The following is a 143,228-nucleotide window of genomic DNA, read 5'->3' on the forward strand; positions in this document are numbered from 1 at the left end:
CTGTGTGCCCCTCCTTAGAAAGAAGGGAAACAAAACACCTTTCTTATGCTGACATTAGGCATGTATGTGCCATTAGGCATGAGATAGACACTTTTCTGGCCCAAGGAACAACATCAGAATTACTAGGGTACTTGGTAAACCTGCAGGTTCTGAGGTTCCAGGGAGGTGTGGGGCCTGGGGCTTTGTATAGATTCAACCATCTCACCATGCCTGTCTAGGTGACCTGTCCGTCAAGAACTCCAAGCCTCTCCGGGCGGTGGTGGCGCACGCCTTTAATCCCAGCACTCGGGAGGCAGAGGCAGGTGGATCTCTGTGAGTTCGAGGCCAGCCTGGTCTACAGAGTGAGATCCAGGAAAGGCGCAAAGCTACACAGAGAAACCCTGTCTCGAAAAACTAAAAAAAAAAAAAGAACTCCAAGCCTCTTGTAAGTATTCTTTCCTTACCTCTACAGAGGTAAAACACAGGACATGAGCCATTTGGGTGGTGATGGGAATTTCTGTATCTTGATTGGTTTGATTATATAATCTCTTTATCTATATAGGCCTGTCAAACCATTCTACATGTAAGATATAGGAGTATAAACTGTACTTCAAAATCTTTACTATGTGGAAGGGAATGCAGTTGTATGTAGGTAATAATCACTATATGGACAGTCAAGAGTTCTCCAAGGGAGAGTGGTTGGGGACAAGGGACATAATACCTGTATCCTTTTTTTTTTTACATTTATTTATTTATTTATTTAATGTGTGTTGGTGTTTTGCCTGCATGTGTGTCTGTGTGAGGGTTTTGGATCTCCTGGAACTGGAGTTACAGACAGTTGTGAGCTGCCATAAGGGTGCTGGGAATTGAACCCGGGTCCTTTGGAAAAGCAGTCAGTGCTCTTAACCTCTGAGCCATCTCTCCAGCCCAATACCTGTATCCTTGACAGTGTTGTCTCTTCTCTAGACAAACCGTACACTGTGCCCAGAGCTTGCTGTCCTTCTGGAGCAGTGAGGCAGTTCAGACTTAGGCCTTAACTCCCTGCTAAGAAGTCCAAGTTGGAGTTGGCTGTCTATCCATCCCTCATGTCCACAGCACTTGTAGAGCCCTACAGCTCCAGCCTTAACCTCCAGACCACCCTGAAGTCCTCAGACTGGACCTTCATGAAACAACAATACCATCTATGGCACCTGTCCCTGCAGCTTGGACACTGAGCACTTGACCTACAACAGGTTCATCCGCCAGATCATGTCTTCCAACTCCCTGTGTTTGATAGTGCCCTCAATGTGGACTTAATGGAGTTCCAGATAATTCTGGTGCCCTACCCGGCATCCAGGTTCCTGATGACCTACTCACCTTTGTCTCAGCTGAGAAGGCCCGCCATGAGCACCCCTGAGTCAGAGATTAGTGAGCACTAAACTGCCTAATCAGATGGTCAAGAATGGCAAGTGCATTGCCTGCCATCTGCTCCATTGTGAAAACTTAGAGCCTGTGGATGTGGTGCTGCTGCTGCTGCTGCTGCCAAGTCCAAGTGCAGCATCCAGTTTGTAAACTGCTGTCCCACAGGGCTCAAGGCAAGTTGAGGGTGAAGAGAAGAATTGGCATATGGCCCATGTCGTCACTAAGAGAAAATCCAGGAGACACAAAGGCACTGGGAATGGGAAGAATAGGGCAGGTAACCCTTGAACTGTCAGAGAAGTGAGGCCTTTGGGCCAGCAGCCAAGGGAGTGGCTTCCTCCTTCCCATATGCCAGGGGCATAGCCACATGATTGGGCTCTCCGTCTGCAGGGAATAGGTCCCCACCTCCCCAGGATCTTGCTATGGAGATCAGTCTAACGAGGACTTGAGATCCTCCAGCTGCAGCCTTCTAAGTGTGTGTCGCACACCTGGCTGGGAGGACAATTTGGGAAGTACGGAACGGCCGTCAGCAGATTAGGGGTGTGGGAGTCAAAAGGCTGCTTGTGTTCTGCACCTGTGAATACTGTCATTTCCTCCTGCAGTCATAAACTCATTTACTCCCCACCTCGTCCCCCACCCCATTCCTGAGGGGCTGGCATAGAACTTAGTTTAAGTTTTCTGGGCTTTGCCCTAGAGCAGTGGCTCTCAACCTTCCTAGTGCTGAGACCCTTTAATACAGTTCCTCACATGGTGATCCCCCCAACCATGAAATTATTTTGTTGCCACTTCATAACTGTAATTCTGCTACTGTTATGAATCATAATGTAAATGTCTGATGTACAGGATATCCGATATGGGATCCCTGGTGGGGTCGCGACCCACCTGTGGAGATCCGTTGCTAAGGCAGCAGACTCTAGAAAGATTAAACATGGCAGCAGTGGCATCAGAAAGCATACTCTGCCTTCCTGTGACATTGCCATGGATGTGACCACAGCTGGATAGGAGGCAAGGACCCCTGGACTTACAGATAATAGTTATTTACTGCTGGTGTAAGGGTGTAAAGGGTTGTTCTGTAGTTCAGACTGCAAAGTGTGTGTGTGTTGGGGGGGTGCATCTTGGGAGACTCGCTGTTACTGTTCCCACATTAGGCAAAGATTTAGCTGCTCGGAGGAAGACTGACTGCTTTTAGGAGCCGGTGAACTTGCTGCCCTCAGTGGCACTGGCTAGAAGCAGCCGTGTGTGTGTGTGTGTGTGTGTGTGTGTGTGTGTGTGTGTGTGTGTTTTGTTTTTTTGTGTAGCTTTGGAGCCTATCCTGGAACCCACTCTGTAGACCAAACTAGCCTCAAACTCACAGAGATCCACCTGCCTCTGCCTCCCGAGCTCTGGGACTAAAGGCGTGCACCACCACCACCACCACCGGCCAGCAAAGCAACCTTTTTTAAGGAGAGAAAATAACCTCAATTATGTAATATATTTATGTTTAGCGATTCTTTTATTTTTAATTTTTATTTACTTTTTAAAGGATCTTATTATTTTTGATTCTGTGTCTGTGTGTGGGTGCAGGGGCCTGAGGAGGCCAGAGGCTTTAGATCCCCTGCTGGAGCTGGAGTTACAGGCTGTTATGAGTCACCACGTTGGTGCCGGGAGTTGCCTGGGTCTTCTGCAAGAGCTGTAAGCTTTCTACTACTGAGCCCTCTCTCTAGCTCCACATCTGCTCTAACACCTAACAAAATTAATGGTACTTGCCCCAGATAAGGGAGTGCCAAAGGACTGATGAGGTGACGTGGATCTACAGGAAAGGCAGCAACCGCCAAGCCTGATGTCCTGAGCTCGGTCCCTTGGACCCACAGAGTAGAAAAACGAGAAATGACTTTGGCAACTTGTCCTCTGACTTCCACGTGCGTGCTGTGGCGCGCGTACACATACACACACACACACACACACACACACAATTTTTGAAAAATACCAAATAAGTATTCAAACTTAACCAGTTGTCCCTAAATGTTGTTGGTTTGTTTGAGGACAGAGTCTTTCTCTGTAAGCCATGGTGTCCTGGAACATAGGATCCTTTTGCCCTAGCCTCCTGAGAGATGGAATTACAGGTTTCTTTCTTTCTTACATTTTTTTATTCATTTGTTTATTGTGTGTTTGTGAGTATATATGTGCGTGAGCATGCCTGCTACAGTGTTCATAATACAGCATATGTGTGTCAGTCAAAGGACAATCTGTGGAGTCGGCTTTTCCTGCCACACAGATCCGATGGACTGAACTCTGGTCATTGGACCTGGTGGCAGTAAACGCCCTTACCTGTTGAGATATCTCCCCAGCCCCTGGAATTACAGGTTTCTGTCACCATGGCCTGTTTCTTTATTTCTTCAAGGTGGGAAAGTGCCAGATACCAAGTAACTGTCCCTTCTCCAGTTATGGGATTTTCTTTTCTTTTTTTTGAGACAGGGTTTCTCTGTATAGTTTTGGTGCCTGTCCTGGAACTCGCTCTGTAGACCAGGCTAGCCTCAAACTCACAGAGATCCTCCTGCTTCTGCCTCCCTAGTACTGGGATTAAAGGTGAGCACCACCACTGCTTGGCCAGAGGTGGGATCTTTGTGCAGACTCTTCTCAAGGCACAAAGAACCAGCTACTTAGACCAACTCCTGTTTCTTCTTAGGATGGTGTAGATGTAATTCTGAACGGTCTTATTAAATAAGAAACAGAGCCAAATAAGGAGTTAAAAGCCCAGAGACCAGAGCAGTAGCCAAGAGCTGAGACCACCTTATCTTCTTTTTTTTTTTTTTTTTTTTTTTTTTTTTTTTTTTTTTTGGTTTTTTCAAGACAGGGTTTCTCTGTGTAGCTTTGCGCCTTTCCTGGAACTCGCTTTGGAGACCAGGCTGGCCTCGAACTCACAGAGATCCGCCTGCCTCTGCCTCCCAAGTGCTGGGATTAAAGGCGTGCGCCACCACCGCCCGGCTGAGACCACCTTATCTTACTACCGCTGCCGACCTTCCCCTTTCTCCTGTGTCCTGTCTTTTTATTGTCTTTCTGTTCTGCCTTCTCATTGGTTGTAAAACTCAACCACATGACTTCGTCACTGCTTGTCTATACAGACCTCCAGGTCTCTATGGTTGGTACTAGGATTAAAGGCATGTGTCACCATGCTGGCTGTGTCCTTGAACACACAAAGACTTTGCCTGTCATGTGATCGGATTAAGGGCATGTGCTACCACTACCAGACTTCTGCTAAATGTCTTGCTCTTAGCTCTGATCCCCAGACAACTTTATTTATTAACATACAAATAAAATCACATTTCAGCACAAATAAAATATCACCATAGGATGGCATCAATTCCCAGCTTCCTTACCCTCATGGTGCTTGGACGTGAGCTATCCAAGGTGCTACAGGTAGCTGCATGCGGAACACCACCACGGCCATCCCTGAGACCCAGGCCTGCCTTGACCACAAGTTGGACCTGATACATGCCAAGCATGTTTCAGTGCACCAGTTTGTAGGCAGGACATGGAAAAAGAAGAGTTCTCTGAGGCCAGAGAGGAACGGGCTGCTCTGGAGAAGGGTTGGCACAGGACAGTTATGAAGAAGTGGGCACAGTAGAGCACCTGGTGCCCCCCCCCATCTTGTGTCACTAACTCCACTCTTCCCCCAACCCCTGCAGATACCATCCTGACAAGGACAGTCAAAGATGGTTCAGCCCTGGGCTGTCCTGCTTTTGCTTAATGTAAAAATGTACATAGGTTCCTCATCCAACCCAACAAAGGCTGAGTCTTCTATAGTTATGATGAACACTGCTGAAGTTTTATCTGCCCTTATCTTCTGGGAAGGATCTGCTCGATGTCAATGCCCAGAAGAAATCAAGCCTAAAATTTTAACCTAGCCTCCCTCCTCATGGTCAACAGAGGGCAGCAGGCGTTGAACTCACAGGTCACCTGTCTCAGCCACCTTAAAATGTAAAGCTCAGCCAGGTGGTGGTGGCACATGCCTTTAATCCCAGCACTCAGGAGGCAGAGGCAGGCGGATCTCTGTGAGTTTGAGGCTAGCCTGGTCTACAGAGTGAGTTTCAGGAAAAAGGCACAAAGCTACACAGTGAAACCCTGTCTCGAAAAACAAACAAACAACAAACAAAAAACAAAAAAGAGGGAGTTCCAGGAAGCCAGGGATAGACAGAGAAACTCTGTCTCAAAACAAAACAAAACAAAACAAAACAAAAATGTAAAGCTCTATGCTTTATAGGGAGGCACAGAATCCAACAAGCAGGATTCCGAAAGAGAGTCTTTGGCCTCTTTTGGCCCTGAACATATGAAATATGTTCTTTTTAAGTTGCAATGAGCGTTTTGAACAGAAATTTGAAGTCTCATTATATATGGAGTCCCTAATGAGATGACTAGGGAACTTGTTTTAGAGGCTCGCCAGGTCTGAACACATGGTCTTAAAGATCAATGTATTAGTCAAAGGTTCTGATAGTAGGGAAAGACTGAACAGGTGCCTCTTCTAGCACAGCCCAGGGGCAGGAAGGCTTCTGGTTCTTGAGGTATTTGACAAGTCACCCTGTGCCGGGCAGAGGTTGCTGACTTATGCTCTCTGGAAAGATAACTTTCAGGCACACCACTGAACAAGGAGGCAGGGTTATGACATGCAGATAAACAAGGAGGCAGGGTTTACGGCATACAGCTGGATCTAGGAGGTGGGCTTAGCTGACCTCCACGGGAGCCGTCTCTGCAGGGGAGCAATCTTCAGCCCTTAGACATCCAGGGAGGAGAAAGCTATGGTGGACATTTCCTGCACTCTATCAATATCCTCACATGGAATACAGGGAAGGCTTTGCAGTTTCTCTGTGTTAGAGACTAGGGGCCTTGACATGGCCATACTCATGTCAACAATATACATTTACTCAGGACCTCACAGAATTGGAGCTTTCTACACTTCCCACAACCTCATGACCCCCTTATTTTCTTTTTGAGGGGAGTGGGAATTGGTTTTTCTGAGATAGGGTCTTATGTAGCCCAAACTGGACTTGAACTCACTGTATAGCTGAGGATGACCTTGACTCCTGATCCTCCTGCCTCTGGCTCCACTCTCTTTTCTCACACTGTGAAATCAGCAAGAACAAAGCTGGGTGTGGTGGTACACACCTTTAATCCCAGCACATAGGAGGCAGCACTTGGGATTCTTCTCACTTACAGAAACCTGCAGCAGATGAACTTGGCCCTAGATGACTTTCTGCAGGCAGAATCATTTATTTCCGACATTCCCCAGGAATCCATGGGCTCCGTGGAGACCTTGGAATGGTGATCTAAGGGACCAAAGACTAGAGGATAGGCCTAAACTCTAAAAGTCCTCCAAAGCACCTGACCTATGTCAGAATTTAACAAGCTGGCTTGAAAATGTAGCTGAGCATGCCTGGGTTCAATCTCTGTTGAGGGAGCGGGGAAGAGAGGGAGTGGGAAATGTGAGGAGGGCGAGAGAGAAAAAGAACTAGAGGGAGGGAGACCAGATGAGAATCTTAGGATACATAGTGAGTTTAAGGACAGCCTAAGATGCAGAGTGAAACTGCCTCAAACCCCACCCCTCCAAGAAAGTATGCAAACTTGGGTAACAGAGGCCGAAGAAGCTACATAGGAAAACTCTCGTCTCAAAAAGCAGATTTGCCAACTATCACAAAAAGAAAAGAGTTAGCTGTTCCCCTAGGGGAATGTGAGAGACAGGCTTATGTGTCATGCCCACTTAGCAGCCTCTGTCTCACACACACACACACACACACACTCCTGAACCTTGATAAAATGCTGGAATCCCCCCCCCCCCACATGGCCACTTCTAAGGGGTCTCTAGCACATGCGGCATGACACCTACTTGCCATGACTCCGGGCTAGATAGGATCACAGCTAGGCAGAGGAAGCTATGCTGTGTATCTTATTACAGCATGAGGTGACCACTCTGAGTACACACATGAACGAAGTCCAGAAGCAGATGCTGGGCTCATGGCAGGATCTCGAGGGCTGAGTTCTCGGCTGGCAGGCCAGGAAGGGTCAAGACAGAGGGGGCGGTATACTGTCTTAGAACAAAGTGCTCCCTAATGCCTATGCTGAAGGGGCAAGGGAAGCTGGTGAAAAGTAGGTTGTGTGTCCACAGAAGAGGCAGGCATTTCCATCCATCTCGTTGCTCACACAAAGGCTCAGTCTAGGAAGTGAGAAGACATCGTTCCCAAAGCATGTGAGGGCAGAGGGTGGTGGGGTTTGATGTTGCTGGGGTTTTTAATGCTCAAATGTGGAGGGTGGGAGAGGGCAGTCAGAGGACAATATGCAGGAGTCACTTCTCTTTCCACCTTGTGGAGTCCAGAGATTAGACTCAGGTCGACAGGCTTGACTGGGCAAGGGTACTTGCTGGACTTAGAGTGGGCCCTGGTACAGGAAGGTGGGTGCTGGAGTGCTGAGTTATGGTCAGAGAAAGATAGGGGACCACTGAACCCCGAGGGGTAACTAATGCAGGTGATCCGCCATGTTCTTGGCACCTTCCTTCACAGTGACTCATTCTCATTGTTCAGGGACAGAGGGCCATGTTAGAAACCAAGTAAGTGACAAAGTTTGGGGCCTCAGCCTCGGATATCCCTGTGCTACTCCCTGGATCGCTCCGACTGCCCTGAAGAAGGCTGGGGATGCTGGCTCAACCGTGAGTTTGAGCATCTGCTCTAGATGTGGCAGGGCGAGACTGGAGTCATAGTGTGAGCTTCCCTGGGTTCTAGGGAGCCAGCAGGAAGCAGGCGGTTCCTTTTCCCCTCCTCACCCTGCCCTGGTCTTGGAAAAGGCAGGGCGTTGCAGCCGCTGTGGGAAGAACAGTGGCCCACCCCTCACACAGAACGGTTGGGGCCGGGCAAGTAATGTCTTCTTTGCCCATAAATTAAAGAGCCTGGGCTTGATCCTCACTTGAGAACACCTGTTTCTGTTTTTTGTTTTTGTTTGGTTTGGTTTAGTTTGTTTTTTTGTTTTGTTTTGTTTTTCAAGACAGGGTTTCTCTGTGTAGTTTTGGAGCCTGTCCTGGATCTCGATCTGTAGACCAGGCTGGCCTCGAACTCACAGAGATCCTCCTGGCTCTGCCTCCCGAGTGCTGGGATTAAAGGCATGCCCCCCCCCACCCCCGGCCGCCGTTGCAGCCGCCACCACCACCACCCGGCTCCATTTCTGTTCTTATGGAATATCTACAGAGTCCAGACAGAATCTGAACAATGAGGGTGTCTGAGCTATGGCTCTCCCTGTACCCCATCCCTTGCTGATCTGGAGTCTGCTTTGTCCCCATCAAGTCCGAGCAGGCTCCCTGCCTGTCTCAGGCAAGCCCCTAGGAGGGGAGAGGCTATCTCTTCAGGCTACTTCCAAGTTGTTGGAAGAACAGTGGGCAAATCCCTTAAAGGACTTCATGCAGTAACAATTAAAGGGGTGGGGCGGGCAGAAAATCCTGGCCTGTTTGGCCGCTATGGTCAGGAGTATTCCACTGGAGAATAATCCCCACGACCACGCCTGAGCCCTGTGGATGCACTTTCTAACCCAAGCACAAGCCATGTCCAATTGCTCTCTTTGTTTTAGGCTCTGTGGAGGCCCAAGAACCGGCGTGGATATCCATTTTGCTGGACTCCCGCTGCATCGTTAGTGATGAAGAGTGCAGATTCTGAAGAAGCCGGAATGCCCGGATTTGAATCCCAGCTTTGCCACTTGTAACTCTATGTTCTTGGCCGCGTTGCGGACCGCAGTTCCCGGCTCTGTCAAACGATGAGGACAATGCTGCTTACCTTGAAGTGGCTGGGAGGAGCAGCCACACGGTGCTGAAGCTCAGCGAGCCCTGACGAGTTGGGCGATTATCAGACACTGTGATTGTGACCTCCCACAAAAGAGGAGAGGGCCCTTTGTGCGCTGAAGCTCTTGCTCCTCCGTCACCATCCTCCGCAGAATAATCGTCGGTTCCCAGACTGCAAAACCGCCTCTTTGTGCTTCTCTACGACTCTTCTTTCTCCCCAATTATACTCTTTTGAAGACATTCATTCTTCGTGGTTAATTATTTCAATGTCCCCTTAGCCAAGGCCTCTCACTGCTGTGTGTCCCCTCTCACCCCCTGAGGTTTCAGTGTTCCCGAGCCCACACAGTCTGCTCTGTGCGTCCGAGCTCTGGCTGGAAGCCCGCCTGGACAAAGCACCCCTCAGTACCCTCTCTCCCTCCCCTGTTCTCCCGGAGCCCCAGCTCCTCACCCGGCCATGAAGAAGCTCTTAGGTAGGTCAGAAGGGGGCTATTCATTTTATACGGGCTCAACTTTGTCCCCATTCCCAGCCACTCAGCCAGCAGTTAGGACCCAAGAGCGTCTCTGGGTGATAGGCAGACGCTCAGTGTCTCACACGCTGGGCACTGAGAGTCTGCAGAAGGAATCGAGCAGCGAATGGAAGGCCCTTCGTGCACTTATCTCTTGCTGTATTATAAATTACCCCAGGGCTGGGTGGTGGTGGTGATGGTGGTGGCGGTGGCGGTGGCGGCGGCGGCGGCGGCGGCGGCGCACACCTTTAATCCCAGCACTTAGGAGGCAGAGGCAGGTGGATCTCTGCGAGTTGGAGGCCAGCCTGGACTACAGATCGATTCCAGGACAGTCAGGGCTACACAGGGAAACAAAGCAAAACAAAGAAACTATCCTGAAGCTAGGTAGTTTATAACCGTCATCTGTTCTCCACTCATGACTCTGTAACTTGGGCAGGGCTAGGTGGTGGTGGTTCACCATCACTGTGTGGGACTGGCTGGGGCAACCCAGGATGGCTGCACCCACGTCTGAGGCCTTAGCTGGAAAGGCTGGGGAGTGGGGCCCTTCTTTTCTAGTCTTTCAGCCTTAGCCTTCAACAGTGTAATCAGACTTTATATGACCACTTCCAGAGCAAGAACAAGCTGTGAGACCTCTTGAGACTTCAGATTTTACAATAAAATCACACACACACACACACACACACACACACACACACACACACACACACACACACACACAAAGACCTCAGACTCATTGAGAAGTATTATGGGGCTGAAGAGATGGCTCCATGGTTAAGAGTACTTCCAGAGGACCTGGGTTCAATTCCCAGCACCCACATGAGAGTTCACAACTGTCTGTAACTCCAGTTCCAGAGGAATCTGGCACCCTCACATAGACATACATGGAGGCAAGACACCAACCCACATAAAATAAATCTTTAAAAAAAAAAAAGAGAGAGATAACATGGATTAAATTAGGTCCTTCCAAATCACCCATTGAAGTCCTAATCCCTAGTCCCTCAGAATGTGTGTTCATTAGAAATAAGGTCCTTACAGCTACTTTTAAAGATGAAGGACCTGGAAAGATATCTCAGAGGTTAAAAGCACTTGCTGCTCTTCTAGAGGACCTGAGTTTAGTTCCCATCACTCACTCTGGGAGACTCAACCTCCTGTAACCAGTTCTTCTGGCCTCCATGGGCACCCACACTTATATGCATGTACAACAGATACACACACACATATACACATATCTAAAAATAACATAAATCTTTCTATTTTTTTTAAAGTAAAGATGAGGAACCACTGGGGCAGGGAGACTCCCTAATCCAAAATGACCAGTGTCCTTATGAAGGGAGAAATTGGGCTGGGGATATGTCTCAGTCAGTAGGGTGGCACACATCTGTAACCTCAGCATTCTGGAAGTAGAGGCGGGAGCATCAGTGCAAGGTTATCCTGGACTACGCAGTGAATTTGAGGCCAGCCTTATCTACATGAGACTCCATATTAAAAAAAAAAGGAATGTCCAACAAGATGGCTCAGCAGGTAAAAGTGCTTGCTGCTAAGACTGAGGACCTGGGGTTGGTCCCTGGGATTCACATGGGGGAAGGAGAGAACACACACACACACACACACACACACACACACACACACACACACACACACACGTAATAAAAAATGGTTTTAGCCAGGTGTGTGTAATGGTGCACATCTTTAATCCCAGCCCTCGGGAGGCAAAGATGGGCCAATTTCTGTGAGTTCCAGGACAGTCAAGACTACATAATGAGATACTGTCTCAAAAAAAAAAAGTCTTTAGAAGAGAACGAGGGCTCACAAGAGGGCTCAGTGGGCAAAGGCACTTGGCTGTCAGGGCTGGTTCAGCTCCAGAGACCCGAGTGCTGGAAAGAGAGAACCAACTCTAGCAAGGTGCCACTGACTTCCGCCAACCTGCCGTGACGTGTGGCTCCTCAACTAAATTGCTAAATGTAATAATATTTTTTTTTTTTTTTTTTTTTTTTTTTGGAGACGGTTTCTCTGTAACTGCCTTAGCTGTCCTGAAACTCACTTTTTAGACTAGGTTGGCCTCGACTCCCAGAGATCCCCTTGCCTCTGCCTTCCAAGTCCTGGGATTAAAGGTGTGTACCACCACCTCTGACTGTAATCAAAGAAATTTAAAGGGGAGGGGAAGAACCGGATCTGATGTGCACACAGAGAAAATGCCCATCAAGGCTGGGACTATGCCAGGGACAGAGGCTCAGAACCCCACCCCCATGAGCCCCCACCCCACCCCCACGAGCCCCCACCCCAGCCCCATGAGCCAGCCCTGCCAACACTGACTTAGGTCTCCCAGGAGTTCTGTCTTAAGTTACCTGGTATTTGGTACTTTGTTACAGCAGCCTGGCAAAAAGACAAGGACAAGCTCATCTGTTTTGAGACAGGATCTCTCTGTGTAGCCTGGCTTGCCTCTGCTTCTGCCTCCTGAGTATTGGAATTAAAGGCCCACGTGCAACCATATCTCTCTCTCTCTCTCTCTCTCTCTCTCTCTCTCTCTCTCTCTCTCTCTCTCACTCGCTCTCTGTTTCATTTTTGTCTGAGTCTGGTTTATTTTTCACTTAGCAGCCAACACTTGGATTTTTGACTCTGAGAAAATTATTTCCTGTTTCTGGCTTTCAAAACTCTGAAAGAACCAATGTCTACACATTGAATCACCCATGTGCTGATTTGTCCCATTAGACGTAGGAAATTAATAGAAATAGTAAATGCTTCATGTGGTGGAGAGCAGGTTGAGAACTGTTGCTCTAGAAGGTAAGTGTGTGGCTTCTTCAAACGCTTTTTATTTTCACACGTTCTAATGTTAAGTGTAGAAAGACGAACGTCATTAAGTGGAGCGGCCTGTCTGTAAGGCATTATTAGAGTGCTGTGTTTAGGTACATGAGCTGTCAAAGGCAGGGGCTTAGAAAAGACGGGATTCTTACTCTGCTTTGATTCCATGATTTCTGAGTACCGATCGCTTTAGCTGGAAGGACATCGGACATCCCAGCCTGCTGTCTGCCCCCAAGATCTGCTATATGCAAGAGCTAACTAGCCCTCTGGATGCAGCAGCATGCTCAGCACCACACTGACTCTTGGAAACTGGGAAGGGATGAGGAATGGGAGGAACTCAAAAGTAGCTGAATCCCAACACTTAACAGGCAGTTTGGAGACAGGAACACACCCCAACCCCCCAAAAGCAATTACTCACCAGCAGTTGGGAAACATGTCAAGGGTAAAGCAGCCACAATCCTGGCTGGTAGTATTTAGAACCCAGGTCTAACCTCAGAGCGGACCGAAAGATCTGCTGCTTACAGACTTAAAGTGCAGCTCGTGAAAGAAGTCAGAAACACAAATACTGAATGCCACACACGTCACAGTTGCTGTTGTGAGAAGGTACGGTGTAAACAACTTTGTTTTGGGTATAGTCCCACCAGTACAGGTTGGCACAGTGAGGAGCTGCAGACCAAGTTAAGGAGTCTCCCATAAAGCCTTTCAGGAACCCCTGGACTCCAGAAACATCAAAACTTGAGCTTCCTTTGAAGTAGGCACCCGGAAATAACGACGGCAGCTCTGCCTCACCTGTCCATGGAACCCCATGTCTCCTGGCTAGTGACAACTGAGACCAGTGCCATGCCAGCACCAGAGTGCTCCTTAACCAGCTCCTCACCAGCCAGCCAGGCACAGATGGCTGACGGACAGCAGGTAGCATTGCTGGCCTGGAGTCTCTCATGGTCGTTTCCCTCCCTGACTTTATCGACGGACTAAAAGTCAAAGCTGCTGAGACACGATAAAGTTTTCCTCTCCTTTTTTGTTTTTTCTTTCTTGAGACGGAGTTTCACCATATAGCCCAGGTTTGTCTCAAAGGGTCCTCTCCAGTGCTGAGATTGTAGGCACAGCTGGCTCAAACCCTCCTCCTGATATGCGTACCCAGCACCAGCATTGTGGCCCTCCCTGTGTGGACCACCACATACCACAAGGCAGCCCAAGAGCCGGCAGGACAGCAGGAGGTGAGGCCTAGACGTGGACAGATAAGCCTCAGCTCTAAGGGAAGACTGCCAAGAACTTGATGGGAAGCTGTATAGCTCCCTCCTCCTCAGGGTACAAAGGACAGAACCGTAGGATAAGATTTGATTGTCTTGAGCTTCAAAATTCTGTGCTCCATAAGAGTTCCGGAGCCGGCTGGGTGGTGGTGATACACGCCCTTAATCCCAGCACTCGGGAGGCAGAGACAGGCGGATCTCTGTGAGTTCAAGGCCAGCCTGTTCTACAGAGCAAGTTCCAGGAGAGCCAGGGCTGTTACACAGAGAAACCCTGTCACCAGAAAACAAACAAACAAACACCTAAACAAACAAACAAAAAGTACTGTAGCTGACACCAGAATCTCCAGGAGGGTTTGTCCTCATGGACCACATGCATGCCTGCTGCCTGGTCCCCTCAGAGATCAGAAGAGGCATTGAATTCAGGTCCTCAAGAGCAACAGGTGCTCTTAACTGCTAAACTGTCTCTCCAGCCTCAAGCAGGGCAGCTTTGAAGAATTGCTGATGTCCCCCGACTTCACCCTGGAGTCACTGTGGAGTTGGTCCAGAGTAGGGCCAAGTTGGTTTTTTATAACCTTCCTGAATGAAGCAAATGTGCAGCCAGAGTTGAAAACCACAGCCCTAGGGCCCCAGACATTTGAGGAAACAGAATGATCAGATGGTGCATACTTTAAAAATTGTTCCTCAGCCTGACACTCCATCCAGGCCCAAACAAAATATAGCTTAAAAAAAAAAATGTTCCCTAACATCTCGAAGTTAGCAAACTTGAAGTCAAACTCACTGACTCGAATTCCTGCCACCTCTTTTGAATACATTGTGATTGCCTGCGCCCTTCCCCAATGTCCCAGGCTGGGATTGAACCTGGGGTCCTCCTGTACGTGCTGAATAAGCACTCTGCAGTGGAGGTCGGTCCCCAGACCTGTGTTTGCCTCTTGCTCCACCATCATCCCTGTGGACCCTGTGGTAGTTACCAAGGAAGTGAGGGTTCGTTCCAACGAGGGAGCCTGTGCCTCTCTCTCAGACAAGTTCACAGAGACAGAAGCTCTGTTCCCAGCTGCTGCCTGAACCTGGGTCTCGATAACTTCAGCCTGTTTAGTCCCTATCTTGCCTCCTGAGTGTGGCTGCTGAGCAGGAAGGAGGCTGGGACTCTGACAGGAGCCCATCCAAGTCCACACAGCATAATAGTGGTGTGAGCATGCCGTGCGTCTCACCCACTCCACGCCTCAATTACAAACCTCAAAGGTAAAATAAGGTAAATGGAGCCTGTTGTGCCGAGCCGCACCGAGGAAGGCGCCGGAAGTGCTTAGCACAGCGTCTGACACAGATGGTAATTTGGATACCTCACGATGCCAACCGTTTGGTAAAATATCCCCAGGTTCTGGTGCAGAAACGTGTCCGTGGTCTGATGTCTAGGGCAGCACATGGTGAGACCCAGAATGCCCGGAGTTGCCCTGTGATTAACACCGAGAGAAGGTGGCATCCGCAGGTTTGCTGACTGGTGAATATTCAGTTCACAGAACAGCCCAAACCTGAAGGTGAGATGGTAGATGGGCTAAGTCCAGCGTCTCAGAGAGGAGCCTAGAGGAAAGATGCAAATGATTAATGTTAATCCCAAAGATGGGAGAAGACCACAGACCCAAATCATCATGGCCAAATTAATCAAAGCAAGCTTTTTTTATTTGTGTACACAGGCTGCCTCCCCCTAAGGTGGGTTGAGTGGTCAGCATTGGATGTGAGGAAGACAAGGTTTTTATAGCTCAGGGGTAGAGGGTTTCTAAATGGGGGGTTTGGTGGGCAAAATAGGCGGGGTTGCAGGAACAGAACATAAGCATAACAAGTTAGTTCCTCCCGAAACAAAGACATGGTTGCAAGGTGGGTTTAACTAGGTGACCATAACAAGGTAGTCATAGGTGGTCATAGAACCTTCTGAAACAAAGGGAGTGGTGCAAGATGGTTATAAACCACTTTTGAAAGGACATGACTGCCTTTCCTGGAACAGGCAGTACAGAACAATTTTCTAGTTAAGGTTACAGGTGGGGCATAGCCTAATCCTTGAGAAACAGAGGTTTAATTATAAACAGGAATGAACCTAGTTTGTCTTCACTATAAGATGGCTTTTAAGTCCAAGATGGAGGCAGGCTGGTTCTTCAATTAATATTTTGAGCTTTGACAGATAGGGCAAGAAGACACCTCTTTGAATTCTTCTGGTAGAAAAGGCAAGCTCTTGACTGACTTAATGTCTGGGGTGAGGCAGCTGGCGACTGTGGCTACCTCAGATTTGGGGCTAAGGGGGCTGGAGAAGCTAGCGGTAGTACTGCCTCTGATTCGGTTGCTTTGTTTTGGTTTTTTCTTCAGCAGATGAAATGCCTGCTGCGTGTCAGGTCCTCTGTGAGGCCTCAGGTACACAAGGATGAGGAAAATAGACATGCACTTTCTAACCTCAGAAAGCACGAGTTTGGGATCTAAGGAGGGGGATTATGAACCTTAAACAGCCACCCCTCCGTAGAGACGTGGAGAACAGAAGAGGAAGTTTCAAAGGGAATGAGTAACAGAGGGCCCAGCCTTGGTGCCCTTAATGGTGGCAGAAAAAAAGCTGAAGACAGGTAGTTAGTAAGGTGGAGGAGATTCAGGCCAGAAAACAGTACATGCAAAGGGCAAGGACAGGTGATGAGCTCGGGCCCACAGACGGAGCTACAAAAGCCGTGACAGACAGTGATCACCCAATCAGCCATGAGCTTAGCAAGTTGTTAAAAGTGTCTGTAACCCAGAAGCGATGGGGAAGCCACTGAGGAACTTTAAAACTAACTTTTCTTTTCATGTGTATGAATGTTTTGACTGCATTTATGTGTGTGCACCGTGTGTGTGTGTGTGTGTGTGTGTGTGTGTGTGTGTGTGTGTGTGTGTGTATTGCAAATGAGGGCCTTGCTGCCCCGGAACTGGAGTAATGGACCATGAGCCACCATGGGGATTCTGGGAATCAAACCAGGGTCTTCTGGAAGAGCAGTCAGTGCTCTTAACTGTTGGCCGAGCCTTCTCTCCAGCCCCCTGGAGAACTTTAAATTGGACGATGTCATGACCCCATGGGAAGTATTTTTGCTTTATGATTCTAAGTCCTCACACATTTAATCACATTTGATGTTATCTCTGTCTTAAATCCCAGACCAAGTGGTCTCCAACCACTAGACCATATCACCCCGCCCTTCCTTCTCCTCCCAGCAGATGCCTATCTACACCCACACCGATGGAAGGTGATGCTGCTTGTGGGAAATGCAGGGGACCTGATTTCTCGGCCCTATCTCTTAGCCTTCTTGGTGACAATCTTGCTTCTTGAATCTCAGGTTTCATGAAGTGGCCCGACCAGAAGGGAGAGACTCCATACTCCAGAGGCCTTTTGATTAGAAAAAAACCTGCCTCTCCCTTTTTACCTGGGGCAGGGCTGGCAATGATAGACATTGTCCTACGTGCCTGGGCCTGAGACTCCCTCTTCAAACCCAGCAAGCAGGGTTCATGGGGCAGGCTGAAGGCTGAGGCTGAGGCTGCTTCACTGGGGAATGAGAGCCTGCAGGAGGTGGGGGTGAACTTGATGGACACTGAAGGCTGAACACGGGAGCTGATGCCCTGAGTATCTACTCTCTCTTCTTCTTTTTTTTTTTTTTTTTTTTCGTATGTAGTACCAGATGTCCTGGAACTCACTCTGTAGACCAGGCTGGCCTTGAACTCACTGAGATTGACTGCCTCTGCCTCCTGGGATTAAAGGCATGCGCCGCCGCCGCCGCCGCCACCACCACCACCACCACCTGGATGCTGTCTGTCTTATGTGTAGGAATTCCTTTCATTCACATGCCAAGCTTGCCTGGTAGTTGGAACTCCTGCTTTACAGATGGGGAACTGAACTCCAATGAGATCTTTCAGCTAGTAAGTTAGCTGGAATTAAAACCCAGGTTTGGGAGGTTCTAAAACTATTGTCTTGTTGGTTGAACTTAAGTAATCAGAGAGGAGCTGACTTGTTCCGCCTGTCAGCACCCCTGCTTCAGTAGTAGTGAGAGCCCTCTCCTGGGTTCACTTGGTAGAAATGCAGTTTACATGTGCACCTACACAACACACACACACACACACACACACACACACACACACACACACACACGCTTAAAAATACACCTTTTTAAAAATTAAGCCGGGCGGTGGTGGCGCACGCCTTTAATCCCAGCACTCGGGAGGCAGAGGCAGGCGGATCTCTGTGAGTTCAAGGCCAGCCTGGTCTACAGCGTGAGATCCAGGAAAGGCGCAAAGCTACACAGAGAAACCCTGTCTCGAAAAAACAAAAAAACAAAAAAAAAAAATTAAAATAATGCAGCCGGGCGGTGGTGGTGCACGCCTTTAATCCCAGCACTCGGGAGGCAGAGGCACGCGGATCTTTGTGAGTTCAAGGCCAGCCTGGTCTACAGAGCGAGTTCCAGGAAAGGCGCAAAGCTACACAGAGAAACCCTGTCTCGAAAAACCAAAAAAAAAAAAAAAAGATAGGCTTAAAGCTTACAAAAAAAATTAAAATAATGCTACCCTAAAGATGCCTTTAATCCCAGCACTCAGGAGGCAAAGGCAGGTGTTTTGAGTTTGAGGCCAGCCTGGGCTACAGAGCAAGTTTCAAGACAGCCAGGGCTACACAGAGAAACCTGTTTTGAATAAAAAACAAAAACAAAACAAAACAAAACAAAAAAAGGAGAAAGAAAAATCTTTTAAAGAATCTTGATTTCTAATTATTATTATTATGATTATGATGATGATGATGTCATGCACTTGATAGTGTGTGCAGAGTCAGAGAACAACTTTTTGGAGTCTATGGTTTCCAGGATAGAACTCAGGTCACCAAACTTGTACAGCAAGAGCTTTTCCTCACTGAACCATCTTGCTGTTTCTTTCTTTCTTTTACTTTTCTTTCTTTTTTGGGGGGGCGGGGGGTGTTTCAAAACAGGGTTTCTCTGTGTAGTTTTGGTGCCTGTCCTGGATCTTGCTCTGTAGACCAGGCTGGCCTTGAACTCACAGAGATCCTCCTGGCTCTGCCTCCGAGTGCTGGGATTAAAGGCGTGCTCCACCACCCGCTATCTCTCTCACTGTTTCCTATGTCCGTCCTAAGGACTCCTCAGAGGCTAAGGATGGCTCAGTGGCAGAGTGTTTGCTCAGCATGTTCAAGGCCCCAAGTTCAACCTCCAGCACTAAAACAGTTTGGTGTGCTTCTCACCCTCTTACACATTGCTCCTCACCCTCCACCTCTGTGAACACCAAAGTGCGCATACACACTTACACACACACTGCTTGGGGAGATCCAAGCATCCCAGGAATGTAAGGATTCTGAAAGGGACCAAGACCTTTCCCCAAATTTGGGGAAGCTGCATTTGTCAGAGTAAAATAACAGCAACAAAATTCTACTTGAGTGGCTTGTTTGGGTAGAAAAGGGAAAGAATGTTTCCTAATGTTTTAGTGGCACTTAAAAAAAAAATGGCGGTGCTTTCTTTTCCTGCCTTCTGTCCCCTTGGATTTCTCCAGTGTCGTTCATGTTGGCTAGAGGGAAATGGCTTCAAGCTTTTAATTGTTCACACTCTGATATACCATCAGTTCTGATCAGCTTTTCTGTCTTCGGCATCCCCCGCCCTCCAGAGGTAGACATGCCTGATCATGAGACCACTGGCCTGATTAGCGTTTGCGGACAGCTTCACGCAGCTTACTTGGTCCCCGGTGCTTTTCGGAATGATCTGATCCATCTGCCCTTGCACAAGACGGCCCAGCAGGGTAAAGCTGGTACAGTTTGGGGGCGTCCCTTCAGGCTGGTAGCCTAGCTCCACCTGACCCTTTTCTAGGATGTACTTCCCATCCATGATGGAGCCTGTTCTTACTTGCACTCTGTTCAGGTTCGCTGGATGGCTCAAAATTACTGTCAGATAGTTCCTTGTACGGACATTGTAGGTCCAAAAGAATGACTCATCCAGAGTGTAGGCCTCCTGCGGGGAGTAAGCCCCAGTGAGTCTCATGTCCGTGAAAGCAGCGCCAGGGAGGACATCAGGCCCACGAGGGCCTTTTTCCTGGGCTGTTAAGGTCTTGTTCTCAAACGTGAAGTGAGATAACCTGTGGTAGAAGAGGAAAGGTCTGCAGAGGATTGGGTTTTGCTGGGCCAGCAGGGTACGGAAGTGAAGGATCAGCCAGTCCAGCGGTCGCTCCTTGTGGAAGAGGAGGAGGAAACGGGCCAGGAGCGGAAGGTCCCTGCTGTGGAAAAGTTTGCCGAGGAAGCCCATGTTAGAGAACTCCAGGAGCACCCATGTGTGGGGTTTCCTGCTGGTCACCTTTGAGTGAATGTGGGTGACAAAGTTAGGGGCACAAAAGACGTCGTCCTCTATCAACAGGAAGTAAGTAGAGAGCTTGGTGGCAAAGCTCATGAGGAAGGCATGATCTACGTTCTGCTTGGAGTACATCTGCGCCTGAGAGAGCTCATCCTGAGCGCTGTTCACAGTAGGGTAGGCATCAGATGGGGCATGGATCAGTAGCAATTGCCCTGTCAGGATCTGCGAGCTGTACAGACTGGAGATACGGAGAACAGTTTTCCTGAGCCAGGTGGAATCAGAATCGGCCAGGTGAACCAGCACTGTCATCCGCTTCTGCTCAGCTGCAGAGGAGGCGTGGTACAGGGCGGCCAGGGTATCCAAGAGGCCACCTTGACCCTGTCGTGACACTGAGGCGATCCCCACTGTCAGCCATGCTGAGAAGAGGTAGAAGAGGGACACCTGTCAATGTGTGGTGGTGAGAGTGAGCAAAAAGGTTAGAGAAAGCAAGGCGTGATGAGGCTGGCCTGTAATCCAACCTTAGTACCAGGGAAACTGAGGCAGGAGGATCATGAGTTCAGTACAGGCTACGTAGAATAGGGAGACTCTGTCTCAAATAAAATAAAATAAAACAAACCTAAGAGTATTAGGGAATGGGGCTGGAGAGGTGGCTCAATCTCTGTTCTTGCTGAAGACCCAAGTTTGGTTCCCTGCACCCATGCTGGGAGACTCACAAGAGCCTGTAACTTCAGCTCCCGGGATCCAACACCCTCTTCTGGCCTTCCATGGACACCCACCCACACATGTGTGCAGACACACACATAAATGAATCTTAAAGATTAGAATGCTATTTAGGGTATTTTTCTTTACTTGGCAGAGGGAATGTACATTCTTGCTACTTTTTTTAAAAAAAAGTTTTTTAAAGATTTTTTTTATGTGCATTGATGTTTTGCCTGCATGTATGTCTGTGTGAGGGCATCAGATCCCTTGGAACTAGAGTTACAGACAGTTGTGAGCTGCCATGTGGATGCTGGGAATTGAACCTGGGGCCTCTGGAAGAGCAATCAGCGCTCTTAACCACTGAGCCATCTCTCCAGCCCCTGTTCTTGCTACTCTTTTTTTTTTTAAATACATGTATTGATAGCCAGGCAGTGGTGGCACATGCCTTTAATCCCAGCACTTGGGGAGGTAAGGGCAGGTGGATCTCTGTGAGTTTGCGGCCAGCCCAGTCTACAGAGGGAGTTCCAGGACAGCCAGGGCTACACAGAGAAACCCTGTCTCAAAACAAACAACAACAACAAAGGACTAATTTATTATGTCTACAGTGTTCTGTCTGCATGTTTGCCTGCAGGCCAGAAGAGGGCGCCAGATCTCATTATAGATGGTTGTGAGCCACCATGTGGGTGCTGGGAATTGAACCTGGGTCCTCTGGAAAACCATCTTGCTACTCCTAAGTGTGAAGACCTCTCTCCAGCCCCATCTTGCTAGTCCTAAGTGTGGTCATGAGACCAGAAATTTTAGCCTTATCTGCAAATTAATTAGACATGCAGAATCCTGACTCCATCTTCAGAATCTGTTTCTACTCTATCACTTGCATATACTTAAGAGTTGAGGAAATACTAAGTGCTGCTGAGTCCCTGTGGATCCTCGTGAATATTTTTTCTAAGACAAAGTCTTAGCCAGGCATGGTAGCACATGCCTTTGATCCCAGCACTCAGGAGGCAGAGGCACGTGGATCTCTGAGTTTGAGGCCAGCCTGGTCTACAGCGTGAGTTCCAGGACAGCCAGAGATACACAGAGAAACACTGTCTCGAAGGAACAAAAAAAGAAAAAGAAAAACAAAAACAAAAAAACAAGGTCTTTCTGTGTAGACCTTGCTGACCTGGAACTCACTGTGTTGTCTAAGATGACCTGGAACTTAGGGCAGTTCTCCTGCCTCAGCCTCCCAAGTGTTGAGAGTGTGCGTGTGTGCCAGCATGTCCAACCTTCCTGAGTCTTTTTTAAAACTTGAAGCTTGTGGCTGAAGAACTTGATAAATATTAGCTTTTATTATGGTTGTTATAACTCTTTCTGCTTTTATCCTTTTATTCAGTTCATCTTCCCAAAGGTCCCCTTTAATAAAGGTATATTGGGGGGAGGACTTTTTCTAAAAGCCAGGAGCCCCTGCTTTTCAGATGCTAAGCACTGAATGACAGATTTCATCTACACTGTCTCGGTTGGTTTTTGCCAACGTGACCCAAGCTAGAGTCACCTGGAAAAGGCAATCTTAGTTGGGAAAACGCCTCCATAAGTTTGGCCTGTAGGTAAGTTTGTAGGGCATTTTCTTGATTAATAACTGCCATGGGAGGGCTCAGCTCACTGTGGGCAGTGCCACCCTTGGGCAGGTGGTCTTGGGGTCTAGAAGAAAGCAAACTGAACAAACCAATAAACAGAACCCCACCATGGTCTCCACATCAGCTCCTGCCTCCAGGTTCCTGCCTGAGTTCCTGTCTTGACTTCCTTGAGTGATGGACTGTTACCTGGAGGCATTAACTGACATAACCCTTTCCTCCCCAGGTTGCTTTGTTGCTAAGATACACTCTGGGAAAGCACTCAACCTATACAGTTCCATTTCTGCAGCCCAGGAGCCCAGGAGGCCGGGCGCCTGGGATTCTTACCCCAGTTCTGCCACTTCTGACTGTAGTGTTGGCCAAATCCTTTCAGCCCTGAGTTCAGTCCTAAAGCCCATAAAGCCAGAGGATTCTGGCTCTCTGCTCTTAGACCCTCCAGTCTCAAATGTTCTCTAATGCAGTGATTGCTCTTGCTAACAAAAACTAACTTTATTTTTTTCCCACCAGTGATTTTTGTCTTCTCTTCATTCTTTTTGTTTTTGTTGTGGTTGTTTGTTTGTTTATTTTTTGAAACAGAGTTTCTCTGTGTAGTCCTAGAACTAGCTCTGTAGCCCAGGCTGGCCTTGAACTCACAGAGATCTGCTGCCTCTGCCTCTGAGTACTGGGATTAAAGGCCTGCGCCACCACTGCCCGGCTTCTTCTCATTCTTTTTTTTTTTTTTTTTCCTTTTGGTTTTTCGAGACAGGGTTTCCCTGTGTAGTTTTGCGCCTTTCCTGGAACTCGCTTTGGAGACCAGGCTGGCCTCGAACTCACAGAGATCCGCCTGGCTCTGCCTCCTGAGTGCTGGGATTAAAGGCCTGCGCCACCAATGCCGGCTTCTCATTCTTATATATTTTGTTTAATCATTGAATTCCTCTACCTAAAACTGCAGACAATCTTAGCCACAATTCTTCTTTTAAACATTTTAACTCATCTCTCTTCCCTCTTATTTAAATGCTTTAAAGCTGCACAGTTTCTGAGCATGGTGGTACATACCTGTAATCACAGCACCCAGGACACTGAGGCAGGAAGACCTCAAGTTCAGAGCCAGCTTGAGATACATAGTGAGGTGGAGGCCAGCCTAGACTGCAAAGGGAGACTCCTTATGTCAAATAAAAAAAAACAAAAACAAAAAAAAAAACAACCCTGTTGGGGCTGGAGAGATGATGGCTCAGTAGTTAAGAAAGCGTGATGATATTGCAGAGTTAGTTCAGCTTTTAGCACCCAATTCAGGCAGGTCACAACTACCTGCAACTCCAGTTCCTGGGGATCCATACCTATACCTATACCATACACATATATACACATAGACATACATGTACTATACACACATAAACAAACAAACAACAAACAAAAAACAATGGCTGGGGCCATATCCCTCCAAAAAAGGCCACATAAGGTCTGGAGATATGGCCCAGTGGTTAAGAGTGCCTACTGCCCTTACAGAGAAGCTAAGTTCAGTTCCTAGCACCCACCTGGTAGGCTTACAACTGCCTGTAGCTGCAGCTCCAGGGACTCTGATGCCCTCTTCTGGCCTCTGTGGGTACTTGTACTCATGTACATAAAGCCATAGACAGAGACACTTGCCTGTGTGTGTGTGTGTGTGTGTGTGTGTGTTCACTTAATTAAAAACAAAATAAAAAGCATGGTACAATGGTGCATGCTTTCGATCCCAGCACTCAAGAGGCAGAGGCAGAAGGATCGCTATGAATTCAACCTAGTCTACATAGTGAGACTCTGTTTCAAATCAATAAATGAAAAGCCACATGATCATCCATTCCCCAGCTCCTCACTACCACCAAAAGCCACATAACCATCCATTCCTAGGGCATGATTGTAATTGCAGATTGAAATATTAAGTTATATAATGGAGTTATGCTCCTTGTTTACCCAATGTAAACATGTTTGGTATTGCAGATGAGTATATATAGAATGTAATATTCGTGGCGCACGCCTTTAATCCCAGCACTCGGGAGGCAGAGGCAGGCGGATCTCCGTGAGTTCCAGGCCAGCCTGGGCTACCAAGTGAGTTCCAGGAAAGGCGCAAAGCTACACAGAGAAACCCTGTCTCGAAAAAAAAAAAAAAAAAAAGAAAGAAAAAAAAAAAGAAAAAAAAAGAATGTAATATTCAGAAATGTTTTGTAATATGTGGTCAGGTCAGCATATTATATCCACCTATTTTAAGTATTTTTTAAATTTTTTTGTATATGTATACAGCATTCTTTCTGTACACTGTGAATATCTATTCCTCTCATTGGTTAATAAAGAGCTGACTGGCCAATAGCTAGGCAGGAGAAGGTTAGGTGGGCCTTGCAGACAAAAAGACAGCATAGGGTAGAAGAGGGTGGGGTCGCCAGGAGACACAGAGAAGCAAGATGAACATGCTGTGCTGAAAAAAGATACCACCACATAGTGGAGTGTAGATAAAAAATGTGGGCTAGGGTTGGGGATTTAACTCAGTGGTAGAGTGCTTGCCTAGCAAACACAAGGCCCTGGGTTTAATCCTCAGCTCCGAAAAAAAAATGTGGGATAATTTAATTTGTAAGAGCTAGTCAGTAACAAGCCTAAGCTATTGGCTGATCATTTATAATTAATATTAAGTCTCTGTGTGGTTATTTTATTCAGGAGCCGGCTCGCAGGACAGAGCTGACTCAGGTGAGATGCAGAAAAGTCCACCTACAGGTGTGTGTGTGTGTGTGTGTGTGTGTGTGTGTGTGTGTGTGTGTTACTGGAAACTGAACTCAGGTCCTCTGGAAGAACAGCAAGTACTCCTAACCACTGTACTATCTCTTCACCCCCTGATTCCACCTATTAAAACAACCACCTTTATCTGTTCTTCTTCATACCCCTGACTTGTCAATGTCCTGGGATTGGGGAGGGAGTTGTCAGCCAGATTTAAGTGTTTCGGGACAGTCCTGCCTTTCCTCCTCCTGCTCTCTTCTTTCCTGGCCATCTCCCCTCATACGATCCTCCTCTCCCCTGACACTCTACCTCCCTCTCCTGGTACTCACTCTTTTTTCTCTGGTGGATTTTTTCCAAATATTTGTAGGTAATGACCCGCCAGTCTTCTAAGGATTTGGGGTTCTTCTTACTGCCATATCTGACCACCTGGACCATTGACAAAGGCAATATATATATATATATATATATATATATATATATATATATATACACACACACACACACACAAAACCTTTCATAAAACGATGGCCTTTATTTCTCCCAGCCTCCCATATGCCGTTTTGGGGAAAGAAGTGAGGTGAGTCACTCTTCTAAAATGTGTCCAGCATAGTGCCTGCCCATGGGCCAAAAGACTCATGGGCTCTGGTAGTATTTGTTTTCTCCCTTACCTTGAGAAACATGACAAATAAATGTAGCTAGTTTATGGAATCATGGGTAGATCCACACCAGCTCCACTCAGAGCCTCCAGCTCCTGGTGGAAAGGATTAGAAGGAAAGGCCAGACTTCTTGGGCAACCTGCCTGTCCTCACCCTTCCCACCGTGCATGCCCAGTTTCCCAAAGAATAGTCACCACTTTTTGGACATCTTGAATTTCCTCAGGTATTCTCAGGGTGATGAAGAGCCACAGGAATATCATGGCCACAGAGATTTTGAAGGCCCGCCTGGTGGAGCACCGCATCGTGTCTGCACTGGGGTATGGTTCCTACAGCAGGAAATCAGTATGTACAGTGAGAGAACTCTATCCTTCCTGACTGTAAGATTATTGTTAACTTTCATGAATACGCTCTGATCTAGGAACCTGACAGAACACACACAACCTTGTTCCCCACCTAGAGAAAGAAGGTCACCTGTCCTGTGATTACATTTGCTGCCTTTCTTCATATATTTGTTTGGAGTTTCAACTTTCCCAAAGTTTTCCCTGCTCAGAATAATAAGGGCTAGCTGGAACATTATTAACATAGCTAGTTTGTGCTAGGAAACAGATGGTCATTATACTGTATACATTAAAAAAAAAAGTCGGGGTTGGGGATTTAGCTCAGTGGTAGCGCTTGCCTAGCAAGCACAAGGCCCTGGGTTTGGTCCTCAGCTCTGGAAAAAAAAAAAAAGTCAAACTATTAGCCAAGGGAGGGGTGGGGGTGACAGTGGTGGTGTTGATGGTGGCGACACATGCCTTTAATCCCAGCACTGGGAGGCAGAGGCAGGCAGATCTCTGAGTTCAAGGCTAGCCTGGTGTAAAGAGTGAGTTCCAGGACAGCCAGGGCTACACAGATAAACCCTGTCTCAAAAACAAATCAACCAAACAGCAACAACAGAAAGTCAAGCTTTTAAATGGCTGGAGTTGACAGGTACCGTGACACATGCCTGTAATCCTAGCCCATGAAAGGTGGAAACAGAATGACCAGGAGTTCAATGTGTCCTTGGTTATGTTGTGAGTTTAAAGTTAGTCTGGGCTATATGAAACCCTGTCTCAAAAAACCAAATAAATAAATAGCTGAAATTGATGTGATGCTAAAGTCTATGTCAAATTGATACCTTTCTTGTCTTTTAAGATCAAATATTTTTTTTTGTTGTTTTGTTTTGTTTTGTTTTGGTATCTGAGACAGGGTTTCTCTGTAGTTTTGGTGCCTGTCCTGGATCTCACTCTGTAGACCAGGCTGGCCTCGAACTCACAGAGATCAGCCTGTCTCTGCCTCCCGAGTGCTGGAATTAAAGGCTCGCACCACCACCACCCAGCCTAAAGATTTTTTAAAAAAATACTTGAACTTGTAGGCCTTAATTAGGACAGGATCTGTTAACACAAAGTAAGTTAAGTGAGTTTATTGGAACACAGGACAGCTCAGGCTCGAAAGTGCCTGCATCCAGCCTTCTGGAGCATTTTTCTGATCACTAAACTATTAGAAGAAAGGCTTTCAGATACCTTGTTACTTGAATTCAGTTATTGTCCTGTATACTCAGGACACAAAAAAGAAACTGTAGTCAAGTGATTTCTATGATCCAGAGGCCATAGTATGGCCTCATCTTAGTGGGGCTCACATTTTTTTAAAATTTTAAAAATTAATAAAAATAATTCTTTGGAGGGGGTTGTGAGCCTAGCCTTTAAGGACTGAGCTATCTCTCCAGCCCAAATTTCTTTTTATAAAAATTATATGTGTTAGCCTGGCGGTGATGGTGCATGCCTTTAATCCCAGCACTCGGGAGGCAGAGCCAGGCGGATCTCTGTGAGTTCAAGTCCAGCCTGGTCTACAAAGTGAGATCCAGGACAGGCTCCAAAACTACACAGAGAAACCCTGTCTCGAAAAACCAAAAAAAAAGGAAAAAAGAAAGAAAAAATACAACAACACCAAAATTATGTGTTTTTATGTCTGTGCTTATGTAAGTGCAGTGCCCAAGGATCCCCTAGAACTGGAGTTACGGGTGGTTGTGGGCTGCCTGCTCTGGGTACCAGGAACTGAACTCAGGTCCTCTGCAAATAGCATCACATGCTCTTAAGTGCTGAGCCCTCCCTCCAGCTCTGAGTTTTGTGATTATAGTTATAAAAAAAAGTTACTCATAATAATAAGGTTTTATAGATAAAAATTGTTCTTACCTTATGAACTTCTATGTAAGAGACATAGACGACCCTGGCTTCTCTAGACCATAAATGCATAGACAAGTACACTCAATGAAAAGGCTAAACAATTACAGTTAAAAGACTTCACCACAATAGACATAGCTCACTCCCTTCTGTCCTTCTGTCCTTCTGTGGCGTTGTTACGCAGCAGGAAACTCTGTCCTTGCCCAGCCCTCTGGGGGCTGGCGAAGGCAGGACAAGGACTAGAGTAGTTAGGGGCAGTGGTCTCAGGTCTCTGAGGTTTCCTCCCCTTGAGCTCAGCTCCCTCTGTGATGTTACGATTGTGTCTCAGCCCCCCACTCATAGCATCAGAGGGGCACAGGTACAGGACTTACATGTGTGAGCATGTGCTTCATAATCCCTACCTAGGAATTATTATTTGCCCTAAAAACCAGCAGCTGGTCTGTATCCTTTAACAGACAGATGTGGAGAACCACCAAGGCCGCCCTGTCACATCCTGCTTTCCTGCAACTCTGTGCATTCTCTCCTTCCCCTCACCCTTTCACTGGCCTCCTGCTCCCTCTCACATTCTGAGCTTGTCACCCTTGCATTCATCCTCTCTCTTTTTGCGTGATCTCTTCTCCCCCTCTACTGGATCGTCGTCATCACAGAAAAGCAGGCCTGTTAGCTTCCTGTGGAAGGAAAGTCAAAAAGGAAAATCCCTCCCTTGAACTCGAGTTTCAAGTTATGTCCCATGTCTCTGAAATTCTATACAGTGAGTCCTTGCCAGTGTTGACTTTAGAGCACTCATATTCTTTCTCACGTGTCTACGCCTTGAGTCTTCTGGAACCCCTTTCATTCTGACACCCAGTTCCCCATTGACCATTCCTTCTTAGCTTTCTCCCCTGGCTTATCCTTCTCCTAAGCCATCAACACACATGGTCTCAAAGCTGTCTCTCTTCCTCCACATTCTCTCTGGCTAACCGCAGACCTGTGTGTGTGTATGTGTGTGTGTGTGTGTGTGTGTGTGTGTGTGTGTGTGTGTGTAAAATACACCCACCTGAACTCCAGGTCACCTATTTAAGGTCTTTGCTTGGATGAATAAGAATCATTTCTCGCTGGGCGGTGGTGGCGCACGCCTTTAATCCCAGCACTCGGGAGGCAGAGGCAGGTGGATCTCTGTGAGTTCGAGGCCAGCCTGGGCTACCAAGTGAGTCCCAGGAAAGGCGCAAAGCTACAGAGAAACCCTGTCCTCGAAAAACCAAAAAAAAAAAAAAGAAAAAAAAAAAGAATCATTTCTCTCTCTTCCATCCTATCATTTCCTCACGTTCTCTCCATCACAGTAAATTGCACCATCACCTTTTCCATAAATTACTTGGGTGCCAGGGGGTGCAGGGCTATCCTTCATGCTTTTCTCTTCTTAGCACTCCACATCCAATCTGTTTAATCTTGTTACTATGTCCTCAGAATTCTACCAGAATAGCACCCCTTTTCAATGCCTGCTAGGACTACAGTTAGTACCAGTCTATCTAATTTGTGTCGTTCCAAATCTCTGCCCTGTTCTCCTGCAGTCTGCCTTCTACTCACCTGTCAGAGACACCTTTTAAAATTACAAATCAATCCGAGCGGTGGTGGCATGAGCCTTTAATCCCAGCACTTCGGAGACAGAGGAAGGTGGATTTCTATCAGTTTGAAGCCAGCCTGATCAACAGGTTGAATTCCAGGATAATCAGGGGTACACAGTGAGACCTTATCTCAAAACAAAGTGCAAACAAACAAAACAACAACCCCCAAACCAAAATTCAGAAATCAAGGGACTGGAGAGATGACTCAATGGTTAAGATCACTTGCTGGGCTTCAGAGACCCAGGCTTTGAGTCATAGCATCCATGTGGTGGCTCACAAGTTCCAGGGGATCTGGATGTTCTCTGACCTCCACATTCATCAGACGTGCATGTGGTATACATACATACATACATACATACATACATACATACATACATACAAACATGTAGGCAAAAAACTTATACACATTAGACACTTTAAAAAAATTAAAATTATAAATAAAATCTAGTAAGGTGGCATGTGTCTGTACTCCCAGCACTCAAGAGTCTAAGGACGTGAGAGTATTGTGAATTAGAAGCCAACATGGGCTACATAAAAAGATCCTATCTAACAAAAGAAGAGGAGGAGGAGGAGGGGGGGAGGAGGAGGAGGGGGGGGGAGGAGGAGGAGGAGGAGGAGGAGGAGGAGGAGACGAAGAAGAAGAAGCAGCAGCAGCAGAGGGCTTTTAACCATGCACGCCTTTAATCCCAGCACCGGGGAGGCAGAAGCATGTGGATCTGTATGAGTTCCAGGCCAGCCTGGTCTACAGAGTGAGTTCCAGGCCAGCCAGGGATACACAGAGAAACCCTGTCTCAAAAAAATCAAAACAAATAAATCAATAAAATGAAAAGAAAAAGAAAAATTCTAAATCAAATGAGATACCTCTTCTGGTGGCCTCTCACTGCAAGTAAGTTGGAAACTCAACGGGCAGTGGCACACACCTTTGATCCCAGCACTGGAGAGGCAGAGGCAGGTAGATGTTTGTGAGTTCGAGGCTAACCTGGTCTACAGAGTGAGTTCCAGGACAGCCAAGGCTACACAGAGAAACTCTGTCTCAAAAAACAAGCAAACAAACAAACAAACAAACAAACAACAACAACAAAAAAGAAGTCCTGACTTCTATGGCCTGCCTGTGAAGTTTCTTTCTAGACTTAGAGGCTTGTTTTCTTGGAGTATGTCCTGACTCACAGGGACTTTCGAGTCAGGGTCTTTGCACATGTTGTTCTTTTTTTAATGTTTACTTTTTATTTCATCTGCATTGGTGTTATGCCTGTCTGTGTGTCTATATGAGGCAACCAGATCCCCTGGAACTGGAGTTACAGACAGTTGTGAGCCACCATAGGGTTTCTGGGAATTGAACCTGGGTCCTTTGGAAGAGCAGCTAGTGCTCTTAACCACTGAGCCATCTCTCTAGCCCCTGCACATGTTGTTCTTTTAGAACACTTCTCTGTAGATTTACCCCATAGCTGCCCCTTCCCTGTCCCTGAACTCCAAGCTCAGATGTTCCCTCTGCTGCCTTGAGTCACTGGCTCGTGAGACCTGTGCCACCACTTCCATCCTTCCCTTACCTATTGGATGATCTGTTATATTTTTCTGAGCCTTTATTGCTACCAGAAACAATCCCCTCCCCCTCCTCCCCGAGCTGAGGACTGAACCCAGGGCCTTGGGCTTGCTAGACAAGTGCTCTACCACTGAGCTAAATCCCCAAGCCCCAGAAATAATCTTGGTTATTGTGTTTGCTGTCTGTCACTGTCCATTAGCCTAGCATTCTAAACTCCAGAAGGGCAGACACTTGGTTTTATTTGATACTATATCCACAACATTTTGCAGAGTACCTGGCCTGGAGAACCAAGTTCAACAAGTCTTTATTAGCTCTTGGGTTATGGGAGAATCCTGATAGTTGACAAAGTTCACCAAGAAACACTATAATAGATGCTGAGGGCATAACAGTGCCATGAGGCCATGGATGGAATGGCTGTGGGTACGGGATGGTTAAAACACACAGATTATGGGCTCCGACAAACTAGGCTAGAATCTGCTTCTGTTCAACTTGTTCATGTGACCTTGGCCAAATGACTCAGTCTTTCTGAAGCCCGGCTCCTCCCCTAACAACTGAAGATGGCTGATGACTACTCTCCAGTGCCTAAGGGTTCTTTTGCTATTTAAGACAGGATCTCAAGTGGCCCATGCTGCATTTGACTTGACTCTGGCTCAGGCTGGCTTTAGTCTCCTTACACTTTTGGCAGCCCACAACCTTCTAATCTGCAGTTCGGGAGGCTCTAATGCTCTCATCTGCCACACAGTGCTTGTTGGTAAAGTATGTTCTGGGTAAGGACTTGAATTTGGCTGAAGTCAGAATTCTCCTCTACTCCTGGGAGGAACAACCGTATCTGCAGGTTAGGGATGGTGAGGAACAAGCCCTTCCTTCTGTGCTTCTTCCAGGAGCGGCAGCCCATGCTCCCATGACAATCATTGTTTCTCTGGGGACCACAGGAGCTCATCAGCACACTGACTTAATCTGGAGGGTGGAGAGGGCTGTTGTTCCACACATCTGACGACACTGTTTGAAAATGTGAATTGAGATGAATACTTAAAAAAATGGGAGAGCTCAAAAAATTTCAAGTTAGTTGGGCTAAATTTAATTCCCAGTAGAGGTAGGTAGATCTGAGTTCAAGGCCAATTTTATTGGGAATTTCAGGCCAGCCAGGGCTACATAGTAAGTCCCTGGATTAAAGGGGAGACCAGGCAAAACAAACAAACCAACAAACACCAGTGTGGTGGCACACAATGTAATCCCAGCACTTGGGAGGTAGAGGTAAGAGGACCAAGAATTCAAGGTTATCCTTGAGTACATATTGAGTCCAAGGCCAGCCTAGGGTACCATGACAGCTTGTCTCAAAAACCCCAACAAAACAAAAATGGCAAGAACTTCCTTACATATCCTGGTCTGTGCTTGGCATTGGTTTAGGTTTGATGGGCTGTGGACAAAAGTAGAATGAGTAGGAGAATGCAGACAAGTGAATAATAAACAGCAAAACCCAAGCAGAAGAGCCAAGGCGTAGTTATTGGCTTTCTGTATCACGTATACACTGTTCTCGGGGACAGACAGGAGACTCGGGAGAGGGAGGGTCGGTGGCTGAAATGAGGGATTCACTAGGTATTTGAGGAAGACTTGCTATTGGAAATCCTAAGGGCTCTCTAGAGAAAGAAAAACAACAGGATATGTGACTACGTATCCATATCATACACACACACTTATATCACATGGCTATATGTACATATCAAGAGGGAGAGCGATTTCAAGGAGTCGGTTTAAGCAGTACACATTTATTCACAGTTCTGGAAGCTCTAAGTCCAAGATGAAGATGCTAGTCAGACTTTCCCCAAGGCCTCACCCTTGGCTTGTGGTCGGTGGCCTTCCAGCACCTGCACCTGCTATTCCTCCTTGTACATCTTTTTGAAAGTTGTCAAAATGGTAGGAAAAAAAAAGTAGCCGTGGAGGCGTCTGTTCTCAAATATAGTTCATTATGGGTCACCAAAATCAACTTCATGAGTTGATTTTGAAACTTGTGAAACGTTTGCTACTCCGTGAACAAAACACTGGAGAGAGAGTACTGTCATTCAAAAAGCCACTGCAGCCTAGAAGGAAGTTGTGCGACCCAGACACAACCCGGTAAAGGCCCGGCTGGTGGGAGGTGTGAGGGGAGGCCCCTGTGTCTGCCTGTAGCTCTCAGAAGTCTGCCTGGTGTTTGAGAAGATCAAAGGCAGGCCTGAGATGGCCATTCCCAGCTGTGCCTGTAATTAGTATCAGTGTGATGTTGGCTGATTAATCCGAGTCTCAGTTCCTCGATCTGAAAAATTATGAGAGCAGTGCACCTACTTCATGCCCTGATTTGTGTTAGAGAAAGATTTCAGGGGGCTTTTGTTGTTGTTGCTGTTTGTTTTGTTTTTTACACATCAGTCGTTCATGTCAGGGAAGAAGAATGTGAAGAAACCTCCTTTTGCATGTAGGGAGTTGTGCTGTGCTAGACATATCATGTGACTTAGTTGGATCAGGAATTTCAAACAGATATGGTAGATGTGGTGGTGCTCTGGAAAGTTCCAGCATGTTACATCCCAGATACAGAGAATTTCAAACATTTGAGCTATCTGAGGAACAGGACACACTGAGAGGAGTCGCTCAGCCCAGAGACCTGGGTTAAGAGTGCTGGTGGTTGAACAGGGAATATGATTTTCCTCTCAAACTTCCAGGAGCACAAGATTGTTCTTTGGCCCAGAACTACGGGAGGTTGAAGCAGTAGGATTGCTGAGTTTGAGGTCGGTCTGGGTTATAGTGTGAATCTGAAGCCATTCTGAGCGGCACAGCAAGACCCTGTCTGAAAAACAAAACAAAACATAAAAATATTAAATATTGTTCCTTGAGAGTCTCAGGCCTCTAAAGTGGCCTAACCGGAATGGGAAGAAACGCCCTGAAGCCCAAGCCTTGGTGTGGGTTGTTCTGCCCCTCCCAGCCCCTGTGGGGAGGGCTAGCACCATCGTGGGAACGTTCCACTTGAGAGTGTCTGATCCATACAAGGGTCTAGTTCTTTGGCCTCACACCCAGGTAAACCGAAGGTGTAAGGTTTTTGGATCGTAGTTGAGCTGACTCAGCGGATTCCAGGAGTGGCGACGGTTTGGGACTGTAGCTCTGGTGCAGTGCTTGTCTAGGAGAGATCGTCCCCTCTTCCCTCCCTTATGTGTGCGCATGAGAGGGATGAGGCAGTGGTATTTAGTTAAAAGATGCCTTCCCAAGACTAGACCAGCTTTCCAAGGACAGCGCCCATACTGAGACCCTTTATCAGGGTGTCGGCTGGGGGTGGGGACCAAAAGAGTCCAGCTATCCCACAGAGAAGACCTTGCAGCCGAGGAGGGATACTTATTCCAGTGGAATTAAGCAGGGCAGGGAACGGGGAGGACGCTTTATCTCACTGTATTCACCCACTGAGTGGGCTGTCTCAACACTCCCCCACCGAGTTATCGTGAGGCTCCTTCCTGGGCACAAGCAGATTCTTCTCCATGTCCAGTCCAAAGCTTCATCCTCAGCCAATTGGAGCCGCATAAACTCAAGGCCATTTCCCCTCCCTTTCAACAAATATTTGTGGAGCAACTCCCACGTGCCTGGTACTGACTTTACTCCTTCCCTCTAGCGGCTTACCAAGGGGTGGGGCACGTGCTGAGGAGGTAGCAGGGACTGCGGTGGGAAACTGAGGTCTGGCTAAACACCAGCAATAAAGACTAGCAACAGGACGTTGTGTAAAGACTCAAAACAAGTAAAGCTGAGGGACATCCCATGGTTGCCCCGGGGGACACCTGACACCAAATTTTTCAGAGCATGAAAGGTGCTGAGTTCAGATGTTGGCACTAAACTGGAGATGAGAAACTGAGATGGTGCATCGCGGATATTTGGGAAAACGGGAGAGGGGGACGGTTGCGGGGGAGACCCGAAGTGAGGCCGGGGCGGAAGGGAGGCGCACGGACAACACCGGAGTCCCGTCGAGGCGACAGCGGCGCGGAGGGGGTGGGGAGCGGGACCAACACGTGCGCTACGTGCTGCGCCGGCCGCCGCCCCCTCCCGGGCAGCTGGGGAGCCAGACCTGCCCCCCTCATCCGAGGCTCAGACCCCGAGCAAGGGGTGGGGGGTGGGGGCGACGAGGAGCCAGAGCAAAGTCTCTCCTCGCGTTTGGAACCTAGAAGCCTGGTCTCTCCTGCCCAGCGACCGGAAGGAGCTAGGCCAGCGCCTCTTAGACCCGCAGGCGGATTTTAGGGCACAGGCTGCGCTCTTGGGGTGCAGGCCCGGGGTGGGACTCCACCGCCTGGGGGAGCGTGAGGGCTGACGGCTGAGTGGGCCGGATGAAGACACCGATCCCTAAAGATGTATCTAAAGGCTCTCCAGCACTCATGGGGTGGTTTGGGGGACGGAGTCCGGGGCGGAGGCGGAGTGTTGTCCAAGAGTAAGGAGGGGGGTTCCTGGAGACGTGGCACTCGGAGCGGGCTCGCTTCTGCTCGGGCCGCCGGGGCTGCAGCCCCGCTTTCCCCCGGGAACCTGGCGCTGTGGCTCCGCCCAGGCCCCGCTCCCAGCCCTCGGGGAAGGCGATCGCCGGCACCTCCAGGCCGGGGTTACCCAGGTCCGGCCTCCGAGGCGTCCAGCCGGCCCCACACCAGACAATGCGGACCGGGCCCCGCCCCCGGAGGCTGATGCGGCTCGGGCCGCGGCCAATCAGCGCCTGTGGCTAGGCTCTTTAAAAAAAGAAGAGCCGGCCGCGGTGTGGCTGTCAGCTGGAGAGGGATCCCTCCGCCCATGTAAACACACATCATAAAGGGCAAGGGGAAGCGTCTTCCGAGGGGCGGGGGAGCTGTTACCTTAGTAGAGAGCCCTCTCAGTCCCTAGGTTCTCTTTACTAGCTTGGCAACCGCCCGCTCCCTCAGCGTCTGCTTGGTTGGTGAGGAGCCAAACAGCTGCTGCTTGGTCTGAGCAGTCAGTATATCTCATCATTTAGGGTCACTACCGGAAATGGAGGAAGCAGGACTAGTAGACCCTGAAAGTTGGGAGTGAGAGAGATGCCTAGTCCATAGATGACAACTGAGATTTTCCCCCCCTAAAACTCGTACCCTCCACTTACACACCCATAATTTAACAAGTGTCAAAGTTATAACCTGCCTGGTTTGTATGTAGGATGCCAACATCAAGGGTACTGCGTTTTCCCAAGGCAGAGAACTTGACAGGAAATCAACTCCAGGATGATCCTCTAATGCATGCACATATACAGTACTCAGAGTCAAGAGCGACAATAAAAGATTCCCCTCAGTCAACATGATAGGTCATCTGATAGCCCAGCCCTTGGGAATGAGGGCAACCTGGGCTACATTGTTGAATTCCAGGCCAGCTTTGGCTACAAGTATGCAGTCCTGTCTTAATGTTTTTCCTCTTCTCAATACATTATCATGAGATCAGTAAAGTTGAAAAATACGGCAAGCTGGGTGAGGTGACACACGCCTTTAATCCTAGCACCTCTGAACTCGAAGCCAGCTTGGTTTATGTAAGCAAGTTTTAGGTTAATCAAAGATACATAGTGAAACCTTGACCCAACCCCCCCCCACCGTGTGTGTGTGTGTGTGTGTGTGTGTGTGTGTGTGTGTGTGTGTGTGTGAAATTCTATACCTCTAATACTTAGGTTTTCCCATAAAACCTACTGTATCACCTCATTTTTTTTTTTTACTCACTTTGTAGACCAGGCTGGCCTCAAACTCACTGAGATCTGCCTGCCTCTGCCTCCCAAGTGCTGGGATCAAAGGCGTGTGCCACCACCACCTGGATTTTTTTCATCTAATCTTACAATGATGTAATTTTCTTCCTTGAGTAGGTTGCTACCTGTCTCTCTTGATTCCATCTCATTTGCAGAATGAGGGAACAAGACAAGGCCTATTTACTCTCCAAAGCCCTAGGGAGCTAAGGAAACCAGGAATCGCTGAACTTTTTTGGAGGCTATGTACTTCTGGGAAGTTTATTGAAGAATGAGGATTTTTTTCCCCTCTTCATCTTAAAATGTTTTTTTTTTTTTTTTTGTTTTTTGTTTTTTGGTTTTTCGAGACAGGGTTTCTCTGTGTAGCTTTGCGCCTTTCCTGGAACTCGCTTTGGAGACCAGGCTGGCCTCGAACTCACAGAGATCCGCCTGGCTCTGCCTCCCGAGTGCTGGGATTAAAGGCATGCGCCACCACCGCCCGGCAAAATGTTTTATATTTTTAAAATATCTTTAAATTGTGGTGTGTGTGTGTGTGTGTGTGTGTGTGTGTGTGTGTGTTTGTGTTGCCCGTAGAGGCCAGAGAAGGCATCAGATCCCCTGAAGCTGCAGTGAAGAGGCAATTGTGAGCTAATGGACACTGGATCTGCAAACTGAATTTATGTCCTCTTAGGTAGGAGCAAAATGCCCTTAATCAGCCGAGCCATCTCTCCACATTCCTTGTTTTTTGATACAGGATCTCCTTATGTCGATCTGGCTGGCTTGGAACTCAGTGTAGACCAGGTTGGCTTTAGCCTCCCGAGTGCTGGGATTAAAGGCGTGCGCCACCACTGCCCGGCTGCTTTCCTTTTTCAAATTGAGGAAGCATAGTCTGTGAGTGAAGGGATACATCTGTAATCTCAGCACCTAAGAGGCAGAGGCAGGAGGATCAGGAGATCAAAGTCACCCTCTGCTCCATAGAGAGTTTCAGGCCAGCCTGGGCTACATGAATCCTACTAAAAACTATCCCTGAGACTAAGAGAGCTATCCTTCCTCCAGACTGTCCTAAAGGGAGGCTTGTGGATCTCCTTAATGGAGGTTGTGGCAAATAGTCCTTCTACGAGTTGGGCTGCTTTCTGGGTAAAAGAAATCGTTTCAGTGTTCAAGTTCTACTTCTGATCGTCTTTTCAGTTTTTCTGGGCCATCCCCCACCTTTGTATTTCATAGTTACTCAACCTTTCAGAACTTCCACTTTGTACTCCGAAACACTGGGATCATACCTCCAGTACTGGTGGTCTCTTTCCTTCAGAGTTAGCTATACATTTTAGCTTGTGGGAAATCTGCAGTACGAATGTGCCAGACACAGCTCCAGCTCAACCTGTTCAGGTGTGAACACATCTTCTCCCCTGGAATGGCTCGTGCATGGCCTAATCTGGATGATTGTCCTAGTAATGCCAGTTGGCCAGTGTCTACTCAGGCAGCTATGCCAGACCCTTACCCTTAGTATGTATGGTATCCTGTGATCCCTTCCTAGTTTAATTTTTATTTCCTATATTTTCATCCTTTCTTTCTTCTTCCTTCCTTTGTTCTTTTTCTCCCCCCGCCCCCCGCCCCCCGCCCCCCGCCCCCCTTTCCAGACAGGGTTTCGTTGTGTAACAGCCCTGGCTGTCCTGGAACTAGCTCTGCAGACCAGACTGACCTTGAATTTACAGAGATCCGCCTGCCTCTGCCTCCCCAATCCTGGGATTAAAGGCGTGCACCATCCCCGCCCCGCTCATCCTTTCTTATCAATCAATAGCACTGCTGATTTTATTTAGGCCCCATTATTCCTTGATTGGATTATTTCAATAAAATTTGTTTGTTTTGCTTTTCGAGACAGGGTTTCTCTGTGTTGCTTCGCGCTTTTCCTGGATCTCACTCTGTAACCCAGGCTGGCCTGAAACTCACAGAGATCTGCCTACCTCTGCCTCCCGGGTGCTGGGATTAAAGGCGTGTGACACCACCGCCCGACTTTATTTCAAGATTCTTTTGCTCAAGTCCAATCTTGTCATAAGGCTGTAGACGACTTCTGTACAACACCCCTACTTTCCAAAAAATAGTCTGCACTGTTGGATTTGGTCATATGATTAAACTACATCACAGACTAAACACTCGCCCAAAAGCGCTTAGCACCATATCTAGGATAAGCAAATGCTAGAGTGTTTTTACTGTCCGCATTCATATTGCTTGCGTCTGTCCTTGCTCTTGTGTTCAAGCTGTTTTCTCTACCTGGAGAGTCCTCCTCCAGTTCCAGTACTCTGCCTCTCGGTTTTTACTACGTAAATCCTTGGTGGCAAAGTGTATGACGTGATTGAATGATCGATTATAGATCCGATCTCTCTACTAGACTGTTAACTTCTTGAGAGCAAGAATTCTGAAAACTTCAGTGGTCAACTGAACCATAAAGGATAAAACCCATCCCAGGCGGAAGGCCCCAGCCCCTCCCAGTTAGGGGGCGGGGTGGGACCTGGCTCGGGGTGGCAGCAGGGACTTTTTTCCTCGCCGTGGCGGCGGAGGCGCACGGCGTGGGGTAGCGGCAAGACGTCGTCGTCGGAAGGCTGAAAAAGCCCTAGGTGCTGCCGTTGCTAGTAGAAGTCTGACTGGTCGCCGGAGCCGCGCGTCTGCACAGGTTCCGGACCGAGCGGAGCTTGCTGCCGCGGTCGCCGAGCCTGCCCTGTGCTCGCCCCTGCCCACGTCGCGGTGATGGAGCCGGCCAGCGTGCTGTCCCCAGGCCCGCGCCCGGCGCTGCCCCTCGGGGGCCCGGGCCCGCTGGGCGAGTTCCTGCCTCCCCCGGAGTGTCCGGTCTTCGAGCCCAGCTGGGAAGAGTTCGCGGACCCCTTCGCTTTCATCCACAAGATCCGGCCCATAGCCGAGCAGACTGGGATCTGTAAGGTGCGGCCGCCGCCGGTGAGTCAGCCCAGCACCCCGGATCCTGCTCGCGGCTTGGGGGAGGGAGGGAGCGAGAGGACGCGCGGCCGGGGAGGCCCGAGGCGCGGGGGTGGGGAGCGGTCGTCCGGCGGGCCCCGTCAAGTTTGGGGCTCCTCAGTGGGTGGGAGTTGGCGGGGAGGAAGGCGCGGGGTGTGTGTGTTGTGTTGTGTTGTGTTGGGGGGGCGGCTCTCGTCCCGGTGGGATGGATGCGGGCTGTGAGCACAGCGGGGACCCCGGGGGCCGGGTCACCCGGTGCGGCTCCGGGGTGGGGACGGGGAGCTGGTGCGCGACCCGGCCGGGCAGCGGGTGCGAGCCGGAGTGGTGGCAGCCGCCGGGGTGCTCGCCGCCGGGGAGTCCTGCCGAGCCCGGCCCGCGGCGCGGACGCGGAGAGGCAGGGCTCCGGGGGGGGGGGGGGGCCTCCCCGGCACGGCTCTGGTGGCCCGGTCCTCGCCTCCTCCTCGGGGTGCGGGGGTGTGTGATGGGTGGGGGTGGGGGACTTGCGAGTTGTCGTGTGAGGAGGAAAGTTTTCAATATGGCGGCGGGAGCCCCTGGTCCTTTGTGTGGTGGCGGCGTCGGCCCGGAGCTGCCCTCACCTGAGCGCCCCACCCTCCGGACCCCGGTCCCCCACCACCCCCGGGGCCCTCGGCCTCCTGGAGTCCCCGGGCCGGGCTAAGGCCGGGGGCGGCCAGCGCCACTGGGGGGCGGGGGAGGAGCCGCGGGGCTGGCCGGCCGGCCCGGAGCCGCTGTGTGGCTTGGGGGGGGGCGCAAGTGTCGGGGCGGGGGGCGCGCGCACTTGGGGGACTGTGGGGACCGGACAGCCGTGCCCCCGATGCCCGCCTGCCCCGGCCCGGCGCTCCCCGACACGGCCCCGGGGCCGGACGGCGCTGCTCCCGGGGGGAGGAGGCCTGGCTGGGGCAGAGCTGGAGGGGCAGGCCGTGTTGGTAGGGGAGATGTCAGGCGAGCTCTTGGAGGTTCCTCCCCGGTCCCCAGCCATCCCAACCCCCTCCTCGGCCCACCGGCGCCTGGCTCGGGCGCGAGCCTGGAGTTTGGGGGGCCGGGAGGGGTGGGGTGTCCCCGAAGCCAGCCCTAACGGCTGCAACGTCCGCCAGGAGCCCGGCCCACTCCTTCCCTGTCCCGTCCCCCCCACCCCCCACCCCGCAGCCGGAACTGGATGCGCTGCGACACCCCAGGTTTTTCGCCTACCTTTTGGGATGGCCTGAGTCTTGAGTTGGCCCGAACGACCGTTGGACCGGCCGGGACGGTTGGAGAGGTTTAACTGCCTTGCCTACTACCGTTTTAAGAATTTCCTATCTTCCCCTGCTCCCACACAAGTGGAAGGAGACCACCCCCCTCCCCCTTAAACTTGCTCTTTGTAATGGCATTTTTGAGTTCGCTGGATTGTGTACGTAATCATTCTGTTCTAGAAAAGCTGTTTGAGAGAGATCCCTGAATAAGCCTTATCTTTCCACCCCCCCACCCCCCCACCCCCGCCAGAAAAAAATTAAACCCCCGACACCATATTTTAGTTTCTCTTGGACAACTTTAAAAACAGAAATGCAATAAAAGGCCTCAGAAAATAACTGGCCAGGTCAACTAGTCTGGAAGTAAGATTCATTTCGCCTGGTGAAGTGGACAGGGTCGGTTGTTGTTGCTCCAAGGAAGGTGCATTGCTGTTACTGTAGAGGCCTGCAGAAGTTACACCCTGGACTGCTCAGCTCTAAGCTTTTAATTTTGAAGAATAGATCATGCATGTTTCAAACATGGAGCGATTTAGCTTTATGTTAACGTGTCAGGAAAGATAAATATGAATATTGGACGTTTGCATTAGTGGGATGTTATCCAGAAATTAAGAAACTTGACTAAGTTATTCGAAACCAAAATGTAAGGAGTTAGGTTTCTGTGAGCTGTCCTCCATGTTGGCATTGTGGTATACTAGGGCTGGGGTAAGTCCTTTATCTTGCCTTCTTTGCCTTTTATAGAGCTGTTTTCTTCAAAAATAGTGTTGCTCTGTTTGGGTTTGGCTGCCCATTCCTCATTGGGCTAGCAGGTTAATGGCAGTCTTTAGGATTTGTGCGTTTGTGTGCTTTTTCCCATTCTGAATGTCACACATGATGGCCACCATTTTGTATGGAGCATACTATGTACTACAGCCTGCGAGGAAAGGGGTAAAGAGGAAGAAATGATCTACAGACATAACTAGTGCTGTTTTGGAGCCCTCCTTTGTGTGGAGGGGACTTGCTTCCTCCTTTGTTTAACAAACTCCTATGCCATGTAGAAGAGTTTGCCAGTATTTGCTGTTGGTAGAACCACAAGAAAGAAAATCCAGAAGTTGTAGCTCTTGAACACAGGGGGCCTGGAACAAAGGCTTCTCAAGAGATGTAAACAGTCTTTGTTTAGGAAGTGTTTCGTGTTAGGAAAGCTGAGAACAAGTGGTTTCATATAGTTGAAATAAGGCAACAAAATAAACCCTTAAGAAATAGGAAATATTTTCCATGGTGGTAGCTTTATAATAATGCCTGTATCTCTAGATGATTTATGTTCATTGAGTTTTTGGAACTCTAGTGGCTAAATTAAAAGGATTTGGAGACTGTGGTATACTTTTAGTAGGTAAGGGGGAGAATTATAAAAGCATTTCTATTTCCTTTTGTTCTTAGCTTTGTTTTATCTTTAATTAATGGAACTTAGGTTTGCTTTGTACCTGCTTTTTTAGTGAGCGTCTTAAGCTGCTTAACTTGTGAAAACTTAGGATGTTTACATTATTTTGTATGAGTGCATAAGAGTTGACAAAAATTTGAAAATATAGTAAGGTAAATGTGATTAAAAATGATGACTCAAGACTCTCTGCAAACCTCAAGTTTAAAGACAGTAATAAACCTTACTTCAAAGTATAAGGGATAGCCAAGCTTATTTTCAGAAGTGAGACCATTAAACATTAAAATTAATTTTACTTCTGTTTTTTCTTTAAAATGCAAGTATTAATTTCCTCCTTAGTACGTAGATGGTTAAGTACAAATGTTATTTTCACTTTGTAATATTTGGAGATGAGTAATTTTAGGGGTATTAATATTAGTCAAAAGTTGCCTGCTCAGTAAATATCTTTTCGAATTTCCCAAATTTGATAGAAATGTATTTGATAGCTTTAGTAACTTTCCTGCTGTCAAATATCTAGCATGGCTGTAGTTAGGCAGAGTCCACAAATGTCTCCCTTGACAATACCAAAAGTCAGACATTTAAACCAAGCCCAGATAGTACAATAAAGGCTATTTTTCACTATTAACTGCCTTTGGTTGTTTGTTTGAATCCTTCATCTACATCTTTATAGCCATGAAGTCTGAGACTGTTGTGATGCATGCAGTAAGCATCTGTGAGTGAGCTTGTTAATTCCACTCTTGGAGAACAAGGGGGAAGTTAAAATACACTTTTCTGTAAGGTACAAGTGCTAAGGACAGCAGAGCTTATTCATGTCAATTTCAGTCTGTGTGTGGTGGAGAGAGAGAGAGAGAGAGAGAGAGAGAGAGAGAGAGAGAGAGAGGAGAGATTGATTCACTATAGCTTTGCCTCCTACCTCCTGAGTGCTGGGATTAAAGGCGTGTGCCACCACTGCCTGGCCCCCAACTCTTTTTTTTTTAAAAACATTTTATTTGTGTGTATGTATGTATGTGTGTATATTTGCACATGTGCATGCACAATATGCTGTGGTGCATGTGTGGAGGTCAGAAGACAATTTGTAGAAGTTTGGTCTCCTACCATGTGGATTCTGGGATCAAACTCATGAACTTGCTTGCTTGTTTAATTTGGAGGGCAGTATAAGTCAAGGATGTTCAGAGTACACGAATAATAGGTAGGCGGAAATTTGCCAAAAATGGAACTTTTAAAGTGTTTATTTAACATGTATATTACATGTTATATATATGTGTGTGTGTGTGTGTGTGTGTGTGTGTGTGTGTATGTATATGTACACATGTGTAATATAATCTGTATGGTTTATGTGCAATAAACCATATGGGATCATCTTATAGACTTCTCACCTTTTTAATTCATATTTATTTTTACTTTGTGTTTTGTATTTTACTTTTGTGTTTGACTTTGGGACCATGGGCATGCCTGTTGTCTATAGAGGCCAGAGAGGGCATCAGATCCTCTGGAATTGGAGTTACAGAGGGTTGTGAACTGCCATATAGGTATGGGAACCAAACCTGGGTCCTTGCAGCGCCAGCAAGTGCTCTAGGCTTCTGAACCACCTTACCAGTCACTCATCGCTGTCTTAATTGGTCCACATTAGGATTTATGGAGAGAATAAGTGAGGGCTTAGTGTGGTGACACGCCTTTAATCCCAGCACTCAGGAGACAGGGTAGGCAGGTCTCAGACTAGCTTGGTTTATTTACATAACAGTTCTGGCCAGCCAGGGCTACATAGTAAGACCCAGTCTAAAAAACAAAAAAAAACAAAAACAAAAACAAAAAAAAGGCTGGAGCGATGGCTCAGGGATTACGAGCACTTGTTGGTCTGCAGGAGGACCCAGGTTTGATTCCCAGCACCCACATGGTGGCTCACAACCCTCTGTAAATCTAGTTCCACAGGATCCTATGCTGTCTTCTGATCTCTACAGGCATAGGCACCCACATGGTGTGCATATATACATGCAAGCAAACATACAAAATCTTTAAACAAAACCTGTGAGGGATGGAGAGATGATTCTATGATGAAGAGCTCTTTGCTGTGCAAACATGAAGCTCCCTTCCCCCGTATAAGAACTACTTTTTTTGATAGAACCATAACTACCAGAGTATAAATTAATTTTTAAACTTCTGTTATTTGTGTCTGTGTTTGTGTGTATGGGGGAAGGGAGTGAGCAGGTGCACATGTGCTACTGTAGAGGTCAGAGGACAACTTTCAGGAGTTGTTTTCTCATTCTGGTTTTTTTTTTTTTTTTCCCCAGAGCTGAGGACCGAACCCAGGGCCTTGTGCTTGCTAGGCAAGCACTCTACCACTGAGCTAAATCCCCAACCCCCTCATTCTATTTTGTTTTGGAGCCAGGTGCTGTTTCTGTCAGGTATAGTCCTGGCTAGCTAGCTAGAAAGCTTCAGAGTGCTGGGATGGGATTGCAGATGCGTGCCACCACATCTGGTTTTTCTGTGGGTCCCAGGGATCAAACTCAGGTTGTCAGGCTTGTGCAGCAAGTGTTTCCACCCACTGGCCATCTCACTATTCCCTAACTTTTTATTACTAAAAAAAAGTTACAAGTATTGACAACAGTTCCTGTAGCTGTTTTTCTAGGTAAAAGTAGAAAGAGCAACAGTCCTGGAATGAAGACCAAACCAGTTGTAGAGAACATTCCGAGCTAGTGTTTGTCCTATTGCAGTTAGAGGTAACATTTGAGCAATTCAGAGTGAGCTTTCTAGTATTGAATGAGTAATGGTCACTTCATCTAGCGTGGGGATTATATAGTTCCTGGGTTTTTAGCCAGTGCTTTTGTTGTTATAGTTTTTGGATCTTGTAAACAAACTTAACTATTTTGAGGACAACTCTTAGCACATATAGAGCTGTGTGGATAGTGGGTGGAGGGCGTTTCCTGTCTGCCTTGTTCCATTGCTGGAATTTGCTGTATTTTATCTCTACTAATTAGGAAGGGACTTCCTGGTCAGACTGGGCATTTTGTCTGACAGAACACTTGAGAGTCAGGAGTACTCAGGACAAGAAGGAAGTGCCTTTTCAAGAGTCTAATGGGTTAGTTAGGTTGTTAGGGTAACTTTTCTGTGCAGAATAGTAATTTAGCTTTCAGTGTTGATGCTGCAATTTCTGTTTGAGAAAAATTGCCTGTTAACATATGGTATCAGTTTTCCTCCGGTGCTGAGGATGGAAACAATGCCTTGTTCATGTTAGGCAAGTGCTCTATCACTGAGCACTATGTATCCTCAGTCCTTGGTGGTTTTTTTTTTGTTTTTGTTTTTGTTTTTGTGTGTATGAGAGAGAGAGAGAGAGAGAGAGAGAGATAGGGTCTTGAAATTTTTATCAAGCTAGCCTGGAACTCCCAGAGTAGCCCAGGCTGGCCTCAAACTCAGTTCTTTGCCTTGACTTCCTGAATGATAGGATTACAGGTGTATATCACCACACTGGGCAACCATTTTCTTTAAAAACCTTTAATTTTAAAATTAGGTTGTATGCTGGCATGATGACGCTATGTTGTATGTCTGTAATCCCAGCTCTTAAGGCTGAGACAAGATGATATGAAAGTTTAAGGCCAACTGCTAATCTCTTGAAATCTGTTTCTTTCTTTCTTTCTTTTTTTTTTTTTTTTTTGGTTTTTCGAGACAGGGTTTCTCTGTGTAGCTTTGCGCCTTTCCTGGATCTCGCTCTGTAGGACATCTGTTTCTTTCCAGAAATATTTTGTAGGGATAAATTTTATTTATCAAACTGAGGACCTGTGTGTGTGTGTGTGTGTGTGTGTGTTAGGTATTTATTCTCCCCCCACCCCCTCGGTTTTTTGAGACAGGTTTTCACTATGTAGCCTTGGCTGTCCTGGAACTCACTCTGTAGACCAGGCTGGCCTCCAACTCACAGAGATCCACCTGCCTCTGCCTCCCAAGTGCTGGGATTAAAGGTGTGTGCCACCACCTCCTGGCGTGTGTTCTTTAAAGTCAATTTCTTTATTATGTAAAGGAAGGGACTATTTAATTTTTTTTTGACATTTTATTTATGTATATAAGTGTTTGCCTGAATGTATGTTTGTGCACCATATAGGTGCAATGCCTGCCTGGGGGGCCAGAAGAGGGTGTCGGATCCCCTGGGACATACAGATGATAGTGAACCACCATGTGGGTGCTGGGAATCAAACCTGGTCTTCTGGAAGAGCAGCCTCTGCTCTTAACCACTGAGCCATCCCTCCACCCCTTAAAAAGTTTTAAAGGTGTCTAGAGTTGTGTTTGTGTGTGTCTATATTCATAGTCATGCTTGAAAATGAGGGTGTGCACATTTCACAGCATATGTATTTGGAGGTCAGAATAACTTAAATGTTGGTCCTTGCATCTTTCTTGTTTGAGACCATCTCTGCTTTGCCACTGTGTATGCCAGACTACCCAGTCTCCGTACTTCTGGGAACTCTGTCTCTCCTTGCCGTCATCCCCTAGAAGCACTGGAAGTATAGACACTGCTCCATGTGTTTGTTTATACGGGTTCTGAGGATTCTAGTCCAGATCTTCGTGTTTGTGCTGTAAGCACTTTTACTAACTGCCCCATCTTCCCAGCCAGCCCTAGAGTTCTTTAATCTGTTTGCATCATGACCTTGGATAAAGTCTGTTTACCCTGAGTGTATACCTTCTCATCCTGCTTTAAAGGGATCTGACACTGACCTAGGGCTACTGTCTAGATTAATTAATGGATTGCAGGAGCTTAAAGGTTTTCTCCCCCCTTACCCATTGCTAAGAAGAGTCTGGGAACAGATGTAACAAGACAAAAGTTAGTGCCAAATACGTATCCCTCATTTTCCTACAGTGAAGTTTGATCTATTCTTTTTTAAAGTGAAACTTGGAAAGGCAAAAGCTTAATATCAAAATTAGAATAAGAACTGGGCATGGTGGTGCATGCCTCTAATCCCAGCATTAGTTTAGAGGCAGGAGGATCAAGTTAAAGGCCAGCTCAGATTACATAATGAATTCTAGGTTAGTTTTAGTTTTGGAAATATAGTGAGACCACGAAGCACCACCCTCAACCCCCAACCCTCAAATATACCTGGGAGTGATAGCTTATTCCCAGCATTCAGGAGGCAGAGACAGAATCCTGAGTTCAAGATTGGCCTGAACTTATATAGTGAAAGCTTGATTCAAAAACCCCAGCTAGGGGGTGCTAGAGTAGAGTATGGAAGGTTAGGAAGGACTCCATCTGTGCAGCCATGGGAGTCATTTATGCTGTGGTGAGGGGTTGGTTTTGGGGTCGTTCATACTCTTGTAAACCCATACCCATTCCACTGTAAGCCTAATAAACTCAGAAAATAAAACCCACACAGAGATTTCACCCTTCCAGGAATGTAAAGAATATAATCCTCCTGTTCATTTGAGAGGGGCTCTGTAATCCAAGGTATTCATAAATCGCCTTTTAGTGAGAATGACCATGAACTCCTCCTGATCTTGCTGCCTCTACCTCCCAGGATTGTAGCTATGGTTATCATATTCTACTTTATTTATTCACTGTTTTATATGTGTGAATGTTTTGCCTGCATGTGTGTGTGAGTGCTTTTGAGTGCCTGATGCCTATGGTGGCCAGAAGAGGGCATTGGATCACTTGGAACTAGAGTTACAAATGACTGTGAGCTGCCATGTGAGTGCTGGGAATTGAACCTAGGTCTTTTGGAAGAATAGTAAGTGCTCTTACCCATTGAGCCATCTCTCCAGCTCCTATTTATTTGTTTTTATTTTTTAAAGATAAATTTGTGTGTATATATTTTGCTCTGTGTGAGCATGTGCACATATGTATGTAGGTAGGACTAGACCTTGTGCGAACATACATGTCGAGGCCAGAAGTGGGCATTAGATTTCTGGAATTTGGAGTAACAGGTGTTTGCAGGATGTCCTGTTTGATATATGGGTTCTGGGATTGGAACTCCAGTCCTCATGATTACACAAGTGCTTTTAACTGCTGAGCCACTGCTCCAGCGGCACCCCCTTTATTCTTGAAGCAGAGTCTCACTATACATAGTGAGGTTTTCTTAGTACCTGAATCTTTCATTTGAAGCCTGCCAGGTCTATAAACTGAAAAAAAAATTTTTTTGTATGTGTGCCAGCCCATACAGTCCTAGGTATTCAGCCTTGGGCCTCATGCTCGGCAAGCACTTGCCAGGGAGCTACAGCCCCAGCATGTCTTACGTCTTTTTTTTCTGTCTGTTGTTTTCTTCTTAAATAACAGTCAGACAAACCTTTTCTCAATGAAAGTAACTAGAATTTATAATCATAAAGACTTGGAATCATGGGTCTGGAGATTTATGGGTCTCATATTATTCTTGTAAAGATCTAGTACCCATGTCAGGCAGCTCATAACTAACTGCCTGTAATGCCAGCTCCAGGGGTCCCACACCTCAGACTTGAAGGGCGCCTGAAGTCACATGCATATACCTACATACACATAGTTAAACATAATAAAAATCTTAAAGCCCTTGGACTTATGTAATCTCTTATACTTCTTAGATGGATTTATGTATTCTATACTTTCACTGTGATCTTACTACTGTACTTTTGTATATGTATGTGTTAGTCTTAGATCAAGTCTGAGACTAGAAAGCACATAGAAATTCTGGATACATGTAGTAACCCATTCTGGTAATGCCGGTGCTGGGAAGGCAGAGAAGACAGCATGCTTGGAGCTCACTGGCTGTCAGTCTGGCCCAGTTGTTGAGTTGTGAGTCAGCCAGAGACTTTTCAAAGAAGGTGAATGTTATCCAAGAATGTCCTCCCCAGCCGTCTCATACTTATACACACATGTGCACCTGTACACATGCACATACACACTTGTTAGAAAGACACTCTCCAGGGCTGGAGAGATGGCTCAGCGGTTAAGAGCACTGACTGCTCTTCCAGAGGATCTGGGTTCAATTCCCAGCACCCACATGGCAGCTCCCAGCTGTTAGTAACTTCAGTTCCAGGGGACTTGACACCCTCAACACAGATATACAGACAGAATACCAATGAACATAAAATAAATAGAAAGACACTCCTCATGATAGTAAAGGTTTATTATTAATGTATTATTTTGTGTATGTGCATGATACATCAGCTTTCATTTTTAGGGACCCCTGCCTGGCCTTGAACTAGCTGAGGGTGATTTGGATCTCCTGATTCTCCTGCTACCAATGCACTGGTGTTGGTACACTAAACATAGCTAAGCTCTTCTATTTAAAACTTAAAAAAGAAGATAGTTGGAGATTTTTAATTACTTTTCATACCTGCGCGCGTGCTCAAGTAGGGTACTTAAATGCCCTGTGCTCCTTTGGAAGAATAGTGAAAGGAGACCTAGACTAGTTCCATAAGGTTTCTAATCCAACAAACAGGCGCTGACATCATTTAACCAACTCTCTCAAAGACCCCACCTCTTAAGTTGGTTATTAAGTTTCAGCTTGAATGCCTAGGGGGCACAGACATTGAAACTAGCAGTAGGAATTGTATTGAAGATCTGGGTATATAGTTCTCAAAATGCTTACCTAGGCCATTGGTTTGATCCCCACCATAGCTTAAGCCATGGGTGGTGGTTTAGACCTATAATCCCAGCACTCTGTCAGAATGATTAGAAGTTTGAGGCCAATTTGTGTTAGGACCAGGACCGTGTTTCAAAAAAAACAACAAACAATATGTGTAATATATTGAGTAGACTGACATTATACCTTGTGTAAATGTTAAGATGACCAGTGGGGTTCACTGAGAGAGATTTCCTAGCTCCTTCTAATTCAGTGCTATTTGGAATCATAACATTTTTATCTAAAATAATTGTTTCCATCCTTAATCTTAATGTATCTAAATTGTAGCAGCGCTAAATATCTATTAGTTAATATGTTGCATTTAGAGAAATATGGCTTTTTGTTTACATTTTTAACTACAGTTTTAAATGTGTCTTTGTATATGTCCTGTAGAAGAGTACAGCAACTGTCTTTTTTTTTAAATGATTCATTTACTTTTATTTTATGTGCATTGACTGGTGTTTTGCCTGCATGTATATCTGTGTCAATGTGTCAGGATCCCTGGGAACTGGAATTACAGACAATTATAAGATGCTATGTGGGTACTGGGAGTCCTGAAAGAGCAGCCAGTGCTAGTGCTGTTAACCACCGAGCCATCTCTCCAGCCCAAATGTCTCTATTTTTAATTAATTAATCATTTTTTTGTTTGTTTTTTATTTTTTGAGACAAAGTCTCACTGTGTAACCTTGGCTGTCCTGGAACTTTCTATTCAGACCAGTCTGGCCTTGAGCTCATAGCCCTATCTTTACTTCTCTAGTGCTGGGATTAAAGACATCGATTACTTTTTTTTTTTTTTTTTTTGGAGATAGTTTCTTACTCAGTAGGCCAGGCTGGTCAGGTACTCAACTTTGTAACTGCAGATTGGCTTTGGACTCCTTGGCAATCTTCCTTTCTCATCTTCCTGAGTACTGGGATTACAAGTATGAGCCATCATACCTGGTTTATTTGTTTTTGTTACAACTTTATATATTGTGTGTATGTGTGATGCGTGTATGTAGGCAAGCATGCCACTGCACTTGTCTGGAGGTCAGAGGACCACTTTGGAGTCTGTTTTCTCCTTCCACCTTTACATGGGTTCTAGGGATTGAACTCAGGTCCTCACTTTCAAAGTAAATGCTTTATGTGCTGAGCCATTTTGCTAGCCCCTGGTTTACTTTATTTTTTTTAAATGACTACTTATTTTTATTTTATGTGCATTGGTATTTTGCCTGCATGTGTGTGTGTGAAGGTGTTGGAAGTTACAGACAGTGTGGCTCTGGCTGACCTGGAACTCGATCTGTAGACCAGGCTGACCTTGAACTCACAGAGATGCACTTTCAGCCTTCCAAGTGCTGGCATTAAAGGAGTGGGTCACAAATGCTCAGCTTTATTTGGAGTCATTTAAAAACATTTTATAAAATTGTATGTATGTCTGCATGTATGTGTCTGCACATGCCACAACACACATGCAGGTTTGAGGTTAGAGGGCAACTTGCCTGAAGTCAGTTCTCTTTTCATCATTGGGTCCCAGGCAGGGATTAAAGTTGATTGTCAGCCTTGGTTATTGAGGTTGACAGGCAAGCATTTGGATGGCCCAGTTTTCTGGGATCATTCTAGTCTAAAATGCCTAGAATTTTGTTAGGAGTGAGTGAGTGAGTGAGTGAGTGAGTGAGTGTGTGTGTGTGTGTGTGTGTGTGTGTGTGTGTGTGTGTGAGAGAGAGAGAGAGAGAGAGTGTGTGTGTGTGATCCTGGGTATGGGAGAAAATAGAAAAATGAAATTTAATGGACCAGCATATATGCACGCGATAAAATAAACAGATTGAAATTAACAAGGGGTTAGAGAGATGCCTCAGTGGTTAAGAGCACCTGTTTAGTTCCCAGCACCCACATGCATACTCACAATCATCTGTAACTCTAGTTTCAGGGCAGCTGATGCACTTTTTGGACCTGTCACACATGGTGCATATACATACATGCAGAAAAATATTTAGAACTATAAAATAAATATTTAAAAAATTGGCATCTGGAGAGCTGGCCCAGCAGCTAAGAGCACTTTTTCTTCATGCAGAGGGCTCTGTTTGACTCCTGGTACCCAATGTTGGCTCACAATCATTCATAACTCTAGTTCCAGGTGATTAGATGCCCTCCTCCTCTGACCTCTACAGGTAACACACACACACACACACACACACACACACACACACACACACACACACACACACAGAGTTATTTGAGCAAACACTCAGACATAAAAAACAAACAAGTCTAGGCTGGGCATGGTGTTGCACGCCTTTAATCCCAGCACTGGGGAGGAAGAGGCAGGCAGTCAGTCTACAGAGGGAGTTCCAGGACAGTCAAGACCACACAGAGGAACCCTGGAAAACAAACAAACAAACAAAACCCAAACAAACAATAAGTCTAAGTAAAAAAAATAAGAGAAAAAGAAAAACTCTATTTATTAAACAGTTTACTTCCTTGGGAGAATTGTGTTGTTCATTCATTTGATCCTAACATAACTTGATGTTATTAAGTAATAAGTAGACCAGTCACAATTACAGTGGGATTTGAAATTCCTTCTGTTCTCTATCAGTGCCTTTTATATCAGTCTATCAATGACCAGAAAGAAATAATGCTGTCCCATTTTCACACTTAGTCCACATCATGGAATTTGTTATAGGGATTTATAGTTTTCTTAGAATCCTCCATGAAATTTGTTTTGTTTTTTGAGACAGGGTTTCTCTGTGTAGCTTTGGAGCCTTTCCTGGAACTCACTCTGTAGCCTAAGTTGGTCTGGAACTCACAGAGATGAGTGCCTCTTCCTCCCCAGCACTGGGATTAAAGGCGTGCAACACCACCGCCCGGCTCCTCCGTGAATTTTTTTTTTTTAAAGATTCATTTATTATGTATGCAGAAGAGGGCACCAGATCTCATTATTGATGGTTGTGAGCTACCATGTGGTTGCTGGGAATTGAACTCAGGGCCTCTGGAAGAGCAGCCAGTGCTCTTAACCTCTGAGCCATCTCTCCAGCCCTCTGTGAATTTTTTAGAAGTATCTTATGGGTGTACAAATGTTTTGCCTGCATGTACGTACTTTGATCATATGCATGCCTGGTGCTTGAAGAAATTGGAAGAGATCTTTGAATTCTTTAGAACTAGAGTTATGGGTGCCTGTGAGCCACCACGGTGGTGCTTGGAATTGATCCCAGCTCCTCTGAAGAGAACAAGTACTCCTGACCACTGAGTTGGCTCTCCAGCCTTCAGCATGAATTTTGAGAGCTTGTTTGGAGGTTCTAGCAGGGGTGTGCAGCTACGCATATATATGCCCTTGACCAAAGACAGGTCCTCCTATTCAGGGAAGGTCGTGTCCTCTTTACATGTGCTCATAGCTTCAGGAGGGACACATACACATGGAACATTGAGGAAGGAAGGGGACACCTGCCTAGCCAGCCAGGTCAGCAGAATCTACTCTGGTGCCATGAATTTTGAAAAGATTGTTTGCATTACAGGCTTGATAAGATTTTGAGAATATGCCAAAATATAAATTACTCTATTAGGTAACTTTGGCAGACCTTTTCAGGGAAATTTTATGAGAGTAAGGTCTCAGCTGGGTGTGGTGCCCTTTAATCCCAGCACTCCAGGAGGCATAGGTGGGTGGATCTCTAAGTTCAAGGCCAGCCTGGTCTACAGAGTGAGGTCTACAGACAATAAACAAAAATGAAGAAAACAACAAGAAAGGTTCCCGTGTGGTCTGGTTACTCCCCTTACAAACACATTAAAAAAAATTAAAACAAATGCAGAAAGATTTAAAAAAAAATTATGTTCCTTTATGTGTATGACCGTTTTGCCTGCATTCATTTGCAGCACATGTGTGCCTGTTGGGTCCCCAAAATTGGGGCTACAATTGGCTGTGAGCCACCATTTGGGTGCTGAGAATCAAACCTTGGTCCTCTGCAAGAGCAACAAGTGCTCTTAACGTTGAGCGAGCTCTCCAGCTCCCGGAAGATAGTTTTTATTACCAAGGCTAATGTGTCTGCTTTTTCGTGGTGCTGAGGATTGAAATGATGAAAACGTGAAGTGATGGTCTTGCACATGTTAAGTAGATAAGTAGATAACCTTTTGAAACAAAGGTAGGGTTGCAGGATGTTTATAAACAACTTTTTGAAACAAAGACATGATTGTCATTTTCTGGAAGAGGCAGTACAGACCCCATTTGTAGTTAAGGTTACAGCCCAATCCTTAAAAAACGGACGTTTAATCATAGACAGAGACGAACCTAGGAGGCTGTCGGGCAGCATACAAGGCTCAGTCTCACAAAACAAAGGCAACACAAATACCCTTATGCCCAACAAAGCTCTAGGAGAGAGCGAGCCTAGTAATTCTTTCGGGGTTTTTTGTTTGTTTGTTTTTTGATGTAAAGAATGTGGCTGGTGGTGGTGGCGCACGCCTTTAATCTGGGAGGCAGAGCCAGGCAGATCTCTGTGAGTTTGAGGTCAGCCTGGTCTACAAAGTGGGATCCAGGACAGGCACCAAAACTACACAGAGAAAAAAAAAAAAAGATGCATGTGTGTGTGGAGGGTGCATTGTATATGTACAGGCTCACAGGAAATCAGAAATCAGAACAGGATTGTAGGGTTAGGGTGTCTTCCTCTATTGCTCTCTGCCCTGTGACCCTGGACACGGTCTTTCACTGAACCAGAAGAGCTGGTCTTTTCAGTTAGGCTGGCTTGCCTGGAAGCTGGTGAGCTGCCTGTTTTCACCCTGAATAATGACATGTCTGACTTTTTTTTTTTTTTTTTTTTGTTTTTCGAGACAGGGTTTCTCTGTGTAGCTTTGCGCCTTTCCTGGAACTCACTTGGTAGCCCAGGCTGGCCTCGAACTCACAGAGATCCGCCTGGCTCTGCCTCCCGAGTGCTGGGATTAAAGACGTGCGCCACCACCGTCTGACTTTTTATGTGGGTGCTGGAGAGTCAATCCCAGGTCTTTGTTTCCAGAGCAAGCATTATTCTGACCCATTGAGCCATCTCTTTAGCCCTTCCACCTGCCTTTTGATTCTATGAAGTGAAATGCAATGTTTCTTAAAGAGCAAATAATGCAATGTTTCTTAAAGAGCAAATAATACATCTTTAATCACAGTGCTTGGGAGGGAAAAGCAGGTGGAAAAGCAGGTGGTTCAAGGCCAGCCTTTTCTACATAGTGCCTTCTAGGCCAGCCAGGGATACACAGTGAGACTCAAGAAGAGGCAAGACAACTCAGTGTGAGTTATACTGACTGGATGGAATACTGGAATACAAAAGGGATAGTAGTTTAAAAACAAAGAAATAGGAATAAAGTATAAAATGTGGACTTCAATCAATAAAACAAATGTGTTGTACTAATGCAAGATATTAATAGAAAGAAACTAGTTTGTCATTTTTCTATAAATCTAAAACTTAAAAAAGCCTACTAAAGATCATTTTGATTATTGTTATGCTTTATACTTTTCTGACACCAATAGAAGAGCTCTCAAGGATGAGTTTGGCTCGGAATATATAGCTCAGTGGTACAATACTTTGCTGCTTTACGTGTCTTAAGGTTCAGGGCTTGATACCCAGCACTGCTATTTTTTTTAAAAGTATGTAGGGTGGGTGCTAGAGAGACGGTTTAGCTGCTAAGAGCACTGGCTGCTCTTCCAGACGGTCTGGGTTTAACTCCCAGCACCCATATGGCAGCTCACAACTGTCTATAATTCCAGTTCCAGGGTACCTTGACATCCCCTTCTCGACTGAATGGGCACTGCACACATGTGGTACAAAAACATACATGTAGATAGAACACCCATACACATAAAATTAAATGAACACATTAAGAAAAAGAAATACAAGCCGGGCGGTGGTGGCGCACGCCTTTAATCCCAGCACTCGGGAGGCAGAGCCAGGCGGATCTCTGTGAGTTCGAGGCCAGCCTGGTCTACAGAGCAAGATCCAGGAAAGGCACAAAGCTACACAGAGAAACCCTGTCTCGAAAACCAAAAAAAAAAAGAAAAAGAAATACAAAGGAGCCCATTGGACAGCAGCCATCACCAGAACATCGTGTGTTTACATTGGATCCCCTGGAGCTGGAGTTAGAAGTGGTTGTGAGCCACTTGATGTGGGTGCTGGGAATTGAACTCAGGTGTCCTCTGTAAGAGCAGAAGATGGCCATCTTTGTTGGCCATCTCTCTAGCCCCTTATTTTATCTTAATTTATTTTCCGTGTGTATGTATGTATGTATGTGGGTTGATGAGTGTGTGCCATACCAGATGTGGAGGTCAAAGGACCATTTTCCAGAGTTGCTTCTCTCCTTCCACTGTGTGGGTCTTGGGAATGAACTGCAATCTGGCAGGCTTGGAGATAAGTTCTTTTACTTCCTGAGCCATCTCACTGGCCCAACCACCTGCTTGATGATAAAGACACCTAAGCTGTTGCATGTATGTATTTCTCAAATCTTTATTAAGGTGATAATTCTTGTCAACCTCAACTGAAAGGATTGCTAACTTAGCTTAAAGACTCTCTAGGATTTCTTAAAAATTTTGCACTGAGGTTTTATAGTAATTCTTATAAACCTGTAAACTATAAGAATATGGATTTAGGAATCTGCTCTTCTGCTAGCATTGGAATGTAATCCTATGAGTACATAAGTATGACGATGAAAATAAACTAACAAGTAAACTAACAAGAATAGGCTCTTTTTTGAAAAGTTTTTTTTTTTAAAGATTTATTTATTATGTATACAGTGTTCTGTCTGCATGTATCCCTGCATGCCAGAAGAGGGTGCCAGATCTCATTACAGATGGTTGTGAGCCACCATGTGGTTGCTGCTGGGAATTGAACTCAGCACCTCTGGAAGAGCAGCCAGTGCTCTTAACCTCTGACCCATCTCTCCAGCCCGAAAAGTTTTTTTATTTAAATTTTCTTCAAATATTTTGATCGTATTCTTTCCCTACCCTGACTTTTTCCAGATTCTCTCCACCTCCCTACCCCGTCCATCTTGATGTTACCTCTCTCCCTTTCAAAACTAAAAGTGAAAAGGCCAGAAAAAGGAAATAATCCAGCCAGCGGTGGTGGCACACACCTTTAATCCCACCACTCGGGAGGCAGAGCCAGGAAGATCTCTGTGAGTTTGAGACCAGCATGGTCTATAAAGCAAGTTCCAGGACAACCAGTATTGTTACACAGAGAAACCCTGTCTCAAAAAATCAAAGCATCCCCCACCATGAGATCTTAATAAGACCAAAAAACAGAACAAAACAAAAAACCCAAAATGAAACCACCCTCCTTTCCCTCCCCACCGATACTCACAAAACCCTAAAGTCTGGTTTCTGTTGGCACTGCTCCTGGGCATGGAGCTTGCCTTGTAGTGTAGTGTAGTTGGTAAATCCAGTGACATTAAATTGGAGAAAACTAATTCTCCTTTCCAAGTAGTTAGGGGTCAGACTTTGGTCCACTACCCCTTCTCTGTGATGAAGTTTTGTCTGGTTTGAACTGGTGCAGGTCTTGTGAGTTCATGTGTATGTCAACCCTGCTATGTTTGGTAGGTAGTTTCCGTGGAGTAATCCATCACTCCTAGCTCTTACCTTTCCACCTCTTCTTTAGAGAGATCCCTTGTGGGGAGGGGTTTGATAAATACATCCCATTTAGGACTTAGATGAATGCTCCAAAGTCTTTGCACATTTTCCAGTTGTGGATCTCAGGGTTAATTACTGTCTACAGTAAGAAGCTTCTCAGAGTGGAGCCAATGCAATGAGGATCTGAGTCCAAGGCTGGTGTGGCTCTTGTGGGTCCGTGGTAGAGACTGGATCTATCCTGGGTCTGGCAGGAGTCACAACGGAATGGAGATGTGTTACAAGGAAAGAAGAAATAGGGGAATCCTGGGTCTGCACCAGGAGGCCAAGTCCCTAGAGGATGGAGGTGGACTGAGAGGTGTTCCTCAAGAAGGGGTTTTTGACACTGACTTTTAATTTGTTTGCCTGCCGGGACTCAAAGCCCTAACTTGTGGAGCTTCTGTTGAGTGTACTTTCTCATTTTGCTAATTATCAGACCTCAAAATGATAACAACCTCTTATAATTAGAAACATTTAAAGGCTATTCTAATATATTAAATATGGATGCTAATAATTGTTCTACAAAGGAAATTCTTTTGGCATTTAAGAAGGATCTTAGACATTCTTGGAAAGTTACTCTCACATGGGTTAATTTTTGCTTTTTAACTAACTATTGTAGTTAAATGTGATTTAAGTGGTTGTTGCTAAGTTAATGCTGGGACTAAGAAAAATGTTTACCTGCTTCTCAGTCCTCTCTGAGGATTTTCAGTCTTCGGCTCCTTCCTTAATTCCTTTCCCAAGGAGCACATCTCTGAGTGCTAAGGAAAGTACCTGAGCCTTTTAATGATACAATTCTTGTAATTTTTGTTTTGAAAGTTAAAATTTTTAAAAAGTCTTAAAAGCAAAGGAAATTAAAATAAATCCCAGAAGGAAATTTATATAGGACCGCTTTATAGACTGCTTTGAATTTGTTTTTTTTTTTTTTTTTGAGACAGTAGTATTTTGTATCCCTGCTGGGCCTATTACTCACTATGTACAGTCCAGGCTGGTCTCAAACTCACAAGCAATCCTCTTGCCTCACCCTCACAAATGCTGGGATTACAGATATGGAGCCATACCATGCCTGACTTACTATAACTCTTATTATACTTATGATGGCAGAGTGACTTATGATCTACATTATTGATAGGGGATAAAAATTTTACTGTTTTGGTTAAATTACCTACACTTTGCCAAGTATGTCTTAGTTCTCTGTGATATAGTTGAGTATCCAAATAGTGTGTAATTTTAACTTTTAAGCCAGGTGTGGTAATGCATGCCTGTCGTCATCCCAGCAGAGGCATGAGTAGTTAGGCCAGCTTGGTTTGCATGTATAGAATAGAGTTTCCTTTTTATGACTTCTTTTTTTTTTCCCCCCCTCGGAGCTGAGGACCGAACCCAGGGCCTTGCGCTTGCTAGGCAAGCGCTCTACCACTGAGCTAAATCCCCAACCCCTTTTTATGACTTCTTATACACACACACAGAGAGAGAGAGAGAGAGAGAGAGAGAGAGAGAGAGAGAGAGAGAGAGATAGATTTCTGTATTTTTTCACTTTTATTTTTAATTTATTTATTTTTGGACCAGGCTGGCCTTGAACTCAGAGATCCTCCTGCCTCTGCCTCCCGAGTGCTGGGATCAAAGGCGTGCGCCGCCACCGCCCGGCTCTTTTTTCACTTTTAAACGTATTTTTACTTATCACTGTTGTGTGTAAGTTAAAAGGACAACTTTTGGAGTCTTTAATTAAAAAAATGTAGGGGTAAGAGCAGTGGGTAAGAGCAGGCTGCTCTTCCAGAGGACCCAGGTTCAATTCCTAGCTCCCACATGGCATCTCCTAACTGCCCGTGACTCCAGTTTCAGGGGATCTGACACCTTCACACACACAGGCAAAACACAAATGCACATGAAATAAAAATAAATTATTGTAAAAACATGTGTGGGGGCCCTGTATACAGTGTGTGGTGGTGCTGACAGAAGCCAAAAGGGGGGCATCAGATTCCCTGGAGCTGGAGCTACAGGTGATTGTGAGCTGCCATGTGGGTGCTGGAATTGAACTCATGCACTCTGCAAGAGCAGCAAGTGCTTCTAACCACTGGGCCGTCTCTCCAGCCCTTAGTTCTCTTTCTGCCATGGATTCTAAGGCTTCGCACTCAGGTTGCCAGGCTTGTGCCATGAGCACTTAACTAGCTGAACCATCTTGCCAGCCTGTGACTTGTTTATAACTTTCCCACCTTCTCATTTAAAACAACTACACAAGACCAGACCTCTCTATGGGTGACTTAGTTCTCTGTGACAATATCCAAATATTTGTAATTTTGATTATGTATGTATGTATGTATGTATGTATGTATGTATGTATGTATTAGATAAGGTTTCTCTATGTAGCCCTGGCTATCCTGAAACAACTCATTATGTAGACTAGCATGGATGGCCTTGAACTCACCTGCCTCTGCTTCCTGAGTGCTGGAGATTAAAAGCGTCCGCCACCATGCCCCAGCCACCATGCCCCAGCCACCATGCCCCAGCCACCATGCCCCAGCCACCATGCCCCAGCCACCATGCCCCAGCCACCATGCCCCAGCCACCATGCCCCAGCCACCATGCCCCAGCCACCATGCCCCAGCCACCATGCCCCAGCCACCATGCCCCAGCCACCATGCCCCAGCCACCATGCCCCAGCCTACTTTGTAATTTTTCCATTGGAGTAGAGCTTTGCCCTTTAAAGCCTCAAAATGGAAGAGCATTTACCACTTTTCCCTGATTTTTGTTGTTTTTTGGTTTTGGTGGGTAGAAAAGGAAAAAAGTTTCGAAGTGATTTCTATTAATGAAAAAATGATTTTAAACTATTTTTCTATCCCTCTTGTAGTAGGCCTGTTGGCAACTAAATGTTTTCCTTTTGATGTGCCATTTTTTAGAATTTATCTTATTTAAATCTGCAGGCTCAGCATCAATTATGCATATGAAACTTATTTTTTTTTTTTTAGAATTTTATCATGTGTGTTTGTGCATGTGCAGGGGTGTGCCAAGGTGCTGATGTGGAGGTCAGAGGGTAACTTTGAGAGTCAGTTCTTTCCTTCTGTGGAGCGTAGGAACTAAACTCAGGCAATCAAGGCTTGTGTAACAAATGCTTTTACATTCCAAGCCATCACTGGTTCACATATAAAACTTTTATAGGTTTTTGAGAACATAATCTCCTCACTCTCTTCTTCTAAGCATTTCTTGTAGCAGAGGCTGGCCTTGAACTATTGTAATTGTCCAACCTCTGTTTCCTGTGTGCTGAAATTTACCGGAGTGTACTACCATGCCCAGCAGGAATGTTTTCTGCATCTTTATTTTTTAGGATAGGAAAGCATATAAACAGGTCTTCCTGGGAATAACCTGTCTATTGTTTTTAAGTCTTAGTGTATAAAAGTTTCAGACCACAGGGACAGCATATTATGACTATATATTTGGGCTGGAAAGATAACTCAGCAGGTAAAGGCACTCGCTGCCTGCCAAGCCTGATGACTTGAACTCAACTCTTGGGGCACACATGGTGGAAAGAAGTGATTCCCAAAAATTGTCCTGTCACACACACACACACACACACACACACACACACACACACACACACACACACACACACACACCAGTTCCTTTCTTCCCCCCTCTCTCTCTTTCTTTGAAAAAAAAAAAAAAAAAAAACTATATGGGTTTCCTCTTCTCACTACTTAACTGGGGTTGAATCTAGTGCCTCAGGTTTCCCAGGCCAGTGCTGTACCACTGAACCATATGCGCAGCCCAAGTCCCTTTCTGAAAACCAATAGCCTTTGTAAAGTATGCAAAGCTTTGGACAAGTCTTCCTTTTACTTTGGCAATGGGGCATTAAGAAGCAATGTGAGGCCGGGCGATGGTGGTGCACTCCTTTAATCCCGGCACTTGGGAGGCAGAGCCAGGCGGATCTCTGTGAGTTCGAGGCCAGCCTCGTCTACAGAGCGAGATCCAGGAAAAGCGTGAAGCAACACAGAGAAACCCTGTCTTGAAAAACAAAACAAAACAAAACAAAAAACAAACAAACAAAAAGTAGCAATGTGGTTTCTCTCATATGATCTTGTTCTGTGAAATTTAGCATATTAATTTCTTCAGATATTGATCTAAACATAAACTTTAATCTTTGATTCTATGGAATATTTTTTGTTTTTGTTTGTTTGTTTTTTATTTTTGGTCCTCTCAGACAGGCTACTGCTGTGTAGTTCAGTCAGGCTTAGAACACCTTGCCTCTCACGCAGCCTTCTAAGAGCTGGCATACAGGTGTGCTGGCACACCTACTATAGAATATTTTATGTGTGTTTATGACGTGGTCTTATCCCAGGATGGCTGAAGATGACCTTGAACTTCTGATCCTCTTGTTTGTACTTTCCAAGTGCTGGGATTACAGACAGGTGTGCATCACCATGGCTGTTTTGTGTGTGCAGTGGCCTTGCTCATGTGCTATGTGCTTGCTGGTGCAGGCTTGTCAGGAGACAAGTTGGCCCTGGGATGACTTGTAGGATTCGCTTGTCCCTGACCCTCATTCATCACTGGAGTTACAAGTGTGGGTCACAGGCTTACCTAGGTTCAGGGATCTGAACTCATTCCTGTTAGTGTTCACTAACACTTTACCCACTGAACTACTTCCCACTGCTCAAGCCCAGTTTTTATGTCATGCTGTAGATTGAACCTGTATGTGTGTGTTCTGTGTGTGTTGTGTGTACATAAATATACATATATACACTTATGGTAGGTGTGATGGTTAGTCTTGTCAACCTGATAAAGTCTCGAGTAATCTGTGAGATAGAACTCTAGACATGGGGTGAGGGTTATCTTAGATTAATTGATGTGAGAAGACCCATCCTAATTGCGAGCAAGACCATTCCCTGAGGAAATCTTGAACTGTATAAAGTGGGGACGGTGAACTGAGGACTAGAATGTACGCCTTGATTCATTGCTCTGCTTGCTGACCCATGTGGTGTGACCAGATGATCCAAGCTCCATGAACTATACTCTTGAATTGTGAGCCAGAATGAACCAAAGTTGTGTGTGTGTGTGTGTGTGTGTGTGTGTGTGTGTGTGTGTGTGTGTGTAGGGGTGGGAGGGAGGGAGTGTCTCTGCATGTGGAGACCAGAAAAGGGCTTTCGATCTCCCCGCTGGAGTTACAGGTGTACAGGGATTCCCAGTTTGTCGTGTTGGTGCTGGGATCCAAACTTTAAATTCTGTGGTTATGCTGCAAGCTCTGAACTGCTGAGTCATCTCTCAGCCCCATTTAAGTTTCTTTTGTCAGAATATTTTCTCACACACACAGGAAGATAAACTAGACAGGAGCAAACGCCTTACCAGCTGAGCCACATTTCTGAGTATGAAATTGGATTAAAGGCTATGAATTTCCTTGAATTAACATTCTCATTATCTAAAATAATATATTATTTAAAATATTCTGGTTTGTATTTAAACCAGATAAGGAAGGAAAATTACCTATGTTTCCATCAGTAGAAGTCTGTCTTACAACATTTGTCTTTATTTGCCATGTTAAAATATGTAATATAAAACTTGTCATTGTAACCATCAAGTGTATGAGTATAAATTATTAGCATTGAATAAATACAGTGTTATGCATCCATAATCACTATCTGTCATTAGATCTTTCATTATCCCAGCTGAACCCTTATTGTAGATATTTAAGTTATTTTCCAGTTTCTTCCATATTTAGGTAACAATTTAAACATATTTTGGATTTTTTTTTTGTTTGTTTTCTTGAGACAGGGTTTCTGTGTGCATGCAGCCTTGGCTGTCCTGGAACTGCTCTGTAGACCAGGCTGACCTTGAACTCACAGAGATCCACCTGCATCTGCCTTCTAAATGCTGGGATTAACATAACTTTTTTTTTGAGACAGGGTTTCTCTGTGTAGCTTTGCACCTTTTCTGGAACTCTGTAGACCAGGCTAACATAATTTTTTAATAGTGCTAAATTCAGCACCTTGCCCACGTTAGGCAAACATTCTACCACTGAGCCTCATCCTCCCTCTGCTTTTTATTTTTGACATTGTTAGGGACTAAATTTTCTTACCTGTTATTTCCTCATCATAGCAGTTCCTTGAGGGTAGGAAGATTCTCCAAAGAATAGATACCTATATGCGTAGACATTAAGAATAGCTTTAAAGGTGGATTTAAGTATCAGTGCTGGGGATGTCTTTCTGTATGCTGTGAATTTGTGTTGCTCTGATTTGGTTGATAAATAAAACGCTAATTGGCCAGTGGCCAGGCAGGAAGTATAGGTGGGATAAACAGAGAGGAGAATTCTGGGAAGAGTCAGGAGTCTCCAGCCAGACACAGAGGAAGCAAGATGTGAAGGCAGAACTGAGAAAAGGTACCAAGCTACGTGGCTAAACATAAATAAGAATTATGGTTTAGTTTAAATATAAGAGCTAGTCAGTGGTAGGCCTGAGCTAATAGTTTTAATTAATATGAGCCTCTGTGTGTTTACTTGGGTCCAAGGAGCTGCAGGACTGGTGGGTGAGAGAGATTTGTCCTAACCACGGGCCTGGTGAGACACAGGAAAACCTCAGCTACATGTCAGTTTTCCTTTTCTTCTATTGAAGAATTGATCCTGATACAAATTGATCCTGATACAAACCATTTTTTTTACACAAGAATGTCTTGTAGCCCAGGACTTGAATTTACTATATAGCCGGGGGTGACTTGAACATCTGATTCTCTTTTGCCTCTATCTGAATGCAGACATTCCAGGGGTGTGCTGCCACACCTGGTTTGTGGGGTGCTAGGGATCAAACCCAGGGCTTCAGACATGCTATCAAATGAAGTTCATTCTTACCTTCAAGTGTGTGTGTGTTTATGCATGTACACAGGTGTATTTGTGCCTCCTTGTGCCATGTGGGCAAGTATGGAGGCCAGAAGTCGACCTTAGGTATCTTCATCCTTGTCTGCCTTTTTAAACAAAACTATTTAGTGTGTATATGTGGGTGTGGTTGCATGCCTGTCACCATTCGTGATTGGAAGTCTGTTCTCTCCTACCATGCGGTATATAAAGATAAAACCTGGATTCTCAGACTTGGTAGTAAGCGCCTTTACCCAGTGAACCATCTCACCAGTCCCTCTGCCATAGTTTTGAGACAGTCTCTTCCCGAACCTGAAACTCATCCATCACACTAGTGGCCACCAGGCTCCCGGGAATCTACCTTTCTCTGTTCTTTCAGCTGTGGGTTTACAGGTACATGCCTGACTTTTTTCTAGGATCTGAACTCAGCTTCTCATACCTACTAAGGCAACTTCCTCCCTCTCTCCCTCTTTCCTTAGAGACAGAATTTCACCATGTAGCCCAGGTTGCAATGAACTTGTGACAGTCTTCCTGCCTCTGCTTCCAGAATGCTGGGTTGGGGATTTAGCTCAGTGGTAGAGTGGTTGCCTAGCCCTGGGTTGAGTCCTCAGCTCCAGGAAAAAAAAAAACCAAAAAACAAAAAAAAAAAAAACCTTAGACTAGATCAAATATGTAAGAGTTGTATAGATAATTTGATATATACTGTTTTGTAGAGAGATACGTCTTTCAAAATTTTTTTTTTTTTTTACTTAAATTAGTGACTTAGGATAGAGGGAGGAGTGTGTGTCAGATACTGATAATTGGGGGAGAGGACTCATTACGTACTCCAAATTTTCTGGTGGAAAACAGGTTGAAAAACTACCTCTGTTACATTTTGTTTGACTCATAGTTTACAAAACCTTGATTTTAATTTTAAAATAATTTATGTGTTGAGTAATTATATCTAATAGGTTTTGCTTTTTCCTAGGATTGGCAGCCCCCATTTGCCTGTGATGTTGATAAACTTCATTTTACCCCACGTATCCAGAGGCTAAATGAACTAGAGGTAATGTTCTGTTTATCTATGATCCAGAGGAGTACCCTTTGACCATCAGTCTGTTACTAGTGTTACAGCTATAGCGAAATGAAAGCATGGCCAATAATTGATAATCATGGCAGTCAGGCCATTGTAGCAAACCAGATTTTATTAAGATAATACTTTTCATCAGTTTCTTTTTGTCTATTTAATTAATACATATGAATCATTGTATCTTTAGATGGTAATCACTAGAATTGTCAGTTTTGAAAATAATTTACTTTTGAGAAGAATGTAGTAGGAAAGGTTTTTTATTTGTAATTTTCTTTTGTGTGAAACTTAGATTTAATATTTTTCTGTTTTAAAATTTTTTATTTATATGCATTGGTGTTTTGCCTACATGTATGTTTGTCTGAATGAGGGTGTTGGGTACCATCGAACTGGAGTTATAGATAGTTGTGGATGCGGGGAATTGAACCTGGATCTTTTGGAAGAGCATCCAGTGCTCTTAACTGCTGAGCTATATCTCCAGCTCTAGATTAAATTATTTTATTTTTTATTTTTGTTTCTTTGAGACAAAGTTTCTCTGTGTATAATAGTCCTGCTTTGCTAGAACTCACTTTGTAGACCAGGCTGGCCTTGAACTCACAGATCCACCTACAGAAAGTTTTAAAGTACAAGATCGAAGGGCTAAAGAAATGGCTTAGCAGTTACGAGCATTTCTTGCTCTTGCAGAGGACTCTGGTTCATTTCTTAGTACTCATGTGGTGGCTCACAACCATTTATAACTAGTTCCAGGGGAGGTTGATGCTGCCTTCTGTCCTGCAGCTATTTGGTATGCATGTTTACATTATACATACATGTAAACAAAACACTCATATACATAAAATAAATATTACAAAGATGGTACAGGGTAGAAGATACTAGGTTTTTGATAACAGAGTCTGACTACATCAGTATTTTACAAATCTTTTAAAGTTTTATTTCATTTTTTTGAGAAAAGGGTCTTTATATGTAGCCCAGGCTGGCATGCCCACCTTTAATCCCAGCACTCGTGAGGTAGAGGCCAACAGATGTCTAGTTCAAGGCCCAGTCTAATCTACATAGTGAGTTCCAGACCAAATGGAGCTATATAGTGAGGCTCTGTCTTGGAAAAGAAAAAAGAAAAAGAAAGAAAAAAGAAAAGTAGCCAGGCAGTGGCGGTGCACACCTTTGATCCCAACACTTGGGAGGCAGAGGCAGGTGGATCTCTGTGAGTTCAAGGCCAGTCTGGTCTTCAGAGTTGAGTTCCAGGACAGCCAGAGCTACCCACAGTGAAACCGTGTCTCAAAAATCCAAAAAAAAGGGGGGTGGGGTGGGGAGAAAGAAAAGAAAAGTAGTAGGTAAATAATAACTTTGCAGCCTTGGATTACCTTTGTGAATTATCTGAGCATGGATAAAACTCCCAATGTGTCCCCTTCATGTTTTATAATAAGGGGAACAAAAACTGATTATAGTAATGATTTGATAACATTTATCATTTTTTCTGTGATCTTTAAATTATCAAGGCTTGTAGGCAGACTTTTCTTCCCACCAGCTCCCAAATAACCCACAGGGAGACTCAATATGAATTATAAATGCTTGGTCAATAGCTCAGGCTTGTTACCAGCTAACTCTTACAACTTTTTTTTTTTTTTTTTTTTTGGTTTTTCAAGACAGGGTTTCTCTGTGTAGCTTTGCACCTTTTCCTGGAACTCACTCCGTAGCCCAGGCTGGCCTCAAACTCACAGAGATCCGCCTGCCTCTGCCTCCCGAGTGCTGGGATTAAAGGTGTGCGCCACCACCACCCGGCTAACTCTTACAACTTATGTAGTTGGAGTTTTCCTGCCTGGCCCACAGTCAGGACAAATCTCTGTCACCCGCCAGTCCCACAGCCACTCAGACCCGACCAAGTAAACACAGAGACTTATACTGGTTACAAACTGTATGGCCGTGGCAGGCTTCTTGCTAACTGTTCTTACAGCTTAAATTAATCCATTTCCATTAATCTATACCTTGCCACATGGCTCGTGGCTTACCGGCATCTTCACATGCTGTTTCTCATCGTGGCGGCCGGCAGCGTCTCTCTGACTCAGCCTTCCACTTTCCAGCTTTATTCTCCTCCTTGTCCCGCCTACACTTCCTGCCTAGCCAATGGCCAATCAGTGTTTTATTTATTAACTAATTGGCAACACATTTGCCATACAGAACATTCCACAGCAAACTTAAATGGACCCATTTATATTAATCTATTTTCTGCCATGTGGCGTTACCTCTCTTTCATCTTGTACCTCCTGTTTTCTCTCCATGTCTGGCTAGTGACTCCTCTGACTCCATCCATCTTCCCAGTGTCCTTAGTCTGGTTTTCCTGTCTTATCCTGTCCAGCTATTGGCCAGTCAGCTTCTTTGTTAAACTAATCACAGCATAATTTATAGTGTGCAGATTATTCCACAGCAAAGGCTTACTTAAGGTGAATATAGAAATGTAGTTGGGCATGGTGGCACACACCTTTAATCTCAGCACTTGGGAGGCAGAGACAGGAGGATCTCTGAGTTCCAGGGTAGCCAGGACTATACAGAGAAGTCCTGTCTTGAAAAGCAGACAAACAAAGCCATAATAAGCCATTTCTGATTTTTTACCAATAACATTAAATTGTGCTTATAGTATCTCTTAGTTGAAGCATCGTTCAGAACAACTATATTCTATGTATTTTTGCCTATTTCTGTTGTATGCAGAAAATATATTGACTGAAAATCTAAAATACAGAAATCATAAGCAGTATATGTAACAATGATATTTTGCTTAGACATAGACATTACCTACTTTTTAAATACAATTTAGACAAGCAAACACTTTTGTACTTAATTTATAATAAATAAAAATTGGTTTTGTACTTAAATGGTCTTGAGAGGGAAAAAGAGTATGAGGTTGTAGGCACGAGCTTTAAAATAAGATAGTGCCCAGTACAGAGGTATATACTTTACACAGTAGTGTAATCCACTTGGAGGACGAAAATGGTAAGATTGTTTGTGCCTGTGATTTAGCTCAACCTTGTGCCTCAGGAAAAAACAAATAGGTGAGATTAAAATGCATTTTTTTTTTTTTTTTTATATTTAGGCCCAAACACGTGTAAAACTGAATTTCCTGGACCAGATTGCAAAGTATTGGGAGCTACAGGGAAGTACTCTGAAGATTCCGCACGTGGAGAGGAAGATCCTAGACTTGTTCCAGCTTAATAAGGCAAGTGTGGGGCAACTGTCTTGTAAGTCATTTCATCTTATTTTTTTTTTTTTGACAATTGTTGTTTGAAATAAAGGTAAATGAGATGTGTTTTTAGTTAAGCATATTGAGGATCAGAGCTCTGTTGAGTCTGTAAGCCTTATTTTATAGATTTTATTACAGCCTATCTTACCTTTGAAACACCTCAGTGCTGCAAAGGGTCCTTTCCATTTTTGTTTAGATAAGGGGAACCTAAGGCTCAAGGAAATTGAAAAGACTTAAGCTAAAACAGCTGAGCCATAATTCAGTTCTAGATTCCACTTCTTTCTACCAGACATGATGGCATGCATGCATGCATACGTGCTGTCTCTTAAATACATTTTAAGGGTAAGAAATCAGGACCAAGTATGGGGTGCTTTCCTTTAGTAGAGATTTAATTGTTCACCGTAGGACCAAGAATGGGGGTGGGTGTTCCTTTTTAGTAGAGATTTCATTGTTCACCTTATTCTTTGGGGAAGTGTGAGGTAGTTTTGAGAGTGGTGAAGCTATTTTAATTTTTTAGTTTAAAATTAATAGCTGGTAGGTTTTCTTTTCTTCTTTTGACTTAGGAAGTGAAAAACATACAAACAAACAAAACAAATCAACAGCAAAAATTATAGCTGGGAATTTTGTTCTTAGAATCATACCTAGGTGTGAGGAAATTAGAAGTAATTTTCTCTAATATTTATTCTTTTTTTTTTTTCTAATATTTTTTGCTGTTAACAGTTAGTTGCAGAAGAAGGTGGGTTTGCAGTTGTTTGCAAGGAAAGAAAATGGACCAAAATTGCCACCAAGATGGGTTTTGCTCCTGGTAAAGCTGTGGGTTCCCACATCAGGGGACATTATGAACGAATCCTCAATCCATACAACTTATTCCTGTCTGGAGACAGTTTGAGGGTGAGTGTTGGACCTAGCCTTGACCTGTTTCATTTAATTGCTTATTTGTTGGGTACATTATCTTTGGGGTGAATGAGACCGTCTTAATCATATTCAGAAAACATTGTTGAATGATTTCTTTTTGAGGAAAAATTCCAGTACTTTGGTTTGGGGAGCAACTGTACTTAAAGGTTTGTATTAGAATGAATGAGATTGTAAAGAAAATGCCTTTTTACTGTTTAATGAGGGAGAAAGGGCTTAATACTGAGAGCACTTGATTCTCCCAGCAATGTCTGCAATCCTTCAGTTTCAGGGAAATGCTATAAAACCATCACTCATATTTGAAGGCTTTGGTGGAAAGGAGTGTCTTAATCATTCACATCGTTTGGGATACTCTAAATACTAGAGCAGTAAGTCCTAGAACTGGAATGATTTCTATGCAATGGAAGATTGATGACACAGTTTCTCAGGTCAAAACAATAATTCTGTCCTAATCCTATAGACCAGTAACACCTGTAATGCTAAGTCCTGTATATTTTCATTTTAGTTTTCTTCTATTTATCTTTTCTTTTCTTTTTTCTTTTTTTTTTTTTTTGTTGTTGTTTTTCGAGACAGGGTTTCTCTGTGTAGCTTTGTGCCTTTCCTGGAACTCACTTCTGTGATACAACCATCTGTAATGAGATCTGGCGCCCTCTTCTGGCCTGCAGACATACATGCAGGCAGAACACTGTATACATAATATAATAAATAAATAAATCTTTAAAAATATATATAAATAGCAATCTTTCATACAAATCAACACAAAAATTGGTGTAAATTTATAGTAAATATCCCAGTATATTCAGAAATCTGTTTATCAGAGTAACAAGCTGATGGCAGTAACTAAGTAATTTGTCAAATTCTTTTTCAGGGGGTCTGTTCAAGGCAGGGTTTCTCTGTGTAGTGTTGTCTGTCCTGGATCTCGCTCTGTAGAACAGGCTGGCCTGGAACTCACAGAGATTTGCCTGGCTCTGCCTCCCGAGTGCTGGGATTAAAGGCGTGCACCACCACCGCCCGGCCTACCCTTTCTTGAACTTCTATTTTGAACTAGAAGTGGTTTATCTGATAACTTCATACTCAGGAATTTTTTTATATTTTTGTATATTTGCATGCTGGTGATCAAACTGAAGCGCTGCTCCATGCTAGGCAACTGCTCTACACCGACTATGTCCCCCAGTCTCCCAAACTTGGGGGTTGTTTGTGTATAGTCCTTGCTGTTTTATAATTTGTCATTTAAACCAAACCGGCCTTGAACACACGGAGATCTGCCTGTCTCTGCCTCCTAAGTGATGGGATTGATTATAGGTGTGTGCCACCACACTTGGATTTGTATTTTGAGACAGGGTCTTCTGTAGTACAGACTGACCTCAACTTGTTGTATCCCTAAGGATGACCTTGGATTTCTAGTCCCCTCGCCTTCTCCTCCCAAGTGGTGGGATCACAGGCATGCACCACCATTCTCAGTTCATGCACTGCTAGAGATTCAACCCTGGCCTTTTATGCAATGAGACGAGCACTCTACCGATGGAGCTACATCCCAATCCCTCTGTCCCTTTAAAAGTGTATGTTAATGTTTAGTAAGCCATGGATCATGTAATTCATTTTGAGACAATGTCTTGCCTGTATGAGTTATTGTTGCTTCAGCAAAAGCAACTTAGGCAAGTTTGTATAGTCCATTTCGGCAGGAGAGCATGGCTTCAGAAGCATGAAGCAGCTGGTCCCACTGTGTCTGCAGTCAAGAAGCAGAGAGAGAAATACTCATGCTTATCTTGCTTTTGCACTTGCATCCTGGCACCCCAGCCCATGGGATGGTGCTGCTCAGGTTTAGTGTGACTCTTTTCACCTTAATTAACCAAATCTAGAAAATCCCTTACAGAATGCCCAGATGTGTGTCTCCCAGGTGATGCTACGTCCTGTCAGGCTGACTATATTAACCATCACAGTGTGCATCCTGGACTGCCCTTGGGCATGTGATTCTCCTGTGTCAGCCTCCAAGTGCTGGGATTATAGTCGTGGACCATGTGCTAGACTTTGACCTCTGTTTTATAGTTACATTATAAGCAGTTGCCCCACATAGATGAACTTTTCTCTTTTTGAATTCTTTATGTGTAGAGGAGGTTACAGTGAGTAAGGGGAAAAAGATCTTCCCTAATTTATGAGTGGCAGCAGTTTAGAAACTTGCCAGTTGCCTTGTCAGTGTAGTTCTACACTTGAGAGTCTTCTGTTTGTGGTCCTAGCACACCAGAAGTTGAGGCAAGGGAACATGGAGTTTTTATAAAAGCCTCGGCTTATGTAGGAGGATAAGCAAACAAAGGGTAGGGATTTCAAGACAGATTGCACAAACATTGCATATATAACTCAAGTGTTTGTTTCGACCTACTGTATACCAACAGATTGTAAGCACTGATACATATTCCTTGTAGAAAGTTTTTCAAGGAGGGCTGAGGATGTAGCTCAGTTGGTAGAGGGCTTGTCTGCTGTGCACAGGGCCCTGGATTTAAACCCTAGCAAGGAATAAACTGGTCATGCCTGTAATCTCAGCACTCAGGCGGCAGAAGCAGGAGGATCAGAAATTCAAGGTTTATTGTTGGTTATACAGAGAATTCAAGGTCAACTTGGGCTACATGAGACTGAGTCTCAAAGGCAAAAAAAAAAAAAAAAAGGAACAGTGTACTGCCATAATGGAACACGGCCTTACTCTTGCATCACCATGTTTTCTCAAAGCTCTGAAAGAGGATGGCTGTCTCTGTGGGATGAGGTGATTATGGTGTAATGATATCAACTACTTCTCAATCCTACTTTTCAAGAAGAGGTAAAGTCAGTGTTATAAAACCAATGTACTAGGTTTGTATTTTGAATGATCGTTGGAACAAAAGATAAAGTTCTTCATATATATTCTAAAATTTTGCTAAGCTTGGTTTTGTCTAGTGTGTCTAAAGTCCTTATGGAATCATGAATATAGATAATAGATCCACTAAGCCATGTGGGAAATAGAGGCTAAATATGTAATGGTGTATGGGAACCAGTTCATTTAATATTTCCTTTATCCCACATAATTTTAACCTCAAATAAAATCACTTAATTTTCGTTTCAGAAAATTCATAAGAGTGGGTAAAGTTATGTATAAACTGATTTTTTTTTTTGTTTTTTTGTTTTTTATTTTTGGAAGACAAAAGGTCTCATGTGTCCTAGGCTAACCTCCAATTAATGATGTAGCCAAGGATGGCCTTGAACCTTCTGATCCTTGTGCCCCAACCTCCTGAGTACTAGGATTATAGGTGTGTGTCACCAAACCCAGTTCATGGTAGCTAGGGATTGAATGCAGGGCCTTAAGCATGCAAGGTAAGTATCCACCAACTAAGCCACAGCCTCAGCGCCACCCCACTCCTCCTGCCCCCCCTTAACAGAAAAGTTGATTGAGCTACATTCCCAGTTAATAGTGTATTTCATGTTTTCTATGCCAAATATAAATGATGTAGCATACCCCAGATGTATGTACTTCAGATAATTGCGTTTTGGAACCTGCTTTTAAAAATGCTTCTCATGAGGCTGGAGAGGTGGATCAGTGGTTAAGAGCACTTGCTGCTCTTGCAGAAGACCTGAGTTTCTTAGCACCCACATGGTGGCTCACAACCATCTGTAAGTCCAGTTCAGGAAATCTGATGCCTTTTTCTGGCCTCATCAGGCATTAGGCATGTACACAGTACACATGCATATATGTAGGCTAAATGCTTATACAACACATAAAAAAAATCTTTCTAAAAATGCTTATCATGATATTTGTTGTCCTCTTATGATAAAGAAATGCATACTTGAGAAATTCATGTTAGCTTCAGTAATAGTAGTTTCTTGTGTTATGTTTTGGCATTAAATATTATCTAGCTGTCAGCTTAGGATCAAACAAAAAATGAAAGCAAAAAAGAAACTTCTGATCAGAACTGAATCACTTTTCTTGTCACTGTGACTGGAAGGATTTATTGGGCCATAATTTGAGAAGGTACAGTCAGTGTATCACAGCAGGGAAGGCCTGGTGGAGTTATGGCAATGAGATGGTTTGGTTGGGACTCCTGGTATATGGTGGACCAGGAAGCAGAGGGCATAGATTAATTAGAACAGGCCTAGAGCCGGGGTGGTGGTGGGGGGGGGTGGGGGGTGGGGGCGGGGGCGGCAGTGGCGCACGCCTTTAATTCCAGCACTTGGGAGGCAGAAGACAGGCGGATCTCTGTGAGTTCAAGGCCAGCCTGGTCTACAGAGTGAGTTCCAGGAAATGCGCAAAGCTACACAGAGAAACCCTGTCTCGAAAAACCAAAAAAACAAAAAACAAAAAAAAAAAAAAAAAAAAAAAAAAAACCAGGCCTAGAGCTCATACGATTCACCCGGATGATCAACATTTTCTCCAGATAGACACCAGCTACTAAAGGCCATACAACCTCCCAAAATAGTGCTATCAGTGGGGGACAAAGTATTAGAAACATTGGAACCCATGGGAACATTTTTACATCTGTCATTATAAGAATCATATTGTCTTTTTTTTTTTTTTTTTTTTTTGGTTTTTCGAGACAAGGTTTCTCTGTGTAGCTTTGCGCCTCTCCTGGAACTCACGTGGTAGCCCAGGCTGGCCTCGAACTCACAGAGATCCGCCTGGCTCTGCCTCCCGAGTGCTGGGATTATGCGCCACCACCGCCCGGCCCCCTTGCCATGGCTTTTTAAAACCTAAGGAGAGGGGTTGGGGATTTAGCTCAGTGGTAGAGTGCTTGCCTAGCAAGTGCAAGGCCCTGGGTTCGGTCCTCAGTTCGGGGAGGGGGGGGGGACGACACGACAACGACACCACAACACACAAAAATACTAAGGAGATAAGCACTTGAATAAATCTAAGTTATACTGTTGATGTAAAAAAGAAAAGAAAAATTTGACATATAAACATGTCTAAATGATTGATATTTTTAGATTTGACTTTGTGTTTCTTTAGATTTTAAAAATGTAGATGTTTTAGTGTGTGGTGCTGACGGCACATGCCTTTAATCCCAGCACTTGGGAGGCAGGGGCAGGCAGAGCTCCCAGTTCAAGGCCAGCCTGGTCTACAAAGTGAGTTCCAGGAGAGCCAGGGCTGTTACACAGAGAAAACTTGTTTTGAAAAACAAAAAAGAAAAAAAAGTAGATGTTTTGTTAACTATATATATAATTATAGGTGGAAAAAAATTCATTGGTACAACTTTTATTTCTAGTGTCTTCAAAAGCCTAGCCTGACCTCAGATACAAAGGACAAGGAATACAAACCCCATGATATTCCCCAGAGGCAGTCTGTACAGCCCTCAGAAACCTGTCCTCCAGCCCGCCGAGCAAAGCGCATGAGAGCAGAGGTAAGTACTTCGGGGGTGGCTTACTTTCTGGAGTTTAATGCCAATGGCTAGTCACCACTGACTTTCTTTCTTATCTCTGAGTGCTTTGTAGTTCTGAGCCTTGGTAATCTCTTAAAGGGATACTTCATACACTTGAGCTTTTACACCACCAATGGGGATGGTGTTGTCCCCAAAGAGGAAGGAATGGAAGAACTCATTCTGCATTGCCTAAAAAGCTTCTTAGTTGTTCGTAGTCAAAACCCAACAAACATTTGGGGGAATATGTGAAGACAGGGACGTTGTTCATAATAAGTGTCGAATCAGGAACATATTTACTAAGAAGAGGGAAGAGTTGAGAAGTATAAAGGAAATACTAATGTTAAGTGAATAAGATGTGAGGGACATGAGGAAAGGCTGCTAAGATGATTTGCTTTAGGATTTTTTTTTTTTCTGTTCAGAAAGGAAGAATATTCTATTTACTTTGTTTCCATAGAGAGGTCTGAGGACTTTGTATTTCTGTCCAGCTACTTGATAGAATGTGAGTTCTAGGAAATAACTCACTGCTGAGGAGCCTCAAGGCAATATCATGCTTCTGAGTCAGTCTTTGCATGTTTAATAATCATTGACAAATAATTTTTTTCATATGAATTTAGAGAATCCTTTTTTTCATTTCTCAATGAAAGAAACTAGTTAAGATGGAAATTATCATTATTTAAAGCCCATAGACATATTTAAATCTCATTAATCTAAAAATTACTTTTTATTTTTTGAGCATATTCTTTTGGACTTTTGTGACAGGGCTACACTGTGTAGCTCAGACTGGCCTTAAACTTGCTATGGTCTTGTTTCCTTAGCCTTCTGATTGCTAGGAACATAGGTGTGTTCTACCATGCATGATTCGTTTTGGACCTTTATATATGTAAGACATGCTCTAGTGCTGTGGATGCCTGGGTCTGCCTTGATGATACCAAATGTAATGATAATGCCCACAGAAGAAATTCTTTTAGCTGTAAACAGGGGAAAGTGATAAATAGTTCTTAAAACACTTCCGTTATAGACCACAAAGTGGTTTTGTTTTACCACTAAATAGCATTCTAAGTAACAGTGGAACTGAGATTGAATTATGTATCCTCAATGAAAAAGTAGGACTTTTAACAGTTGAATGACGTTACAGGTATAATTTACTTTATAAGATTTAAAAATTTTATTTTTTGGTGTATGAGTTTTTTGCCTGAATGTATGTCTGTGTGCCATGTGAGTACAGTGCCCATGGAGGACAGAAGAGAGTGTCAGATCCCCTGGGACTGGGGTTAAAGATGGTTGTTAGCTGTCATGTGGATGCTGAGAATCAAACCCAGTTCTCTGGAAGAGCAGTCAGTGCTCCATCTCTTCAGCCCCAGATGTGTAATTGACACTGGTTCATTAAAATAACAGTAAAGCATAGGAGGGCTGCTGTGGCACACAACTTTAATCCCAGCACTCCTGAGGCAGAGGCCGGCAGCCTGGTCTACAGAGCAAGTTCCAGGACAGCCAGGGATACACAGAGAAACCTTGTCTTGAAAAATCAAAATAATGATGATGGTGATGAAGATGAAGCTAGAGAGGTGGCCCAGTAGTTAAATTTGTCCTTCTCTTGCCAAGTACCCGAGTTTGACTCCTAACACCCACCTCCAGCAGCTCACAACCCACCTGTATCTGCAGCTCCAGGAAATCTGATGACCACTTTAGTCTGTGAGACCTACACACACATGGGCATATGGACACTCTGCCATACACACGAATAAAACTGAATGTTTGGTTTAAAAAAAAAAAAAAAAAAACCTAAGTGTGGTGGTACACGCCTTTAATCCTAGCACTCAGGAGGCCGAGGCAAGCAGATCTGAGTCTGAGGACAGCCTGATCTACATGGCAAGGCTCAGGCTAGCCAGTGACCCTTGTCTTTAAAAAAAAAAAAAAATCATTGAAAATTGTGGAAACTAAGTTTCTACAAATACTGGTGGACCTTTGAAGAGATTAGCAAAATTTTAGAGGTTAATGAAATTGTGATGTTTTTATAATTGTTTCAGGTTTAGTAATAATTAAAGCAAAAATTCTAGAGGAAAATAAGGTGTTGATATGTCCATTTTGGGTAGTAATACAGCTCATAATTTGATCTCAACTTTTTGATTATTTTTTTCTGTTTCTTTCCCCTAAAACCTGTATTATTGGAGGGCACTCCTAGTTTGTGTGTAAGAGATTCCTAAGTACTAACAGATAGAAGAGAATATTCATATATATGACAATTTTTTTAGGCCATGAATATTAAAATAGAACCAGAAGAGGCAACAGAAGCCAGGACTCATAATCTGAGACGCCGAATGGGTTGTCCAACTCCAAAATGTGAAAATGGTAAGAAAGTTTATCCATGAATAAGAAAGATAAAGTAAAAATGATGATAGCAATTATTTCTTTGGTCACTTGGTTGAGTTTGAGAAATAAATTCTTAATATATTGTTGTCTTTATTCTCACAATTAATAGGCCAGTAGGAAAAAAATGGAAAAATATGTGTATTTGGAAAATAAATGAATTTCTCAGTTGTCTCGCTGCTGTTTTGAAATTTAGTTCAATAAATTCACTTAAAAGACAAAAAGATGATTTGAAAAGTATAGGTTCCTTTTTATTTCAAGGCAAGCAGAGACCTTATCTAGTTTGAAGTTCAGTTGATAATGCTTGCATGGCTGTCACTTGATGGAAGCTGTTGAAAGGTGTTGTCCATTTTCCTGCTTCCTTCCCTATTTTCTCTCCCTGTCTCTTGTGCTCCCTCCTCCTTCCTTTTTTTTTTTTTTTTTTTTTTTTTTTTTAAAGATAAAGTCTTCTGTATATTCTTGCCTGGCTTCAAACTCTTCAGTTTTGACCCTCCTTGCCTCTGTCTCCCAAGTGCTGGCATTACAGGAATGTGCCACCACACCTGGCTAGAGGTAAATTTGTGGTTCTCATAGGATAAGTACTGTGTTGTATTACACATGGGCATATACAAATGCAGTATTAAAATGAGTTCCTCGTAGACATTAATGTGTTAGGGAAAAGGCTATATAAAATATAGTGGGAAATAAACAGCTGTGAATCAGAGTCCTTAAGTTCTTTGAGATGGGTTTGTTGTGAATTAATCACTTGATAGTTCAATAATTGATTACTCAGTTTAGCCAAAATTACCAGGTTTTGGAGCTGGGAAGTAATCTTAGATTATAAAGAGACAGTGTATAATATTATAGAGTCCTGGTTGGTGAATTGTTGATATCCATCCCTGTCACAAGCAAGAGAAATGTCTTGTCCTTGTTAATTTTTCTTTGAGACATGGTCAGTTTCACTATATAGCTCTGACTGACCTGAAACTCAGAGATCATTCTTTCTCTGGTCCTGGGTGTTGAGATTAAATGTATGTGCTGCCACACCCTGCACATGTCTTATTCTTAATTAAAGAGCACTTTAGTTCCCATTTTGAAGGCACACACATATAAGCAGCATATTCATAATAGAACTCACATGCTAAAATTTAATTGAGGTCAGTTTGTATTTTATCATAATCAGTATTGAACTCTTGTATATAGTAACACTGAGTGTTATTAAAATGAAAATAAATAGGAATTATGTTTGTGTGGAGTTATGCTGGGAGAGGAGGAAGAGGATGAGGCTAGATAGATAAGCATAGTCCATACAAAAAGAACTAACTTTGGATTGTGTCCTGTAGAGAAAGAAGTGAAAAGTAACATCAAGCAAGAACCCACTGAGAAGAAGGACTGCATGTTAGAAAGTGAGAAGGAAAAGCCCAAGAGTCGATCTAAGAAAAGCACTAATGCTGTGAGTTGACACTTAACTTCTCTTTTACCCCCGTTTTCTCCTTTTCATCCTTTGATTACTTACTCTTTTTTTTTTTTTCTTTTCTTTTTGAAACAGGATCTCTCCATATTCAAGGTGGCCTTGGATTTGTAATTCTGTCCCAGCCTCCTGAGTAGCTGGGATTATAGAAGTCCACCCTTCCTCTCTCCCTCCCTCTCCCTCTCACTCCTGGTGGGGATCAAACTCGGGGACTTGCACATTCTAGGCAAGCACTCTAACACTGAACTACATACCCAGCTCTGGGAAATGAGCAGCATATTCTTATGGAACATAGGCCTTTTATATACTAAATAAGTACTTTACCACTGAACTTCGTCCCTAGCCTATTTCCCTGCCCCCTTTTTGAAAATCCCTTTACCGATAAGCTTATACTTATGTGCATTACTTAGTATTAACAAATGAGAGATATTTTAATGTCTGTTTGATCAATTTATAAGTAAGGTAATACCTGATTCTAGTAAGCATTGGTAGTTGTGATTTTTTTTTTTTTTTTTTGGAATTTGTTCAGTTTGGACTGGATAGTAAAGAAGTGCATTGATAGCCGGGCGGTGGTGGCGCACGCCTTTAATCCCAGCACTCGGGAGGCAGAGCCAGGCGGATCTCTGTGAGTTCAAGGCCAGCCTGGGCTACCAAGTGAGTTCCAGGAAAAGGCGCAAAGCTACACAGAGAAACCCTGTCTCGAGGAAAAAAAAAAAAAAAAAAGTGCATTGACCTGTTCACAAATCATTAGCCTACCTGCAGATGAGCTGAAGGATAGATCAAAAGTCAAATTGACATTCTGTACCTGCAAGGGGGAAAGGGAACCAGAAAGAAGAGAGGAAGGAAAGGAAAGGAGGCATCAGGGGTGGGACTTTAGAGGGAGAGCTGGAGAATTTAACACGCAGTTGGAACATTAGTTGAAAGTGATGCTTGTGCTAGATGTGGTGGCTCCTGCCTGCCATCCTGGTACTCAGGAGGCTGAGGTAGGTAGGAAGAGTTCTGAGAGCTCAAACCCTAACATGGGTTACAGAGCCAAAAACCACACAGAATTTCACCAGTTTAGTATTAGAAAGTATCAGCTTGACCTCTCCTCAGAGATCCTGACAGTAGTGTCTTTAAATTGGTAATGATCTCACTGTTGCTTTCCCACCATACATACAAGAAAATACAGTAAGAGAATGTGCAGAGTCTAGATTTTTTCCTTTAATTATAAACGTATTTAACAAGTTAGACTTCCTGTTAGTTGACTTCTCAGCTTTCTGTTAGTAGGTTATATATTAGATGCGGGGAGGAAGCTGCCATATGAAAATATCACAGACTCCGTAGCTTAAATAACAGTGTTTTGCAGTTCTGCAAGTATATAAACTCAAGGCATTGGCAGGGTTGATTTCTTCTGAGGCCACTATGTCTTCTACTGATTGTGTGTGTGTGTGTGTGTGTGTGTGTGTGTGTGTGTGTGACAGTTCAGATCATATGTAACTAATAAAAATAACTATGCTTTATCATTTAATATTTGGGTAATTTTTCTCTCTCTCTTTTAAGGGGTGTGGGGAGGTTCACATGACAAACATTGGCTTTGAACTCATGATCCCCACCCCTTCCTGCCTCTGCCTTCAAGGACTGGTATTACAGGTTTGCATCCCAGCAGGGGACACTCATCCCAACTCTAGAATTGAAGTCAAAGTGGTAGGATTTTTTTTTTTTTTTTTTTTTTTTTTTGAGTCAGGGTTTCTTTGTGTAGCCCTGGCTGTCCTGGATCTCTCTCTTTCTGTAAACCAGGCTGTCTTCAAACGCAGAGATACACCTGCCTCTGTTGCTTTGTTTTTTAACCTACTCTTCTTTGATGATGAGGTTTCTCTGAAGCCCAGGCTAGAATTGAAATCCTAGATCTCCTGTCACAACTTCCCAGAGCCATGATTACAGACATCTTCCATTGCACCTGGTTCCAGAGTATTTGTTTAATGTCGTTAATTGTTTGGCTAATAACTTACTACCTATGAGGATTATCTTAAATTTACCAAATAATGACTTTATATAAAAAAATAAACATAATTGAAAGAGCTGGGAGATCGAAGTTCAGAATTGGGAACACATGTAATTGTGAAATACTACTTATAGAAGGTGTAGCCTTTTAATTCAAACTACGTATGGACTGCAGAGATGGCTCATTAGGTAAATACACTTATGCTTAACTTGATCAGACTTTATTTTCTGGAACTCATGTGGTAGAAGAGACTTCTGACTTTTACATGTTGGCTGTGCTATGCATACACAGATACAGGCATTCACAAAAATGTGTAAATTCAAATTCCACACACACACACACACCGTTTGTGGGCTGGCACATGACTGTCTGGTAGAACACTTGCCTGGTAGTAGCATGTTTGAGACTGAGCTTGATTCCTTAGCACCACAAAAACAAGGTGTGGTGCTGCACACCTGTAAACATAGTACTTAAAGGTGGAGTCAGGATCAAGTTCAAGGTTATCCTCAACTAAGCAATAAGAGGCCGCTTGAGTTTCATGGAGACCTTCAGAACAAGATGAAGCAAAATGAAAAAAAAAAATCACAGAGTCAAGTGATAGCTCACACTCCTTTGTGTTCTGTTTATTCTCCTTGCTGTAGGTGGACCTGTATGTGTGCCTCTTATGTGGCAGTGGCAATGATGAGGACCGGCTGCTCCTGTGTGATGGCTGCGATGACAGTTACCACACCTTCTGCTTGATCCCCCCTCTTCACGATGTGCCCAAGGGAGACTGGAGGTGTCCTAAGTGTTTGGCTCAAGTAAGAGTTAGCGACTGAGAAAGAAGACGACTTTTGAAACATTTTCTGTTGGCTATGGGTTTTAGATTTAACAATAATAATGAAGTCCATGAACAAAACTAGGCTTAGAAGTGAATAGGAAAGAGGTCTTACAAAGTTCCACAGTGTGTGTGTGTGTGTGTGTGTGTGTGTGTGTGTGTGTGTGTGTGTGTGTGTGTGTGTGTGTTCAGAGGCAGAACATTTTTATTTATTCAACAACAAATTCATTGTAAAAAAAATTTATGTTCTTTTTAGGAATTTATAAGTACTTAACAGCTTAGATTATTTCACAAGGCATAGGTACCATTGTTAATATCTTAGTGGATACTCATCCAGACTTTCTTTTTTTTTTTTTTTCTTTTTTTTTGGTTTTTCGAGACAGGGTTTCTCTGTGTAGCTTTGCGCCTTTCCTGGATCTCGCGCTGTAGACCAGGCTGGCCTCGAACTCACAGAGATCCACCTGGCTCTGCCTCCCGAGTGCTGGGATTAAAGGCGTGCGCCACCACCGCCCGGCCAGACTTTCTTTTCTTGCTCTGTATGATGTATGTTGGGGTGAGGGATGTTTTTATTTGTCAGTGTTCATCTGTGACAGGCTCTCTGCTGAGCCTGAAGCACATTACTTTACTCAAAACTGACAGGTCAGAGAGCTTCAGGGATCCCCTTTCTTCACCACCCCTACCTGCCAAGCGCCGGGGACCTGGCTGCTCTCAGGCTATCAATTCAGGTCCTCATGCTTGTGTGGCAGGCACTTCATTGATCGACCCAGCTCCCCATCCCACACACTCTCTTTTAAACATGGAATTATTTATATTAGACAACGGATTTTAGTAATTTACTCTTTTATCTTCAATATTTTCTCTGTAGTGTATCTAGTGCTGATATTTTAACAACATACAACAGAGTTCGTTGTTACCACTCTAAGGAAGTCCTCAGTTACTAGAATGTTACATTTTGTGTTAAAATTAGATTCTAACATTAAGGTTTTTTATTATACTGCTTGGAGCTAACGGTCCTAGAGGTTTTCTATATAGCCATAGTGTCACATGAGATGGCCCCACAGGACAGGTTATTATGGAACTTGGAAAGGGTCCATGGTGTCAAATAAATATTAATATTTAAATGTTTAAATATTTAATATCTGGATAGAGATGACCATAGAAATGGGTCTGGATATTCAAATCTATTGACTTCATATGTATGGCAGTCTCATTGCCCCTGTTAACCTCTTAGTGTTTTGTTTTTAAAAGGGTTTGATAGCATTATTTGGTTACCATTAAATGCTGCTGGTCTGAGAGCTGTTTTGTTTCCATCTGGTTATTAATTTCTATTTTGATTTTTTTGTTGTTGTTTTGGTTTGGTTTTTTGAGACAGGGTTTCTCCGTGTAGTTTTGGTGCTTGTCCTGGAACTCACTCTGTAGCCCAGGCTGGCCTTGAACTCACAGAGATCCTCTTGGCTGAGCCTCCTGAGTGCTGGGATTAAAGGCGTGCACCACCACCACCACCACCACCACCACCACCACCGCCTCTTATGTTGATTTTATAGTTTAAATTCTTGAACATTATTCCTCTCATTTTTTCGCACTGATCCTGAAAGCAAATCAAAGTTAAAAAATTGTAATTGTTAAAAAGTATCTTATCTGCTCAGTACCAAATACAAATTATTTACTCACTGGAACAATCTCATGCTTCAGACATTTTTCTAACGTAAGACTAATAGAATGAAAAAAAATCTTAAAACAGTTATCCTCGTGACTATTGGCTAGATGCACTTGGTATTTTCAAGTGCCACCTAGAACACTAATTTTCTTTTTCCTATGCAGGAATGTAGCAAGCCCCAAGAAGCGTTTGGCTTTGAACAAGCAGCAAGGGATTATACTCTGCGCACGTTTGGGGAGATGGCAGACTCGTTTAAATCCGATTACTTCAACATGCCAGTCCATGTATGTAGATCTATACTAATTTGGGTTAGAATTTTACAAATGTTGTTATTAATTAATTAGTTAGTTTACTTACTTACTCGTGTGTCAGTGGTACTCAGGCAACAATGTACATGTGGAAGTTGGTTTTCTCCTACTGTGTGTGTTCTAGGGATTGATCTCAAGTCATCGGCTTGGCACCATGTGCCAAGACATCTCACCAAGCTGTGATTTAAGGATTATGTTATGTTACTTTTCTGAGATTGGTTCTCAGTTATATAGCCCCAGCTAGCATGGAATTCACTGTGTAGACCAAGCCCGCCTCGAACTCTGAGATCCATGAGCCTCTGCCTCCCAAATGCTGGGATTAAAGGGGGCACTACCACACCTGGCTAATTACACATTTGTTGTTTTGTTTTGTTTTAATGAGTTAGCTGATGAGAAAAAAAGTTAACATTTACACTGTAGACAGTTTCTTTTCAACTCTATTACTGGTGAAAGAAAAGCTCCATTCATTGAAGCCACAAAGAAGTGAATAAAGGTTTCACTCTGGCAGCCATTGTACAGAAGGAAACTTCTAGAATGTTTAATGGTAGTAGAATTCCACAGAACTTTGTATCAGAATGTTTTCATTTAAGTGCACTGTGTACTGTGTCTTAGGGACATGTTTATTACATTTTGTTGTCTAATTATTATATTGTAAACTTTACAGTAAGATTCCATTTTTATTTCTTGTTTACTTAGAATATAAGCAGGTATTTTCAACATTCAATATTCTATCAAATACAAAATTAAATTGTTTCCTGTGTAATTCTGGATATTTAAGCTGTGGTTTTTCCTCACTTATGTGTGCCATAACAAACAGCTCATACATGAGATCTCTGCAGTTGGATGATTCTGAGGTTACATGAGGGTTTTGATCTCTATGGCATTCCAGCAATGTATTAATGATCCTGATAGTCCTTTATGTCATGAGCATTAGCTTTTGGTTCCCTAACATTTTCTTTCTAATGTGTACCCTCTTGAAGTTTTATTTTGACTCCTCATGAATTTGAGTATTTTCCTATATAATCAGTCATGTTGACTGGCTTATGATATCTGTTATTGGATCTTTATTTTACTTAAAAGCTGAAGACACTAAGGGCCAGACATGTAAGTTATTTGCGCTACTCAGAACAGTTCCTTGACACTTTAATAGCTTTATATTGTTGGATGTGCTGAGGCACATCTTTTGTTCATATCTTCAATTTCTTATTTTATTTTATTACAATCTTTTTTAGATTTATTCATTTTTGTTTTTGATGTGGGAGTATTTTGCCTGCATGTATGAATGTGCAACATGTGTATGCTTCGTACCCATGGAGGTCAGAAGAGGGCATAGGATCCTCTGGATCTGGAGTTACAGATGGTGCATGTGGGTGCTGGAAATCAAACTAGGGTCCTCTGAAAGAGCAACAAGTGCTCTTAACCACTAGACCATCTCTCTATCTAGCCTTCTTATTTTTTTTTTAAATTCATGTTTGTATTACTTTCAGCCAGGTTTAGACAAATAATGTGTTAAGAAACATTTATTAGCCAGGTTGGGTGTTATATTTCTCAGAACACAAAAGTATATTTCAGATTATTAAAAAAAAAAAAAAAAAAAAAAAAACCGCCGGGCGGTGGTGGCGCACGCCTTTAATCCCAGCACTCGGGAGGCAGAGCCAGGCGGATCTCTGTGAGTTCGAGGCCAGCCTGGTCTACAGCGCAAGATCCAGGAAAGGCGCAAAGCTACACAGAGAAGCCCTGTCTCGAAAAACCAAAAAAAAAAAACAAAACAAAACCAAAACAGATCATTTTACTTTCCTTGGCCTCTCTTTGTAGTTGTGGTTTGGTTTGTGATCAAGGAACATGAATTCTTTTTTTTTTTTTTTTTAATTTCGTATTATTTTTGTTTATTTATTTGTTTTGTTTTTGCATCCCAAGCAAGGTTTCCTCTTCTCCCAGCTCCCCCCACCTCCTTCCCATTCCTCTTCCTGTTTCTCCTCAGATATGGACTGGTCTCCCAGGGACATCAGCCAGCCATGGTCTATCAAGTTGTAGTGAGACTAGACACCTCCCCTTCTTTCTGTTAAGGCTGGATGAAGCAATCAGTAGGAGGTATAGGTCCCAAGAGGAGGTAACTGAGTCAGAGACAGCCCCTGCTGTCACTGTCAGGAGTCTCACTGTAACATGTGAGCAGAGGGCCTAGGCTGGTCCCAGGCAGCCTCCCTGGTTGTCGGTTTAGTCTCTGTGAAGCCCCTATGAGCCCAGATTAGTTGGGAACTTGAATTCATAATCAATTCTTATAGTTCTTAGTTATAAAGTTTATTCTAGAAAATAGAGTTGTTGCCTGAAATCACCCGAGAATATCACCTGTGGGAAATTATGGACAGCTATTTTTTTTTTTCCTTAGCAAGTTAATCTATGATTCTCATCTCTTAACTAGTCATAAACAACTTGTGAACGAATGGAAAAGTTACTCTTCCAGTTTCCTTGTACTTCCAGATGGTTCCTACAGAGCTGGTAGAGAAGGAGTTCTGGCGACTGGTCAGCACTATTGAAGAAGATGTCACAGTGGAGTATGGAGCTGATATCGCTTCGAAGGAGTTTGGCAGTGGCTTCCCTGTACGAGATGGGAAAATCAAGATTTCCCCTGAGGAAGAGGTAGGTTCCAACTGTAGGAACTTGTAGTGTGAGGCGGAGCTCTACATTTAAAGCACAATGTTGATCTAAAGGGCAGAATACTAGAGTAATGACATCCTCGGTGTAACAATTATGTCCTTTTGAGTGCCTTGGAAATTGTGTGTTGAAATTGTTTGGTTAGCTTGAATTATTTAGAATTACTCTCAGCACAGTCTTAATTACTGGATTTTTAATATCTTCAAGAAAAATTAAGTCCTCAAAAAGTCCTAGTCCTGATTATGCACTACAGTATGGTAATTATAGGACATTATTACCACCCTTTCCTCCAGGTTCTAACCTTGAGTTCTTCTATAAAATTAACCTGAGGGCCAGATGGTGGTGTCGCATGCCTTTAATCCCAGCACTCGGGAGGCAGAGGCAGGCAGATCTCTTGAGTTCCAGGCCAGCCTGGGCTACAGAGTGAGTTCCAAGAAAGGCTCCAGTGCTATACAGAGAAACCCTGTCTCCAAAAAAAAAAGCCAAAAACACAAGAAACAAACCCAAACCAACCTGAGAAATCAAGGCCTTGCTTAACTTTAATGTTTATAAGTGTCTTACTCTGCATGCTAGTGGACTCATAATCCCAAATTTCTCTGTCTGTCCTGTGGACAGACAGATTTAAAATGTGTGTGTGGGTGTTCATTTTCTATTTTACATACACACAGAGAAGTACATAGTCATGTGCACAGCCAGGTTAGTCTTCACAAACTGAACACTTGAGCGCAGGGTACCCAGCGCTAGAACAAGAAAGTAGGATAGACTAGAGTGACACTCCTTCTCTGCTTTTCATCACCACTTCCTTCCTGAGGACAACCACTATTACCTTACACATCCCAACTTCTAACTGACGATGTAGATTAGTTTGCCTCGTTTTAAACTTCATCTAATGAGTTTATATTCTTCTGTATCCAAAACAAAACAAAACAAAGGGTAGATGTGTATATACAGTTCCACTTATTTAAAGTCTAAACCAGACAGAGCTAGAGATCATCATAGTGGCAGTCTACTTTGACCCCTAAACCCTTCATTTTTTTTTTAAAGGAGTCGTGTCCACCCCCCACCCCCCCCACGTACGTGCCAGACAGGTTTTCTCTGTGAAACAGTCCTGGCTGTCGTGGTTTTCACTCTGTAGACCAGGCTGACCTTGAAACTCACTGAGACCTGCCTGCCTCTGCTTCCTGAGTGCTGGGATCAGAGGCGTGCGCCACCACCTGGCTGAAGGAGCTCTTGAGACAATCTTTAACTGTGGAATTGTAGGGGCTGGAGAAATGGCTTATCAGTTTTACGAGCACTTGTTTCCCTTCCAGAGGACCTGGGCGGTTTCCTGCACCCAGGACAGCTGCTCACAATTGCCTTTGTTTGCTCCAGTTCAAGAGTACTTGATGTCCTTTTGTCCTCCTTGAGTATCTGCACACGTGTATCACAGCCCCGCCAATATAGATAAATATAACAGAATAAGAAAGGAACAAATAAACATTTCTAAAGTGTTAGCATGATACTGCTGAAACTTTATCCTCTTTTTTTCTTGCTCCTTTTAGGAGTATCTTGATAGTGGCTGGAATTTGAACAATATGCCAGTGATGGAGCAGTCTGTCCTTGCTCATATTACTGCTGATATATGTGGCATGAAACTCCCTTGGTTGTATGTGGGCATGTGTTTTTCTTCCTTCTGTTGGCATATTGAAGACCACTGGAGCTATTCAATCAACTACCTGCACTGGTGAGAAATTCTATATGGAGCCTATGAACAGTATGTATGCTGGGTAGGAAGATTCCCTCTTTCAGATATGTGTTGCCTGTGTCTGAAGGCAATGGGTTCCTTTTGTTTTAACTTATGTTAGATTAGATTTCCTATCAAGTTAGGACACTTTACAAAAGTTCTGTAGCCTCTGAAATCATACACTAGTTTAGTGTATTGGATGTTTCTAGGAATAGTGTAGTTTTTATATGAATTCAGTAAAGTGTTTACTAACAGGTTAAAAAAAGCACCGTGTAGTGTTTTTCGATACAGGAAATCTCACTTGGTAGTCATGGTAATCCATGTATTCCTTTGGGGATGAGCAGATCCTGGGGACTATCAGTTTCCTTTTGTTGTGCTGAATTCTGACATGTAACACTGACCTCTAATCTGTGCAGACTTTTGAACTTTATACTGTTTAAACTTTTCACCCAAAGCCATTTGTCCCTACATCTGTTTCCACCTCCCCTATTTCTTCTACTTCGAAGTTCAAAAATATTTTAAAATCTATAACCCACTCTAATCCAACAGTGGAATTTAAGGATGTACCACAAGAAAGAAAGAGTTGGCATATGGATATGCAACATGGTTCTGCTTCCCGAGGCAATTGCCCCAGCTGTAACAGGAAGATGATGTTTATCATACCTCACAGGGATGGCACAGATTAATTGGTTGACAATTTAAAGTTCTTGGAAGAATAAGGGCTCTTTATAAATGCTAATTGCCTTATTTGTATTTGATTTAAACCTTTTCCAGCAGAATGGGCAAAGGAAGATGGAAGGTTGCCATCCCTTCTCAGTTGATGAAGGAAGTTGTGTATCCTCTAACAAATATGATTCTTAAAAACTCTATAAGTCTGCATTTTGTAAAGTGGGGTCTGGAATGATGACCACCTCAGATGCAAAGTATCATTTTTTGTACTTGAAGGGGAAAATGCACTATATATGTTCCACTCACATTTCTAATGTTACCTCTTTGATTTGAGCATTTGTTTGTAGCTCAGTCTTAGAGAACAAGATCAGAAAAATGTGAACTGCTTTGTGTGTGCGCGCATGCACTGGTATTAAACATTGATTGATTTTCATAATCTGTTTTTAGGGGTGAGCCAAAAACCTGGTATGGAGTTCCAGGATATGCTGCCGAGCAGCTAGAAAATGTAATGAAGAAACTAGCTCCAGAGCTATTTGTGTCCCAGCCAGATCTCCTCCACCAGCTTGTGACCATCATGAACCCCAACACTCTGATGACTCATGAAGTGCCTGTATGTTCTGAGTTAATCCTCCTGCTACTCAGCTTATTCACTACTTCTCTATTACTTTTTTTATTATTTTTTCTTTCTTTTTAAAAAGTTATTTGGTATTTTCAGGGCTAGGCGGTGGTGGTGCACACCTTTAATCCCAACACTCAGGAGGCAGAGCCAGGCAGATCTCTATGAGCTCAAGGCCAGCCTGGTCTACAGAGCAAGATCCAGGACGGGCACCAAAACTACACAGAGAAACCCTGTCTTGAAAAAACAAACAAACAAACAAAAGTTATTTGGTATTTTCATAATATAACTTGATAATAGAAGCAGCTGTTTGGTGCTGTATAGCATAATCCAATGGGCCAGGTGCTTAGACACCATAAAAAACTAATTTGTTGTAGTTCATACCTAAGTTACTGAACAGACTTGCTTTGCAAATGAGTGTAGTGCTTTTTAGTGTACAACTTAGTATAGTTGGAGTTTGTAGAACCATTATCACTAATGATTTCTGTACTATAAATTTTGTTTATAACTTTAGTCAACAAAAATATATAAATAGTTACTTGTAAATACAAAATAGTTTACTATGAAAATGGCTAGCTTCTGTTACAATTTGATCAAAACTCTGGTTTTAAAATCTTTTTAAAAATACTGATAAATTTTATGTGTTTGTATGTGTACCTGAGTGTTTTTATGTGCACCATGTACATGAGTCTGGAGTTCAGACGAGATATCGGATCTCCTGGAATTGGAGTAACAGGTGGTTGTGAGCTGCCACATGGGTGTGGGGGAACTGAACCCCACTTTGTCTTTTGCAAAGATTTGAGTTCCAGCACTCCATAAAGAAGAGGGAACAATGAATCTTATTGAATCTCATGGTCTTATTCTTGAATGATTAACCAAAATGGCCTACTTTGTAGGACTATTGATGGTGGTGCTGGGAATTGAACCAGGGTCTTGGGACTACTAGATGTATACACACTGTCCTGGTATTACTTCCCAGCCAGAATTGGCTGTTTCGAATTGCTAATCACCCTTCCTCCCGTTGAGCATCTGTGGGTGTGTGTATCTATGCCTGCACTGGGTGTTGTTCCTCAGGGGCCATCAGACAGGATTTCTCAGGACTTTAATTTGAGGGCTCACTAAGTATGTATTCATGGAACATAACTTAGAAAGTAATGACTGAATGTATAAAACACCCACCATGTCTTCATTGTTAGTATTTTTCCCTGCTGGATTTTTCCAATATGTCAAAATTTGAATAAAATACAGGGGCCAGATTTAGGGCCTAAGGAAATAAATAAATTATTTCTTCATGGTCTGGAACCTGCTGTATAGTCCAGACTGACCTCCAGTTCACAGGCATCTGCCTGTCTCTGCTTCACTGTTGCTGAACCTTAGGATATTCCTGGTTTTACCTGTAAAGAAAGATGTGTCTTGTCTCCTAGATGCAGCCTTATTTGGTTTGAGCACTGTCTCTGTTCAGAGACTAATTAGTTCTATTATTGTGGTATATTACTCTATCTTGTGGCAGGAATCAGGTGATTCTACAACAGTAATTGTATGTACAAATGTATGTGTGTCCAGTCCTGACCTGTTTGTCTGGTGAATCATCTAACAGTTCATGTCCAAATTGTCTTTGAGAATGTTACTGTCAAACCTTAAAAATCTCTCATCCCTGTCTCTGTAGGTTTATCGAACAAATCAGTGTGCTGGGGAGTTTGTGATTACGTTTCCAAGAGCCTACCACAGCGGTTTCAACCAAGGTTTTAATTTTGCCGAGGCTGTTAACTTCTGCACTGTTGATTGGGTATGTAGTACGAATTTGAGCTTTTTCCTTATAACACATTGTATGACAACTCAAGACATGTACCACACTGCTTATTTTAGTTGACATTACATTTGTTTTGTAGCAAGACCCCTTTCTCTCTTTTTAAGATCTATTATTTTTTTAAAGTGTATGTGTATGTTTCTGCACATAGACATGCACAGACATGTGCTTGGACCAGTAGAGGCCAGAGAAGGTGGTTGTGACTTCTCTGACATGGATGCTAGAAGCTGAACTCTGGACTGCTGTAAAAATCAGCAATTGCTTTTAACTGCTGAGCCACCTCTCCAGCCCCCAAGACACTTCTTTTAAGTTGTAGTTTTAAATCAACTTCTTGGGGACAAAGAAGTGGTTTTGTTTTTGCTTTTTTCCACTGTTGCCAAGCCTAGCCCTGAGCTCTCTGTTGCAAACCATCGTTCTGCCTCAGGTTCTGGGGAGCCTAACTTGTAGTAAGAACTTTCTTGAAGAGCAGAGTCTAATGACTTTTAACAAGGTTGAAGCTTATTAGAGCTTACAAACTAGTAACAAATATTCCAGTCTGAGAACTCAAGTAGGATTGCCCTAATTATCCACAGTACAACAGTTGAATGACATGTTTGTTCATTGCAGAGTTGATATTTTATGCTACAACTGTGAAGGTTATGTGTAATATAAAAATTAGTAAATTGAGCCGGGCTGTGGTGGCGCACGCCTTTAATCCCAGCACTCGGGAGGCAGAGCCAGGCGGATCTCTGTGAGTTCGAGGCCAGCCTGGGCTACCAAGTGAGTTCCAGGAAAAGGTGCAAAGCTACACAGAGAAACCCTGTTTCGGGGGGGAAAAAAAAAAAAAAAAAAAAAAACCTGATGTGTAGTTAAGGATGGCCTAGAATTACAGACCTTCCTGCTAAAGAGCAAGGATTTAGGCATGTACCACCATCTAGTGCTTTTCTTGAAAAATAGCAATAGTTCTTTCTGTCTTTATTTTCCACTATATAGTTCTTGAGTATTAATTATCCCTGAAGTAAATTAAGATTGGTAGTTCAGCACAGTTGTTTGAGGAAATGTACAAATATTTCCAATTAGACTCTACATTACTCACATTAATTCATTGTTCATACAGTTCTTCCTTAACCAGTTTTCAACTTAGTTACCCAGTGTGTCAGATCTTTAGAGCACAAAGATGAATAGGCCCAGTGCTCAGAGAATCTGAGTCTGGTTTAGGGTTAGTAAGTGATAGGTGGTTTGACCTAGATTGGGTTATTGGGTAATATGGTAAGTCAAAAGTTTTTGGAAATTTAAAAAAGGTGACGATGTCATGTTTCTTTTCTGCTTGTGACACAGCTACCATTGGGCCGCCAGTGCGTGGAGCATTACCGCTTGCTGCACCGTTACTGTGTCTTTTCCCATGACGAGATGATATGCAAAATGGCTTCCAAGGCTGCTGTGTTAGATGTTGTGGTGGCGTCAACTGTCCAGAAAGACATGGCCATTATGATTGAGGATGAAAAGGCTTTAAGGGAAACTGTGCGTAAACTGGTAAGGTTTCTGGAGATCCAGTTCCATACTGCTGACTTCATAGAGTTCTTGCACTTTATTGTGGTTTTAAGAAGCTTTTCCTTGCTGTATTCGGTTTTTACAAAAGCTATTCTGATTGACATGTAATATTTTGTTTTTATTTGTATTAACTATTTTTCATGTGCTTATTTTATCCCTTGTATCACTATTTCTGTAAAGTATCTCTTCACATGGTTTGTCTGATTTAATTATAAGATTATATTATCACAATAGTGCCTCTCTCTCTCTCTGTCTGTCCCCCTCCCTCTCTCTATCCCTCCCTTTCTTTCCTATAATAGTGTCTCATGTATCCCAGGATGGTCTTGAACTTGGTATGACCTCTCCTGTTCTTCCCACTTGCACTTTTCAAGTGCTGGATTACAAGCTTGCCTCTTTTTTATTATATTTTATTATGTGTCCTTCTTAAGACATTTGTGCATAATACAAAGCCAAAGCCACCAAAATATTCTCTAGAATCTCATACTGTCTTCTCTCTGAATTGCCTTGGTACCTTGGTTTTAAACCTATGAATCTAACCTATTGCTAATACTAAATGGTCTTTACTCCTGTAATTTTCTTTATGATTAAAATTTTATTTTTAATTACCTGTATATGCTTGTGTCTGTAGGTAGTTTTGTGCATTTGAGTTCAGTGCCCACATAGGTCAGAAGAGGATGTACAGTGTCTTGGAACTGGAGTTACAGGCAGTTGTAAACTAGTAACATGGGTGCCGGGAACTGAACTTGGTCCTTTGCAAGATCAAACATTGTCTTTCCAGCCCTTTAATTTTCTAAAAAGCTTTGAAATAAGTAATAACTAGTGTGAGTCTTCCAATTTCTTTTTGAAGACAGGGTCACATATAGCCCAGACTGTCCTTGAAACTCTTTATGTAGTCAAGAATGACTTTGAACTTCTGATTTTCATGCCTCTACTTCTCCATCACTAGAATTATAGGTATATGCTACCATGCTCAGTTTTTTTTTTGTTTGTTTTTGTTTTTCGAGACAGGGTTTCTCTGTGTAGCTTTGCGCCTTTCCTGGAACTCACTTGGTAGCCCTGGCTGGCCTCAAACTCACAGAAATCCGCCTGACTCTGCCTCCTGAGTGCTGGGATTAAAGGCGTGTGCCACCACTGCCCGGCCCATGCTCAGTTTTATTCAATACTGAAATAGATCCAGGGCTTGGAGCATACAAGGCAAGCATTCCACCTACTTTTAGCTCTTTTAGTTCATTTGCATTTTCCTGTTAAGGTTTTGATTTAGTAGATATTTTTAATGGGTTCTTTTGGATCAACCATATACATAATCATATATATATATACACACACACACACCACTGTGCATAGAATACTGGAATGTTGTCTATTGGGAGCCCATTATGGACTACCAGCAGGCTATCCATTGTCCTCTGGTGTTTTATAGTTGAAGAAAACAATGCCTAGTGGATTTAAGTGACTTACCTGCTGTGGAGTAGGTTCCACCTGTAGCTCAAGAGCTGTCAGCAGCTGATGGCTGCTGGAGGAGGAGGAGAATGATTTTTCTCAGGGGATGCACCAGTGAGGTTATCTGTACTCCAGTGGACGGCCCCACACTCAAGTACATGTGGGTCCACTTAATTGGACTTATTGAGTTACTAAACACAAACAAAGAAATGCAGATAAAACTGGGAAAAGAATGTTTGGGAGTGTGTTTTGGTAGGGAGTAGGTGTAATTAAAATACATAGATAGAAAATTCTCAAAATAAAAATATTACATAAAAATGTTAGTTAATTTCTGCAACTTGGAGAACTATTCTTTTCCCTAGATGTGGAATTTACAGGTTAAAATTGTGTATAAACTACACGATTTCCATCTTCAAAGTTGATCTTTGGTCTCCTTTAAGCTCAACTCTCCAGACCAAGGATGTCCTTTTCAATGATTATGATTAAAATGACAAATCTATCCATCAGCATTTTATACTCTGTCTTTGTTGAGTATGGATGCAGATGAGAAGACAGTAGAAGTTGGGCTTCGAGTGACAAAAGACATCTCCCAGGCCAGGCAGTAGTGGTGCACGCCTTTAATCCAAGCACTACTGGGAGGCAGAGCCAGGAGGATCTCTGTGAGTTCAAGGCCAGCCTGGGCTACAGAGGACAGGCACCAAAAGTACACAGAGAAACCCTGTCTCGAAAAACCAAAAAAAGGGACATCTCTCAAAAGAGTCTTCTAGAGGTCAGATGGGATGAGCTACAGGTGAAATGTTCACTTGGGAGGTATTTCAAGTGTGTGTGTCAGAAGGCACATCAGACACCCTACAGCAGCCAGAGCTACAGGTGGTTGTGAGTCACATGGCCTAGTGCTGGGAACTCTGTCTTCTGCAGGAGCAATGTGGACTCTTGCTCACAGACTCATCTCTCCAGCCCCTCTGCTTGTTTTGAGGAAGATGCTAGGGCTCAAATCCAGGGCTTTGTGCATTGTAGGCAAGTGCTCTATGAGGTATGTCCCCAGCTACTTTTTAAGTTTTTCTTCTGTGATAGAAAGCATATATATATATGTTGTGTGTGTGTGTGTGTGTGTGTATGTATGTATATATATATCTTCTCTATGCTCAAACTTCAGTAAGGTAAGTTTGGAGCAAGATAGGCTGCTAACCTCAGCACTATTAATTCAGCACTGATTTTGTTTATGTTCAGATCAAAATGGTTAGACATGGACCTTACCTTACCCAAAGAGGGATTCTTGCTGAACAAGTGGATTAACATGCTAGGCTCTTGGTACTTTGTAGTCCATATAGTTTTAAATCATCCTTACATATTTTATTAAGGCTTAAAAAAAATCCTGTGCATACTTGTCTTGGTCTTTTAGATCGTATTATTCTTTCAAAGTCTCTAATACACATTTAATTTTAGGGAGTAATTGATTCAGAAAGAATGGATTTTGAGCTGTTGCCAGATGATGAGCGGCAGTGTATAAAATGCAAAACTACATGCTTCATGTCTGCCATCTCGTGCTCTTGTAAACCTGGCCTGCTTGTTTGCTTACATCATGTAAAAGAATTGTGTTCCTGTCCCCCTTATAAGTATAACCTGCGGTAAGTAGGAAGGATAAGTTTTTTTTTCCTTCTTTGGGAAAGCATGGAACTATTTTGTGTGTACATGTGCATATTGTATATTTATGGTGTGTGTATGTGTGTTTGTGTGAGATCACATTCATGTGTGGATGTGGTTATGTATGTATGTGTATGTGTATGTGTCACAGTGTGCTATGGAGTTAGAGAACAGCCTCAGGTGTTGGCTCTGGCTTTCCTTGTTTAAGGTAAGTTTTCTCTGTTCTTGATTGTGTATGCCAACCTGGTTGACCCATTAGTTTCCAGTGAGTCTCCACTTCATGTCACTGTGTCAGGACTGGGTTGGCAGATGTATGTTATAGCACTCAGCTTTACATGGTGTCTTATAGTCAGTGTTCTATTACTGTGAAGAGACACCATAGAAAGCACTTAATTGGGGCTTGCTTACAGTTTCAGAGGTTTAGTCCATTATCCTCATGACAGGGACCATGGTGACCCCAGACAGACATGGTAGTTGAGAGTTCTACATCTGGATCCAAAGTCAGCAGGAAGAGAGAGACACTGGGCCTGGCTGGAGCATTTGAAACCCCAAAGCCCAGCCCCAGTGACACACTTTTTCCAACAAGGCTACAACTCTTAATACCTCTGAAGTTGTAATGCCAATCCCTAATGACCAAGCATTCAAATATAAGAGCCTATGGGGGCCATTCCTTTCATGAAAAGTGCCTTTTCCATTGAGCCTCCTTTTCAGCCTGCACTGAGTCTTTGCTCAGCAGTTAAGAGCACTGGCTGCTCTTCCAGAGGTCCTGAGTTCAATTCTCAGCACCTACATGGTGGCTCACAACCATCTCTAGTGAGATCTGATGCCCTCTTTTGGCATGAAAGTGTACATGAAGATAGAATACTCATCCACAAAACAAACATAAATAAATAAATCATTAAAAGAAAAAAGCTCAGTGGCATCCCCATTCTAGATCTGTGAATGTTGAGGATAAACATCCTTCTTCAGTCACCTTCTCACGCCTGTCTGTGTCCTGTTTCCAGGTATAGGTACACTCTGGATGATCTCTATCCCATGATGAATGCATTGAAGCTTCGAGCAGAGTCTTACAATGAATGGTCCTTAAATGTGAATGAAGCTTTGGAAGCAAAAATCAACAAGAAGAAAAGTACGTAATGTACAATGTGTGATTTGTAACCAGCAAAGTGGAGTTGGGTTTTGTTGTGCCAACAAAACAGATGACTGAAAACAACCTAATTTCATCCTTAGCTCCCATGTCTGAACAGGTTTCCAGATCCTTGGCAGAGGTTTTAAACCAAGAGTGGATGAGGCAGTTTGCCTCAACATTTAAGTGCAGTCTGGCCATATAGATTATGCAAGATGGTTTTGGGACCAGTGATGACTCAGTGGGTGAATTTTGAGCTAACTGTAGTCCTAAAGAGATGTTTCTTATTGAAAAATACCCATCTCCTCCCTTAAGCGCCTAGTGGAGGGAAAGTGTACATGCCACACAAGCCTGCTGGTCTTGAATCCAAAGCTGGAGGGAGAGCCAGCTCCATCCCATTTCCCTCTGACCTCCATGTCTGCACCATGGGGCGCATTGCCCTCCCCCCAGTATAAAGGCAGGAAAAGAAAAAAAGGACCTGGGTTCCATTCTAATCCTCCATGTCGCCTAACAACTGTCTGTAATCCTAGTCTCAGGTGATACAATGTCCCCTTCTGAATACATGTGGTATATAGACATATATGCAGGCAAAACAACCATACTTATAAAAATAATAAATCAAGCCAGGGATGGTGGCTCACACCTTTCGTCCCAGCACTGGGGAGGTAGAGGCAGGCAGATCTCTGAGTTCAAGGCCAGCCTTGGTCTACAGTGCAAGTTTTGGAACAGCCAGAGAAACCCTGTCTCAAAAAAACCAAACCAAATAAGATAAATAAATCTTAAGAAAATATAGCAACTTTTTTTTTTTTTTTCTTTCTTCGTTTTTCGAGACAGGGTTTCTCTGTGTAGCTTTGCGCCTTTCCTGGGACTCGCTTGGTAGCCCAGGCTGGCCTCGAACTCACAGAGATCCACCTGGCTCTGCCTCCCGAGTGCTGGGATTAAAGGCGTGCGCCACCACCGCCCGGCCGCAACTTTTTAATATATTTCATTTTTAAAAAGCAGATTTTTTTGTAATGCAATGTAATACTAGTTTTAAAAAATCAGATTCTTTGAAAGGCAATGTCTATGTCTATGAAATGCTGGCCTAACACTTCCTAGTTCTAATCAAAGTTTAGTGTCCCTGACATTTATCATTACCTTTCCTTTTTTTTTAAAGAAAAGATTTTATTTTATATGTATGTGTTTTGCCTGTGTGTGTGTGTGTGTGTGTGTGTGTGTGTGTGCGCGCGCGCGTGCGCACACACGCACGCGCGCGCCTGATATCCACTAAGGCCCAAAGAGTGTGCTGGATCCTCTGAAGCTAGAGTTAAAGATGGTTGTGAGCTTCTGTATGAGTCCTGGGAACTGAACTTGAGTCCTCTGCAAGAATAATCCCCCCCCCCCCCCCCCCCCCCCCCCCCCCGTGTAGCACTGGTTGTCCTGGAACTCACTCTGTAGACTAGACTGGCTTCAAATTCATAGAGATCTGCCTGCCCCTGCCTCCTGAGCGCTGGGATTAAACATGTGCATCAATTATAAAATGCAATAAAGGACCACAATGTGGTCCATCAGATCCTAGTCCTTCTCTCAGGAAGACCAGCTCTAAGCACTTGCTGAGCCACTTCCCATCGCCCCTCTCAGAGAGATGGTGTCTGAAACAGAATCATGATCTGTTGCATTTGGGGAAGGACCTTCTCCTCTCTGTTGTGTAACTAATTATAAACTTGATGATCACAGAAAGATGACTGTTCTGTGTCTTAGGTCTTGTTAGTTTCAAAGCTTTAATTGAAGAATCAGAAATGAAGAAGTTCCCGGACAATGACCTTCTGCGTCATCTTCGCCTGGTCACACAGGATGCAGAAAAATGCGCTTCTGTTGCCCAGCAATTGCTTAATGGCAAAAGGCAGACAAGGTACACATTTCTGACTATTTGAAATGGTAATCTATGGCATCTGAATCTAGAAACCTGTTAGAATTTTTCTTTCCGTCCTTAATTTCTGTGATATTGCCAGCTATGGGTAATGAAATATGTGTTCTCATATAGCTTCCTTGGGCCCTTGTCTTAACAGGTATCGATCTGGTGGAGGAAAGTCTCAGAATCAGTTGACAGTGAATGAACTCCGACAGTTTGTGACTCAATTGTATGCTCTTCCATGTGTCCTTAGTCAAACACCATTGCTAAAGGTAACCATATAAAGATGTATGGGTAAATTCCATATTTGTGCTTACTCAGTTAAGTAGCCCTCTTCAGTGGTAATTTTTATGTTAATTTGTGTGCATACATGCATGTGTGTATCTGCAGAGAGAGACCAAAAGAGAATATACATTACATCCAGAGTTACCGGTGGTTGTGAGCCACCTGCCATGGGTGCTGGGAACTGCAACTCTGTTCCCCTTGAAGAGTGTCAAATACTCTTAACCTCTGAGCGATCTCATTTTCCCTATAGGTGACGTGTGTTGCCTCATTTACTCATGTTATTACTGACATGATGTGGTTTGGTGAAGAGGCTTGTATTGGCTATGAACTTCAGATTTTAGTTTGAAAGAAGTCAAGTACTGAAGTGCTGTTTGGCTATGACTTCTATTGGTTGGCTTATTTGCTTGCTTTCTTTTAGGATCTCTTGAATCGTGTAGAAGATTTCCAACAGCATAGCCAGAAACTCCTGTCTGAGGAAATGCCTAGTGCTGCTGAGCTACAGGACTTGCTGGACGTCAGCTTTGAATTTGATGTTGAACTTCCACAACTCGCTGAGATTCGTATTCGCTTAGAACAGGCCCGTTGGCTAGAAGAGGTGCAACAGGCTTGCCTAGACTCCAGCTCCCTGTCTTTGGATGATATGAGACGCCTCATAGACTTAGGGGTGGGGCTGGCTCCGTATTCAGCAGTGGAGAAAGCTATGGCCCGCCTGCAAGAACTGCTTACAGTCTCAGAGCACTGGGATGATAAAGCCAAAGGTCTTCTCAGAGCAAGGTAAAAACAAAACAAAACAAAAACAAAAACAGATCCTAACCTTTCCCTGGGAAGTTTGGATAGTGGGTGAACTTTAAAGTGTAGACCACAGAGCCAGCACACTGTCCAACATAGGTGTCCTTGTAAAATACTTGGGAAAAAGCTTTCTGTTGGGGCCTGCTTTGAAATATGGGTAAAGAAAATTAGCCAGAGGTGGTGGCACACTTTTAATCCCAGCACTCAGGAGGCAGAGGCAGGCAGATCTCTTGAGTTCAAGGCCAGCCTGGTCTATGTACATAGTAAATTCTAGGATAGCCAGAGCTATATGGTGAAGTCCTGTTTCAAAAAAAGAAAATTAATATTTTCTTATTTTACTGCTTATAAAATAAATGGTTTAGATGGAAAGAACTTTTTTTTTTTTTTTGGTTTTTTCGAGACAGGGTTTCTCTGTGTAGCTTTGCGCCTTTTCCTGGAATTTCACTTGGTAGTTCAGGCTGGCCTCGAACTCACAGAGATCCGCCTGGCTCTGCCTCCCGAGTGCTGGGATTAAAGGCGTGCGCCACCACCGCCCGGCTGGAAAGAACTTTTTATAATTTACTTATGTTTATTTTATGTGCATTATTGTTTTGCTTGTGTGTGCATGTGTGTGTGTGTGTATGTATATATATACATATATATATATGTATATATATGTGTATATACATGTCTGTGAGGGGGTCAGATCCCCTGCAACTGGAGTTAGATATTTGTGAGCTGCCATGTGGTTGCTGGGAATTGAACCTGGGTCCTCTGGAAGAGCAGTCAGTGCTCTTAACTCCTGAGCCATCTCTCCAGCCCCCAGAAATGACTTTTTTAAAGATAAAATTAAATGAAATTTCCCTCTACTTTCCAATGATACTATCTTTGGGAGAAGAAAAAGTTTACAAATAATGTGCAACTATTCAAACTTACAGTTAATAGATAGAATTCAGAGTCATGAAATATAACGTCTGAGAGTTGACTTGTTTATTCTATGCAGTGATGATAATGCTGAGTATTTTCAGTAGAAGTAACTGTATTTTACTATTGCTGAGTAAGTCAGGATGTTAATCTGAGTAGACTTTTAGATTTAGGTGTGTTAGCTATCTGCACCAGAGGTGAAAATGGAGTCATTTCCTAATCTTGTTTTCTGTATGGTAGATCCTTATTGGTTTAGTGGACAGTGTAAACATTAAACATTTTAGGGTAGATACTGTTTTGTAATTTTTTTTTAATAATTTATTTTTATTTTATGTTCATTGGGGTTTCACCTGCATGTATGTTTGTGCGAGGGTGTCAGAAGGCCTGGAGTTGGAGTTACAGACAGTTGTAAGCTGTCATGTGGGTGCTGGGAATTGAACCCGGGTCTGGAAGAGCAGCCAGTGCTCTCAACCACTGAGCCATCTTTCCAGCCCCGTTTTATATATATATATATATTTTTTTTTTTGGTTTTTTCGAGACAGGGTTTCTCTGCGTAGCTTTGCGCCTTTCCTGGGACTCACTTGGTAGCCCAGGCTGGCCTCGAACTCACAGCCGTTTTATATTCTTATAAATAGTGGTCATTGAGTAGAGGATGTGACTTTTTTTTTTTAGACAATTTACATTTTCTTAGTTTATCTGATTCTTGAAGTCTTACTACCTTAACACAGAAGATTTCTAATTGTGTATTACTTTATGCAGTAGAACTTTGTGTTATATCATAAACTCAGGGACAGATAGAACTAAAATGCAGTTTTGGAATCTGGAGATCACCTCTTAAAAGTGCCTTCTGCTCTGTTATAGCACACAAGCTCAGATTCCAGCACCAAGCTCACAAGTGCCTTTAACTCTAGCTCCAGGGCTTCTGGTGCCCTCTGCGCGCGCACACACATATAGAATGATGAAAATCTTACTTGCTCTTTAATTCCAACTGAGTTAATTGATCAGTGCTATGAATAAAGATTTTTTTTTTAACCATAATGAATTTGTTTCGAAATTATTTTCCTAGTCTCTTGGTAAGTATAAGAAAAATGCAGTCCTGATATGTCTTTGTTTTGCTTTTGTAGACCACGGCATTCTTTGAATAGTCTTGCTACAGCACTAAAGGAAATCGAGGAGATCCCTGCCTATCTGCCCAATGGTGCAGTCTTGAAAGATTCAGTGCAGAAAGCCAGAGACTGGCTTCAGGATGTAGATGCCCTGCAGGTTGGTTCAAAAAGAAAAAAAAATGTCATGAATATTAGTGCAATTAGCCGTGGTTTTTTCCCTCCCCAAACAGAAGTAGGAAAGAAGCTTTTCAACTGCTGGTCCCCAGCAGTCCTTGTTGCCTTCAGGGTTGTGACAGCAGAGGGGACAGGAGCTGGTCACAGCCCTGGGAGTTGAGCGTTAGCTCACAGGTGTTACATCTCTCAGCCTGGGATCTGAAGCTGTGACAGCTCTCAGACACATAATGACCATGCCTGCAGGTTGTCTCCTCGGGCTTCTTAGAGCCTGTGGCGTCTCTCAGATGGTTGTCAAATGACTTCAGTGTGGCTGCTAGGTCCTCTGGAAGAGCAGCCAGTGCTCTTCATCTCTGAGCCATCTCTCCAGCCCAGTCCTATGAAATGTCTTTCATTCTTTGACAGTTTCCCCAACTTCTTCTCCCACTCCCTAGATAACCTTTAGCTGAGTCCTCTCCCCTCTTCATGTCCCCCTCTTTTTAACCTATGGACCTATCCTTGACATAGGAATCAGAATCTCTGGGATGGGGACCAGTTAATTGTGTTTAAATGAATTTCCCAGATGATTTTTTTTTTTTTTTTTTTTTTTTTTTTCTCGAGACAGGGTTTCTCTGTGTAGCTTTGCGCCTTTCCTGGAACTCACTTGGTAGCCCAGGCTGGCCTCGAACTCACAGAGATCCGCCTGGCTCTGCCTCCCAAGTGCTGGGATTAAAGGCGTACGACACCACCGCCTGGCTTTGTTTTGTTTTTAAAGATAGTTTCTCTGTGTAATAGCTCTAGCTGTCCTGGAACTTGATTTGTAGACCGGGCTGACCTCGAACTCACAGAGACCCCACCTGCCTCTGCTTCCTAAAGGCATGTACCACCACCAGATGATTCTTACTGGATTTTCTAACTCATTTTAATTTCCTGAATAGTTTATACTGAATTATTTTAGTAATTCTACTGGCAAAATGAATTGGAGTAAAATGCTATTGTTAATCTTTTTTAAAATGTAAGTCAAAAGTCTTGGGTTAGTACAAATTTATTTCTGTTGAAGTAAATTTCTTTGATACTGTTCATAGGGACCAGTGTGATAGATGAATTGATCAATGGATATAAATATAAATTTATAGAGTATGAATAACCAGATAAAAGGAATAATTATCTCACATTAATTTTTTTATCTATTGGAGCCTAGCATTAACTAGATTTGTGGGCTATTTGTTAAATGAAAAACAAATGTTTCTCTTTCCTCCCCACCCCCACTCTTGGTGAATTGAACATGTTGAAGTCATAGGTCATTGATCTTGGGCCAGACTGAATTATGCTTTTCTTAATTTACATAGAAGTATTTGTTTCTTTATTAGGCAGGAGGACGTGTGCCAGTGTTAGAAACACTCATTGAACTTGTTGCAAGGGGCCGGTCTATCCCAGTACATCTGACTCCTTTACCAAAATTGGAATTACTAGTAGCTGAAGTTCAGGCTTGGAAAGAATGTGCTTCTAAAACATTCTTGACTGAGAATTCACCATATTCTCTGTTAGAGGTAAGTTTGCAACCACCTCTAGTTTGAGTACTTTCCAAAGCATGCAAAAATGCCCTCGTTGGTGGATCTATCTACTGTGAGTTGTTTTTAGCAACCTTTAAATGCTTCTGGCTACATGTAGGCTGTAGTCCGTTGATATTTAGAGAAGACCGTTTTTCCGTTAGGTTTTCTTTCCTGTACTATGGAGCCTCGCTCTGTAGCCAGGCGGTCTTGCAATTGTGGCAGTCTTCTGTGCTTTCTCTTATGTTTAGGAACTACAAGTGTGTACATCATACCTGGTTTCTGTTTATGGTCAAATTAGAATCTAAACCTGGCTGGGATTCACTACTTTCATTTTATCTTATTTTTATTTTGTGTGTGGGTGTTTTCCTACATGTATATCTGCACCATGTGTGTACAATGCCTGAGTAAGGCAGGATTCCCTCTAACTGCTGTGAACTGCGTGGGTGCTGGGAATTGGATTCCAGTCCTGAAAGAGCAGCTAGTGATCTTAACCACTGCATTTTAGTAAACTTAATAAATGACCTCACCAGCTTTTCATAAAAAGTGCTTAAGCTGTATTTTTTTATATCTCTTGTAAGCTGGTGTTTATGCATTTTTATAGGAATCAGTTAGCATATATCACATTTTTACTTATTTAATTAAATCTGTAATAAAGGTCTATTTTTTCAACCATGCTTCCCCTTTCCTTTTTTTCCCCCTTTTTAATCGTTACTTTGTGTGTGTGTACCCACATGCACATGAGTAGAGTTTTCAGACTTCAGCCGCATATTTCAAAGAAAATGATAGATGATAAGAAATGTATGTCCTGCTCACTACTTAGGCTTTTAACTTGCCTAATCTGAAAGCTGTTTCAACAATGGTTGTGTTTTCTCTCATGTTATTAGGTGCTTTGTCCAAGGTGTGATATTGGCCTTTTGGGGTTGAAAAGGAAACAGAGAAAGTTGAAGGAGCCCCTACCAAGTGGGAAGAAGAAAAGCACCAAGCTAGAGAGTCTGAGTGACCTGGAGAGGGCCTTAATGGAAAGCAAAGAGACCGCCTCAGCTGTGCGTAGTAATGTCTTTTTCTGGCTTGTTTTTGGGGAGGGTAGTTTCTTACCCTTTTAGGTACTAGTGGGAGTATTGGCATGGTTAGTAGAGTAACTTGAAAAGTGCTTGAGTTTGCCAAAAGGATTTTTGAAAATTGTCAAGTTTAAAGATAGTTGTTAGGGCCAGGCTGTGGTGGCACACACCTTTAATCCCAGTAATTGGGAGGCAGAGGCAGGTGTGCCTCTAGGAGTTGGAGGCCAGCCTGTTTTACAAATCGAGTTCCAGGACAGCCAAGGCTACACAGAGAGACCCTGTCTTGAAAAACAAAAACAAAACACTGTTTCGGTGGTAAAAACACTTGCCTGGCATTAATGAGTTCCTGAATTCTGCAAAATAATAAAATACAAGACATCCCCAGTGGTGCATAAAATTTGGAGTAGGCTATCCAATCTGAGTCTTCATTTGTTTGAGACGGGCCAGGCTGGCCTTTGCCTCGTGAGTGCTGGGATCAAATGTGTGTGTCACCATGCCTGACTTAGTCTAAGTCTTGAATATTGAGACTTGCATATCGGTTTATCTAGAAATACTAACTAGTTAGGAGATCAAGGCTGCCAGAAAGGGCATACAAGTTAACTTGTTAACTTGCCATAGGAGACACTTTAAAAGTATACCAGAGCTGGGTAGGGTGGGACTCAGGAGGCAGAGGCAGGTGGATCTGTGAGTTCCAGGCCAGTCAGTTATATAATGAGACCCTGTCTCAAAAACGTGTGGGGTGTGTGTGTGTGTGTGTGTGTGTGTGTGTGTGTGTGTGTGTGTGTGTGTGTGTGTGTGTAGGTGTAGCATAATGTCCTGATGAAAAGGGAATAGCTGTGAGATTTGGATGCTTTAATGACAGAGCATTGTCTGGTGATTGCTCAGTGGGTGAAGGCCCTTGACAAAAGTTGGAGCATTGCCTCTTAAAAATACAGTCTTATGCTGGGCGGTGGTGGCGGCGGCGGCACACGCCTTTAATCCCAGTAATTGAGAGGCAGAGACAGGTGGATCTCAGCGACTTCGAGGCCAGCCTGGGCTATAAAGTGAGTTCCAGGACAGCCAGGACCCCCCCCCCCCCAAAAAAAAAAAAATTTACAGTCTTGTGTCACTTAACAATGGGATTAATTCTGGGGAATGTATTGTTTGTCAGTTTAGTCATTGTATGAGTATCATACCAACTGATACAGACTAATGTCTACAATGGCAGTAGACAATATAGTCTTAGCGGGATCACTAGTATATACTGTTCTGTAGCCGTAAGTTTCTCTGGTCCTGCCTGGCCCCACTACCTAAGGAACAGCAAGATTTCACCAGACTGGTAATGCCGCAGCCATGTGACAACCTATAGATTAATAGAAATGGGTTGAGTTAGGTTATAATAGCCAGCTAGCAAGAAGCCTGAGCCACAGGCTATTCAGTTCATAATTATTATAAGCCTCTATCTGTTTACTTGAGATCAAGCAGCTACTGGATGTGGGTGGGAGAGATTCTTCCCAACAGTGGGGCCGTGTAGGACCAGAGAAACTTATTGCTATACTGTCCTGTTGACTAAAACATCATTACACAGTGTGTGACTGAATAAACTTCACTGTGGAACTAGACCGAATGAGCCACAGCACCTTTTCTGCTGTAACTATCGGACCTCTTGGGGTTCACATGGAATTGCCTTGGTGTCTTTATGAATTTTGACACCTTGGAGTCTTTTCTTCTTTATTAAAGACAGTCAAGTCTTAGGAAAGTTTTGTTTTTCCCTTAGAGTATGTTTGTGTGTCTGCTACTTACTTGAGTACCATTCTGGTGTTTTCAAGGTAGCTACTGTGTCTATGGTTCATTTTATGAAGACTTCATTGGAAATGATAGTTCTTTCCTTGAAACACACAAATGCCTATTTCAACTTCGCATCTTTCATAGATTCTAGTGTCTGCCCATCTAATACATGGGCTCCTTGTTTAAGGATTCTCTTGTGTAATAATCTGTGGATATGGTAAGGTCCTAAGAGGTCAGTCATTTGCTTTCCATTGCTAAAGTGTAGGAGGGGACCTTATTATCATGTAGCATACATGCATATATATGTACATATCTACTTATATGAACATTACATTAACAAAAATAGATCTAAGTATGCCTTAAGTTTGTTATTTGATTTACTTCTGTACCTATCCCTGCCACAAGAAAATAAAAAAGTCCTTCATTCATGTATCCACTTCTCCAATCTGCAAAGAAGTAATGGGGAATTCATTCTGTCCTTATGACTCAGGCACCTCACCTGGTGACTCAAGATTGATCTGGCTTTTTGAGGCAGGGTTTCTCTGTGTGTCCTGGTTGTCCTAAAACTTGCTCTGTAGACCAGGCTGGCCTCTAACTCACAGAGATCTGTCTGCCTCTGCCTCCCGAACGCTGAGATTAAAGGTGTGCACCACCCACCTGTCCCCAGATGGCTTTCTATTTAAGTATTTTGTCAGGGACTAATTTCATAGCCTGTTAATTGCTGTGTTCATCACATGGATGACTTAGTAGTGAACAGCAGTAGACATAGAGCTGCCACTGTGGTGACTGCTTGAGCACCCCCAACCCCCATTGTATAGTTCAGGCTGGACTCAAACTTGGACACTATTCCTGTCTTAGTTAGCCTCCTGAGTGCCATGCTTTCAGTCTTGAACTGCCACACTGCCTGGCTCTAGACTTTTCTGTCTAGACCTTCCTGGAAGGCCACAAAATCTAAGGGAATGAAAAGTAGTAGAAAAGGTCAGATGTAAGTATACAGAAAGTATCAGTGCCAGTCTTCCCAGAGAAGTAACTACTGTAGGCCATAAGCTTACAAGTTGGACTTTTAACAAGTGGTGTAGGTTAAGTGATTGCACACTGTATTTACTATGTGCAAGGCAGAGAGTGTTTTGTCTCATCTCTCTCATTTGATTCTCATCATGGACCTTGTGTGGTACATATTGTTGGCATATTCATTTTGTGCATGCAGAAATTTAGGGATAGTGGAATGTGGCTTAGCTTGCTCTGGATTTGAGTGCAGATAAATAATCAATCTACTCTGGAGCCCATCTAACTTAGCATCTTGAGTTGTGGAGGAGGGATAGTTCTCTATGACAACATGCTTGATGGCTAACTCCTTTTCAGATGGCAACTCTTGGGGAAGCTCGCCTAAGAGAGATGGAAGCTTTGCAGTCCCTCAGATTTGCCAATGAAGGAAAATTGCTATCCCCTGTTCAAGATGTGGAGATGAAAGTCTGCCTGTGTCAGAAGACTCCAGCGACTCCCATGATCCAGTGTGAACTCTGCAGGGATGCTTTCCACACTAGCTGTGTAGCAGTACCCAGTATTTCACAAAGCCCCCGGATTTGGCTTTGTCCTCATTGTCGGAGGTCAGAGAAGCCTCCATTAGAGAAAATTCTGCCCCTGCTGGCCTCCCTACAGCGTATTCGAGTCCGTCTTCCTGAGGGGGATGCACTTCGCTATATGATTGAAAGAACCGTGAACTGGCAACATAGAGCCCAGCAACTGCTTTCTTCAGGGAATCTAAAACTTGTACAAGACCAAGTGGGCTCTGGACTGTTGTTTAGCAGATGGCAGGCCTCAGCAGGACAGACCCCAGAGACAAACAAGGTGAGCCTGGGTTTGTAGGGTATTGACCTCTACATAGCTCTGCGGTTACGTCTGCTGTTGCCCTTCTTGAGAGCATCTCTCCTCCTGTCACTAGCATTCCTGTGGCACTTACTTACCTATCACTTCTCTCTTTAGGGGCCATTCACCTCTGCTCTGTCCTTTTAGTTTTCTCTGTCTCTCATTGTCAGAAGTTTTTGTTTGTTTGCCTTAAAAATTACCATTCTTAACTATTACTGTGTGTGCTCATGCACATGCATGATTTGGGGGCACTGCCTAAGTAGGAATGTCTAAAGGCCGTTTCTGTCCATTAGTTCTCTCCTTTACCTTCACATGGCTTGTTCTGAGAACTCTGGTCATCAGGCTTATGCAGCAAGCCATCGAACAGCCCTGCCCTTGATTTTTGAGATGAGTCTCACCTAGCCCAGACTGGTCATGAACAACACACTGTGTCTGAGGATGATGCTGAGCTTTTGTCCTCTTGCCTCTATCTCCTGAGTGCTGAGGTTATAGGCCTGTGAGATGATTGGGTTCTGGGGATTCAGACTAGGGCTTCATGCATGCTAGTCAAATGCTTGACCAACTGAACTGCATCCCCACTGTCAGGAGTCTTAAACATTCTGTTTCTCTTGTGCACGCCTGTACCTTTTTGTATAACAGATAATTTTTCTACTTCATTCTGTTAACCCGTATGCATGTTTAATTCATGCATATACTTTTATTTTAAAATTTTGCTTGATTGAAATTTTTTTCCTTTCATGTAAATCACTGTAGAAAGGGAAACCACCACCTGCTTTGTTCTTTTCGCCTTTAAAGGAAGAGTAGTATTTGAAGGGTCAGATGCATTTGCACATTTTTGTGTATAGGCCCCTGGGCAGGTTCCTTAGGAGTTGTCTACCTTGTTTTTTTCAGACAGGCTTTCTCACCAGTTAACCCAAGGCTCACCAGTTAAGCTAGCTTGCCTGGCCAGTGGGCTCCAGGGATCTGCTTGTCCCCTACTCTCTGGTGCTGGGATTCATTACTAGTACATGCTACCATGCCTAACTTATTGTTCGGTCTGTTTGTTTGCTTGCTATAATGTGGGTGCTGGAGATCAAACACATGTGTTCATGCTTATGACAAACATGTTACAAACTGAGCTCTCTCCCTAAGTTCCTATTCATGATCTTATTATCAAGAGGTAGATTCTCTGACCATGTTGCAGTGGATGGTCAGTTTCCTGGTCTGCTGTAGATGGGCTGCCGGAAAAGAGTGAAGAGAAAAGAAAGTGCAGTTAGAATGGCAAGTCAGTCTTAGCCGGGCGGTGGTGGCGCACGCCTTTAATCCCAGCACTCGGGAGGCAGAGAGAGGCAGGCGGATCTCTGTGAGTTCGAGGCCAGCCTGGGCTACAGAGTGAGTTCCAGGAAAGGCGCAAAGCTACAAAGAGAAACCCTGTCTCGAAAAACCTAAAAAAAAAAAAAAAAAAAAAAAAAAAAAATTAAGATTTATTATTTATGTGTAGGTGTGTTTTGCCTGCATGTACATGTGTACCACATGTGTGCCTGGTGCCTGCAGAGGTCTGAAGAAGGCACTGGATTCCCCTGGAACTGGAGTTGCACTATGTGGGTGTTGGAAATTGAACCCAGGTCCATTGCAAGAACAAGTGCTCTTAACTGCTGAGCCAACTCTGCAGCCCCTTTAAATTGTTTTTACAATTATGTGTTTGTGTACTTATACCCAGGAACCCGCTCTCTCCTTCCATCCTGTGAGCCCTGGTCATTGAACTCAGGTCATTTGGCATGGTCGCAAGCACCTTACCGACTGAGCCATTTTGCTGGCCCCTATCCCAATATATTTCTGTAACAAAGATATTTACAAACTGGGCATAGTAGAACTCACCTGTATCCTTAGCTATTCAGAAGACTGAGGCAGTTAGGATCATTTGAGCATGGGAGTTTTTTTTAGACCAGGCTGGACAATGTAGAGACATCCCATCTCTCTAAACAACTCGAGGCATAGCCTGGTGTGTTTGCCTGGGATTTGACTCCCAGCACCACAAAGGAGAGGAAAGGAGGAGAGAGTCACAATTCTTGGGCTTGGCTGATCACAGATGCGGGAGTTGAGTGCTTAGCAGAGCAAAGGTAAGGACTGAAAACTGCCTGTCCTACTTTACTTGTTCCTCTTCAGGCTTCTGAAACGGCAAGTGATTAAAGGTTTGCTGCTGTGTGGGCAGCCAGCAAGAGGGAGGGCCACTGTATGCCTTTATCAGGGGTGTGCTGAGAGTGTAGCTATTAATAAAGGGAAGGACACAATTGTTGCTTGTTTTTTGAGACAGGGTTTCATAGAGCCATGGATGTCCTCAAATCCTGGCCCTGCTGCTGTCACCCCTCAAGTGCTGGGCTTACAGGTGAATGCCATCACGCTGTTACCCGCTCTTTGAGTAAAAAGAGTTACATACTCATTGAAACTCTTGAGTTGATCTGTTCTCTTGAGAGAAAATGGTTTCTTTCCCCAATATTTTCACCTCTCTGAGATCAGTCTGAGTAAAATTGAGAAGTTGAATGTCTTTGTTTCTAGGAGGGTTGGTTTGTCCGATTTTGGATGCCAGAGGAGACTTAACTGAAAAAATAGTCTTTTATTTGAGAAGCTACTTTCATTGGACTGGTAGGAGTGTTTTCAATCTGTAAAAGCCTTGTAATAAGGTGTTTCTCTTCCATTAGGTGTCTCAACCTCCTGGTACAACATCCTTTTCGTTGCCTGATGACTGGGACAACAGAAGCTCATATTTACAGTCTCCCTTCTCTGCTGGACAGAGTTGTGTCCCCCTTCATGGTTTGTGTTTTATTTTATATATTTCTAGATAGTAACAGGCCATCTTGCTTAGGTTTTTGTAATAGATGATCTGTTATCCTCAAGAACTGTATGCTTGCCAGGTATGGTGTTGCATATGTATAACATCAGCATTCAGGAGGCTGAGGCAGGAGGATTATGAGTTCAAGACCTTCTGGGCTACATAGCAAGGTCCTGTTTCAAAAATAACAAATCCAACCCAAAGACCTTTATTACCATGCATTTTCTGCATAGTTAAGTGATGGCTCTTATTTGAAGATTTATAACTGCGAAGGATACAGGAATGCATCCTCTATTACTCTTAGGGATAACACTAAGCACCATGTATTTTGGTCAGATGCTAAGTCACGGACTACCTTGTTGTTTTAGACTTTCAGAGGATAATAGGGGGACCCCATATTTGAAACCTACCTCCTTCTTCTTTTTTTCCTTCAGATAAGGCCTCAAATGCCTCAAATTCAATGTTTAGTCAAAAATGATCCTTTTTTTTTTTAGCATTTTTTATTTATTTTTATTTTATTGGTGTGGGTGTTTTGCCTGCCTGTATGTCTATACTGTGTGCATGCAGTGCCTACAAAGGCCATCAGATCCCTGGGACTGTAATTACAGACAGTTGTGAGCCACCATGTGGGTACTGGGAGTTGAACCTGGGCCCTCTGGAAGAGCAGCCAATGCTCTTAACTTCTGAGCCATCTCTCCAGCCCCAAACAATGATCTTGAACTCATGGTCCAGGTTCCACCTGCCAAGTGCTGGGATTACAATTACAAGTGTGTACTATCACACCTGGCTTTCTCTTTCCCCTTCTCCTCTCCCTTGTCCTCTTTTTCTTCTACTGTGTGTGTGTGTGTGTGTGTGTGTGTGTGTGTGTGTGTGTGTGTGTGTGTGTTTGAGATGGGGGTTTCATTAGCCAGAGCTGGCCACAAACTCCCTATGTAGCTGAGGATGAACTTGAACTCCTGATCCTCCTACTTCCATATTGAGGTGCTGGGATTATAAGTGTGTACCATCATACATAGCCCTCCTTAGAGTTCTGCCTAAAGTTTCAGTGACCCTTCGTCATTCTTCTCAGTGTGTTTAGTCATGTGGGCTGAGCTCCTTACTCTACTCAAATTTGTTGATGCTCTAGGCCAGCAGTTTCTTCTTCTGGTTTCTTCTCTGTAGACCTGTCTGTCCTCGAACTTGCAGAGAGAACCTGTCTCTGCCTCTCAAGTGCATGTGCCACCACCACCTGGCCTACCTGGCAGGCCAGCAGTTTCTTTTGTGACAGTGAAATCTGTCAACACAGAAGACAGGATCTATTTTGTATTAGCAATAGGTAAAGATTGAATTCTGATGGGGTGGGTATTTCCCTTGGAACCAAAGTCTTAGGAAATCTACCTTAGCCTCTCTTTGTTGTATTATGGTGTCTTAGTTAGGGTTTCTGTTGCTGTGAAGACCATGACCGCAGGAAAAACGTGTAATAAAGGGAAAACATGTATAATTGGGGTGACTTACAGTTCAGAAGTTTAGTCCATTGTGATATGGTGATGTTCTGGCAGACATGGTGCTGGTGAAGGAGCTGAGAGTCCTACATCTTAAACTGCAGGTAACAGGAAGTGAACTGACACACCAGGCATGGTGGGAGCACATATGAGACCTCAAAGCCCGCCCCCACAGTGACACACTTCCTCCAACAAGGCCACACCTCCTAAGAGTGCCACTCCCTATGAACTTATGGGGGCCAATGACATTCAAACTACCACATACGGTTTAGGCACATTATGTAAACCTAACAAACTGACCAAAATGAAAGGCAGAAGTAGCATGGGGACAGTCTTGTGTGCCTGACAAACTTAAATGTGTACATACTAAATCTCTCCGTTCCCGTTTTGATTGGGTTTGGTCTTGAACAGGTGTGAGTCTAGAAGTGAATGAGCTGTTGATGGAAGCCCAGCTGCTCCAGGTATCCCTTCCTGAAATTCAGGAGCTCTATCAGACTTTACTTGCAAAGCCAAGCTCTGCTCAGCAGACTGACCGAAGCTCACCAGTCAGAGCCAGTAGTGAAAAGGTGAGTGACAAGCTGCTGGGGAGCATGTCTGCAGCAAATTGTGTACCTCACAGCTCTGTTCTGTAACAGGACAGACCCTGGAACATTTGTAACAGCTTGAGAGTCACAGCTTAGATTTGTTGATATCTGAATTTTTTCTTTTTTCCTTTTTAGGGAACTGTTCTCATCACTCCATTGAGATAGTATAGTGAGAAGTAGGATTATTTTGCTCTGTAGAAGCAATGCTATAAAGATGAAAATTGTAGCTGAAAAGGCCTTTTGTTAGTAACGATTTTAAAGATGCTAGATAACAAATGCTTTTCTTTACTTCTCCAAACCAGGAGGCTAAGACTGTGGATGGAGAGGCTAGGGTGTTTATCTTAGATGCTGAAAGACATGTAATGTCCTATTCCCCATCCCGCCTCCCCTCACCCCCACCCCTCTCCTGTGTATTTTTGTATGATGTGTGTTTATGTGTATACGTTTCTGCTGCATGTGGATCCTTGATTGCTCTCTACCGGATTCGTTGAGATAGGATCTCTGAATTGGACAAAGAGTTTGCAGATGGGCTATTCTTGTTAGTCATCTTGTTCCAGGGATCCCTTGTCTCTGCCTTACAAGGCTGAAACCACAGACAAGCCACCACAGCCATTGAGTATTGACATGGATTTGGGGGGCTCCCTCTGGCCCTTTTGCTTTCATGGCAAGAACATGAACTGCTATGCCATCTCCCCAGCTCCTGCAATGTCCTGTGTCTCAACATAGTTAAGAGCCTCTGCTCCCTTCTAGCTCTGTAAGGAGCCTGTCACACACAAAGCCCCCCAGAATATAGTCAGGATAAAAAAAGGACTAGGAAAACTGAAGCCACAATGAAAAGACCCGCATGGAAGGTGCCCTGAAGACTGATTACAGATTGAGTTAATCAGTTAATTTTACTTCTGAAAGGGTTGGAATGTATGGCCTTCACAAACAGAACATCTAGTCACTCACTCAAGGTAAAAAGAAGGGTCTGTGTGTATCTTCGCTCTTCTGGTGCCAGTGGGCCACCTTGAGGGTCAGTCCTGTCATTAACACCCTTTCCCAGTGCTCCCCCAGTTCACAAACAGTGAGGAGGGATCCTGGAAGTTAAGCTGGTTGTTCTTGAGGACTAGGAGAGAAGAGATGGTAATGGTTAAGAAGCAATATAAACTGAAGGGTCATTTGGTTGCTTGGTTGTGTGTTTTCTTCAGTTGCATCAGTTTTAGTAAGGGGCAAACTGAAGGCTAAAATTGAATTGCCATCTTCCACCCAGAATGATTGCCTTCGAGGGAAACGAGATGGAGTCAACAGTCTTGAGAGAAAACTGAAGAGACGCCCAGAAAGAGAAGGCCTTCCCAGTGAACGGTGGGATCGAGTTAAAAAAATGCGGACCCCTCAAAAGAAGAAAATCAAATTGAGTCACCCCAAGGACATGAACAATTTCAAATTAGAAAGAGAGCGTAGCTATGACTTAGTCCGTAATGCTGAAACTCATTCCCTGCCCTCAGACACATCCTACTCCGAACAGGAGGACTCTGAGGATGAAGATGCCATCTGTCCAGCTGTGAGCTGCCTGCAGCCAGAAGGAGATGAGGTCAGTGAGGTTTGGGCCATAGAGGACGTGCTTTCCCTTAACTCAGAAACCCTGTAAGCTAGACCTCATCTCCTTGGGTCTTTCTCCTCTGCTTGTCTGCTTTGAGCTGATCTGAAAGGATTGCTCAGTTTCCCCTACTGATATCTCTGCTTTTAACCATCGGTCCTGGGTCTCCTCCCTTTTCTTGAAGAAACTCTGGTTCTTCCCTTTTTTCCTTCTCTCGCTCCTCCAGCTTTCGCCATCCCGGCGCCCGGAAGGTGGGAGGGATGCTGATGGAGTGCCCTTGTGCTTACGGCCACAGGGCAGCACTGTCTACCCCAAAGCAGCACAACTGGAAGAGTGACTCTGCCTCGGTTGCTTTGGCGGTGGGACAGCTACACCCTGTGCTTAGCTGTTGTGCCAGAGGCCCCAGTGCTGGGACAGTGGCCGTTAGTGGCAAACGACCTGAATATCTTGAGGCTGGCCTGCCCAATTTTGAATGGCATTTTTTTCCTCTGAACACCCCATCTCCCTGCTCTTTGTAACCAGGTGGACTGGGTCCAGTGTGATGGCAGCTGCAATCAGTGGTTTCATCAGGTCTGTGTTGGTGTCTCTCCAGAGATGGCAGAGAAAGAAGACTACATCTGTGTGCGCTGTACTGCAAAGGACGCACCAAGCCGAAAGTAAAAACAAAACACACTCACTTCCTGTAATTCAGGACTCCAACAAGAAGCTCTCCTCAATCTCAGCAAAGCTACAGGACTGGGTCAAGCCAGCCTGTGCACGGTGCTATTTCTATTCCTTGTGGGATCATTTTTCCAGAACTCTTTGAAAAAAAGAAAAAAAAAAAACTAAAAAAATTTTTGACACTTTTTGTATTTTTTTTTCCTTAAGAGCTGTTTGTGGTTGTTGAAGTTTAAAATGCTGACTGTTTTTTGCAGGGGTCTCTACCGATTTCGAAGGTATTGGAGTTTGCACCTTTTCGTGTACAGCATTAACATTATACTTCTGCCTGGGATTTACCGGCTTAAGAGTCCAACTCAGTTTCAGGGCCCAGAAAGGGCATCAGAATTCCAGTAACCCTCACTGAGAAACCGTTCTCCTTCACTCTGTTACCACACTGGGGGAATTTAAGTTTTTCACTTTGGGGTTTTTGTTCCTTTCTTTCTTTGCTTCTTTTTCTTTCTGGTAGGCTAGGTTTATTTATCTGAGCAATAACTTCTATGTTGGTTTCAGTGACTGGAATTAAAACAAACTTCTAAACAGTGTGTTGGTGCTTTAGCATTTGGTTAATGTACAGGACGCAAATGTCTGGTTTCTAGTGTCACTGATGAACTAGTGATGTAGAAAGAGACTGCGCTGTAAGTCATCACCACGGCTGTAGTTTGCCTTTGTCCCTGCCCATTTCTTTCTTTCTTTTTTTTTTTTTTTAAGATTGTATCAAATGTTGCAGTTTATATTGTGGAATAATAAATCCTTGGTCCTATTGTAACACTAGACTACAGCGTCTTCTGCCCTCGACCTGTGGGCCTCCAGAACCAGAAAGGGTTGCTTGCTTTTGCTTCTCCCCAGGCAGACTGCAGCAGAAATGTGTTTGCTTCAAACTTGCAGAGATTCTGTCTTTATAGCCTGATTCCTTACATGGGCCCTTGTCTTCATGCCCCACTGATAAAGAACCCCTGTCTTCAAAGACCAGAGCCAGTCCTTCAAGCCATGCTCTTTATAAATAAGCTCTCAGAATGTTGAAATTGTCCCTACATCACTCCAGACTTCAAATAAGTCCTTATGGAATGCTTTTTTTTAAATCGTATTTGAATTGTCAGGGAAGTTTGGTTGAGAGTTAAGATGCTGTGATTCATCATCTTAGAGAGTTGGTTTTATTGTATCAGTTGAAGTGAAACTTCGGACTACCAGCCCTACCTGCCTGGGATTCCTTTCCCACCTCTGTATTTCCATCCATCTTTACTGGTTGTGGACAGCTGTTTCCCTCCATTCTGCAAAGGGAAGGGTTCTCGGTGAGCAGAACGTTAGGCTCCTGCTTCCTTTTCCTAAATTGTTGCAGATCCTTGTTTTCCTCACTGTCTATAGCCATAAGCCTGATGGTGGGTAGAACTAGTAGATCTTTAATAAAACATCAAAAACCAGTTTGTGATGTAGCAGAGATTTAAATGTACTGTCCCTTTTATGCAGTGCAGATGATTAAATCTGTTTAAGAATAACTCGTATTAAACTGCAGTGTCCTGCAGTTGCTGTGATGTTTCTTCTTGTCTTGAAGGGGGCACTCCGAAGGCCGGGGTGCAGCTCAGTGGTAGAGCATTTGCCTAGCATAAGCAAGACCCTGGATCCCATACCCTGCACTACCAAAAGTAAATAAGGCTCGAAGAATAAAGGACTTCTGCTAAAAAAGTCTGACTTTTGAGGCCTTTCCCCATCTAGTGTAAGCCTTCCTTCCCTCCAGGTCTTAATAGTAGTTTGGTTTGCTCATTTGAGATAAGAGTTTCATGTGGCCCCAAGCCGGCCATGTAGCCAAGAGTGACATTGAACTTGTGGTTGTCCTGCCTCTCTACTCCTGAATTCTGGGATTACAGGTGTACACTACCATGCCTGATTCATGTGGTGCCAGGGAATCAAACTGAGAGGGCCTTGTGCCCAGGTAATCACTGTACCTGGTGCACAATCTCTGATATTAGCATCCTTGCTGGGATAGCTGCTACTTCATTAGTGGGAGATTTGAACTGTCTCCTCTCCAAGCGGGAATCATGTTTTTCTTTTCTTTTTTTTTTTTTTCCTTTTTAATGTGTCAAGTTGATAACACTGAGTGTCAGCTGCACAAAATCATACTGAGTCAAAATCAAATGACACCTGGGTTTTCTTCAGTTCTTTAAATGTATTTATCTATGCTACTTTGTGCAGTGTCAAACACTACAGATGTTAGAGACATTTGGCTTCCAACTTAGGCCACCTGACTATAGACTAAGACTTTATCAAAAAATTACATTTCATTGTGCATTAGCTTTGAAGCTTGCTGATACTTTAGTAGTGGTTCTCATCCTATGGGTCGAGAGCCCTTTAGTAAACCTGTCTCCAAAGATGTTTACAGTACAATTCTTAACAATACCAAAATTACAGTTATGAAATAGCAAAGAAAATTTTATGGTTGAGGGGTCACCACAGCATGAGGGACTATATTAAAGGGTCACAGCATTAGGAAAGTTGAGAACCACTGCCTTAGAGGAACGTTGGATATGTGGAGAAAAGGTAAAATGGCCAGTGACTTGAGTTTCTGTCTTAGTGGCCCTGCGGTCCCTGTGCTTGGAGGAGGGAGGACTGGGGTTCGAGCGTGAGTCAGGGTGGCCAGTTACTGGGCAAACATGAAGATCAGAGAACTCTGTAGCAAAGGCTGGAATAGAACGCTCCACCTCACTCCAGGGACTTACTGGAAGGTTTCTTATGCAGAGTAAAGAGCTAGTTTTCCATGAAGCTAATAGCTGGAGACAGCATAATTTGACCTAGCTGTCAAGAGGCTCACTTGGGGCTGGGGAGAGTGGAGCGTCACTTTCAGTGGGGGACAGTCATACAAACCTGCTTCATTCTGTCCTGAGACGGGACAATGAGATGGTCTGGGAATGTAGTTTCTTAGAGTACCTGTCAGCATCTGTGAAACCCTCACCTTGATGCCCCAGCACTGCGTGCGCGCACACACACACACACACACACACACACACACACACACACACACACACACACAAAGTACGGTGGCACATGCATGTGATCCCAAAGAGGATTTTGCCTCCATTCAAGGCCGGCCAGGGTCAAGTAGCAAGACCCTGTTTAAAAACAAAACAAAAAACCTAGAGAGAGATTAGTTATATCTTCTGATTTGGTAGAAGTGGTGAAGATGTACCCAGCTTGCCCACCATTAAAAGCGGTGTCATAAACTGGTGTGGTGGCACACACTTGTAATCTCAGCACCTAGGATGTTGAGTCAGGATTGTGTGAGGCCATCCTGGGTTACATAGTAAGACTGCCTCCAAAAGCTGAGACAGTAAGACACGGCTTTCGGGTGCTCTGTGACTAGCTGGAGGACAATAGATGCTTCCCTGGCAGTGGCTGAAACTGGGTTTCTCTCAGCAGGGCTATACTCCAAAGGTCTGTTTTGTGGAGTCAGTCATTTCCTCCCTTTACCTGGGTCTCAGGGATGAAATTGGGCTGCCAGGCTTCTGCACCAAGCACCTTTCCTCATGAGCCAACTCCAGCCCTGCGGCCTTTGTAGTGGATTTCTACATTTCCCTCTTCCCACTGCTATCTGGATGAAGACCTGCTTATGTCTTGAAACAGGCATGAAGAGGTATTTAGCGCCCATGGTTGTTTTCCTGGACCCAGTCCTGCTGGGGTTCTCCATGTAACTGACTGAATAGATTCCTATATACTTGTAATGGGGTAAACAGGCATTTAAAATTGATCACTAAACATTAAGCCAGAGCTGGTCATTCAGTAACAAACTGACATGTGTTAGTCTGTGCTATGCGTTGGCCTATATTAAAATGTTCTGGTGAGCTGGGGATGAAGCTCACTGAAGTGAGGCCCTGAGTTTGGTTTCCTCCTGCCACGATGCTGCAGAAATAATCTGGGATACTGCTTGTGGAGAACTTCAGAAGAGCAGCGAAGATGCTATCCTTGTGAGCTCCATTTGGGGTGTCCTTCCTCAACAGTGACTGAAACACCAGTGTTTATGGCTTCTCCCTTGGTGGCCTTCTGTCCTCAGTCCTTTGCATGTGGCTCAAATTTCTCATCTTTGTCTGAGAGGCTTCATGTGTAACCTGTAAAGAAAGTGCTGCTAAAAAGTTCTAAACAAAAATGGTATAAAGCAATACTGTTGTAAATCCATTTTCCAGGCATAATCAATTTGTAAGGTATATTTCACTCTTTGCAGGCTTATGTAAACAAAATTCGTGTTTAAGCATTACATAAGAATGTTTCTGTACATTTCTATCAGCATAAATGAGGCATCTCAAGCCAGCCAGCACTCCCAGTTTGGGTTCTGGGATAAAGGGTAGAGGGCTGTGATCTGGTGAGTTTGGATATGTTTTGAATTTTTGGGATAACTTGTCTTGCAATGGAGGAATCGAATAATGAGGTTCTTGATCTGTTTCAGGTGATTAGAGACCACAGGGCTGTTCTTTCTGTTTGATAGAAACACAGAAATATAAGTTACCTTGAACATTGCTTCCAATGTAAGATAGACCAACCAATTTATTAGTTCCTGGCAAGCTTCATGCTAGAAGTTGATCTGCCTCTGCCATCTGCCCCTGCCAATGCTTTCCCACTGTCCTGGCTCTGCTGCGAGCATGCACAAAAGAAAGCCTTTGTACGTGTGATCTGGGCTGCTGGGCTGCCCTACATCATAACCAGGTCCATTCATTATACTTTGAAGTTGATATAGGATGAGGGCCTGCACAGGCTGTAAGTGCTCCCTAGGCAAAGACCATTCGCGTGGTCTACTAGGGGAATGCAGAGGTGGAGTTGAGGGAAGTCCCAGGTGGCTAAGAGTTGCCTGGTGTTTTCCAAGTCAGTCAAAGCTCTTGCAAGGCATCCATCCTAAACTCTCAGGAGACAAATCTCGGTCAAGATGAATGTAACCTGCAGCTTTCCCGATCCAACTGGAAGTGTTCTCACCTTCGCCCCACCCTGAATGGAAGGAACAAGTGTTTCATACATGTGGAGACCAGAGGTTAACCTAGTCCTGGCAGAAGTGAACTTTGGGAAGGGGATTTAAGAACAGTTTGCTGTCTCACTACTTCTTTGACCAAAACTTCCTGCAGGTTCCAGAGACTTAAGAATATTGTCTCTGAGGTTGGTGAGTGCTTCATATCTGACCTAGGTGTCAACCTACAGTCACCAATCGGCCATTGTTTATGTGTGTGGCCCTAGTATGAAGTGCCATTTTGAGAAGTCTTAAAACCTAGTGGTCATGTTTGGTCTTAAAATGGCCACCCTCTGAGTAAAATACATCCCGGTCAGATTCCTCTGCTCCACTGCGACAGGACACATGGTCAGGGCTGTGTGCCATGACTACTCACCAGGCAGGAAGCAGGTCCTGGGTACTAGCTTCTGGTCACTGCCATGCCTTGGAAAACTGAGAGGTCCTGGTTCCTTGCACTCTCTGTTTCTATCTAGCATATCCTTCACCTTTCCACCCACTGAATGAGCAAAAGCAAACAAGTAGGACTTTTCGTTGATTCAAGTGGAGTAGTGTCTGGAAGTGAAATAAAAGCGTGGGTGGGGGGCGGCAGTCCTCGATGAGTGTTCAGCTGCTCATTTTCCAGGTTGACTCAGCCTGTTCGCTGCCTGCCACTCCAGCCGTGGCCACCAGATGGCACTGTTGTGTTTCCTTGAGTACTATGGAGCCTTTTAATATTTAAGTTTATCTTGTTTAGTGGCCAAAAGGAGAGAAACAAATTAGTGAGTTTAGGTGACCTTCGGTAAGATTATCTGGTTTAAAGGCTCAGGTTTTCCTAGGGGAGAAAATACTGTGCATCGGATTAGTCACGTGCCATGTTGCAGCAGAATACCCGACACAGGCAGATGAAGGCTTTATTTTGGATCGTGGTTTGGGGGTACGGTCCACCATGGTGTGGCTTGAGATTTCATCTGCAGCCAGGAAGCAGAGAGGGGAATAGCAATGCTCAACCTAGAAGAACCGCTAATAGACATGCCCAAAGATTTGTCTCCAAATTCTTCTTACCCCATCAAGCTGATAATATAAACCATCAAAACTGCCTTCTCCAAATTCCATCTTTGAGTAGGTTTATGTACTGACTCCAGGAAGAACAGAGGTCCCCCTATTATGGACACTACCATTTAGGTGGCTGGCTGAGGTGTGCTCATGGGAAACCTCATTCTTCTCCCGGACCATATTCACTGGAGAAGATTTGAGAACAGTGGGCACTTACTGAGGGGCCAGAATTGCTAGGTCCTAAGGAAGTGATCACCCCTAGGACAGCCTGGAGAGTGAGCCTCGGGGAAGCCATTGTTAAGGATGTGTGACTTGAACTGGGGTAGCGAACCTGTGTGAGGCTTGAAGCCAACTCACAGGTTTTGCCATTGTATCATGATAACCACACCTTTTTTTTTTTTTTTTTTTTTTTGAGACAAGATTTCTTTGTGTAGTCCTGGCTGTTCTGGAACTCACTTTGTAGACCAGGCTGGCCTTGAACTCACAGAGATCTGCCTGCCTCTGCCTCCCAAGTGCTGGGATTAAAGGCATGTGTCACTACCACCACCAGGTGACTACCACACTTTTTTTTTTTAAGACTTATTTATTTTTATGTGCGTTGGTATGTTGCCTGCATGTATGTCTGTGTGAAGATGCCAGATCACCTGGAACGGGAATTATAGACAGCTGCCATGTGGGTGCTGGGAATTGAACTCTGGTCTTTTTGGAGAGCAGTCAGTGCTGTTAACTGCTAAGCTATCTCTCCAGCCCCAGCAACCACACTTTTTAAAGTTTTTTTTATCGCATTTGTGTGTGAGAACATGAGTGAGGGGGTCAGGACAACTTGGAGTTGGCTCTACCACGTGGGTCCCAGGGATGAACCCTGGTTGTCAGGTACAACGATAAAGCCCTTTCTTTACCTACGGAGCCATCTCGCTGGCCCTTGTTGAATTTTTAGAAAAACACTTCTGTAGCAAGTCCTGCCAAACATGATTCTTAGAGATTTACACACATCTAATCCTTCTAATACAAAGGAGAATTTCTCTGTAGGTAAGCATGGGGGTTTTGTTGTTGTTGTTTTTAATGTGTATGAATGTTTTGACTACATGCATGTCTGTGCACCGTGGTATGTCAGGGAGGTCAGGAGAGGATGTTGGATCTCCTGGAACTGGAGCTATAGATGGTTGTGAACTACCATGTGGGTGCTAGGGACTGTACCTGTGTCCTCTGGAAGAGCAGTCAGTGCTCTTAATCACCGAGCCGTATTCCCTCAGCTCCAGGGTGGGATTTTTTTTTTTAAAGATTTATTTTTAATGATGTGTTACATGTTCATGTCTGTGCTAGAGAAGTCATATCTGGAGCTGGAGTTCCAGGCAGCTGTGAGCCACCTTCCATGGGTGCTGGGAATGGAAGAGTAAATACATTCTCACTGAGCCGTCCCTCCAGCCCTGGGGACTTTTTTAAAATGTCTGTGAGAATGTATGCCATGTGTGGGTGGTGCCTGTGGAAAGCTGCGTCTTCTGGGAGAGCAGGATGAACTCAACCACTGAGCCTTCTCTTCAGGTCCAAGGTTGGGATTTTGATGCCAAAATTATGCCTCTAGTTGTGAGCTTTATAGAATTTAAAGTGAGCATGTCTGTTTCTTCCAGATACTTGGACAGCACTCCAGTGTTACACAGGAGAAGGCCACCACCATCTCCAAAGATACTGCTTTTTTTTCTTGCTCAGGAAGATAATGGCTCTTTTTTTTTTTTTTTTTTTTTGGTTTTTCAAGACAGGGTTTCTCTGTGCAGCTTTGCGCCTTTCCTGGAACTCACTTGATAGCCCAGGCTGGCCTCGAACTCACAGAGATCCACCTGCCTCTGCCTCCCGAGTGCTGGGATTAAAGGCGTGCGCCACCACCGCCCGGCAATGGCTCTTTTCTTAATCTGAACTAACAGCAGTCACTGTTACCTTCCTCGATTCTAATTTTAATCTGACACAATGAGACCACTGAGCAGCATGGTTGTTGGAGAATGGTGGGTGTTTCGGGCCTGGGGAAGTCACAGGAAACTTCTAACACCCGGCAGCAGAGGGCAGCAGAGGATGGGGGCTGGGCTACTTTCCTAGTTCCTAGGGCTGGAGCCGGGTCTGCTGGAGGAAAGGCAGGGTAGACTTAGGTACCCAAGGTCACTCTCCAGTCCTTTGCTCTTAAACTAGACATCAGGATCAGTGTTGCACCTCTCCAAGTTCTTAAGATCATCTGATCTGCTGTTTGGGGAGGAGATTGGGTTGTAGAATTAAGACTAAAGCTCAGGGTTTGGATTTGTATTCCACCAAATGGTAGAAATCAGTTGGTAAATTAGTGATGGTCCATATTATGAGCCCAGCATGTTGAGCATCTCCTGTATTCTCAGGGCTGCACGTCTACATAGAATCTTGGACTCAGAGAACACGGGGAAGCTCAAGGTTTAGCATCAGGGGCTGTGCAAATAGATCGTAGTTTCTTTGGGCATTTTGTTTTTGAAACTCGATTTCTCTGTGTATGCAGTCCTGGCTATTCTGGAACTCACTATGTAGACCAAGCTGGCCTTGAACTTAGATCTGTTTGCCTTTGCTCCCGAGTGTTGGGATTCAGGTGTGTACCACCATGCCCGGCTCTTCTTGATTTCTTGCTATATTGGACATAAGGGAACTTAGAAGAATACAACAACAAGGCTTTGAAAAGGCAAAACATTGAATTGACATGATCTGTGTCACTGCCAAATTGCCTTTGTGACCTTGCTGAGGATGGGGGCCTGCCACACACAGTGAGACAGGTGCGCACGATCCTCAGGGGGTGTAGTGGCACATGCCTATAACCCGGGTACTTCAGAGGCTGGGCCAGGAAGATTGCAGCTTTGAGCTTGCATCCCACTACACGTAGATTATCTAGAAAGACTGTATTAAAAACAAAACAAAAACCTTCCCGGGGACATTCTGTTTTTTTTTTTTTTTTTAAAGATTTATTTATTTATTATGTATACAGTGTTCTATCTACATATACACCTGCAGGCCAGAAGAGGGCACCAAATCTCATTACGGATGGTTGTGAGCCACCATGTGGTTGCTGGGAACTGAACTCAGGACCTCTGGAAGAACAGCCAGTGCTCTTAACCTCTGAGCCATCTCTCCAGCCCGGACATTCTGTTTTTATCTGCCTCTCTCTATAAAGTTGGTTTGTTGTGGCCCCCTTAAGCACCATTTAGATCAGAGGCATTGACTACAAATTGTTTCAGTACAGGTGTTTTCTGAGTGGGGTGAGGTCCTGACTCAGCAGGATCCTTCGATATTGAGACTGGGTACCAACCGTCCAGACAACAGGAGTGGAGAAGCATGGACATGGTCCCAGGAGCCTGCTCAGTCCTGGTAAAGGAAAGGCAGGAACACGATGAACAATCGGGAAAGCTGAGGAAGAAGCATTTGAGATGACAACATAGTGTATGGCTGGCAGAGTTGTGTGACTGCTCTACTGTGTCACCTTGCAGTCCAGTGAAGCACTCTCTCTTCTTCAGACAAGGGAACTGGGCAAATGTTAACGCTAAAGGCCAGCACTGCGGGGCTGACATAAGAGGATCATGAGGACTAGGCCAGCCTGAGATACACTGAGATCGTCTCAAAAACAAACAAAAAAACCCAGAAGTCGGGGCAAGGCCACCCAGCTGGTACACACAGAGAGAAGTCAGTCCCAGATTCTGAGCCTTTGCGGATGGAAAGGCTGGTGACTCCTCTTGAGGCTAGACTCTGAGAAACCTGGCTCCAGGGCAGTGAATCCTGGTGCTAGCCTGGGCAGTGGTTCTTCCCCACCCCTCAATGGGTAAGGCTTATAGAAGCTTTTGTTTGGGGGAAGATTCTTTTTCTTAAACTGAGTATTTCAATCAAGCTGGAAATGGACTTCAGGCCCAGGTGCCTTCTTCAGAGACTGGGCCACATGCATAAGCAAGGATCCTGCTCTTGGGAGGACCCAGCCATTGGGACTACTGGCAGGTGGCTGGCAGCCCTATCCTGGCATTCAGCTCCCAGACACCTCTGCCACTGTAACAAAGTCCCCTCAGCTGGGGCCGAGTCAGGCACATCTACTGAGTTTTTGGCAAAAAACAACTCAAATCTAAGAAAACAAGCCCTTTAGGTGATGGGCCTGCCCACGCAAAAGTGGAAAAGCTCAAGGTGACTAGTCTCCCTGATAAAAGGGAACCCTAGGACCAGGCAGGTCAGGTTCCAGCAGGCTGCTCTTGTGGCAGAATCTTCCCGGGGCACAAGCACCTTGTCAGCGCTCCGGACTCAGGTAAGAGACCTTGGAGGCTGAGGTGCTGACAGGCAGGTCTTAGCTACACACAAAGCCATATAAAATACAAAATCCTGCCAAGGGAGGGAGCAGGGAGCTAGCTCAGGGTGTCTCACTAGTCTCTTCACCCCAACCCCGACACCACCAGTGATCCCTAGGCTTCCAGACTCATTGGCTTTCCTTGAGAAAGACATTCAACTTCCCTGAGGCAAATTGTGTGGAGAGTTAGAAGACTTGAGGGCCTACTGGAGCTAGACAGGAAGTAGTTACGGTGTTCATATGGAGCGATTCCTAAGCATCCATGCTCTGCTGGCCCAAGCCGCTTTACTCACAGGTGGAAAAGAGAGCTGAGATTCAAACTCAGGCAGTCAGGATCCAGAACTGAAATTGGCGAGTCACACATCCCAGCCCCCTGGGCATTTTGATTTAGTGTTTTGTTTTTTAAGGGGTTTCACTCTGTATTCCAGGCTGGTATGGAGCTCACTGTGTAGCTCAGGCTGGCCTTGAACTTAAAGAAATCTACCTTCATGTACTGAGTGCTAGGATTACAGGTATGCCATCATTCCTAGCTTTTAATTTTTCCATGTTGCAGGGTGCGAGGTTAAACCCAAGGTTTTGTACTTACTAAGGAAGTGCTGCACTATTGGGCTACATCTCCTCCCCCACGTGGAAGGGGCCTTACAAGCCCTTCAGTCTAATTCCAGAGTTTTCCTGAACTTCATTTCTTTAGTGACTTTGATTCAGTTGCCTTCCCAAGAAAAATCAAAGAGCTGGTCTCTGGAATCTACATGATTTTGCCCTAGCTTCTCTGACCTTCCAGGGGTCCCAAGACCACCCCACACCATGGCCTCCCAAAACATTTTCTCTTTTCTAAGCATAGCAATAGTAGCTACCTTTTAGCTACTTAATATTTTTCTAGATTTATTTAATGTATAAGGTTGTTTTGCCTGCATGTATGTTTGGGCACCATGTGCATGCAGTGCCTATGGAGGCCAGAAGAGGGCATCAGATCCCCTGTAACTAAAGTTACAGTTCCAAGATATCATGGTGCTGGTTCTGAACCAGTCTTCTGGAAACAGCCCACGCTCTTAACTGCTGAGCCATCTCCCCAGCCCCATGAACTATTCAGTCAGATCTATCTCTTAAGGTGCTGAAAGTCTTCATTCAACCAGTAAGGAAACGGGCTTTAGTGGGGTCACAGGACTGTTCTGCTTCTCAGCTCAAGCTCTTCAGTGAGCACGCTGCCTTTGTGTCTGTTTTCCTCTGCACTGCGTGCCTGGGGAACATCCTTCCCACAGAGGCAGATGAAAGGTTCTTCCTTAGGGCAAGTCCACAGTCAGTTTCTGTTCCGCTGGAGTGGTGGCTCTCCTTATGAGGCGGTGGCTCTCACTGGGGATCCAACCACACCTCAACTTACCTCTTGGTACATATATCTCACTCTGCCACAAGGTAGCTGAGAGCTTAAGGTGCGTCAGTGTCCCCTCCTCATTGCCAGTCCCTAGCCAGTCACAGTGACCATAGTCACTCCCGAGAGCCAGAAGTGAGCAGTGAAGATGTGCAGGGACTGGTGATGGGCACATGCGCGCAACAAGCTGGAGCTCCAGAGACTTGCTCCGCCTCTACTGGTGACTTGCAGAGAGGGTGGTAGGTGGGTCTGGGAGATGTGTCAGCCCCGAAGCTTCTTCCCCACTGTCCTCCACTGAGGCAGGCGTCTGGTGCTCAGCTTCCATAGCCAGGGTCCTTCCGGAAGGCAGTTCTGATACAACCCCGATTTATGGAGATTAAAGTGTCAGGCTCAGTTATTCCAAAAGGGTTCCAGCTGATTTGCTCTTCATCTCGTCATGGTGATGAGCTTCGAAGCCCATGGGTGCCCTCTCAAAAGGAAAGATGCCCTGCAAAGCTTTGTATGATTGCTAATTCTGAACAATCTGTTCTTCACATTTCAGAAAGCTTACAGCTCCCTCCACGAAGAATCTCTCCATGTTAGCTGGCTCACCAAGAGTGTTCAGTACACTGGGTGGGCAGAATAATTCAGAGCCCTCTCCTGCCCGTTCAGAGGGGTGAGAGCCAAGGCTCATTCCAACCGCCTGGGGCGTAGAGCTCCGTGTGTCATGAAGCTTGGTGCTTCACCAAGAGCAGCCGTCTGCTGGTGTATCTCAGGGTGCTTCTTGTGAACCCGAGAAGGGAAGTCCATTTGTGCTTTCAGACAATTCTGAAAGACGATGTCCTTACAATTTTCCCTAGTTCCTGAGATCTGGGAAGCCTGGATCATTATTTGTAACTTAATGAGTTTCTTCCAAAAGCTAGATACAGTCCTGAAAACTTGAAGTTTCCTTCCTAGGACCATAAAGTTGCACAGGACTCCTCTGTCCTCTCCATTCTGCTGCATTCAAGAATTTCATCCCAATTAGATAGTAATTTTTAAATAAGATTTATTATTTTATGCATATGAGTGTTTTGTTTGCATCTATGTCTGTACTACCTGTGTGCCCAATACCCATGGAAGCCAGAAGAGGGCACTGGATCCCCTGGAACTTGATTTATGGATGGTCGTGAGCCACCTTGTTGGTGCTGGGAACCAAATCCAAGCCCTCTGAAAGACCATGAATGCTGGTAACTGATGACCCATCTTTCCAGCTCCTGGAGCCCACTGAGGTTTCCTACTGACTTTACCCAGTGGGGCTGCTTAAGAGGATGACGGGGTCACTGGCCTGGGTACCCAGTGTTTGGAAGGGTCTACGCTTAGCTGTATCTAGCAGGGGGTGGTCTTTTTGCCTCACCCCTTGGCATTGTTGTAAAAAGCCCTTTGAATAAAGTTCTGGGCTCGTGGGTTTTGACCCAGGCCCTCCTGAGGCTATCCTGTGTTTCTGTCTTTCCTCTTGTTGGCTAGGTATCTCTTTCTGTCTAAATATTTCCCACTTTTCCCTGCTCAAGAGTACCCTGATTGTAAAAGTGGGGGCTGGTCTCCCACATCCAGCTACAGTAGTTATGTTTATTGTTTTGTTTGTTGCACAATGAATAAATAATTATAGTCCACCCTGGGAGACTTGCCCTTTACCATTCTTAGATCAGGATTTATCCACTGGTTGATTGATTGAGACATGGTCTTTCTGTGTCCTGCTTGTCCTGGAACTCTGTGTAGACCAGGCTGGCCTCACAGAGATCTGCCTGCCTTTGCCTCCTGAGTGCTGGGATTAAATCATGTACCACTACACCCAGACAGGATTTTTATTTTTAATTAAAATCTAAGATAATGTATGGATTACATGGTGTCTCACTTTAATTTATGTTTTATCCTTTCCCATTTCATGAGTTAATGTCTTCTGTATTTAAAGCATTTTTATGGGTGATCTAAAAATTAAGTAGGCTAGTATAAACACACTAACTTAAATAAAATACAATTTAAGATACACTTAAGTCTGGCATGTCTACAGAATCAGATGATAAGCAGACCAAGAGCAGTGGTGACAGGGATCGAACGTGAGTTTGAGAAGCCCATTGATTCCATGGAGCTTGTCAAGCAGCTGCTTCAGAATCACTCCAGCCAGTGTTGGCTTAGTGGTCAAGAGTCATGCAAACCACTCAGAAGGGTGAGCTGGGGGTGTGTAGGGAGTGGGAGGGTGGGGGACTTCCGTTCCCTGGCTTAGTGCTTGTATTCCTGAGTGTGCTGGGAAGAGGCAGATGCCAGGAGCTGCCACCCCCCCACCCCCCACCCCCCACCCCCCCGCCTGTGGAGGTGAAGGCCTGCTTCTGTCTTGTTCGCTGCAACAGTAGACAGCAGCAAGGCTTTGAAAGGCTGTGTAAAGTTAAAGACCTCACCTGGAAGAGGGGAGGAAGTAAGTCAAGGGCAGGGTGTGAGTGGAAGCAAGGAAGGGCAAACGTGCAGGATTCCAGCAGCAGGTGGGGTGGCGGGGGAGTGCAGGGGCCTGTGTGTGTGTGTGATGCTGCAGTTCCCTGCTGGCTTCTCTCCCCTACTTAGGCCAAAGCAGAACCGGGAGACCTCAGGAAAGCAGTAGGAGAAAGCAGAGAGGCCATGTAGCCAAGGGGAGGCAGAGTTCCCTCAACTCTCAGCGTTATCTCTGCCCCGACCCCCAGGGGTTCAGAAGGATCCTGTATGAGGCAGATCCTTGCCTCATAGCCCCGGGGTGGGAATTCATTTCCAAGATGGTGGTGTAATAGTGCCCAGGGCTCACCCTTTTAAAGTGAGCAGTTGAAAAGTGAAGTATCTAGTAATATGCTGGGTGTGGAGGGAGTGAGTACATGCCTCTTACATCCTTTTCTCTTCCAGTTCCTCAAGTCAAGGGTCATAGGCGAGAGGCATATCCACTGATGAGGTTTGTAACTCCTGATCCTGATGAGTTCAAAGAACATTAAAGCTGTAGCCAGGGACACCACACTTTCCACTTAACCAACGTGATTGAACCGCCGACTCTCCTAATAGTCTTGGAAAGCAGGCAGCTTCTAAAGCTTCCCAGGGCTGCTTGGGAGGAGTTGGGGAGCCGGACTGACAAGGGACTTGATTGGATGTGTGTTGCCAGCCCCGAAGAGTTGAAGTGTGTGGGCACTGCAGCCTTTCTGGTTGGACTCCTGTAGATACACATTATCAGGATGTGGATTAGGAGTGAGGAGAGCAGAGCTTGCCCCTAAGGTGCAGCAACAAGTCTTCAGGCACACAGAGGCTAGGGTGGCTGGGTGGAGGGCGGCATGCTGACACCTGTTTCCTCCACACTGCTCTGTGGAGGCCACAGAATGAACGCAGCCACCGAGGGGCTGCCACTGGCTCCCTTCTGCTGAAGCAAGCTGACTTGGGGTGGTCTTAGAATTCTGACGTCATTGGAAGTGTGATCTGCAAGCCCCCCAGCCCCTGCTGCCTCTTCTCACTCTCACCCCCTGGTCCCACCTGATCTTTGCAGTCCCTCCTTCAGCCATCCCAGCTCTCATTTTCTCAGAGAGCAAACGTGTTGAGGACTGACCTCCAGCCTACTGTTTGGTATCCAAGAGAAAGGCAGGGTGCTACTGTCCTATCATAAAAGTCCACTCCAAAAGTTAAAGGGGCTGGCAAGATGGCTCAGTGGGTAAAGGCACTTGCTGCCAAATCTGACAACCTGAGTTCAATCCCAGGGCTCACAGTGTGGAAGGAAGCAATAACTACTGCATATTGTTCTCTGACTCTGTGTGTGTGTGTGTGTGTGTGTGTGTGTGTGTGTGTGTGTGTGTGTGTGACACACAGAATAAATAAGTGTAATTTAAAAAATTTAAAAATATTTAAAGATTGTGCAGCAAAGAGTTTTTCCGGTGCCCCAGCACCTCTGGGTAGGTTAGAGGTACTGCAGTCCTTTCTCCCCAGGCTCTACAGCATCTCTGGGTAGGTTAGAGGTACTGCAATCCGCTCTCCCCAGGCTCTACAGCACAGGGAGCTGCTTTTGGCTCAGGGCCTCAGAGGTTGTTTCTCCATCAGCAAACCAGATTGTAATCTCCACCTTCGCAGCAACATCTTACACTTTTAGAAAACAAATGAGTGAGAAATCCCTCATTTAGTTGTCTTCCAATCTCCTCCCAGCTCCGGCTCTCCCCTCTTAAGGTCCATTTCAGCCCCGCATACCGTATTTTCACAGCCCCCACCCCGCCTCCCTCTTCCAGGACTCTCCTCTTCATTTATCTTTTACGCTCAGAATCCGCACCATTCCCAGGGATCGCTATAGGGGGGGGGGGGGGGGAGGTGGCCTTACTGCGTGGGCAAGGGAGAAGAAAGGGGGTCTAGGGACCCCAAAATGGCTATGGGTGCTCTTGAGCCCAACTACTTAGCCTCCGCCTGCAGTGAGCGGTTGCGGAGGTCGGGAGGAAGCGGGCTCTTGGGAGCCAAGCCACCTAGGGTGGAGGGGACCGGGTCCCTTCGCCTGCCCGGCTCTCTCTGTCCCGGGAGCTGCCTCCCTGACCTTGACGGGAGGCGAGGCGGGGGCGCGGCGCCCAGCGTGCTGTGCACCGAGGACAGTCCCGCAGGCAGGCCCGCCCCGCACCTCCCGGCGCGAGCCCGCCCTCCCGCGCCGCCCGCCGGGTCTCCTCCCCTCACTGCAGCGCTCGCCGCGCTCGCCCTCGCCCATCGATCAGCCCCTCCCTCTGCCCGGGCGCAGACTGCTAAGCTCAGCAAGTCTTGCGGCAAAGGCACTTCGGAGCGGAGTTGGGCCCGGGGCGGAGCGGGGACTCCGCGCCCCCGGGGAACAAACGCCGCCGCTGGACCGTCGCCAGCGCCGCATCCCTGCAGCCGGTCTCTGCCTCCCGTCGGGGACCGCGGATCTCTCCTGCCGCGTCGGGGTCGCCCTCGGGTGAGTCCCTATCCCCTCCAAAGTTTCTCCATCCCGGCTTCTGAGTCCGGGGGCAGAAGGCATCTGGTTCCTGGGGGTGGGCGGGGTTGCGGAAGTTTGGGACGAAGAGGACCCGGCGCCCGCACCGTCCTTTAAGGGGAGTTTGCCGCGCCACCGGCTGGAGGGAGCCGGGGCCGGGGAGCGAGGAGCAGGATCCTCTGTGGGTTTGCGCCTGGAGCTGCAGGGCCGAGGGGCCGAGGGTCCCTTACGCCCTCCGGCTCTGCTCCGGGCGTTTCTGGTCCCTGGACGCCCCCACCTGCGTCTTGCCCATCCCCCGCCTGTTTGCGCCATCTCTTTTGCCCCGGGTCAAGCTTCGGGGATCTGCGGTACCGACGTCGTGGAAGGAAAGGGGAAGGTGGCGCGTGCGAGGCTGGGGGGTCAGACTAGAATTTTGGAAGTGAAGGTGGAGTGGAGCAGTCTGGGACGCGACAGGAGTGGGGATGTGTGTTTGTGAGGTGTGTGTGTGTGTGGGGGGGTGAAGATGTCCCTTCAAATCTCATGACTCAGCACCACCTAGGACGGCTTGTCGCTGCTCCAGCCCTGGTCCTCGGGGCCAAACAAACCCTTTCTCCTTTCTGGACTCTTCCATTTGCGTTTCTGACCCGCCCCTCTCACCACCACGAATTTTCTATTTTAACTTAGAGACTGCATCTTGTCCCCATCTCATCCCATTAACCCTGGCGCTCTGCCTGGGTTCTTCCTGCCTTCCCACATTCCACAGGTGCCTTTAGCGGCACGGGGTCTCCCCTTTGCACATCCCCACTCCTGAGGTGCTGGTGAAGGTCTCCTTTCTTGGCAGGCAGTGGAAGGAGCCGGAACAAGGACAGAGGAGGCGCTTGCCAAGCAGGACCACTGCAGTGTGCAGAGGGCAGAGGGAGGGAGAGGGTGAGGATGGGGTGGACACGAGGGAAAAAACCCTTAGGTTTCAGGGGGCACCTGAAAGAAGACTGAGGTCAGTCTCGCTCTTCTTCCTCTGCTGTGGGCGGGAGGCGGCGTCTCGAATGTAATAGATTGTCCTCAGTCCAATCTCTAGCTCTTCGAAATCTGGGCACTTCATCACTCCGGTGGTGCTGAGGAGGAGCAGGACCAGAGGCCCTCAGTCCTTCCAGCTACCTCCCAGCCCCCTCCCCAGCTTACACCAAGTCTAGCCTTTCGGCTGCTTCAAAAATATAGGAATGGACATGTCTGACACCCCTCAGGCCGAGCCAGAGGGGCAGGGGCAGGGCAGCTGTGACGCAATGGGACGTGCCTGGCAGACACTGCAAGCTTCAGCTGGTGTCAGGGCCCCAGAGGTGAGTCAGCGTCAGGGGTCTGCACTAGGCACACTGTGGCCTGATCTGGGGGCTTGCAGCCTCAGCCATTCTTCCTGTGCTCCTGGAGAATGGCCAGTGCCACCGGAACTGGGCTCTCCTCGGCTGCTAGAGCCTCTGCCGCCTTCTGCTCCTTGACACATCCTTGCTCTTAGGACTCCCTTTGGATCCGGGCTTCTTAGGATCTCCTGGGCTTAATTTTCACACTTTCCTTTCTGCACCTGGCCTGTGGAGGCACCAGGAGCCTAGGAACTGTCGGGGGTGGGGGTGGGCACAGAGGTAGGTGTCCAGTTACCCTCTGGCAGAGCAGAGACCAGTCCTCTATGTTGTGAGTCAGCTTTGCTCAGCATCCACAAGCTTTCCCCGGCCAGCTTGGTATCCTTTTGGGGGGAGGAGGGTATGCAAACACATTTCTTCTTTCCACTTTGGGGCCTGGCATGCACACAAGACCAGGGGAAGAGAAAGGCTTTGGCATCTGGAGGTTGCCGCAGGGATCTATGACTGGCCTCACCTGTGAGTGGCATTGGTCTTATCCTGGTCACAGAGCACCTTTCCAGAGCTGGTCAGGGGCTCCTGACCATACTGCAGCTCATTTTAGCTGTTCACCATTTCCAGGTAGATGCCATAAGGCAGGCTGCCCCTCATACTGCAGAGATGGGGGCAGGGGCAGGATGGCTGGGGAAGTCTCTCCCTGCTAGGCCACCCCAGTCCTCCTGGATCTGGGTACATCTGACCTTGCGTGGCTCCTGCTCTATCTTTGTCTTACTCTGACTGTGCTCAGGGGAGGGGGCTGGAGGGGCATTGTGTGTGTGAAGCAGACATCCAGGCAGACAATGAGCGCATGCCCAGGGCTGAGGCACACTCGCGGATGACAGAAGGCCGAGCTGAGGAGAATACTGCTTCCTTTAGCTTTGGGATTTGCTAGGTAGACATTTCTGGTCTTAGACATGTTCTAGCTAAAGCTAAATTTGCTTATCTTGAGCTAGCTATCACAGATGTCTGTCTAGGGTGCAAGGGTACTGTTCAGGGACCAGAGTGACCAGCCTCTGTTGCTACAGAGGGCTTGGATACAGCTGGTGGTTAGAATAGGAAGTACAATGCAGAACAACAGAAAACCAGGTGGGCTTGGGTTCTAATTCTCAGGGCCAAGGTAATGGCTGGTCTTGATGGTCAGCCGGACTGTGTTAAGAAATGCATAGAACATCAATGAGGTACCTTTTTTTTTTTTTTGGTTTTTCGAGACAGGGTTTCTCTGTGTAGCTTTGCGCCTTTCCTGGATCTCGCGCTGTAGACCAGGCTGGCCTCGAACTCACAGAGATCCGCCTGCCTCTGCCTCCCGAGTGCTGGGATTAAAGGCGTGCGCCACCACCGCCCGGCAATGAGGTACCCTTTTAAGTGTTATCTATGAGAGCGTTTTCCAAAGATTGAAGGGGACAGACATGCCTTGGATATGAGGGACACCATCCTGTGGACTGGGGTCCTGGACTGAGTTAAAAGACCAATCAAGCACCGGCATTCCCCCTGCTCTCTACTTCCCCATCTACCCGAGTGTATGTTCTCATAGCTACAGCCACATGCTATTCCTGTCCCCATGCCCTCCTCACCACGATGGACTCTATCCCCTGAACCCAGAGCCGAAAACCAAACCAACCAACCAACCAACCAACCAAACAAACAAACCCAAAACAACAACAAGACCCTCCCTTCTGTTGCTTTTCGTCAGGTATTGGTTACAGCGAATACATTAATCATGAAGTGTGTGGCCGCACTCATGTATGCAACAGGATTTTGTTAGACCAACTCCCTGGGTGCCATTGATCCAGGCACTGTGGATGGGTGAGGAATGAGCACCACAGACATCGGTCCTGCCATTCTCCTCTCCCCCCTCTTTTTTAAATCAGGGTCCCATTTACCCACAGACGATCTTGGTCAATCCTCCAGCCTTCTACTTTTGACCTTCTGAGTGCTAGGGTTTGGGGGCTATGCTACCACACCTGGTTTATACAGTGCTAGGATTGAATCCAGGGCTTTGTACATGCCAGGCAAACACTACCAACTGAGCTACATCCTCAGCCCTAATCCCTGCTGTTCTGGATTTTGCAATCCAGTGGACCTTAGCGAGTTATTTAGCTACTTTGATCATCAGTTTCTACAATCATTCAGTATTACCTGTGGCTTTGTTGTTGTTACTCTTTTGAGACAGGATTTTGCTATATAGCCCAGGCTGGCCTTGAACTGAGTATAGAGCTCAGGCTGGCCTCCTGATCGTCCTGCCTCTGCCTCCCCAGTGCTGGAATTATAGGTTCGTGCCCCACTTGGCTATTACTATTTTGTCTTTGTTTGTTTTTTTGTGACAAAGTTTCTCTGTGTAGCCCTGGCTGTCCTGGAACTTGCTCTGTAGACCAGGCTGGCCCTTTATTCAGAAGTCCGCCTGCCTCTGCCTCCCGAGTGCTGCTATTAAAGGCGTGCGCCACCATGGCCTCGCTAACCATTACTTTCTGACAGTCTGTTGTGTGCCATGCTAGGCGACAGGCATTCGGATGAGAATGAAATGTACCTGGCTCCCACACTGGTGATCACCGACTGCCACACAACTGAAGAAATGATCACTCCGAGAACTCACCACAGCTGTGATGAATGCCGTTCATGGGAGCTTATGAATAGTGACTCGAATAGGCCTGAAGTTTTAATACTTGCAGGGGATAATGTGGAAACACTGTTAACACTGTCTGCACACTGGTCCATGGCTCCCTGCACTGAGGCAGCCTGACATCCCGTGTGAGCGTCCACACATACAACTGATTGGTTATTCACCATCTGCTCTGCCGGAAGCCAGGCCAGGAAATGGAAAGTCAGCCCTGGACTCTCTCGGTGTCCAGGAGGCCTGTAGTAAATGGCATAGTTTAAGTGGAGAAATGCCACGTAATAACATTTTTTTCCCTCCAAGGCAGTATAGCGACTATGGACGGATTGCCTGGGTGCCACCCTGCTCTGCACATGCGCCGGCTTTGGACAAATTGTTAATTAAACTCTTATTCTCCATCATCCCATGTGTAGAACAGAGTAAACTTTCTGTCCTCAACATAGGGTGCTGTGGGGGGTGGTGGTTAAGTGAATGACAGCCCAGGGGAGAGCTGTGTGAGTAATTTTGTACCCCGTCAGCCAGTCCTGTCCTTGTCCACAGAGCTGGTGCCATTCCAGCTCATCTTCGCTCCCCATCGCAGGCAGTTCTGCTGGTACCCAGTGAGCTGTTTCTTGCCAGAGCTTCATTTCTGGGAAGGGCTTGTCCCAGCCACCCTTCACTTCCATCTCTGGAGCAGACCGTTCAAAGAGGTCACTGGGGTGATGGGTGACTTTGGATCCCGGCCTCGAGGGACTGGAGCAGTCTCTGAATCTGGACTTTGGGGAGCCTTCAGCTGCTAGCCCCAAGAGTCAACTCCAGGAAGGGCTCCCCAGATGCATGGCGAGCAGAGCTGCTGTGGAAGCTTCCTCCCTGGGTGGTCTCCAGCTGCTGAGATCCTGGATTCTGGATGACATTTAGGAAAGCAGGGTGTAAGTGGCCGGGCCCATTGTAATGGCCACTGAACCTCCCAGCATGTGGTTCCCAAGTAGCCCCCAAACAGTTCTTGGCCATTTCTAGGGTGGCAGCAGAACTCAGCCCCACCTGTCTCCCGCTCTCTCCAATACAGCTGTTCAGAAAGGGCTATGTTAACTCCAGCCCCTCCATCTTGGAGCAGCTGTGGTGGGCCCCATTTCACACTGAAGCAGCAAGGGCTCTTTCTCCTCTATTTTTTATTTGGAGGGACTAAGCAACTCTCTGAAAGACAGTTGGAAAGATCCCAGAACCCCTGGGGGGGCCCATAGCACCCAAGAGGAGCATTCATGATAGCCAATGTAGGGTGGCTAGACTTCCAGAGCCTGGGTCAGCTGCCCAGCAGCTCCAGGGTCCTCAGTCCTTGGAGCCGGCTTCCTGCCTCTCTGCCCCCTGCCAGAACTGATGGGCCCAAGCACTCGCACTGGGCAGCCCGGGGCCCCTTGGAATCAGGAAGGCTCCCTTTTTGGCATTTGCAAGGGCAGGCGCCTCTGAGCGGGGCAGGGGGGAGTCCTCGGCCATGGAGAACCCTGTCTGGGCGGCCTATAATTGGGTTGATGTGGTGACTCTGGAGCGGCAATTAGGGAATACTGCAATTAGAGGTGGAATTTTCCCATTACCACTTCCTGCCTCTTAATAGTGAGTGCAGGTGGGACTGTGAGCACGGCACTGGGGAGATGGGAAATAGAAATGAACAACCGGCTGGGAGAGGGTGGGTCTGGGAGGGGTTTAACCCTTTCCATGCTCTCACACTTGGGGCAACAAAGGGGTGATTTGGTGGTGATGAGACATGGTGGGGCAAGGAGGCCTCAGTGTGCTGCATTTTGATAGCTGAGGTAGAATCACTTGAGCTCACTTTGGGCGTGTGTGTGTGTGTGTGTGTGTGTGTGTGTGTGTGTGTGTGTTCTCATGCGCGCACACGCGTGTGTTTTAGGTAGGGTATTACTGTGTAACCCTGGCTGGTCTTAAACTGGGCACTCCTCCTGCCTCAGCCTCTTCAGTGCTAGGATTAGAGATATGAGACAACACTGGGCTCTTCAAAAAATATTTTTTTGTAATTTTTGCTGGGTGTCCTACTTCTTTAATCTCAGCACTTAGGAGGCAGATGCATGTGGAGTTCTGTGAGTCTGAAGCCAGCCTGATCTACGTAGTGATTTCCAGGCTAGCCAGAGCTACATAGTGAGACCCTACCTAAAAAAAAAATATTTTTTTTAAACTGACACAGAGTAATTGTGCATACTTAGGTGGTACAGTGTGGCATTTTAATATATACAAGTGTGGTGCTTAGAGAAAGATCCTTGACCCATCACTCACCTCGGATATTTATTATTTGATTGTTGGGGACTTTTTGGTTGTCCATGTTATCTGGGCCCTCCAGACAGCCCCTGCTCCCGAAGGGTTGGAAAGTTTAAGAAAAATAGCTTTTCCATTATCGTTGACTCTGGTCTGAACTAATGGTCTAGATGTGTTGGGCATCTGCTTTCTGCTTTGAAAAGTGACTGGGGAGGTTTTAATGCATTTATGAAAAGGAAGTTCTTTTTGATATGTGGCCTCACCTTCTCCTGCCCAACCATAGCTTCCAAGAGCAGAGAGGAGCTTTGGAGGCAGCTGCAGGGCCCCTGAAAAGGGTGCTCCATGTCTCAGAAGTCCACACTCCTGTCTCCTGTGTGTCTTTTGGGGAAAGCATATTTTAAAAATACAGAGTCCTCCGTGTCCATCTTCTTCTGGCCTAGCTTCTCATGTTCACAGTCAACCATGGATCCCTTTGTGCCACACAGCTAGAGCAGTCACAGGCCCCAGTGAGGGACCTGAGATCACATGGTGGAAGGGATGGAGGCCTGAAGGAGGAGAGAACCACTCACCATCCAGTCACAACTCAGGCATGGAGGGAGGCTGCATGAAAACCTGTCGGAACTGAAACCGAACCCGGCCTCACCACTGGGACCCAGAGAAGTTAGAGGTAACCCTGAAGAGCAGGGGCTGGAAATCCTATGAGCAGGCGGTGTGGAGTTAATTGGTGGGGGAGGGCTCCCTCTCCCGGCGTTAGTCTCCCGAGGAGAAAAGGCATCACTTTAATAAGGCCGCCCTGGTTCCAAATCAATCCTGGCATTGCAGGAGGCGAAGGGGGAAACACAGCCACGAAATTGGATTAGCTCTTTGATGCTGGGAACCGTGCTGGCTGGGGTGGGCGGCAGAGAAAGGAGGACTGAACTTGCCCTAGAGTTCTGAGGCTCAGGGATATCCGGCTCCCACCCCACTTAGTCCTCTGTTGGTGGAGGGGCGGCAGTGTGTTCAGGGGGAGGAGCCAAGGCTTTCACTACTGCCAGGCTTGGAGACGTCCCTAGGATTTCCCTGGAGTAGGTGTGAGATCCCAAGCTCCTCAGTGGGGGAGGTGATGGGAAAGAGGGAGAGGAGATGTTTGCCTCGCCCCAGCTGTGCCCCACAACTGCACATTCTGAAGATCCAGCACAAAGGGAACACACCTGTGGCCAGGAGCTGGGGTGGGGGCTGCTTTCCACTTCCATAGCTTCAGAGCCCCCCTTGGAGAATACAGCTGAGAACACAGGGGCTGCTGCTGCCGCCCCCGGGGGGGACGATCACACAAGGTGCTCCATGATAGCGGCTCCCAGAGTGTGCTCCCTGGGGGCGTTCCCAAAAGTTTTCCAGAGGGTTCCTTAAGGCATTCAAGGCAGTTTCAATAATAGCGCCAAAGTGCTCAGCATGTTCGAAAGACTGCTTTGATGCTAAGGCAGTGGTGGATGAGGACACTTGATACTTCGTGTGAGTCAAGGCTGGGGCTGCGCCCACCTGTCCTGGTCATTGTATTCTTCCCTGAGACATGCTAAACAAATAATCAAAGAAGGTCTTTGATGAAGCAGTCAAGATACTGATTTCACAAAATCTGGACCCCGGGATGAATACACACCTTTTAAAATATTCCTTTTAAAATATTTTCTAAAATGAAATGAGTAGACTATACAAAGCACTTCTGTCCACTGCAATGGGAGCAGAAGCCCAACCTCCTGGGCATCCATTTGAGTTACAAACTGAACTAGCCACTCCTTTCATGGACCGGTGTTTTCACTTGAGAAAATGACTGAGAAATAGTCATTCAGAGTGAGTGTTGAGTGGACATTTCTGCAGAAACAAATGGATTAAGCCTGCCATTTCAAGAAGAACATCCAGCAAATGTCTGTTATCAATGGTGAAACTCAAACCTTCAAGCAGAAGTTAGAATTTCGGAAAACATATCTGTTGTCATGAAAAGGACTCGTCGGGTCGGATCAGTGGGAATTTAATAGATGACTGGTTAATATTAGTGAAGTTTGTCAGCATTTAGAAGAGTTACGCTACTGAGCAAGCAGCTGTCACTGAAGAGAAATGTGAAGCCCTAGAACCATCCTCAATCTTCCACTGAGTGCAAGGTAGATTCCATATTGCAGGGATCCTAGAAACCGCCCCATGGTAAATTTTGATGTCGTATCAAGGACTATCTGTAATGATTTGAAAAAACTTTACTAAATACTCTTCCCTCAGCCAGGTGTGGTGGTGCACACCCATAACCCCAGCACTTGGGAGGTGGAGGCAGGAAGGTCAGGAGTTCGGGACCAGCCTGGACTACATGCAACCCTATCAGATAAATAATAAATAAAAAGAAAATAAGGCTGGCAAAATGGCTCTGTGCATGAAAGTACTTGCCACCAAGCTTGATGATTTGAGTTTGATCTATGGGACTCCCATGGTGGAAGGAGAGAGCTGACCTCTGAAAGTTCTTCTTTGGCTGTCACGTGAGTACCACGTGATACATGCCATTCCCCTGACAATAAATAAAAGTCAAATACCCTGTGTGAGTTTGAGTCTTCCTTCCTTCCTTCCTTCCTTCCTTCCTTCCTTCCTTCCTTCCTTCCTTCCTTTTTTTTTTCATATCCCTTCACTGTGATAGACTGAACATGATCTGGGATGGGAGATTCCAGTCCCTTCCAGTAAACCAGGCATTGAAAAAAACCTGGACATGTTTCTTATGATATAACACATCTGGATGTTTTTCACCTTAGAAAACATAGTCTTGAGCCGGGCGGTGGTGGCGCACGCCTTTAATCCCAGCACTCGGGAGGCAGAGCCAGGCGGATCTCTGTGAGTTCGAGGCCAGCCTGGACTACCATGTGAGTTCCAGGAAAGGCGCAAAGCTACACAGAGAAACCCTGTCTCGAAAAACCAAAAAAAAAAAAAAAAAAAAAAAAAAAAAAAAAAAAAAAAAGAAAACATAGTCTTATTGAAATCTATTGTGTTCACATGTAACAGATTGTTCTTTTTTTTTTTTTTAAGATTTTATTTATTTATTATGTATACAGAAGAGGGCGCCAGATCTCATTACAGATGGTTGTGAGCCACCATGTGGGTGCTGGGAATGGAACTCAGGACCTCTGGAAGAGCAGTCGGTGCTCTTAACCTCTGAGCCATCTCTCCAGCCCCAGATTGTCCTTGTCAGTCAATAGTGGAATAGTTTCTCAATCTGGATATCTAATATGGTAACTCTAACCTACCTAAGTGCATGCTGTGAGTTGGGTCTTCATTAGGCTGGTATTGAGCCACTGCCCTTGGGGTAGTCTTTGTGGGAGCTGGGCACACACAGAGAAGGGTTTCCCAAGATTTAGTACCTCAGAGAAGAAGTTAGGTGTGTACTTGTGTCTCAGCTGTCCCAGTCACCTGGCGGCCTTGCTGGACACCCTGCAAAGAAGAGTGGGCAGGGACAGAGCCAGCCAGTTGGGAGAGCCTTAGGGCACCCATTCCACTGGCCTCAGCTGGCCTCTGGGGTTCAGGCCCTATCCCATGGCTGACCTTGTTAGAGTGAGGGAGAGGGATTCAGGATCCCCCCAACATCTCAGCCCCTGTTCTCCCAGCTTAACTCTGCCTTGATCTGCCTTACATATTGGGGTTCTTAATATTGAGTTTTATTTAAGCTGTCTGAAAAGAGAGGGTTTAAAGCTTTAGAAAGATTTAAATATGTTGTAGCGTAAGTCTTTGTTCTAAAGATAAAGCCCAAGTCCCAGAACTTGAGGCAGGAGGATTGTGAATTTTAGTCTAGCATGGGTTGCACAGTAAGTTCCTGAATAAAACCCAAAAAACAACAAAAAAACCCAAAACAAAACAAAAGGGAAGCCGTGTATACAGGGCAAAAAGTGCAGTCTGCAGAGATGCGGTCAGGGTGCCCCAGGGGGCAGTTGCTGTGGCTGGAGGTGTTTTAGATAGGATACTGGGTGCTGGCACACTGGGAACTCAGTGCACGGTCACAGGCAGGTCAACAGACTTTCCTGCTCATTTTGTCTTTGTAGCAAGTCTCAGCTCTACAGAGGTAACATTACAGATCTGAGCTCTGCCTATTTGAAATGTTGGAGTTGACGGCTTTTAGTGTATTGGTAACATTGGACAGCCATCATAATCCAGTGTTAGACTCCATGATATTTCACCCCCTACAGAGGCGGATAGTCTCTGAAAGGTAAAACAGTCCCTGGGTTACCCTGCTGGTGGACAGCCTCCAGACCAGTATCCAAGTCAAGTGTGTGTGCCTCAGTGCTGTTCTAGCTGCCTGCCTTAGAGAAGGTTGGGCTGTCTCTTGCGTGGGGACTGTGGACAAATGCCACTCCCTACTCCCCTGGCTGGTGTCACAGGGATTTATCTAAAGTAGGTCTTGTCCACACAGTTCTAGGGATGCTGAGGGGGAAACCCTGAACTCAGCCCCTCTCAGGAGTAAGGTTCCAACAGTAGCCCCATGGATCTTCCTTTGGCCTAGCTTACAGGAGACCCAAAGCTCCTCAAACAGACCCACTGAAGGTCTGGGAAGTAAGATGCCAGGAAGTAGAATTTATCTGTTTTGTTGGTAACCCAGGATGGAGAGGAAGTTCTTTCTTGTGTCTAGCCACATTTCTTCTGCTGTGCTGAACACTCATTTCCTCTTCCTATACACCCGTCCTTCCCTGCCTGCCTGGCGATGCGGGGAGCCATTGCACATGGGAAAAGCTGAGAGCCAGAAGCAGTTATGGACTCTTTCCACTTAGCCACATGCCTGTTGAACTTAAAATTTATCTCCCTCATCTCTGAGACTCAAAGAGACTTGTTCTTCCAGTGGGAAGACCAGGTAGGCTTCATGTCTGTCCCATGGCATTTGTGGCTCTGGCCCAGGGAATAGGCCCAGCTGGCCCAGGAAGGATGAGTGAGGGCAGGTTGGAGAGGCTGTGGAGGACAGCAGAGAGCTACCCCAGGTGAGGGTGTGGTGGAAAGGGAACTTGCCTTTCTCTCTCTGCACAGGGCCGGGCTGTTGCTGTTGATGGCCCTGGCTTGTGGCCCCTTCCCAGCCTGGCAGTCTTCAGCTACCCTGACCTCAGTGTACCTCTCTAGGGGC

At 45.0% G+C, this 143,228-nt stretch overlaps 3 protein-coding genes across 4 annotated transcripts in view; 2 read left to right on the forward strand and 1 right to left on the reverse strand.

The window, feature by feature from the left end:
* Positions 1–19,324: 19,324 nt before the first annotated feature.
* On the reverse strand, positions 19,325–25,880 carry LOC128109549 (alpha-1,3-mannosyl-glycoprotein 4-beta-N-acetylglucosaminyltransferase-like protein MGAT4E). The gene is made up of 2 exons (XM_052736698.1): positions 25,746–25,880; positions 19,325–20,463 (listed from the first exon to the last, which is right to left on the reverse strand). Exon 2 carries the CDS (start codon positions 20,354–20,356, stop codon positions 19,325–19,327), a length of 1,032 nt encoding a protein of 343 aa, XP_052592658.1. The 5' UTR covers positions 20,357–20,463; positions 25,746–25,880.
* Positions 25,881–39,388: 13,508 nt separating this feature from the next.
* On the forward strand, positions 39,389–116,791 carry Kdm5b (lysine demethylase 5B). Of its 2 annotated transcripts, XM_052737014.1 has the most exons (27): positions 39,389–39,713; positions 65,345–65,422; positions 68,529–68,651; positions 69,396–69,566; positions 74,810–74,944; positions 77,215–77,311; positions 78,652–78,761; positions 81,405–81,563; positions 83,402–83,521; positions 86,024–86,182; positions 87,739–87,920; positions 89,037–89,199; positions 90,872–90,991; positions 92,330–92,524; positions 95,429–95,610; positions 96,631–96,755; positions 98,493–98,643; positions 98,801–98,915; positions 99,347–99,702; positions 101,745–101,883; positions 103,247–103,426; positions 104,314–104,472; positions 107,617–108,102; positions 110,799–110,910; positions 112,822–112,976; positions 114,247–114,567; positions 115,096–116,791. In XM_052737014.1, the coding sequence occupies exons 1-27, from the start codon at positions 39,510–39,512 to the stop codon at positions 115,231–115,233; spliced, it is 4,635 nt and encodes a 1,544-aa protein (XP_052592974.1). In that variant the 5' UTR covers positions 39,389–39,509; the 3' UTR covers positions 115,234–116,791. The 2 variants fall into 2 exon arrangements, with proteins under 2 accessions (XP_052592974.1, XP_052592973.1); XM_052737013.1 differs by lacking the exons at positions 39,389–39,713; positions 65,345–65,422; positions 68,529–68,651 and having other exon boundaries at positions 69,377–69,566; positions 114,800–115,213.
* A 14,934-nt stretch (positions 116,792–131,725) lies between these two features.
* Positions 131,726–143,228, forward strand: part of Syt2 (synaptotagmin 2) — a 118,740-nt gene continuing 107,237 nt past the window's right edge. Inside the window, exon 1 of the mRNA XM_052737024.1 lies at positions 131,726–131,887. The gene's annotated coding sequence lies outside the window, so the exon portion shown is untranslated. The remainder of the gene's footprint in view (positions 131,888–143,228) is intronic.

This window comes from Peromyscus californicus, unplaced genomic scaffold (genome assembly GCF_007827085.1).
Source record: "Peromyscus californicus insignis strain IS unplaced genomic scaffold, ASM782708v3 Scaffold_14__1_contigs__length_90479793_seg_2, whole genome shotgun sequence".
Classification (NCBI taxonomy): domain Eukaryota; kingdom Metazoa; phylum Chordata; class Mammalia; order Rodentia; family Cricetidae; genus Peromyscus; species Peromyscus californicus.

What these genes read in the sequence shown, in the direction of transcription:
- LOC128109549 (XM_052736698.1), bottom strand. Translation starts at nt 20,356, where the DNA reads ATGACAGTGCTGGTTCACCTGGCCGATTCTGATTCCACCTGGCTCAGG.
- Kdm5b (XM_052737014.1), top strand. Translation starts at nt 39,510, where the DNA reads ATGGAGCCGGCCAGCGTGCTGTCCCCAGGCCCGCGCCCGGCGCTGCCC. An exon ending in GTAAGGTGCGGCCGCCGCCG is followed by an intron (nt 39,714 to 65,344) that starts GTGAGTCAGCCC and finishes GCTTTTTCCTAG; the next exon opens with GATTGGCAGCCCCCATTTGC. An exon ending in CCTTATAAGTATAACCTGCG is followed by an intron (nt 95,611 to 96,630) that starts GTAAGTAGGAAG and finishes TCCTGTTTCCAG; the next exon opens with GTATAGGTACACTCTGGATG.